The sequence below is a fragment of the Netta rufina genome (assembly GCF_964035555.1).
Source record: "Netta rufina genome assembly, chromosome: 5".
Classification (NCBI taxonomy): Eukaryota; Metazoa; Chordata; class Aves; order Anseriformes; family Anatidae; genus Netta; species Netta rufina.
Window position 1 is genome coordinate 38,432,156 of NC_140128.1, and position 123,076 is coordinate 38,555,231.

General features: G+C 41.5%; 4 protein-coding genes across 4 annotated transcripts; 3 read left to right on the plus strand and 1 right to left on the minus strand.

Moving 5' to 3' along the window:
- The first annotated feature begins 2,044 nt into the window (after window positions 1-2,044).
- On the plus strand, window positions 2,045-18,202 carry SNW1 (SNW domain containing 1). Its single transcript, XM_084287586.1, has 14 exons — window positions 2,045-2,124; window positions 3,154-3,307; window positions 5,783-5,944; window positions 10,007-10,102; window positions 10,195-10,301; window positions 10,885-10,989; window positions 11,083-11,152; window positions 11,836-11,901; window positions 13,176-13,292; window positions 13,646-13,787; window positions 15,450-15,546; window positions 16,057-16,174; window positions 17,204-17,367; window positions 17,451-18,202. Exons 1-14 carry the CDS (start codon window positions 2,111-2,113, stop codon window positions 17,653-17,655), a joined length of 1,617 nt encoding a protein of 538 aa, XP_084143712.1. The 5' UTR covers window positions 2,045-2,110; the 3' UTR covers window positions 17,656-18,202.
- On the minus strand, window positions 18,131-21,714 carry SLIRP (SRA stem-loop interacting RNA binding protein). Its single transcript, XM_084287588.1, has 4 exons — window positions 21,568-21,714; window positions 21,390-21,448; window positions 19,651-19,758; window positions 18,131-18,263 (listed from the first exon to the last, which is right to left on the minus strand). The coding sequence occupies exons 1-4, from the start codon at window positions 21,656-21,658 to the stop codon at window positions 18,204-18,206; spliced, it is 318 nt and encodes a 105-aa protein (XP_084143714.1). The 5' UTR covers window positions 21,659-21,714; the 3' UTR covers window positions 18,131-18,203.
- ALKBH1 (alkB homolog 1, histone H2A dioxygenase) lies at window positions 21,650-35,062 on the plus strand. Its single transcript, XM_084287587.1, has 6 exons — window positions 21,650-21,861; window positions 24,621-24,729; window positions 27,845-28,007; window positions 31,572-31,662; window positions 32,821-33,014; window positions 33,554-35,062. The coding sequence occupies exons 1-6, from the start codon at window positions 21,733-21,735 to the stop codon at window positions 33,975-33,977; spliced, it is 1,110 nt and encodes a 369-aa protein (XP_084143713.1). The 5' UTR covers window positions 21,650-21,732; the 3' UTR covers window positions 33,978-35,062.
- A 16,701-nt stretch (window positions 35,063-51,763) lies between these two features.
- Window positions 51,764-120,391, plus strand: SPTLC2 (serine palmitoyltransferase long chain base subunit 2). Its single transcript, XM_084287409.1, has 12 exons — window positions 51,764-51,940; window positions 61,447-61,641; window positions 70,292-70,446; window positions 71,529-71,677; window positions 72,010-72,134; window positions 76,494-76,587; window positions 79,059-79,164; window positions 80,001-80,220; window positions 81,960-82,086; window positions 112,954-113,089; window positions 115,058-115,187; window positions 119,580-120,391. Exons 1-12 carry the CDS (start codon window positions 51,830-51,832, stop codon window positions 119,697-119,699), a joined length of 1,668 nt encoding a protein of 555 aa, XP_084143535.1. The 5' UTR covers window positions 51,764-51,829; the 3' UTR covers window positions 119,700-120,391.
- The last annotated feature ends 2,685 nt before the right edge of the window (window positions 120,392-123,076 follow it).

The window sequence follows — 123,076 nt, forward strand, 5'->3', positions numbered from 1 at the left end:
AATCTTGTAATAATGACAGCATCTCTTCCCGAGAGACTTTCAGCTTTGATTCTGCAGTAACAAGGAATGGAGAAGTAAGCACTTTCCACAGTTTTCCAAAGGTTAATCATTCTCATCATTAAATATTTCTGCCTAATTTCCCTTTTGAATTTCTCTAATTTCAACTTCCAGTCACCAGTCCTTACTATGTTTTCCACTAGGAGATTAGAGAATGCATTCAGATCTTGCTTCCCCAACTTGTAGAGGTATACGCACACGATGGCCCAATCTCCTCTCAATCTTTTTGTAATGAGTAAAACACACTAAATCTTTCAATTTGCTCACTCAGGTTATTTCTCCCTGTAATGTAATTGAAAATAAGGATAGATAAATGGAGCTCACCCCATTTGAATTTAACAATTAACACTTACTTCTTAGAAGTTCATCACAGAACAAGTCTATGTCTTCATACAATTTCAGTTAACACTAGACTTACCTATCTTTGTAGTCTCCTAACCCTCTTCAATCTTCCAATATTGTTTTGAAAATAAGAACACCAGGATAACATAGCCCCACTGGAGTTCACCATGTCCCTACTTACTTCCTTGGGCTGCATTAGGCTTTTTGCTACTTCATAGCACGACTAATTTACTTTAAGTTGCTGCTCTGTTTTCACCCTCCCAGATCTTTCTCAGAATCACTTTTTCCAGGACAGCACAGTCTGTACTTAACCCCCATTTCTTACTTCCATATATAGAAGTTTGCATGATGTGATATTAAACCACATTTAGTTTAAATGGATCCCACTTACCAAGCAATCTAGTAATCTGTGCGACTCTTTTTTCAGTATTGCTGAACATTCTGCCATTCTTTCTGAGAGCTGTACATTTTCAGGATAATGACTTCATATTGATTGCCAGCTGATGAAAATGGTGACTAGCAGAAGTCCCAGTGTCCCTTCCTCTGTAACTTCCTCAGAAATACCCTTACTCAAGGTTGACCCCCATTGATGATTCCCTCACTTTTTGCTATGCCAGCCAATTTAGCACCCATTTAGCACACATCTATGTGCTGCACAGTGATAGTTCCTTAATCAAAACATCACGAGAAGCAGAAGAAAGAAGTAATGGAAGGTGTACCAGGTCAGGTTCAGGGACCAACTGCACAAATAATTCATTTTCTTGGTTTAGTGGCTAACCTAACATTAAAAAAATGTTTTCTCGTTTCAAGAAGAAAAAAAGAAATAAACACACAGTTTTAAATGGAATAAAAGGTATTAGATCTGAAATTAAACATTAAACATTATGGTTTTAAGAATTTACCCACTTTCAAAAAATTAAGCACAAGACTAATCTCGGCCAATAAACGTTGCTTTAAAGCAAAGTTTGAATGTTCCATTTTGAAAATGGAAAAAAGAATTCACACTTTCCAAACTTTGCACATTTTTTGAGTTCAGAACTTTTCAAAAAAAAACCCTCAGTAAACATTTTTGACTAGTTAAACCACTTATATAAGCATTTTCTGGTTTTGATACATGGCAAGTAACACAGGGCGGAGAAAAGAAGTTATTCACAGCTGGATTAGCAGCACGTGCCTAAAACGTACATGGAGATGTATTTACGCAGACACATGGTTTTGAATAAACTTGTACAGCCCCTTCAGACCACACGGTCCACTCTACCCAGAGTGATAAAAGCCTCACATATTCACAAACCCCAAGCTAGCCAATTTGCCAAGGAAAATTAAACCACAGAAAGAAACAGGTTGAAGGGGAAGAAAATGAAGTATTATAAAGAACTGGTGCTGCTGGCGGCCAAGGCAGCCATAAACACCCGCAAACCCCAGCAGGCTGCCGGCTGGGCGCAGAAAGCCACTGCACAGCTCTGAGGACGAGCAGCGAGGCTGAGGGTGGAAAGCGGTGGAAGTGGGGAAGCAGAAGCAGGAGGGAGCAGCGGGGCTGGGCAGGGCGGCCGCACTACAACTCCCATGACCCCCCGCGCGGGGGCGGCTCCTCCCCTTTTATAGCTTCCCGGCTACACCTCCCAGCTGTGCGCTGCGGCGCATGCGCAGCAGCGCCCCCCCCCCCCAGCTCCCGCGGCCTGGCTGTGGAGAAGACGGCGGCGGCGGCAAGATGGCGCTCACCAGGTGCGTCCTGTGGGCCCCTCACAGGCCCCTCACGGCCCCCGCTGCCGCCCCCCGGCCTCCCTGCGGCTCCCCGGGCACCGCGGGGGGCTCCGGCCGGCGTTGGGGCTGCGCTCCGGGGCAGCTCTGCCGGGCCGCGGCCCCCCCATAGGCCCCGGGCCTGCTGAGGGGGCCGGGCCGCGGGGCGCTGAGGGGGGCCTGGGGGGGGGGGTTGGGGAGGGGGTGCGGGGGTCTCGCCGCCGTTTGTCACCTCTGCGGGAACGGGGAGCTGTGGGGCCGGGGCTGATGGGAGCCACGGGGCTTTTCCCTGTTGTTTTTTGTCATTACCGAGGGCTGGGGGCTTTGTTGTAAGCTGCTGCCTCGCCTGCTCGCCGCAGCAGCGCGGCTCCGCTGGGCTGGGCTGAAGGGCCGATCTCCCGGGGGCTGAGCGCGGCCTGAAAATACGCGAGCAAGGGCTGCGGGGTCGGCGTGAGCTGGGAAATAGGAAGTTGGGGAAGTGAATTTTGGCTGCTCGACTTCGGCCGGGAGGTGTCTAAGGTTGGGGGGGGAGGCTGTTGACAGGTCTGTTTGGGTCTGTTTGTGGGCCTTTGCCGTGAGAGCAGGGGAGGGAGAGTCGGCTGGACAGTTTTATTTTCTTGTTCGCTGCTGGTGGGAAGAGTACACAGAGGTGTGTGACATTCCTGTTAGAGAATGGCCGTTGTCACACACCAGTTGAAGCAAGACGGAATATGGGTGGATTTAACATCAGATCCTACAGGAGTCTTCCAGAATGCTGAGAAAGTGTGAGCTGCTTTTGCAGCATTTCAGAAAACCTCTCTGGTTTGTGAGAGCAATGCATAAGTTTCATAAGTTGTTTCTAAGTAAGTCTGTGTAGACCTATGGTAGAGAAGATTTAATAATTTAAATACATTTAAATTAGTAGCAGACTCAATGTAGGTTGAGTTTCACTGTGGAAAATTCTGAGAATTAACTTTGTGTCTCTTTTTTTTTTTTTTCTTTTTTTTTTTTTGGTGGCTGCCTATGGATGTGCAGTTTTTTACCAGCTCCAACCCAGCTGTCTCAGGACCAGCTAGAACTAGAAGAAAGAGCAAGAGCTCAGAGATCTAGGCAGACTGCTCTAGTCTCATCACGAAGGGAACCGCCCCCGTATGGTTACCGGAAAGGATGGATACCACGCGTGCTAGAGGTAGATATTTAAACTGATACTGTAGCAGTATGTACGTGTTGATGAGAAAAGAAATATCTTTTCTAGAGGAAAAGTAAACTCTGAGCATCACAAACATAATGCAGAGAATTGTGCACAGCCTTACTACGTGCTGAATTCCCTTCCCGCCTAATGGATGTATTATTGGGCTGGGGGAAGTTGTTGTAATTAACCGAGTTACTTTAAAAGTTTGGTGATAAACAGCCTGTTTCAAGGTTTCTTCTCTTCAGAGGTTGTTTTATGGAAATAGGTCTATGGTACTTTTGGTTTATGGTCTGAGAATGCAGTGATGCTCTGTGAAGGTTATCCGTATCATCCCTCCATCATTAGTTGTTTAATACACGCCCAGATCATAGCTGGAATAAGTGAACAGGTGGATAGCCAAGAACAGAATGCTGTGCGGTTCTGTGTGTATTGTGTTCTTAGGGTAGCAAAAGGTAGCTGCTAGTGGGGGGTCGGGAGGGAGAAATTCATGTTAGAGTTGGGAGAAAACTTATAAATTTGTCAGATGTTCATTGTGTAAGTATGTTACTGGCAGAATGCTTCTGAATGGTGTTTGGTGTGTTTAGCTATAATCCGTGTCACTTCAATGTAATCTCAACCAGAATTGTTAAAAGCTAGAATGGCAAATACAGCTGTATGGTTCCAATTCCAAAGGATTTTGGTACAGTTTTTCCATTGTGAGCCACAAATTGCAGAATTTGAAATGGTATTAGACATAACATCCGAGACCTACTGTGGTGAGTCAAAGGCCAGTACTCTTGGGACAAGGCATGCTCTTCAGGTTTTGATACAATATTTCTTGTATGATCCTGGGTTGTTTCAAAGTGCTTCCATTGCCTGAGTTTTTAACAGCCTTACTCTCATATTTATGAGTTAGTCCCACTGTCTTAAAGATTGATGCAGCACCTTGGTGATCCATTAGTGGTAGATAAGGTGACTTCAAACAGTAATTCCTCTGGTTGTCTGAAATAAAATATTTTTATGGGGTTTCCACATTTAATAAAGCATGTGGTATTAAAATTTATACTTTCACTTCAGTTCTCACCTACACTTTTAATTACTCATGTTAATATTTTCATGTTTATTCTTTCAGGTGTTAGCAAAAACACTTAAGAAGTCAGGTCAGTTTCCAGCATCACTGGGCCACAAAATGATGGACATCTCAAAGGGCTGTTAGGGACTTCCCTTTCTGCCTCATAAACAAATGCAAATTCTTCAGTAGTAGTTGTTTATGAAATACAACCTTTATCCAATGGTCCTAGAATGCCATCATTGAAAAACAGTATCTGTTCGTAGTAGATCCAGTTACGTAAAAAACTCTGAGGAAGGACTGACTTTTGTTCTGGCTGGTACTGGAGCATTGATTCTGTAACTGCTTGCTGAATGTGGGACATCCAGTGGTAGAAGTTAAATACTTGAAGCTGTATGTCAGGGAGCACTTGAAGCTAGCACAGGCATGTCCTGCTTTGGAAGGAAGCCTTCTGCCCAACTGCTCCAGCCTCAGTCCACACTGTTTGTTGCAGTGGTGTTAATTGTTTGGTCCCCTGGTGAATATGGAGGGGGATCTATCTAACTAAGACAACCATTCCTTTCCCTTGGTCTGGTTTGCTCTCAGGCAAAAGCAATGCCATCGCAACAGGGAGTGGGGAGATGCTGGTGCTGCTTTAAGCAAGTGCTTCCTTTGAAGAACTGCTTTTGAACCCATTGCCTGAAGTCAGTCTAGCAGTAGGACCAATTCCGTGTGCGTCTTCAGTGTTACTGAGTCAGGGTGGTCTGTTTGAGGAGGTCTTTATTTTACTTGTGTTCCTCAGAGGCTTTTAGAGCAACAGGTTGAACAAGAGGAGAAATAAACTGTTAAGAATACTGGGCTATTGGGTGCCTGCCCAGTTTCAATGTATTCACATGTCAAAATAAGGAAATAGATAGCTGGCATCCGTGCCATTGTACAGCCATGAGCTGCAGGCTTGAAAGGAATGGAAAGCTTTTTAAATTTCTTCACTTCATTATGGTGCGATAACTAAAATTACAATAGTAGTAATTTTATGATGAAAATCTCTACTGGTTATTTTTTTTTTTTTTTTACTTCCAGCGTTGCTTTATTACAGCAGATAAGTTCTTGGAGTTCTAATTAATAACTTGCATGTGAATTGTTCACGTACTGTCTGTCATATTGTAGTGCCTGCATGTTCGAGTCAGTGATATAGGCTATTTCTCTGTGCAAGAAATAATTCAAGATACTTCTCTGCAAGATGTCTATGCATTTTAATGTCTTTTCTTTTAACAAGTGAAGTTCTGTAGTCAATTGCTCTCTTACAAGCTAATATTGTAAATCTGCTAGAGCATTTACGTTTCATTTTGTTAAAATCAATCCACTGTTTTGTTCCTTTCCCACCAGTGCAAATGTTATGCTATGTGTTTGTCTTTCAGTCATTCACAACTTTTTCTTTTGTGTAGGATTTTGGAGATGGCGGTGCTTTCCCAGAAATTCATGTGGCCCAATATCCACTGGATATGGGCCGAAAGAAGAAAATGTCCAATGCGTTGGCTGTTCAGGTGGATGCAGAAGGAAAAATAAAATACGATGCAATTGCTCGACAAGGACAGTCAAAGGACAAGGTAATATTTTTTTTTTTCAAATGTGTAGATTGGGATGTATACCTGGAGGAGCTATATGTACAGTTGCCAAAATTGCAGAAAGTTGATGTCTGTAGGATTTCATATTTTAACTGTATCTCAGTTGAGTAACAAAAGTGTTACATCTTGTCTATTCTCATCCTGTTTATCCTCGAAGACTGCAACACCTTTCAAAAAGAAATGAGTTCAAATCAATTACACTCCATGCTGTCATACAGATAGAAAGTAGCCTGACAAAATGTAAACAATACAGTGGTAACATTGTTATTGTGGGGACTTTCATTGTATTTTTACCAGACTTTAGTGTCTGGAATTATTTGTCAAGAGGATGATGCTAAAATACTAAATGCATCACAGAACTCTATAAATGTTAAATACTTGATAATAATTAGACGTTTGACTTATCCCAAAATGAAAAAAAAAAATTGTTTGGAGCAGCAGAGATAAGAAGTAACAATCATGCTGGGTTTTTTTTGTTTGTTTGTTTGTTTGTTTGTTTGTTTTTTGGTGGATGCTTTAGGGCAAATAAGGGAGAAAAGAAAAAAGCATAGTTAAACCCCCCAGTTTTTACAACTTTATCAAAATATATCTTCACCTATACGATCAGATTCAATTTTCACATAGTAAACCTGTTTGGATTTGAATACCAGGATCTAAGTATATTTGAAAAAGAACTAGAAGTGATGATAAACTTCAGCACAGAATGACTGATCTTCTGCTGTGCCTTATTGGTTGAGAATTCGGAAACTACTGTAAAGAACATACTCTTTGTGTGCATATAGGCATATTCTCATTTTGTGGCCATACTGAGCAGTACGGCAGAGCTAAGTATCACTTCCATAACTGAGCTCTGTTAGTGGCTGGGCTGGAATTATGGTTTCCTAACTTCCTTTGCTTAGCTCTTCTGGATCAGTTGAATTCTGATTGCGTCCAGATGAATGTAGATGCTAAGATTAAAGACAAAATATTGCGATTTCAGGGAGAGTAAAACTGTGGGAAAATCAGGTATTTGAAACAATTTCACTGGAAGACCTGATATTAGTAAATATGCCGTAGGGAGCAGTTCTTCAGTGAGTATTGAGCTGAATACTGTGAAATATTTTCTGTAAGATAGAGGTTTTGATAGCACAGTGTCCGTAGGATTACATAGAAAAGTTTTATTATCCTGAGAGTAGCAGTCATAATTCAAATATTTCTTCAATCTTAATACTCAAGAGTTAAGAGAAACAGATACTTAGTAGCCCGTAAGAAATAAGATGAAGTTTCTGACACTGTTCTGTGAGCTGCTTGTTTGGTCTGAGTTAAGAAGCAGACTTTGCTTTAGCTACAGTTTATGGATTTTTTTGAAGTTGAATTTAGTGTTCTGCCTTCTTGTAGCGGCAGCAGTTCCATCATCAGGCCCTGTATCTAGGTGGCTTGTCAGCAATTTCTGCTGTTGTACTGGTTCATCTCTCTCGCATCTGTTCCCTTAGATATTTAAAAAATAGTTGCTTCAGAGAATTTTCCTTTAAAAATGCTGACATAATTGAGATAGTCTGACAAGCCTTCTGTTTGGGGCTGGCAGAAAGTCTGCTAGATGTGAAAGACGGGATAATGTTGATAGATCTGGATGCACGACCTTACGGATCTGGGGATGCAGTTCCATGTGGTTATCCAGAGGAAAGACTTCCAGCACTATGGCTAGCTCTTGTGCTGCTGTGAATTCTGCCAATACTTCCTGTACTCGCATGACTGGAAGACAGGCTAAAATAAGGCTTGGGGAATCAATAATTGACATGCAATGGTGAAACTAATGCTCTGTCTCCTTAAAAGGAGAAAAAAAAAAAAAAGGATATGTAATTGCTTGCTGCATTTTTATTAGGACAGAAAAGAGAGTGAAATTAAGGAATGGAATTATTAGGTCCATTACTTGTTTCCCGGCAAAAGTGGTTTTTCTATGCAGGAGATAGGTTTCTTCTTTCTGGTCCAAGGCTGTGGCTTAGACATGAATGGAGAAAAAAGGACCACAAATCTTGTCTACGGTTTTCTCTCAAGATTGTGAATTCAGTTGAAACATTCATAAGGGAATAGTTCCAATGCTGAAGGAACTCCTGTCACAGCAAGGGGACAGGTTAAGAGAACATGAATAGAACTAAAATAATTTCAAAAGTACTTGTTACTCATAACTTATTCACCTTCCTCACAGAGTTTGATTTGAGAGCTTGTTGCCTGTTTTTTTTCTTCTGTGGTATGCTTATCAGGCTTCCAAACAGCGTTGTAACAACTTCTGAGGTGTTACATGCCTCATACGGAGGAATCAGAGGAAGGCACTCATTCTGCAAGGCTTAATAGTAGCTTCTTGACTTACATGTAAGATTGATGAGTGCTGTACAGAGCTCTTCTGGATATATAGAATAAAATGTATTGAGAGCAGGGATTTAAGTGTTAAATGAAGAACGTTCTGTCAAGACACTTGCCTCTATCAGATATCTTGTGGGAACTCTGAATGCGATTGATGACTAAATCCTACCATGAGATAGTTAGGTAAGATTGTTCTTTTTCTGCTGTTACGATGGCATGTAGATTTCTAATTGCTGCCTGTTAAGGCTGCCTCATCCAGAAAAAGAATTGTCTGTCTGTACCAAAAATTGAGCGTTTCATTTGTGGCTAGGAGATTCTGCTTTTCAGGCCAATGCTTCCTTTTAAATTCCCTACATGAAAAATGGTAGGGAATGAGCATATTACAGTATCAAACGGACCCAGTTTCCTCTTGATCCTGGATCAATAAAACGTCTGAATTTTCATGTTAAAATGGTGTAAATGTCTAGAAAAACATCACAGTGCAACAACATCTTTCATTTGCCTGTCTGTATCACCTCAGAAAAAGGACTCCAGTTAGGACATGCAAGTGTGTCGGGTTTTGATGAAGACAAAATATTTGGTGGTTTCAGGCAAATTTCATACATGTTATTGATTTCTTCCACATTACTGCAGCTTTCCATTAGCATGCATTATTTCGGTGTTTAACTAGTTCATGTAACTCATTTGTACCTCAGTATGCTGTAGTTTTGAGGGAGCCTCTTAGATTTTTTTTCCTACTATGTCTTCTGGGATAATCTGAGTTCTTTCAGCATACCTGGTTCTTTGGGCAGCGAGACATCTGGATTTAGAATTAGAGGACCACTGCTCTGCAGTTGTCCTTCATTCAGCCTTTAAGATGCCGCAATATTGTTTATACTAATAGAAAAGATTAAAATTTTGTGAGTGAAAGATGAGAAGCAGTAAATGGCTCATGTGTCAAATTAATACTGAGGCTAAAGGTCTGTTTCATAGTTGGACATGCACTTTATAATAAACTTGAAATAATAGCTATAATAACTTTTAACTTTTTGAATTAAGACTCTCTGATGTTATTTGTTGGATTAATGTGAAACATTAGTGCAGTGTATTAGCGCTTTTCCCCCTGTAATTATCTGATAACATTCTTTCCATACATTGTAAATTGGGACTTAAAAGCTGGTGACAGCTAGGTGCGTGTTCTATAAAGATTGAACTGCCTGTATAAGGGGAAGTGTCAAGAAAAGACTTCTTGAACATTTTTTTTCCAAGAACATAGAAATGTAATGAAGTGAAAAATTCTAGATACTGAAAAAGACATGTATGAAAATCTTAAGGAATCTTTGAAAACAGAAATGTAAACTTGAATTTTCTGTTTGTTTTGGAGCCTGAAGAAGAAGCATAGGAAAAGGAAGCAGGAAACTGTCTAATTTCCATTCTGAAAGTGATTTATGTAATTCTATTTCATCAGATGGTTGTTGGTTTTTTTTGTTTGTTTGTTTTTGCGAATATCCCATCTGTAAATCGGACTGAAGAGTACGTTCTTATTCTGTGGAAGTCATTGAGTAATATGTAATTGTATACAATAAATGCATTACAGTTAATTGTTCTATACTGTTGTATACAATTTAATTAATACCCAGAACTTAATCAAGGCCTGAAATATTCCTTTGAAATACTTCAATTTATTTGTGTTCTCCAGCACTAATAAAATATGTTGTCTTTCAGATTATTTACAGCAAATACACGGATCTTGTCCCAAAAGAGGTCATGAATGTGGATGATCCTGAACTGCAAAGACCAGATGAGGAGACAATTAGAGAGGTATCATAGGCACTGATGTGCCTGGTTATTGGAAGTACATTGTATGTCTTGCATATTTGATGAGGTGCATACTGTGGCATTTTTGCCTTCAGATAACAGAGAAGACAAGAGCAGCCTTGGAGAAATCAGTCTCACAGAAAATTGCAGCAGCCATGCCAGTTCGAGCAGCTGACAAATTAGCTCCTGCACAGTACATCCGGTATGTATTGCTGGTGCATGTGTATGACATTACATATAAAATCAGAATGTTCCTTTAATTTATGAGAACAGAAATTCCTCTTAAATTCTTTTTTTCTGTAGGTAGGATGAAACTTGTTTGTGTATTTTGAATTAACCTGCTGATGACAACAGAGTTTGAAGTGTGCTGAAGTATGTCAACGTGTCATGAGTTGTGGCACTTAAGGAGGCTTATTGCTTTAGCAACAAAATACAGATTTGTCAGGGAGGACTATGAATGATGCTGCCCTGAAAAAAAAAAAAAAAAAAAAGGAAATAATAATATGGAAATATTAGGAAGCTGGTCCTTGTTTATAATGACTTCCTGAATCTGGGTTGAGGCAGGAGAGCATGGCCCTGGGAAGATGCATTCTGTCTAGTGTAGTTGATTATCTGCATATAGTCCAGTGCAGTTACCAGCTCCTGGCATTTACAGTGGAAGAGTCTTTAACTGGTGTGGATAGAATTAAAATGCCACTAGAGCAGTAAATTGAATAAAATCTGAGGTGGGAAGGGAATACCCAGCTGGCTGCCTGCAGAGAGTTGAAGCGCTTTGTTTTATCCAGGTACACACCATCGCAGCAAGGCGTTGCCTTCAACTCTGGAGCAAAACAGAGAGTTATTCGGATGGTGGAAATGCAGAAGGATCCTATGGAGCCTCCAAGATTCAAGTAAGTAGTCAAAACTTCATAAAAAAAGAAAAAAAGATTCTCAAGTATATTCCCATACAACATGCTCATAGCAGTTTTTTGTTACTTGTTCAGAATTAACAAGAAGATTCCACGTGGACCACCTTCTCCTCCAGCGCCTGTAATGCATTCTCCCAGTAGAAAGGTATGAAATACCATAGCTATTCTAATTTTTAACTTGTAGGTGGATTCCCAAATTCTGCTTTGATCCAGTTCATTTCTGTGCACCTTCTCTTCCTTGTCCTTTTAATATGATGTTAAGTGATAGATTGGTGCCCAACAAAGACTATTTTTTCATTTGGATGGTTCCAAAACTACCTCTTTTCTTATGTAACTTGTCAAAGCTTGAGTAGGTTTCCTATGTATTTTATGCAGGTCTTCATTGCTGGGGTTCTCTGTGGTGTGAATGAGTAGACAAACTCTAGCCTTGGTATACTCATGCTACTCATAAACAAGACATAAGGCTTTTCTTGTATTGTGAAGGATTATCTTCTCTCTGAGAGATGAGTGTAGTGGTTCTTCAGTTTTTTACAAGTTGAACTGCCATTAAGTTTTCAAGTGTTAACAAGCTGGCTGTAAGTTCTGGTCTGTGGTGACAGTTCAAGAGGGTGGCTGAATAGCTATGTTGTAACTTTCTTCAGTGTTATCAAAGGTACAGTGCAGAAATGAACATTTCCTTGCTGCTAAGAAGAGTTGTTTTCTTGTAGCAGTGTCCTGAAACTTGTACTCCAAATGATGTCAATAGTTTTATAGCTGCCTTTAAGAAAGAAAACAGTCTGTCCTTTTGCTATAAATCTAAAGATGACTTTGCTTTCTCTCCTCTATCAGATGACTGTGAAAGAGCAACAAGAGTGGAAAATTCCTCCGTGCATTTCAAACTGGAAAAATGCAAAGGTAATTAAGTTGTCATAAAATCACCTTTCTAATGCTGCACCTTAGTGGGGGACATCTCTGAATGATGTACAGCCTGAATAATACTGGTTTTAAATCCCGAGAGTGACACAAACTGGCTTCTTCCAGCGTGCAGAACATGCAATTGTACAGCTCAGTTTTTTTCTTTCTGGCATATTAGAGTTGTCAAATTGACAACAGTATAGAGCAGAGAGAATATATTACTTCATGGCTGAGATTATACATTTTGAGAGGAAAAAAATTACATTAGTTAAAATCCCTATAATAGTGCACTATGTGGAGGCTGAAACTAAAGTCTTTGGAGCTCACAAAGTAAGCCCGTCTACACTGAAAAAGGGAAAGGTAGTTTTTAGAGAACCAAGCATGTTTCTTTTTAGTGTTGCAGTCGGTCTCTGGAAAGTTACCCTTTTGGTGTTATTGCATTAATTTATCCTCATTAGTGGTTAGCTTAGCTATTTTTATTTCTTATTTGAGTAGGTATGTCCTATACCTTCATTTTTCTTCAGTAGCTAAGTTTCTGTTCAGAGAGAAGGAGAATTTATAATATCCTGCAATGACCAGTCTAATTGTTCTCAAACATAACAAGCTGTTGTTGTGAGGAGGCCTTTCTGAATGGAGGAAGGAAAAGCTGCCTGTTTTGATGTTATTTTTCTACCCAAACACAGCTGTATAACTGGGACTGACACTGATTAGTAGATCGAATTTTAGGTTACAGATGCTAATACCAAAGCAAAAAATGTGTAGAGCTCTCTAAAGAATCTTAAAATATCTTCTATAAATACTTCCAGTTTTCAGCTTCTAAAGGCAAAGCTGGCATTTAGTGTCTTTTGCTTTTGCTAACAGCTTTGCCCCTTACTTTCCCATTTTTGAATCATCTGACTTCTTTGTAGGTATGAAAACAGTTTGGGGAAAGTTTTAAGCACAAACAGTAAAACCGTGTAGACTAAGAAATCTAATACCTGTAGTTCTTAACACAAAAAGTGGAGCTTATTAATCAAAAACTCATTCTCATTTTTATGAAGATGCAACTTGAAGGGAAAATACGATCTAGATTTGAGATGGGGTGGAATTGGAGGGAAGCTTAATACTGCCTGGTATGAATCTGGAGTACATATAAAAGAGGTTTATTGCAGCCTATTTATGAATGGCCAAGTTCTGTGTTTTGTGTTGTGTTTTTTCCTTACACAATGAATCTAATAGCTTGCTATTAAAAATGTCAATGTCTGTGATTAACCGCCTATCTGTTTCCACTTTAGGGTTACACAATTCCATTAGACAAGCGTCTGGCTGCAGATGGCAGAGGATTGCAGACCGTTCATATTAATGAAAACTTTGCCAAGCTCGCTGAGGCTCTCTATATAGCTGACAGAAAGGTCAGGTGGTTGTTGAAACTGTTCTCTTTCATGTGGTTTTAACCTTCATTATATGTTTATTTCCTTGAGAAAATCAACTGGGAATAGGCTATAGCATTTTGGTCTGTCCTGCTTCTGGACTTCCATAAGGTTTCATCCCCGGTATCTTTGAGTCAGTGGCTCAGTGTGGGGTTAAATTATTAGATGTTGTGTCTATTTCTTCTCAGCTTGAAGGACTGTGCTTATCTGGCTTTGAACTTTAACTTTATAGCTCAGTTCCTTCCCTGTTTACTGTGTAGTTCTAGGACAGATGATCTGCTTGCATCCCAGGTGTTAGCTTTCTGTCATTTTAACTAGGGGTCTTATGTGTACAGGCTCGTGAGGCTGTAGAGATGCGTGCCCAGGTGGAGAGGAAAATGGCTCAGAAAGAAAAGGAGAAACATGAGGAAAAGCTCCGAGAAATGGCCCAAAAAGCAAGGGAGAGAAGAGCTGGGATCAAAACCCATGTTGAAAAAGGTACATTTCTTTGTTACTAAAAAACTATGGTGTTGTTTGTTTGTTTTTTTTAACACTTTTTGAAGTGCATGTTTGCAGAAATAACCTCAGAATTTATAATACTTAAATGTCAACTTTAACCATGACATCTCTTCTTATGTCTTCACTTCGACAGTCAGTGTGTTTGGTTACTTAGTGGGGGTCTGTTTTGGTGGGATCTGAGTTTAATACACTGCTGTGAGGTTGAGTGTATACAGGTTTAGGACTTCGAGAAATTCATAATTGCAACTGGATTGGTACATGTAATGGCTTTCGTGGACTGCTATAATTGATATTTTTTCAGAAAACAATTGTTCTGACTTCATCTGAGAACTAAACCATCTTTAAGTTTTCAAAGATAGTAAATAATAATTTGTTTCTCATATTATTATACCTGGTCGTATAGAGCTATAGTAATGTTGACCACTAGGCCCAAAATCTAATAACCTAAATCATAACCACTGTGATAAGTCTTATGTCTTGATTTAAATTACATTTCAAAGATCAAGGTGTTGAATTTACAGAGCAGTTCTCTTACTTTGCTAAAAGGTGGAGGATATGGTCATACAGTAGCAAATACTGCAGCTGGGGTGGACTAACCTCTCTCCAACAGTGCAGGCAGGGGGACTGGCAGGCTGGAGAGCAGCTCTGCTGAAAAACACCTGGGAGTGCTGAACATAAGCCAGCAGTGTGCCCTGGCAGTAGCAATATTGTAAGGGGCATACTAAGCTGCATCAGCAGGAATGTAGGCATGAGGTTAAGGAAAGGAGTAGCTTCTCTTTGCTTATCATCTGTTAGACTGCATCTGGAATGTGGTACAAGATGGACATTGATAAACTGGAGTGAGTTTAGTGGAGGGTCGCCAAAATGGTCAGGTGGCTGGAGCATCTCCATAGTAAGATGCTGAGAGGAATGAAGCTTGTTCTGCCTGGGGAAGAGATGGCTTGGGGGTACCTGATGGAAGTCTTCTTACAAGGAGATCAACAGCTACCCAGTGGAAGAATGAGATAGTAGGCAAAATTTGAAGTGGGACATTCCAGCTGTGTATCAGGACAAGAGTTTTCACCATAAGGACAACAACCAGTGGAAAGAGTTGTCCAGAGAGGTAGTCTCTGTCCTTGGAGGGTTTACAGACCAAAGTAGACAGAGCTCAGAGCAATCTGGTTTGATTTCAGCATTGATCCTGCTTTGAGCAGGAGGCTGAAATAGACGCTCCTTCCAATCCAAGTGATTGAGTGATACTGGGTCACAGAAGGTTCTTCGAAGTGCTTAGATGCCTGTGGTTGAACAATATTTTTATACTGACATGTAATAGAAATAAGTGTATGATACAATTGCCTGTGGGTTTTCAGGATATTCATGTGTAGATGGATGGACAAGTATTCTAAGGCATTTTAAGTTGGGAAAACGTAGTTGTTGGATATGCCTGCTTGGGGTCTCTTGTCAAGGACAGTTAACTGCTTGTGGCATGAGAAAGTTTTCCATGTGATGTTTATTTAAAATGTAACATGTAACATGTAACAGTGCTAAGGGCCACTTCTCTTTTGGAAATGCATACTAAATTCATCACTGTGCCAATATTTGTGCCATAGTTAATTCAGACTTCAGTAGTTGTGTATAATGAGCAATTTTGCATTTGTTCAGAGGATGGAGAAGCTAGAGAAAGGGATGAAATAAGACATGACCGGCGCAAAGAGAGGCAGCATGACAGGAATCTCTCCAGGGCAGCCCCTGACAAAAGGTGAGTCACAGTGATACATCCTGTATTTTCAGTGAGATCTGACCAGCATCAGTGGCTTTATTCCTTAAAGCTGATCGTTGGAAGTGAGCTTAGATTTATGAATGTAGGTTCAAGCATCTTGTTTCTCTCAGCCAGTAAGATCTCTGAGTCTAAATGGCTTCTGTATGCTTAAAATCTCTAATATATTAAAATTAGATTGCACAGCCTTTCTAGGATATAATGAACACTGTTTCATGAAAAAAATAAATATGACATGTAGACCAAATCAGCTTGATATAAATTGCAGACAGTGGAAAGTAAATTTAAATATTAATCCGAGCTGAACATAACTTTGCAAATGTTTCCTTTTCTAGGAGACAAATTTTAAATGTTACCTAGTAAAGAACAGTAATGGCTAACATATGGTATCTGGGGCAAATTGTTAGCAGCTAATACAAAATTGGCTTCTAGCTGAGTGTATCAACAAGTATGATTTATCTGACTTAATTTTTATTAAAATTTTAAATTCAGGTCAAAGCTGCAGAGAAATGAAAACAGAGATATCAGTGAAGTTATTGCCCTAGGGGTACCCAACCCTAGGCCATCCAATGAAGTCCAATATGACCAGAGGCTGTTCAACCAGACCAAGGTAAAAATACCTTTTCACAGCTGTGTATTTTTCTATGAGAACACACCAACAGTTCATCCTGCCCTAGAGAGCATGGCTAGAGTCCTAAAGGGACCTTGTTTTTACAGATGGTGTGGATGAGCTCTGAAAGACATCTCTACATAACTAGTAGCAAACTACTGATCTTCCTTATCCATAGCTGATGCCACAAAAATGAGATATTCAAAATGTATAGCTGGATTAAAGTGGATTGGGTTTGTGGGGAGAAAGTGTATGTGGGGGTTGTTTTTGCCTTCAAGTTGCAGCGACTTCGTTTTCTTTGTATAAATGCGCTGATTGAATAGGGGAAATGTGCTCTGAAAGAGAAGCAAGTAAATGCTTGCCATTCCCATTACTGCTTCTGTGAAAAACCCTTCTGAAGATATAAATAGTGAACGGCAACATTTGTTGTCCCTGAACTTTGTACTATTGAGAGATGAAAAAGTAGATTAGGCTTTAAAAAGTCCCTCAATAGTCCTGCAGTGTGTCAATCATTCTTTTTCACGTCTCCAGTGAAAGACTTGCAGGCAGAAAGGGAAGCTGACGAATCAAAACTGAACAAGCAGGCAGTTCTACTTCCATGGTTTACATAAACTTGTGCAATTTGGATCAGTCAGCTTAAATCGTGTTTTCCAGAAATCCTGAAAAACGTGCGTTTCTGCGTGGTTGTACTTGGCCATTATAGACAGCTGTACTTGCAGGGCAGACTGACATGATCCATTATTCTGAAATATGAATGGCCAGCAATCCTTCCCGTTGCTTTGTGACAGAGTAGAAGTGGCGCTAACTGAGGCTGGTAATCATTGTGTCATGTTGTCTGGTCTTAATCCCAGAGCCAAAACTACTCATACCCTAATGAAGTGCTTGAACCCGCTGGAAATCAGCAGTAAATCACACAACAGCATCTTTTTGTATCTGTCTGACAGCATGCCTGTATCTTGATGTTAAAATTAATTTAGCAGGTTTTGGACTCGTTTGTATTATACAGCTGTACATCTTTCTTCTTCACAGGGTATGGACAGCGGCTTTGCTGGAGGGGAGGATGAAATTTATAATGTTTATGACCAGCCTTGGAGAAGTGGAAAAGATATGGCCCAAAACATCTACAGACCAAGTAAAAATGTGGATAAGGACATGTATGGTGATGATCTAGAGGCTCGAATCAAGACAAATAGGTAAGGGGAAAAAAATACAAAATATTCTTAATTAGGGTTCTGAAGTTAGAACCAACTGAGTATCATCTCTTCCGCCCTCCCAGGTTTGTTCCCGACAAAGAGTTCTCTAACTCGGATCGTAACACCAGAGGGAGAGGCAGAGATGGACCAGTTCAATTTGAGGAAGATCCCTTTGGTTTGGACAAATTTCTGGAAGAAGCCAAGCAACATGGTGGTTCGAAACGGCCTTCTGATAGCAGCCGCCCTAAGGAACACGAGCATGAGAGCAAAAAGCGGAGGAAGGAGTAAATGCCTCTGTTCCCTGAGTAGCAAAGAAATGGACTACTTGCTTGGACTTCCTTCAAAAGGCATTTTTAATATCACGGAGGTGTGTAGGGGGATGGCAGTACGTAAAGCAGTTCAGAACTCTTGTGCCAGGTGGAGATGCATATACACATTAGTTCTCCGACATAGGACAGCTACCCAGGGAGAGCGGAAGAATGGAGACCACTTTGAAACATTTCACAGGGGAACTGTTCTGTAGCAAGTGATCTGACTTTGCTAATTCCCTGTTGCCCAGCATCTCAGGGTAAGAATGTAGCCCCTTCCTCCAGCTTTAGTTTTTTAAGTAGCTGAAGCTTTTATTTCATCTGTTAAAAAGCTCTCCTGCTGTATATAATTACTGTCTCATGCTATAATGATTCGGTGTTTCTTTAGTGTGGTTCTATACTTTATTTGAACAAGGAGGGGAAACAGCTGGATTCTGTTTTAAATCAAATACTCATTCATAGTTTCTCCATAATCTTTATTTTAGTTTCTTTACGTTTAGTGAAATAAAGCCACCTTCCACCACTCATTTACTCATTGTCTTCTTTCTGCTGATTGAATCTTCTACTTTGCTGCAGTTTGACAGAGAGCTGAAAACAATGGATAGTATTCGCATTAGGCAAGAAGTTGTTTGTTGTTGTTGTTTTTAAAACTTCTGATATTTTATAACATTTGTATGGAAGGTAGACCTCTCCTCTTGCATGAGGTAGAATCACAAATATTCAGTTCCTGGCAGGAAAGTTAAAAAGATTCACACGGCAACAGTGATGTTTATCAGCAAAACCTCTTCTAAGCTTGGAATTTGAAGTGGAACAGAAGGTAACTATTTAAACCTAGCACAGTAAATGGGAGACGTGATCATACATTTTCCTTCTAGAGAACCTTGCATTTCTTAAGAAATGAAGAAGCCAAATCGCCTTCTGCTTTTCATTTCACTGCAAAGAAGCATCAGAGCTCCTGTTTAGAGTATACTCCACACCACACACACACCCCTAGCAGGTAAAGGAAGGCGGTTATTTTACAACTTCAAGAATAAAATGTAGCAACGTTTCCAGAAATGAAGAAACCAACACTAAATACTCCTCTCTGCTAGTCATAGTACTTACTTTAAATAGGATGGTAGTTGTATGCAGCTCTGGTACTTTCAGCTCAGTTTATGACATTAGCTTAGGGCCTGGCTTGTCACATTTCAAGACTGAATTCACTAAGCTACTGCTTGATTTCTGCTCCCCTTCTGCACTACAGTTTAACGCAGAGGTCAGCTCTTAGCAGTATGTCCTGAGATAACCACAGTCAACATACTGCGGGCAGCTTTGCAGCATCTTGCAAACTTATTCTACTCTGCATTGAAAGTTTCAGGAGCCTCGTTGTCAGAACAATATGGCTGGATTCTTACTGAGTGTTCAAAGACATTAACTGATCAGATTTCTTGTTGTGCTATATTGTGTAGCTAGGTCAGGTGAAGCACATTCAAATCTACAAGGAAATCCCCTCAGTAATTCCTCCCTATTTAGTGACTATGCCAAAAGCAAATTTCTAGTTGTCTCTCCACCATCACTTGTTTTCACTGAAATTTAAAGCTTAGCTTTACTCTGTCATCTTCCTTCTATTCCCCAACACAGAAATTAAATGTTGGAGTCTGCCTCCAGAAAGCTTTATTACAAATAAGTTGCACAATGGTTTCTGAACAGTTTTACCACATTCATGTTCCTTTACCTTAGCATAGGAGAAAGCTTTGATCTCTGGATATGGGATCTCTATGGTGTCTATGGATATACGACCCTAATTAGTCAAGCGGAGATGGTGGAATAAACAACTATTACTTATTTAAAACACACCAAACGCATACTTAAGTGGCAAAACACAATCTCACATGAATTTGTATGGCAATATTTTGATGTTACTGTATTCAAAAGAAAATGGAGTTAAAGACCCAGCTCATTATGTTATTTCATTAAGGGATTTGTCATCTATTACCTTGGAACCTTCAAGTATGTGAGAGTCCTTTTGAAGTGTATTCTGAACATCTTCTGGAGATGAGAATTTAATCCAGCAATAACGTTTGTGAAAGCCTGTATCTTTGTCCTAGTTACCAATTAAAAAGAAAAAGCAGTTAATATAGGAAGTGTTCACATAGGCTGTTAACAACTTTCTATCAATGTTCAACTTAAGGATTCAGAACTTATCAGAAAACTTAGTGTACCTGTTTCAGAAGCTTGTTTCATACTTTAAGGCATTTACTTTTACTGACAGCATGTGGGGGGCCTAGCAGAGGCTGTTCTGCATCCCTTTTTCTCGAGTCCAGCAATCAAAAAATTTTAAGATTTTAAGTTATAGTTGAAGACTGGAATAATGCATAGCTGGATGTTTCAAACTGCAGTTACCTGCTATTAAGCCAGTCACAACAGAACTGACATTTAAATGGCTGCCTGATTTGAAAATAAGCCTTCTCAACGACTTGAAAGCTATTCAGCAAGATAAAGCAGCTGCTTACAGCACTGGAAAAGCAGGCTGCAATTCTAGATGACAAGCATTTAACTGCACCAAAAAGAAGAAAGTTATTTTTTTAAGAATAATTTGCCAGTCTGAAGAGACAGTTGTCAATAAAGCAGGGATTGGTGCAGGAGGGTCAGGTCTACTGAAGTGCCTATTATCGCAAGCTCCTCAACTCACTGAACATCAGGCATGATTGCCAGCACTCCCAAATAGCAGCAAAGCTTCTGTCCACAAGGTATCGGGGTCACGTTGCCCTGTTTCAATATCCCAGCGAAGTCTTTACCGGGGTGTCTACAGGCAGACTTTTGTAACTCTGGCAGTTTTACACATTAATGAATGCTCCTAAAGTTATCACCACGTCAAAACATGTGCAGCACTTCTGGCTTTAATCAACAACGAAGGCAGGTTTAAGGTAAGCTACCTTACCTACCTCAGCAATGGAGCAACACGTTCTGTTCCAAACCTGAGAAGCTGTGTGTGGCAGACACCTCCTGAACGTGCCCTGAACTTCAGCTTTCAGCAGTAACTACACTGCTTTCTGCACTTCTAAACTGTTCTTCAGCTGATAACAAATCTAATTTAACAGAAGCTTACTACACACTTAGCTTCATTTAACAAACTGCTTCACAGACAAGTTAAAGAACCTCTGCTCCTTCAGCAATTATTTGCAGGCATTCCTCTTCTGCTCTGTTATGGATGCCTTTTTTTAATTATTATTGTTCTCTCCAAGAAACTGCACCAGACACTGAAATCCCTAATCTATATGCTCTAAATTGGACAACTGAAGAGCAGAGAGGCAGGGACAGCTGACAGCTCGGGAGCACGTGAGGGGGAATGAGGATTTCAGGAGAGTTCCTTGCTCTGGACAGCGTGTGAGCACCTTGGACAGGCAAAAACCTCTCTGTTAGGCCCAGGAGAGGAAACACATGCATGGTTTATTGGCAGAAATTAAGTGAAACCGCAGTAGAGAACCTACTTGGGTCAATTAATAAGAGGTATTTTTATGTTGATTATTGAGAAAGGGCAGTAACAGCAGGCTCTGAGGGATGCGTTTTTTAAGACTTGGATGAAAAACGTCAGCCTTGAACGAGAAAAGGAATGGGAGAGGAGGAACTGGAAAGAACGAAACGAATTTAGGGTTGCTGGGAGCGCACCCAGAGCTCCCAGCCAGGCCCCCGGGGGTCTGCCGAAAGCGCTCCCGTCCCGTCCCGGCTACTCACGAAGGGCAGCTGGCACCGCTGCACGGTCCCGAACTGCGCGAAGTACTCCTTCAGCTCCTCTGCGGGGGGAAACAGCGCGGTTATTACACGGGCCCCGGTCCCCCCGCGACCCCCAGAGATCCCGAGCCCCCACCCCGGCCCGCGGGCAGGGCGGGGAGGTGCTGCGGGGCGCACTCACTGCTCGACACCGTCCAGGGCACATCGGCCACGAAGATGTCGAAGCCGCGCCGTGCCCGCCTCGCTGCCCGCACTGCGCCGGCCGCCGCCATCTTGTGCCGCTGCTGCGGCCGCCCCCGGCCCGCCCCGGCTGCGCGCCCCGCCCGCACGCGGCGCCGGGCCCAAAATGGCGGCGGCGGCGGCGCTGGGCCGGGAGGGCGGGGAGGACGCCTTCAGGAGGCTCTTTCGCTTCTACCGGCGGCGAGAGGCCTCCGAGCTGCGCGGAGTGCTCGATTTCTCCGCGCCGGGGGGGCAGGTAACGGCGGGGGGGGGACAGGGAACAACGGGATCCTCCCGGCTGCCCTCACGGCAGGCTGTTAGTTGGCGCGGTGTGGTGTGGCCCCGCTGGGGGAACGGGTGAGGTGTATGGGGGTGAAGCGGCCTCAGCCTCTGAGGCATCGCGGCTGCGGGGCTGCTGCCGCCATCCCCGGTGTGCCGGGGGCTCCCCCGTGGTGCCCCGAGTGGGGCCGGTGCCGGAGCCAGTCCCGGTCACCCGGTGGTGCCTGAGCAGAGCGCCTCGTCGGGGGGGGCGGTCGTGATGGGCGCTGTGTGCAGGCAGCTGTCTGAAGCTGCCGCTGTAACAGGAATCCTGCTTGATGGTTTTCTGGTTTTGCTTGTATTTATTTACTGCTGTTGTTAACTTGTTATGCCCCAATAACTGATCTCTGAAGTCTCTAATAGAACCACGCGTTGTTTAAGGGAATCAAAGTGTCATGCAGACTGGAAAAAAAAGTAAAGTTTTATGTTAGCTAATGCTATTTACTATTATTAACGCTATTTCCTGGGCCTGTCAGTTGCCATTTTGGTCCTGAAATAGTTGCGTGAGCAGGACACGGAGCCAGGCTTTGGCTCTCCCACCTGAGGAGCTGTTGGCTGCAGTTCTGGCTGTCTCCTAGAAAAGTTTCTTTTCCTTTTTTCCTGTCATGCCACAAGCATCTGGCCCAGCTGTCAGTTCAGGCAGTCAGGAGTCCATCTGAAAGTAGCGTTCGGTTAATCATAGTTAGTAGTTCTGAGATGTCCTGAGTTACTGAGAAGTGATCCTTTAAACTCATCTCCCATTTTGTCTCATCGCAAAAGGATAACGGATGTTTCATCAAGTACTGTTAAGCATGGATTCTCCATGAACCTATACAAATACAGGGCACAAAGAATATAGTTGAAACGAAACTTGACCTAATTTTTCATGTTTCAAATGTTTAGTCTTTTCTTTCTACTGTTCTTTTAAAATAAATATTTTTCTATCTTTTCAGGCAACGATTTTGATACTGTGAAGTGGACACAAAACCTGACCTATTTGAAATTGTTCAAGGTGTTAGCGTTAAACAAGGGAGTTGTTAACATTTCAGCCTTTCTTGAGCTTGCAGCAATCCTTTATCAAATAAAGGATTCCAGCCTTACAACCCTTCTGGGAAATTCATAGGCCTTGAAAGCATCACAAGCATCTGTCCCTTCTCCATGTCTTTCTTTTGTGCAGGTTACCTTCTGAGATCAGTTGATAGCTCACTGGTGAAAGCATCTTTTATTCCTCTTTTCCCCCAGGTTAAAAACACGTGGCTTTTCCCTTAAAGAAGAGCTACAGGCCAGCCAGATTGACCCAGATACTATTGTTCCTTTTTTCTCAGAAAAGTGCTTCAAGTGATTGAGCTCTTCAGTGAAGTGTGACATGCCCCAGCTGCCCTGCTACAAAGCATGTTTAACTGATTCAGCACGCGTAATTCTTCATCACAGAAACAGGTCCTGTTCTCAGGAAGCCCTGGCAGCAGCAGTTTGAGGAGACAGAGGTGGCAAAGGCTCAGTCAAAGGAATTGCCCTCCTGGGGTTGTTCCACAGACAGGACTCAGAATTAAGCTCTGCGAGGCTGGAAGTCACAGAGCTGCTTTTGGCAGGTAGTGGAGAAATTGGAAAAACTGAGCGTGTTTCCAGAAACTGCTCCCCAGCAGCAGTTTAGCATCTTCTCACAAATGTGATGCATGCAGTTTTGACTCATTGCTCAGAAGATTGCAAACAGACCGGTCAGCCTGCAGAGACTAATTTATGCCTTGCTCACCTCTGCAGAATCTGAGTGCTTGCGCTTGGGCCTTAATTTTGTATACACTTCAAATTGGCGTCAACCAAATCTTGCCTGCCTCTGCCTGCTTATTCCTACAGTGCCTGCGCAGCTCTTTCCTTACACCAGCCTCTACTTTTGCACAGCTGTGTTGACAGCTGGACTGGGGAACTGAGCTGGAACAAAATCAGCCTGCCTCGACCCGGTCCTCCCTAAGAAACTTTGCAGTCCTGAGGGAAGAAGTCAGTGAGAGCTTGGATAAGTTTCTTTCCTTCAGCAAGTGTAGGCTTATTGCAGCTTAAAACACGTTACTGTGGCCCAGTGTGGTGAGAAAATACATCTTGCTGACCCTTGTGTAGGAGACAGGAGCAACAATGTGGTATTCAGCATTTATAGGGTTTCTGCAGTCCTTCACATCAGACAACTTTGCATGTTTTATCATTGTATCTTTTCTCCTGTAAATTACAGATGAGGGTAGTTATCCACCCTATGGAATTAGGAACAAAAAACAGTAATTGGAAAATGCTCTGAAGACATAAAGTGTTATGAGTAGTAAATATTGCACTCTCTCATGGAGATGGATTATTAGCAGAATATTTTTTTTACAGCCTGTACTATGGAAATGAACAAATAGTGCAGCTTTTTTTTTTTTTTAAACTATAAACTGTTCTTTATGAATGAAGGACATCTCTTCTGATCCCTGAATCTCGTAGAAATTATAGGTACCTTTTGATTCGTACATTGAGTACCTACCAGCCCTGTTAGTAGCTGTTTGCCTCGTTGTGGTCACGATTATTCAGACAATAGTTCTGTGGTACAGCTGGCATTTTCACAAGATTCCCTGAGTATGATGTTCTGGAATAGGGTAGCACTCTTTCTTTTGTACAGGTGTTGTTTTTAGACGAGTTTTGTCTCTCTTCCTGTTGTTTTTTTCCCTCCCTTTAACAGATGCATTTTTCTTTTGCCAGGTGTTCAGATCACATCTCAGTATTTCTTCAGTCAGTGACCAAGATGCTTCCCGAGCAGGATTACAGCCAGTTAGCCGGTGGAAAGCCTATGGCCTCAATGGCTATCCAGGTAGGTACCTCTTGATTTCAAGAAAAATCTCACACAACTTCATTGCTTCTCATTCAGGCATCTTCCATCTTATCTTCCTTGTCCTGCCTAAAAAATCTATTTTGGTTTGCCTCAGCATAATTTAACGGCGGTGGTGGTTTTTTTAAGTGCAGTAGAACAAACGACTCCGTTAAAGGGTGGGATGTGGTGACATACAGAGCTTAGAACAGAAGGAGCAGTAGTTTCATGGTCTCTTACCAACCAGATCACCCCTTGTGAGAATGGATTCCACTTGATGTAGCCTTCGATAGAGATTTTGTATTTCTGCAGCATCCATTTTTCTTCCATGTATATCATGAACGTGAGGTAAGTGGCTGAAATACAGTCACTTCAGGTCTGAAGTGTGGTCTCTACATAACTGGTGTACAATAAGTGAATGTGAACCTCTTGTCCTATTCAAGGTACAGAATAATTTCATTAGGCGTGTAACTTCAAAAACTGAAATGGTATTAGGTTTTCAGGACACCTGGTAGAGTCACACAAAGATGTTAGGTTGGATTGAACCTCCAGAGGTCTCTCGTTCAACCTCTGCTTAAAAGAAGAGCCAGTTTGAAAGTTAGATCAGGTTGCTGAGAGCTCTGGTTGAGTTTTGGAAATCTCCACAGACAGAGAGTACTCAGCCTTTCTAGGCACACATTCCAATGCTCAGTAATTCTCATTGTGATGTTTTTTTCACCTTATATATAATCAGAATTTGCCTTGCTGTGGTTTGTGACTATTGCTTCTTATAATTTTGCCATGTGCTTTGGAGAAGAATCTGGAATCTCCAGGTAGCTTTAAGTCATACAGGCCCATGTGTAATCAGCCTTAATTGCCGCAAGGGTGCACTACTGACTCATGCTCAATTTGTCCTCCGAGACAAATTGGTTTTATGAGGGGTTGTTCCTGTTGCTAGACACCTGCATGTCTTACCCAGATGGAGGCTGGAGATCACGTTCACCAGGTGTAAGGTAAAACCTAGTGTGCTGCAAGATTTTGGTGCAGTGCAAGAATTGTATCTGATTTCTCATGGCAGATTCCTTTAGTATACAGATCCCCAAATAATTCCTCCTTTGCTTATTCTACTCAGCCCAACTCTTTCAAGGCCAAAAAGTTCATTTATGTTGCATTTAAAGCTTGAGTTGTTCTTTAGTCAGCTCAGAGAGATTGCTAAAGAACTATAGTTCTTACTCACCTCCCTGCCATGTGTGGCTTACTCCGCTTTCTAGCGCCATTAGCCCTCTCAGGAACTATTCAATCTTGAATACAAGTGTAAAAGTTTATAGTAAAAGCCAACAACTGTTAGAAATTCAGGCTTCTCTGCTTTTTTTTGACATCAGCAGCATAGTAGTTTCCTGCTTTTCGGTTGCTCTCCCTTTTGTAAATCTGGATTACTCTGATTTCTTACCAGTAAGCAATTAAAGGTTTGGAGAGACACAAACATGTTTGGACTTTCTGATACAAGAGTCATAAAACCTGGATTCTTGTTCTCAGTTCTGTGTGTAAGTAGTTGCCCTCCAGGCTTCAATTCCTTCATTAATACCTGGAGACAATACATGCCTAGCGCAGTGTAATTCATGTATGTACTGAAGTGCTTTGAGAAACACACATCAAAAGCTGTAGACAGGAAGGGCAATGTTATTACTCTGTTCTGTACAGAGGCCAACAGAAAGTAAATTTAATGCTTCTGGCAAAGAAAATTCTTGTAGTCAGACCTATAAGAAAGCTACCTGTAGACTGAAGGTGCAGGGAATGGAGTGAAATGAATGACAGTATGTTATTAATACACTGCAGGTTCTTTTCTAAGCAGTTAATTTAATCTTGTGAGGTCTGTGAGATACGCTGGCAGGAAGCTTTTTCCATGCTTTTATTACTGTTTTCATAAAGGCCACAAGGCAAGTTTGTAGCCTACTGAGACTCCTCGACTTGCTTCTTCCTTTTTCATCTATTTTTGTCTGTTTAACTTGCTATGACTGAGAAGTACAAAAAGATACAATAGGGCAAAACATTGAGACCTCCTTTTCCTTTGTTCCCCCTAAACCCTTATCTCCCTTTATATGTGAATTTTGTGTTGGTGAGCCTTACTGAATTGACAGTCTTGAAAGAGTGCCTTGATTCTCAGAGCAGGTGCGATACAGATTAACAGCATCTTCCCCTCAGCACGCTCACTCATCGATACTGTCAGTCCTGGCCTGGAAGGAAACCCCCTTGGGGTGCTGGGGAGAAAATTCCAGTGAAGAATCCTGTTACCTCTTCTCACAATGGTATACCTAATGTCAAGGACTATTGTCTGTTAAGATATGGACCAAATCGATCCATTACGTTTCTGCTAACACTCTTATTTGGGCTGCTGCTTGAACTCTGTCTGAAATGCTTGGCTAAACGAATGTGCACTGTAGCTACCTGTTCATCTCATTTCGTTAATTAACAATGACTGCAAAATGTATCAACAAAGGCTACAGCAACAGGCAGTTCGGATTATAATTTGATTTTCATCCCATTTGAGCACTACCATACAAAAATGTAAAGACTGATATGACCAGACTTGCTTGGAAGCAAGCATGAACCAAGGAGAGAAACAGTTTACATTACTAAGTACTTGTTCAGTCTGTAGACTGCTCTCTGCAGTTCTGACACTGAAGGAGCAATAAGAAGACACAGTGAGTTCTGAGGCAGCACCAAGGTTAGTTTGAAGCCTGTAAAAACTCAACTAGAATTACTTTAACTTTGCAGAGTTGAAAAGAATTTTGCTGGAGCACTTCGGTATCAAATTTACTCCAAAGCAACTGGCTTTCCAAGTTCTCAACCCTTTATCTACCTGTAATCAATATGCCTTATGCAGATATTTTTGACTCAGACCAGCTGTGGCTTCCCCCCTGCCTTCTACCTTATAGCCACCAGTTGTTTGGAATGAAGAAACAGTAGGTCTCAATTAGTCAGACCTGTTAATAGATTTCATCAGCTTACAAATTCAGGAGCTGTACATCTAAGGTGTTCTTCCAGTACCTCCCACTCTTCTTTGCCATGGTTTTAGAAAACATAGGGATATGCCTAATTGTACTTTCTCCCTACCCTCTCCCTCTTTCTTTATGGTCAGGGTTTATTTTCATACGAAACCCTTTCCTTCCGGGCTGCCAGCGCCACTGGGTGAAGCAGTGCCTCAAGCTATACACCCAGAAACCCAATGTCTGCAACCTGGACCTGCACATGGCTCCTGAGAAGACCATTGATCTGTGGGGGCAGAGCAAGGAGCAGCTGAGGTGAGTCCAGAGTAACCCTGGCTCAAAACTAACAGAGCCAGAAGTGCTCAGCTCTGAGAAGGTTGAAGAAAAATAACCAGGGAAGGGAAGCTTAAAAAAATTGTGTGCGTGCTGGCAGTATACAGGTTGTGTCAGACATGCCAAGCTGAAGATGAATTATGGCATGGCTTGATGTGCATCCTTGTTAAGTCTCTTCTTTCACGTTTATAGTGGGATTTTCCAGTAGCAAGTTATTCCAAATCTGTCAGTTAAACGTCTAGGGTAAAACAGCAACCCTGGCTGATGGCATGGTGCTCAGAAGCTTGCTAAGCTCAGTAACAGGTGGAACCATGAGGTCCCTCTAGGCCTCAGTTTTCCTGAGGCAAAGCAGATCCTTTCCAAACATGCTGCATGTGCTAGCTCCTTCCAGTCAGATGCTGGATCTAGTGTGCTGCAACTTAAAGGCCATATTTGTATTTTTTGAACTCCTCAAATCTGCTAATTTCTATGTTTTATTTTCCAAGGTGTTCTTCCAGGTATTTTTCTTTCATGCCATCTGAGATGGAGATTAAACATAACACTTTAATGACAATCCAGTTTATACTCAAAGGTTTCTATGCTATCAGAGTTCTGTGGCAATGCAGCGGCCTTTCCTCTACCCAATTTGGAGGCTAAGAGAATTTGTCCAAGTTTTAAAGTCAAGTAGAAAACTAAAATCCAAGTTTTAAAGCTTTTTTTTTTTTTTAATTAATCATCTATAAAAACAAGTTAGAAGCTGCTTACAGTCTACGATCTGTTAGTTATTGGTTATTTATCATTACCTTGTTGATTTCATTGCTTGTTTTTCAAGAAGGTTGTGTCACGTAATGGATTGAAGAGATTTCCCTGCAGCTCTCATCTTCCACTGCAGTCTGTTAGGGAAATTGACCTGGTGAGATTTTTTTTTTAAATACATTCTTAACATCCACAAGATACAGATTTGCACAAGTGAGGTTTGGACTTGTGAATATTTTCACCTAGGAGAGAAGTTATGACCATACTTGTTACTTCCAGGCTCAGTCAGAATTAGTTGCAAAAATCCAGATGCTTTTTTTTGTTTTTAAAATATTGACTTTTACATTTCTGTTCCATCAAGGATGAAAAATTGTTCTTTGAAAACATTGTGAATTGTGCCCTACAGCTGAAAAAAGTTGAGGACTGTTGCAGCTTGACAGGCCTTTCCCAACAGTACCTCCTGCACACACAGAGAATGATCAGAACAGAGGTTAATTTGCAGCTGAATCTAATTCAGTTGAAAACAGTGTTTGGAAGAGTGATGGCTGGCAGCAACACTGGCAGTTTTATTAAGCACTTGCCTTAGTCTTCAAGTGTGCAAACTGCTGTATTTCTGCTTTACCCGAGGGGAAAGTGGATCAAACTAGCCAACTTGTCTATTATTAAGAGTGAGAGCTTTTCAGGGAGGGGAAAAACAGAGTGCTTAACTAAAAGGAGGTCTAATTCCAAGCCTGGACACAGCTTTAATGCTTTTTATCTTTCCATCTTCTTAATACTTTTTCATCTTCCATCAGGAAGATACCTTGCGTGTTTTGCTTGGGTCATAGCATATCTGCTGTTTGCAGGATGCAGGAATCACAAGGAAATTTCCTGGAAATGTATGCCATGGTCTCTCCACAAAGTGGAGTTCGGGTATTTTCTTAAAGTGTTGAAGACAATTAGAAGTATCAAAGAGGGTAGAGCATCCCTACAAAGGAGATTTTATATGCATCTCCCTCTGTATAAGAAAAAGGCTGGGGAAGATTTTATAGATGCAGGCATTTACCAGTGAACAAAGAAAAAACGGTGCTTCAGAAGAACCCCACTGCTATTCAGACTTGCTCTCTTTCTGAAGTAGTTACACCAGAATCTTTCAGTGCCTTCTCGTAGGAGCAGCTGGTGGTACAGCTCTAGGAACTTCCTGTTTCCAAATACATAACACTCAGGCTTTTCCCTTCTTAGCAATCACATTTGAAATCACATGCAAAACACTACATTCTGGGACTAAGGATGTACCGAGCTCGAGTTCCTGCTGTTGTGCAAACACTAACACAGCAGCGAAAGAAGACGAAGGGCACTTTCAAACGGCAGGTGCTAAAAATGTTTCATTATGAATATTAACTTCATTGGTTGAAAGATGTAGAGGAACGAGTTGTGGGCTCTCCCTTTTGGAAATGCCATGTTACCTGTTGGGAGCTCCCTCAATTGCTCCAAGCAGCATGTATCTGACAGTTGCTGCATTACGGTAATCGCAGTTGTTATTACCTTATGACAAAGAAGGAAACGGGAAAGATTACTTTCTCTCAATATTCAGTGAGTTATGAAAAATCTCTGCAAGTAAAGAAACTGGCTTCTTCCTGGTTTAACTTAATTCCTCTTCCTGGTTTAGCTTATAAGCTATTGATACTAAAGATCAGTATAGGTGCAGGGCAGCAACAAGCTGTGTATCCAGGTAGAACTGCACATTAAATGCAGATACTTGGTGAAGACTTGACCGTGGCAGCACAAATATTATGCATTCTGTTTTATGAAGGAGTGCATGTCACACTGAACTAATGAGGCTATAAATGAGAGCCAGCCATCTGGTGCTACTGTTTATCATGATGTTCTGAGTACATTTCCCTTTCCTTTCTTTACCATAACATATGACTTAGCATGAGAAAAGAAGCTGCAATTGCTGGCAGAACCAGACTAGAAGATATGTGTACCTTCCTTTTCATATTTGTCACTAACATGCTTTTATGTCTGCCTGATATACTCGAGTTAACGCTTTTTGGTCCAACTTTGTGAGGACTTTTCCATAGGCCCACCCCTGTGTGAGGTTTCAGACTGCTGGACCACTGAATTAGGGTTGTCACTTGAGAACACTTTCGACATGCATTGTGCTGCTCCTTCCTAAAACATCCACTGTGCTTTTTGTCCTGCATGGCAGCCTGGATAGGAGACACCTGTCATCTAGATTTCTTGACATTCAAAGATGTGTATTGTCGTAGCTAAAGCAGTCTTACTGCGTTAGTTCATCTTAAGCGCTTCTTGTGAAAGAACCAAGCAGAAGAACTAATGGTCCTCTACTTAGGAGAGCGTTATACAGCTTGATATACTTCACTGTCAGGTGAAGCAGTTTCCTTTCTTGTAATTTTCCATTTAGTGACTGGAATATTTTTTTTCCTTGTGTTTACACTTTTAGATCTTCACAGATTCTGTTCTTTCACTTGCAGGTGCATAAACAGTACACATTTAATTCTGACGTCTTAATCTGCTCCAGTTCACTATGCTGTCTCCGTCTGATAACCCCTGTTAGGTACCACAGAGCAAATACAGATTTTCAAACTGCCAACAATTGGTGGTAGACCCTACAGCTTGCACTGATTGCATGAACTGAATTTTCAGGGTCTTAGAAAGAAACAACAGCGTCGCTGAAAATAAGTCTAGCAATGATGGTTCTAATAGACTGTCACGCAGATGAATGAATCTCATTACTGTGTGTTTAACTGCCATAAAACCCTTCAGAAATTAACATGTGTCCCATTTCTTTCTATTTTGTCTTTGCAGAAGGAAGGGTTCCAGTAAATGTGAGCCCAGAAGCTTACTGGAGAAGTTGCGCTGGGTGACCCTCGGTTACCATTATAATTGGGATACCAAGGTATCAAAATTAAATTCTCCATTTCTCTTCTTCAATGTAAGTACTCAGAAAGGCAGACAGAATAGGGTATTATGGAATAAAATTTAGTATTTAGTAAGATGCACATGATCCTACAAGACAGTCTTGAGGAAAGGCTGTAACAAACCATGCTTTTAAGAACATTTTTAATATGTATGAGTTCACTAAGGAGGATTTAACAGCGAAAGCCCATTGCTGCCATCTTTGCTTTCAAAGGTAATATGGTAGCGTGTACTTTGCTTTAGACCCCTGACTCCATTTCAGGGTAAGTGAGCATTTTTACCTTGCTAAAAGGAATAGGCTCAAAAGCATTGTTAACTACTTAGAGTATGAGTGTCCTTGAGTGCTTCTTTGAAATGCTGCTTCTTGATGGAAGAGCAAGAGAGAGTCAGAAGAGACTGCTTAAGATGTGACTTTCAACTTATTATCTGAAGCAGTATAGCACAGTCTCACCAACTAACAGCTATTTTGGAGCTCCTTAACATTTTGGAGACCTAAATAAACTTTCTCAGCAGATTGAGTCAGATGAAGGCTGAGAAAAGATGGCAGAGTGAATATATGCAGTTTATCAGTATATTGCAGATACTTAACCAAAGCAGATTGCAGCTTTTTCTTTTTTTTCCTAGAGCAGCCAGTTAATGTGTGGCCTTAGTAAAACCTGATTACTCTCTTCTATTCTTCTCAGTCAAAATCACTCAAGGGAGAGAGGAAAAAGTAGGCTTGCAATTGATGCCTGTTTGTCTTATCCTTCAAAGAAGGAACAAAGATGTTGGTTTCAGAGCTCTGTTGACGAGATAAAGAAATCTCCATCAGAAGCTTTAGGTGGTGACTAAGTGACCTGTGATCTGTGATAGATAGGATGTTGGTACTAATCTTACTGACTTCCTGTTTAATAGTAATGGTTAACTCCACAATTTAAATCCAAGACTATTAACTCTGCCAATTTCAGCATAGGCCCAGAATTAAACAATAAGAGAAAAACTTGAATTATACTTACACTGTAGTCACACTCTAGGCAAGTATGATCTTCTCTATGACTGTCAGCCAGACTTCTGAGATCTCATTAACCGTCTGTTTTCAATTGTATGTGCTGTCCTGATGTTTTAGGTTTGTTTGTTTTTCCCATTCTCCTTCTTCCAGAAGTACACACCAAATCACCACACTCCTTTCCCCTCAGACCTCGCGTTCCTGTCAGAACAAGTGGCTGCAGCCTGCGGGTTCCAGGGTTTCCAAGCCCAAGCAGGGATCTTGAACTACTATCACTTTGATTCTTCACTGGGAATTCATGTGGACGAGTCTGAACTAGACCATTCTCGGCCCCTTTTATCATTCAGGTGAGTGCATTGTGATTGTTGTGGGAGGATTGGTGGATTTATATTTTCCTGTGGTTGCATACTGTTACAGGAAGTTGGTGTGATGTAGTTTGCTAACTGGATATATAATCTTCACTCTCCAAAGACCTGAATATTAGGAAGCTGTAGCACAATAGCATTGGTTTCTTGAAGACTGCTTGAATACCATGCATGTGGCATCTCTGTGGAAGAGCTCTTTTCACAGGGGACAGTTCTGTTTTAGAGTGGCAGACTGGCAATTTCAGTACTGATCAACAAGCATGAAATACCTCAGCAGAGCTTCAAAATGGGCAAGGCCACACAGTTTGTGAACCAAGGTTCACACTTTGCCTAATGTTAACCAGGCCTGTTGGTCTGCTTTCTGTGTTCTCGATTCAAAGTCAAGATGAGGAATCCATCTGGGGTTTTGTTCTTGTGTGTTTTCTAAAGAAATGTAAGTGGTGCTAACATTTTCCTATTATACACACAATTTTCTGTAGCTCAATTTTTCTCTTCTCTCTCCATCATCATGCCGTCTTCAGTTTTGGGCAGTCCTCCATCTTTCTGCTTGGGGGCCTGAAGCGGGAGGAGGCCCCAACAGCCATGTTCATGCACAGTGGAGATATTATGGTGATGTCTGGCTTCAGCCGCCTGCTGCACCATGCCGTGCCCCGCGTCCTTCCCAACCCCGAAGGGACAGCTTTGCCTTCGTGCCTGGACCAAGCCCTTCCTTCAGACCTTCCTGCTGGCTCGGTCATTGAGCAGAGCTCTGAGGAGGACTGGCAGGTCTGTGCCAAGTACTTGCAGTCTTCCCGCATTAACATGACTATTCGGCAGGTGCTGGCTGAGGGTCAGAATTTTCCAGAAGAGTCTGGAACAGACTTAAAGGGTCAAGCACCCTCTGAAGACGGTTACCATCAGGAGAACGGCAGAGCCAAGAGACACAAAGCAAATACTGACAGCTGAGACCAGGAGATCGCGTTGGTGTGGACTGAATGGGCAACCTCTGTCTGGAGCTGGGAGCTAATACGATCGTAGTCACCTGTCTGTGTGGGCAGTAAGGAACATCTGCAGAATCAGTGCTGTCCTTGGTGCTGTAAGAAATAAGCTGGGGGAGGGAGGGAGAGAGAGAACTTAATCAGAAAAGAGGGATACGTTTAGGACTGGGTCAGGAGATGAACTCCATTGAAGTTCTGTTGCAGACGTTCATTGTACTTGAGTGCCTTTAAGTATTCTCTATAACTTTCTGACCTGTATGTTGCACTATCACGCTTGGTTCAGTGATGCTCATAAAATATTTTAAAATCATTGGGCAGAAAGCGTCTGCAAAAGGTACAATTGGCATGCATTAAAGAAGCCCATTGGCCTAGTAAAGCTCAACTGAAGTGCGTTAATGAGGGTGAGGGAGAGTAGGTTGCTGTGAAACCTACCTGCAGCACTTCAAAGAGAATTATCTCTACAGTAAAAACTGGTTCAGTGATCAGAAACTAGCAGCTCCCCTGAGCAACGCATACTGTAAGCTTGCTGTAGCTCTGTGCTGTCCTTTTGCCTGCTTGCACCCCTCAGCTGCAGCAGAAACTGGTTTTGAGTGGATCTGGACTTCTTGCATGTTTCAAATTTTAAAGGGAAGTGACTGGGGGCTATATTTACTCAGAATACCTGATAATTCCACGTGGGTCTCCTCCCAACAGTTAGGATGTGGCTGAGCCCTACGTCCCCATTCTTACAGAAGTGCCCCCTCTAAGTGCCTGCAGATTCTGGTCCTGCAGTCCCAAGCTGGTATCTTTAAGGAACAATGACTTGCAAGTTGAAGCAATGAAGTTGTAAATGGAGTACCTAAAAAAGAAATTAATCACTGACTATCTCTGTCACCCAAAGATAAATACAGTGAAACAAAGGCAAGAACTGGCTTTTGTGCCCATTCTCTTTAAGACTCAGACCTTCCTATCTGCTTTTTAATGCAATTTTAATTGTTGGTGTGGAATGTTCTATCCCTGGGGTATTTTGTTGCACTTTCCCAATGAATAAACTTACTCAGTTTTTAAATTAAAGATCTCTATCAGTTTTAGTCTTTTTTTTTTTCCTTTTACTTTCCTTCCTGTTATTTATTTCAATGTATTGTTAATGCTGCTGCATCCCTTGTGCTGTTCCCCTTCAGGCTTCTTTTGGATCTATTTATTGCCTCAGCCATCTGCTAGCGCTGGTGGAGAAGCCCTGCATCTCTGTCTGCAGGGCCACTTTGCTTATGGGCTGTTCGGGGTTTGCTGGGTAGTTTCAGAGGGGTGTTGCCTGTGGTATCAAGTCCAATTTAATATGTATGTGGTATCTTTTCCTCCTGGTGTGTGTCTGATCTGTTTATGTCACTGCAGGTGAGTATTTGTGTATCTGCGCAATTAATTCCTCTACGTACAATACTGCAATGAGCTCCAGTAATTTATTGACTGAAATATAATTAGATGTGGGGTTTAATATCTCACTTCCATGTTCTATGCCAGAAGTGTCTCCTTTCTATATCTTAGGCCTTATATGGACAGCTGAGCCCTGGGAAAGTGAATACTGGTACAGAGAGGTTACAGTATGACCAGAAGGGAGTGTTGACCATCTGGGTAAGTTTCAGGAAAGAGCAGAACTCCTTTAGTGGCACCTGAAGAAGAGGATGGGGAGAGGAACACTTGTCTTCATAACAATGAGCAGACAGGTTTTCTCTTGTTAACTCAGAGGGAAGCTAAAATCTACCTATTCCCTCAGCACTGAAGACGAGAGAAGACAGGATTCATGGAACCAGGCAGTTATTAACCAAATGGCACTGGTTGCTTCATGTTGCAGGCTGAGGTTTAAGTATATTCATATTTCCAGTTCTTTATGTCTTCAGTTCCCTACAAACATGACAAATGCCAAGCATTTATTTATTTCAGTATGCAGTTGTTTCTGTGGTTCAAGGACAAGAACCCATACTGTTTATCCTCTGCAGTTTGAAATAGAAGGAAATGCTGCAAAACAACAATAGCAATTGTTCAGGGGAAGGATCCCTTTCATTGAAGCCTTGTGTTTAGATAGGGCTGAGCATCTACTGAATTACTGATCTGCACTGAACCCTGTTATCTAATGCCACTGGGAGACATACACCTGACCTAATTGTGTACCAGGCACCCAGAAAATGAAGAATCCATGACCTAGAAGGGTGCTGACCAGAAATTACTCCCACCCAAAAAAAAAAAAAAGTAAAAAAGTCACCCATGTATGAAGAATAACAAGTGTAAGAAGGGAGAATTTCCTGAACTGCCAGTCTAACAGCACCGTTGATTCCACAACTATATTAGCAGTGAAGAGTGGAGTACAACTGAGGAAACCCCTGACCTAGTCTACACAGTCACCAGTTTGTGGCATTTGCACCTCACCTATTCATATTTGTGATTATATGGCAGAGTATAATTCCATAAGTATAATTTCCATAGCACTGATCATAGCTCAGTTTTTTATATCTATAGATACTATAAAGTTTTACGTCTGTTGATAGAGGTACATGCTGAGATACTGTAGCTCTTAGTTCTTGTCAAGGAGATGTGCTGCCCAAGGGCCACACGCACAAAACTGCATCGGTGCCATTGGCAGCAGGCTTCTAGGATGCCCTGCTGTGTGCAGCAGAGGGGAGAGAAAGAAGAGGTCATCTGGGCCAGCTCTGCAAGAGAATTTATGTAATGAGCTGATTACCAGAAGATAATGATGTGTTTAATCAAAGGCCACCTGGAAATGAAGTATGTTGTTTACCCCCTGTACTCTGTTATGTGATCTATACATAAACTAACTGTCTGACAGAATTTAAGCAGTTGCTAATTTATTTTTTTAGTACTCTAGAATAAAGGAAAAATAAAATCCACAGTTACATCAGAATCAATGCACAGGGGGATGAATGCTGGAAGCAGAAGAGGAAACTGCCTGTACAAACTTAGCATTTCAGGCCTCCTGAGAGTACCCTGCTAGGGAAATTCAGTGTTACAAACTGGGCTGCGCAGTAATGCTCAAGACAGATTTACTGCATGCCCTCTGCTTGCCCAGCAGGCAGTAACTTACTGGCAAAGCAGTCCCTAGAGCTGTGCCTGCTGCCTGGAAGATTCTGATCCCAGTTTTTTTTGAGAGTTTGTCATTTTTTTCCTTACTGTTGTCACTGCTGTGCCTGCAGGTCCGGGTTGGAACTGGTTTGCATCTTCCAAAATTCAGACGAGCTTGGATTTGTCTCCATCTACTCACATAACCCATTCCCATTCTCTGCATCACGGCTCAAGCAGGACAGATAAAACGTGAAGAGCAGACTCATTGGTGACAAGACATGTTCCCACTTAATTAAGATGCAAAATGGAGCTATAACTCAAGGTGCTTTAAGCATACTTCAGTTCTGATGAAAGTGTAAAAATTGCCCACATCTGAACACGTTACCTCAAAAGGTTAACAGGTGTATGTGGACTGCAGAAATTAATGGTCCAGAAAAATAAGTTGCTGGAGGCCTCAGAAGACCCCTATATAGAAAGTCTTCCTTGTATCATCTCTGTGCAAAGAGACAGGTTTTAGCAGAAAGTGTCTGACAATGCCTCTGGATATCCTAATAACCAAACTTAGTTGAAAACAATCTGTTGCATGCTACAGATCTGGTACAAGAGGCACAAGGTGCTGTTGACCCAAGTTTAGCATGGTACAAAATTCAGCTATTTATATTTAGCAGATGATAATCACAAATAGCTTAACAAATACAAAGAATTGAACCCTGACTACTACTACGGTCGTGTTTACTCTAGCGGAGTCCAGGTGAGCTCAGTGCCACATGTAAGTCAGAGCTCAGCTCCTGCAGGCTGTACCTTTGTGTCACCTTTCGATACCTGTAGCCAAGGGACCCCAGGAGCAGCGGCTGGAGGCACCTCTGCAGGTGCCCAGCCCAACCTCCCGCTAGCAACAGTGCTGTTGCCCACAGGCTACCCGTGCTATTAGAACCCTGATGGCAGAGCCTGCCCTTCCTTTCAGTAGCCTGCGCCACTGCTGCCCTGCTCACATGATGAAGAATATTTATGTCCTGCCCGAGTTTGCAATCACAACTTATAAACATTCCCTCTGCCTTTTTATTACCATCTATTACTAGCAAGAGTTTGGTCCCACTGCCTTTGTAACTCCCCTTCGACTAATTACAGTCTACAATTTGAGGAGGAGAGAGGGATCAATCTCTACGCCACACAAAGGGACCCCAAGATCCACAATATTTGCTCATAGATTGCAAGCCCTCAGCCCCTGACGTGCCTCAATAACCCTTCTCTGCACCCCTTCCAGCTTCAGGTGGTATCCAGTCTCTCTGCTAGTGCCGGATTCTGCTACAAACAGGATGCCACCAAGTGGACAACTGAATCGTAACTCAAACACACCAGATCCACTTAAACCCACTGGATCCTAGGGTGTTTTGCTTTTGGGGTCGCAGCAGGGAGAGGAACAGTCTGGAATATCAATATAATTTTAGTCCAGCTAGCATCACCCCCATCCTGTTCCTGCTATTTTAAGTGTACAACCCATTTTAGGAAGACCTGACTGTGCACAGAAACTGAACAGGTTCATCAGTTACAAGTCCATCTGCCCAGGACAGTGTCTGGAGTGTGGCAGGGAGTCAGATCTGATTTTAATTCTCAGCCAGTGCTTGTGCTCAGATAGGCATCACGGAAAGTATCACCCACTTCCACTGCTCCAGGGAGAAGGGGAGAGGGGATGAAGTCTGTAGAAGTGCGGTATCTTTCCCTCTCTTCACCATAAAGGCTATGATTACTCCTCTGGATAGTCAAAGTTCTAACCTTGGATAGGCATTTCCCATCTTATTTCTATTCCATCTCTGTTTTTTCCTATGTTGCTGCTGAGCATCCTCTCCCACAAAATCCCACTGCGTAGTGGACTGTCTCCAGTCTAATACCTGGGAATTTCTCTCTCCCCCTTTTTGTGCCTGTAAGAACAGAGCTTAGCAGCAGTGTGCAATGAACTGAATGGCCTAAAGGCTGAGCCCTCCTTCACCATCACCCAGTGTTCCTTTCCTTAACTCAAGTACTCAGTGCTGGTGGGTGAGCTAAGGACGTTTGCTCACAATAGAGATTTTTCCAGTCTCTTTCATGTACACATCTCAAAGTTCTTCCAAAAGATTGGTCAGAACCATTACACTCTGGAAAGTTAAGAGCAAGGCCAATTTACAGCAAAATGCGACAGAAGAGAAACAGAAGTTAGGCAAGATACAATGAAACATTCTCCAAATATTTTTGTGAAACTATAGAGAGAGTAAAAAGTGAGACAGACCAAAGAGATACTGCTTCACTCTTCTTGGATGTTGGGAAGTCAGCGCTTTTCACAAGCTTTTAGCTTCTTTCTAGGTGAATTTAAAACTCATTCTGTATTTACTGAGGAAGGCCAGAAGAATCAATAGAGGGCTTGGCTTTCTAGAGCTGATCTTCTCACCAATCATTTCTGTCTCTGTTCTGCACAAAGGGCTTAGATAAGAAGGTTTTGTTTTTGTTTTCTTTCTCCTTAATGGATAGGTTTCTTAATTAGGATGGGGGAAAAATTACTGCAATTTTGCTGTGGCAAATTAAAACCAAAATGAGGTAGCAAAGAGCATGGTCTGGAGGGGAGGGGGGCAAGCAGAGACAGCTATTGATTTTGAAATGATGGAGGAGGCCAGAGCAGAACACACAGACTGGAAAGAAGACTCATCTTTCAAAGCACCGTTCTTGCTTAAAAACAATCAGTCTGGGCAAAGGTGTTGGTTGTTGCTGAAACTTTGAAGTTAGCTTTGTTTTCAAACAGAATTTAAATTTTGGAAAGACTTGCTGGTTAGTAAGGGGATGGCTCCTTAGACACATCTAGGAACTAGGAATCACGGGATGGAGCTGAACATAAGTAAACCTGAGTGTCCAGAAACACTTAGCAGTGGTGGTAACAACAAATTATTTGTAAATGGTTTCTTCCAAAGAAGAAAAAAAAATGCCATTGCTCACAGCCAAGTAGGCAGAGAAAAGGCAGCAATCATTGCTGAGCATGGCACAAGCACCAAGATCTAACACCCCTCTCACTCCCAGTTGCTGCATAGCATGTCCCATCTTTTCTAGAACAGAGAGAGCTGATCTGGCATTGTCTTGCCTGTTGCAGTAACTGAGATCAAGCCTAGGTACAGCTTTTTGCCACTGCAGTCAGCACACTTTCATACACAATTTTTCCCTGTGGCTTTTCAGGCAGCATTCCTCTAAGACTAACGTCAGATGTTAATCTGACCTCTGTCAAATACAGCCAGCACCTGGAAAGACTCCGAGCAAATAGCGCTAATCTTGTAATAACTGGTTTGTCTGATTGTTCTCATTGCTGTGATGAAACCTGACTTTGCAAAAGCGCTGATTATCAGATGTCTGTGACACGTAGTCAGGAAGATTTTTGCCCCACTACTGCACACAGGCTGTAGCCGTTCTAAATCCAGCTGAATGCTGCATGCAAATTACCCATTTTTTCAGTCCAGAGAGCTGAAAACATGTTGCAGGTCCTTTCAAAGCAAGGGTTTTGTTCCACCATGTAAGAGACCCATCTTCTATTCTTTGCACTGATACTCATTGCTCTGTCAAGTCTTCATCCCAATGCTGGTGAAAAACTGGCATCTCTTTTGCTCCTCACACTGGGATGGCAGTTTGTAGGAGCTACTATGTCCTTGCTCACAACCCGTTTTCTCCCCCTCACTCTTCCCTCCAAGCAGTGCCACAAGGACAAGATCTGCCATTTTCCCACTACTTCCTCCATCTTTGTAGCCAAGGTGCTACCACGTCACCTGTTCCCTGCCTGAATCCCAACCATCAGTAACACACAAGTAGCTGGCAGTGAGAACTCTTCACTCCTGACACCCTGTCTGCACTTGAGAGCAGCCGAAGCCCACCTCTCCTGCAACAGTTTCAGGGACTGCTCCTGCTTTCGATGGCTGCTGCAGGATGTCAAACAGAAGTGTAGAGATAGCAACTCTAAGCCCTTCCTGGCCCAGTGCTGTCTGTGTGCTCCAGGAGACATCAGGGTTTGGCACGGTGCTTTGATGCTTCAGCACTTACCTGGGCTGAAGGTGGAATCAGTCCGCAGACATCTCCCTCCTCATCACAGATTTATGCAGCAAGGCAAGTCTTGCACAGTCTTATCGCTTCCATTGTCTGCTCCACTGTCTGTTCTTTCCTCCTCCTAGCACTAAATGATAGGAGAGAAGTTAAAGGAGAATAAGATCCCAGGTGAGCAAGCATACAGAAGTGAAGATATGGCATGCTCTTTCTGATCCCCGTGGCCTACTCACCCCTTCCTTTTAGCTGCAACGATCATTGCATGCTTTTGAGGGAACAGCAGAGGCTGCTCGATGCTGAAGACTGCAATCCCTGTCTCCACAGATCTTTAACATCTCCTTTCCTTGGAAATCTCACTGGAAATGCTGTTTTTTTCAGGTGATTTGGAGCCTACCACGAAACCATGGGGCCCATCTGGAGAGTAAGTGCACAGGTACTCAGCGTTCAATATTATTGAAAATTATTTTCTGCAGCAGAAAAGCAGGAGAGAGAGAGAAACATTAGTCATAGAGCTGCTTAATTGAGATCTAATAGCCAAGGTCAGTGCTCAGCCAAGAATAGATAGCAGAAGCCTCCCATGGTGTATTTTTGTGATGAGATGTTCATAGCACACAGACTGATCTATTATTGGTTTTCACTATGAAAAATTTAGCTATCTCCTGGAATATGCTCAAATCTATTTTGCATCATTTCCTTGCTTTTTCATTTAAAAATATGTTTCCAATGAGACCTCATGACAGCGCAAATTAGCAAATCTCAGCTGAGTAGAGAGATTGCTTTACTTTCACTGAGACGCAGCTCTCACTTCCCTTGCCAGAAGAGACAAGATGACAATACCTGTTTGTCTGTGTCTAGCAGGCTTTTTTTTCTGTGCTTTAAACAAAAACCCTTAAAGGGAAAAGGCAGGTACTCAATGGAATATGCTACAATAGACACATTAGTGAGGAGCTTCTAGCTGTGTTCTGCACAGAAGGGCCGTGATGACCTCACCTTCTGGCCTACAGCCCCTCTCTGGTCTCCTGTGGCACTTCAGCCTCCAGGACTGGGTGACCATCTACTTGGTTTGTTCCTTCCAGCTTCTGCATATGGGTCTGTGCAAGAAGCATCAGTGTTCTTCCTCAGCCCATGCATGTCCAAACATTTTAGGCTACAAAGCCCTTCTTTCTCATTTTTTTCTCCACAGACCACAAAGCAGCCAGCTCTCTAAACCTTTAACTGAGAGCACAGGAGGGAGATGATTAACGTGGCCTCACAGACCACCAAGTACTAAACCTAGAGAGCTGATGAAAAAATTAAGCCTTCTGAAGATGAAAGGAGTAAGGTCTCTGAAGATGAAAGGAATAAGGTCTCTGAGGAACGCGTTTTAGCTTCTCTGGTCCCTGGAAGATGCAGCTGTACTTTCTGTGCCAGGGGCTGCAGCACAGAACATGATCTGATCCAACTCAGTAGGAACAGCAAACACCATCTGTGGGGGCACTAACAGCAAACGTGAATTCACTAGGTGCACGGAGACATTACACAGTTGCTGTGTCCTTAGAGCCTTGCAGTACCTGTCGCTGGTGAGCTCCATGCTCCTGGTGGTGCTGGAGTTGAAGTGGTTCACGGTGGAGCTCCCTGGGGCACCTCCTCTTGCCGTGTGGGTGCAGGGTCCTCCAACAGCCAGCTCTGTACATGCACACCACGTGCCTAACAAGTGCCGACTGGCTCGCCTCACTGCTCGCAAGGACACTGCATGGACAATAAAGTACCACAGCAATTCAAACCCCAGCCCTCCTGTCTTTGCACTGCACCAGCCACTAATGTAGGACATACCCAGACAGCGTCCCCTGATGAAATGTAGAGGGAAAAAAAAAAGAGACCCCCCTGTGTTTACCACTCTCCCAGTCTGGAGAGGGGGCAGCACGGTCCCCATCCATTCTCAAAAGAGGGAGAGTGACCTGGGCCTCCCAGAACAACCCACAGACATTACTGCTTGGGAGCCTGGCATCTGGCAGGGAGAGGAGAGCAGAGTGTGGTCACCATGGCAATGCTGCGCCTCATTTCACTGCCAAGTAACCTCTTGTGTCCTTACACGCAGCCATTCCCACACAGCTGCACAGCACAGGCAGCCACACGCAGGGCAGCCCACAGCCCACAGCCACCCCACACGGGGCACGGACGTCCCCTGCTGGGCAGCACTCCCCCCATACGATGCACACAACAGGCACGTGCTGAGCCCTGCACATTCCCTCAGCTCTCTCTCACTCTTTTCTCCTGTGCCTTTAGATCCCAGCCAGACTCACAGTCCCTGCTCCTGCAGCAGAAGCTGTAGGTCCTGCTGCTGTGCAGGAATACGAGGTTTTAAAAGCACAAAAATCAACACGTGCCCAGCCAGCTGCCAAAAGATGCACACTTTTGCACAGCCTTGCCACAGCACCTGGGTACAGCTCTCATGCAGTTTATTCTTGGATGTGTTTTGCTTTGATTTTGTGGCTTGAACAAGGAATAAATTGAGATTTGTCTCATTCACTTTCCTCTGTTTCTGCTTCTAAGGAGAAAACGTCCCTGAGAAACAAATCTATAACAAGACCGTGTGCCCCTCTGCAGTACAAGCTCATGGGAAGCTGGTGGTCAGGTCAGGTGGTGCTCCGCACACTTCTTGGCAGATAACTATAGGAAATCAATCTCAATTCTGTTTCTCCTCGAAGCACCCTGTGGGTCCCTGTGGCTCAGCTCCTTGCTGATAGCAGGGAAGCAAAAGCACAGAACAGCCACAACTGAGCTCACAGCACAGCAGGAGCACAGTAGAAAGGAGCCATGAGCTGCGTCCCTAACCCCTTTGTTGTGCAACAGCCAGGTGTCACTCCGTGTCAAGTGGCTCAAACTCAGATCTCATTTACACCACCAGGCACATCCCAGCATCAACAGCCTCAAGCCTGAATGCTCTAATCCTGAGTGATCCAGCTACTACAACCACTGCTTGGATGTATGTGTGCGAGGACACAGCTGGAGTGAGATTTCTCCACCTGGCTGCCCAGCTCCTCTGGACAAGGTGGCCCCAGTTCTCCCAGCAGTGGTCAGCCCATCCTCCCCTGTCTCCGAGAGGTGACAGGGACCTGCACACAGCAATTCACATCCCCACCCCAGCTGCCTTCACACCATCTCCACCATTGCTACCTGCACGCCTGCCTGTGGCTGGCCTCTGGCACCTCCAGGAGCTCAGGCCTTGCTGTGAGCCCTGCACAGGAGGTGGGAGCCGGGCAGGGTCCCTGCTGCCTGCAGAGCCCGCAGCGGCCGAGCTGGGATTGCTCCCGCACGCAGTGAAGGCGCCTAATGCCTGAGCACACACTTCCCTCTTATGGCCACGCCTGATACAGCAACTGCTCAGGCCTGCAGCAACTTCTCTGGGGTTTAGCCATGTCTTCTGTCAGCTTGTCTATCTCCCTTCATCCAGGTTTTTCTAAATAGGAAAGGGAGGAGAAAGGAAACCTGAAAAACTGTGCTCAGTACCTGAATGGGGACAAACTGCTCCTTCCCTCATTCTTTCTCCATGCTGAGGTTTGGTCACTGCTCACATGCCAGTATGCTGTCCTTGCCATCTCTCTTTCCTCTGTAGGATGCTCTCCTCTCACGTGCCACCTTTGTAACAGCATCAGGAAGGGACAAAATTAAAACTAACAACAAAATTAAAAACTAACAACGAAGACATCTTTTCTAGGGAACACTATGGCCTTACATACCGTCTTTCTCTGCTCAGTGGACAAAATACCTTGTCCCAGGAGCTGACACATGATGCTTGCTGCCACTAATTCCTTGGCTGATGAAGCTCTCTGCCAGACCAGCTGACTTATCTGGCCACCCCACTGTTCTTGTCAGCCTCGGCTACCCACCCTGCTGCTCTACAGCCCTGTGGCAGCTCCTCAGTGCAAAGGGCCTGCGTGAAGAGCTGCGGCTTATTTCCCTTCAGCCAACGCATGTCCAAAGGTCAGGAACTCTGCATGCCTCTTCCTACAGATTTGTACCAAGTGCTCAGGGTGTTCCCAGCTGACCAGAACTATTAATGCCGGTATCTTCACAGTCAGAAACCGGGGGATAAAGAGACAAAGAGTTGAAGCAGAGGGGCAGGGCTCAGGCAGCCCAGGGTAGCAGCTACACCTGAGAAGGCCACAGCACAGGACAAGCATCCTGTGGTTCCCATATGTGCTGCAACCACGGGGCTGCAGCACTCAGGGGCTCTTCACACGGGGACCAGGCACAGCCACCGAAGTGACACCGTATGGAACAGTCTCTTCTGCTCCCCCATCCATAGTGCCAGTGGCCTACAGGGGCTTTCCATTCTGGTCTTCACATGGGAAAAGGTGAATAAGGGGGAACCTGGCCAGACTCCTGCAGTACCAACAACATTGTCAGAAGAAGCAGAAACCACTGTGGTCCTCCTTGAAGTCAGCCGTAACAGTCTGGTCTAGCTTCTGCCAGGCTCAGTGCCTTGAACCACCTCTCAAAGTGCTCTGCAGCTATTGATAAAATGAGGCCACATCTGCTCTGAGCTCGTTTGCCAGGGTACTAATGGGGGAAGTGTTTGGGGTCTCTTCCACATAGCAGAAAGTTGTAGGTACAGACCCTCAGAAGTGCCTAAAAAGAAGTTAGGAATTAAACTGTCATGGGGATCTGTGCTCTAATGAGAGTGCAGTTATATTGGTATTGAATGTTTTTTGCTGATATAGCTGACAGTGCTCGGAAAAGTTCTGTTCAAAAAGAAAAAGAGAAAAAAGAGCCCTATTCTGCTGACATAAGCTGCCTGCACATAAGGAGGGCTTCACTGGTACAACTCTGCTGCTACAGCGATATCACACACATTTACATGTAAATTAGGGCTTTGTTTATACTGCACAGATGCAGCCTTTCACTGCATCCTGGATGGGGAGGGTAATAGTCTCGCTATCCTCATTTTAGGAACTAAGAAAGCAATGCATCAAAAAAAAATAAAAAAGAAAAAAGAAGAAAGAAAAAAAAGAGCTCGGGCTCAGTATCACCCTACATGGATGGCAGAATAGACACAGAACCTGGTCGTTGCCTACACAAACAGGACCTTCTTCACTGAGAGCTGGGGAGAGAAGTGAGCATGTCATGAAATAAGAGCCCCCAACACACCGAGTATGCAGGGTCAAATCCCTGATGTGTTGGAGCTGGGGGAGGCACTAATGAACTTTCCAGAGAGCCCTGAACCTGATGGGAGAATGAGGCCTGTTTAGATGCAGGAAGCACTGTTGGCAAAGAAATGAAGCTGAGACCTAAGCAAAGTTTCTAAAACAGCTCCTCACCACTCACCAAACTGAGCAGCAACAGGCACGAGTGACAATGAAAGTCCACAGAGGAGGAACACAAAAGCTGAAGCAGTACAAGTGGTTAACAACGTATCACAGGAACCACATATGAGACCAGAAGCTGCTGAAATTACCTTGCTTCCAACCACTATTTCCCAAGTATCTGTGCACTTAAATCACCTCCGTTCTGCCACTGCTCCTGTATTTTGGCCACAAACTCTCTCAGGCTATATTTCCTTTAACAAAACCAACAAAAGCCAAGAATGATGATACAGTCGTAGATTCCATCTCAGCCATTCATTCCCAAAGCTGCCTCTCCTGCTCTGTTAAACCCCAGAGCTCACCATTTTTGCTAGGATAGTTTTAAACCATAGCAACTTCTCTCGGTGGTGAATCCCAGGGCTCCTGGAGCTGCAGCCTTTGTTGGCCCTACAATGCCAGTAAGTGACCTGAGAGAAGACACACCACCACATGTTCCCACTGGGTTGGCGTAAGAAAAGATTCAGACCTAAGTCTCCAGAAGAAGCAGGCGTTGCCGAGGGTTGGGTGAAACATAATGAAAGTGGGTGGATGCTACTGCCAGCCTAAAGGTAGCTGTGACAAACAGCCCGGCTCCGTTATGGAGGAACGTCAGTCTCCATTCCAAAACACTTCCCAAGTCACTGCCCAAAGGAACTTTCTGAACTATTCTGAATACCATTTTCTCAATACTATTTTTTACAGAGTCTTGAGGATAAGAAACAAGAGGAAAAACAGATAAAGCATAGAGAAGAAGGCTCTAAACATGGTTAGGACAATCTTGGCAGTCAGCCTCAATTGAAGCCTAGAGGATAAACAAGTTTGGTACAGTTATCTACTTCTTTCTTAACCGAGGGATTAAAGCTGTACGTATCAGAAGGAATAATAACTTCAGGTGGTTAAGTTAGTCTGTCGCTAATCCCTGCTAACTCACTGGATTCCCTCCCATGCCCTGTTTTGCTGGCCAACACCCTGATCCTCCATCCCACCCCCTCCTACATCTCTGTTTTCCTCTGGCTCATCAGACCAGCCTTTATACACATCTCTCAGTACCTACATCCTCTCAGGCCTCTTGAGTCTCCAATCACCAATCTCCCACTCTGACACCTTCCCCATTTCACCACAGTAACATTGTACAAGCCCGGCTGGTTTCTCCAGGCAGACACAACTGCAAACACTTCACCACGATTACAAATTCTGGTCCAAATCAGTGTGCCCACATCACCCAAATCAGAGAATCCTTGAATGGGTTCAATCAAGGCTTCAATAGGAAAAAAAAAAAAAAAGAGAGAGAGAGGCAGAGAGAGCGAGAAAAAAGAATAGCCTGGACAGAGTCTTTTTTTTAGCATTACATAGATTTAGAGCTTAATTTATTTCCAGATAATATTATTTATTTTAATAATATTATTGTCTCAGAGCCAGTGAGGTAAAACACAAGCTGTGGTGGGCCTGGAACTGTGGCATTCACTGCAGAAGGCGTTAAGGACAGGGAAGGTCTCTCCTGGAACAGAATCGTAACTCCTAGCTTAGCTAAATCTAAACCAACTACCTGCATTGTTAAAAAAAAAAGAAAAAAAAAAAAAAGCTGTACCTGTCTCCCCTTGCCTCCACCAGAAGGAAGCAATCTGCCACAGCCATTCAACATTTACTTAAGCTGAGGACAGAAGGCAGTGACTGGAACACCAGCCAACCTTCCAAACGAGCATTATTTCCTCCTATGAGCTGCTCCAAGGCCTCTCCAGCTTCCCATCAAGTTTGGCTAAGGGCTGGTCAAATTCTCCAGGGACACTGTTACAGCTTTGTGTTTTCTTCAAGGGCTATTTAATTAGCTGTGAGCTCCTGAAAGAGCTTTCTGCATTTCTACTAATTCTTCTGTGGTTCAGGCAGGCATTCTGCCATTCAGACCCAAGGTAAAATGCAGTGCTCTCCTAGAGTTATTTCCCTGCCCAGTCCCTGAAGTCTCAGTGCTAAGCGACTGTAACTGTGGGGAAAAAAATATGGAAACAATACTCACCTCACTGCACGGCATAGGTCTGCCCAAACTGTAGCTTTTTCAATTACACCTTCAACAATCAGTTCATGCTCACTTGAGCCTATACCTGGAGGCTGCAGACTGGTCCCTCTCAGAGCAGCCCACCTGCTATTAACTGCCTCAAATGCAAGGGCTGAGTCACAGCTGTCTGCACGGCAACTGTAAAAGTCAAAGATTTAGGCTTATTTCTGACTATAGCCACCTTGAGACATTCCATAGAGATTCCCTACAGTGCTAGCATCATTCACGTGCCCACCTTTGTCTCAGTTGTCAACTCTCTCCATTCTCAGAAGAAATTATTCCCCTTGGTCACAAGCTCTGATTATCTCTACTTGCTGTAGAAGGCCCATGTTCTGTCTGTTTCAGACAGAAAATTTCCCTGCTACCTCTCTCTGTCCCACTGGTCACCCAACTGCTCCTTCCTGAGCTCGCCTTCTGCTGTCTCCAAAGTTCACGACTCTGCTCTGTGATCCCCAAACCCACATTCGGTTAGCAACAGCACGCATTGACTCATGTCAGTGATGTAAGCTCTCTGTCGATATGAGCCTGATGTGCAGCAATCGCTGCCTGTCCGACCTGTTACTTACGGTCTGCTATTCCCTTCGACTCATTTCATTTTTTGATACAGTTCCTTGCCTCATTCAGTTGGCTGAGTAAAGCTGTTTGCTCTGCCAGCTCACAGGAATAGTACTGTTGAGACCTAAAAGGAAAATCAGAACTTGAATTTGTTGTTCTGAGTTTCTTTGGACCCTCTGTTGTGCAGACACGTAGACGAGAGAGACAAGCTGCTTACACAGGTATCTCATGTGTCCCGCTGAGCCACGTCAGAGCTGCCCAGGTGACACCAGGTCTCTGGGACGTGCTTGGTGCTGCTTGTGGCAGCCCCAGGCTGGGACCTGTCTCCCAGACTCTCCTGTTACTACAACCCCAGGGTGAGAGCGGCTTTCCCTGCCCCACTCTATGCTGGGGGGGCAGGTGTCTCTCAAGCACCTACGTGTGGAAGGGCTCTAACTGAACAGCTAATGTGGCACTGAGATCCAGTGCTGGGCAGCTAAAGCAGTTTATCTTCTAAAAACGAGGCATCAGCAGCTGAAGCTCCTGCATAAACGGCTGGGCAGGGGCACTCTGCGAGCCTTGGCTTGTGGACCACCTGCCCCGTGGTGCAGGCTGCTCAGTACAATTCAATCTGCTCCAAAAGGAGAGGTGCTGTGAAGAAAATACCCGCAGCGGACCATGGCATCAGGGGAAAAATCCTTCAAAAAATGTTCTGTAGTACGTAGTTCCCCTGTACACTTGTCTCTCATGTGCTCACTTATTTTCTTTTTTCATTCATTATCTTCTTTTCATTTCCTCTGGAGTAATTTCTACTCCACAGAAACTCTCCCCTCCTTGTCCAGAAAAAACTCAGCAGCAAGAGCAGCCCATGAGCTTCTCCACCAGCACTAGTCACCGCGCCTGCACTGAAGCAAGTCCACTTGCACAAGCACCCAAACTCTGAGCACAGGCAATTGCTCCTTTGATCCCCACGTCCTCCCTAGCAGCTCCAGTCTTCCCCATGCTCCTGTCTTGTAACACGAGAGGGGACATGGCCCATCCCATCTCAGCCGACAGCTCTGTCTGGCTGCACACCGAAACCAGGTGAAGAAAGAATGTTTCTCAGGCAAGCCCAAACCTGCTTTCGTGGCAGTCAAGATACGGGAGTGGCCGCAGACAGCAAGAAAAGGAGTGGGGCCTCACACAGCTCTAACCCTACCTGGTCCCACACCCCGCCTGGACTTGTTACCCCGAGCCTGCATTTGGACCCTCACTACAGAAAGATCTCTTCTCCATAGGCAATTTGGAGATATGAAGTGTACAGGACGTGTGCTGCTGCCCACAAATAGGCTGAAGCCAGCCACAAAGCTCACTCAAGTCTTCCTGGGGAAAGAAAAACGAATGCCTCCTTCATGGAAGTTAATTCATTTTTCCTAGGAGCCTTGCGTTCATATTGAATTTGCAATGAGATTCATGAGAGAGGCCCCAAGGTGTGGCTATGTCGTACAGAAATATAATCTTACTGAAATAATTTGGCTTTTATATCAATAGAAGCAAATCAGAGAGGAAAGGACGAGAGTACTCTCTCGAGTTCACCTGCCTGCCATTGTGTTCACCGAGATTTGTTCCAGGCGGCGTTCTAGGAACCACCACAGCCCTTCCCTGCCAATTACACCCGAGGAACCAAAGGTCGGGCCGCCACCTCTTCAGCACGCGGGTAACCGCCCGGGGTAACCGCCCGGGGCTCGCTTTCTCGTCCTCAGCGCTGGGGGAGAAGGAGGGTAAGCGCCATCTCCCCCCGCCACTCCCTGTGCTGCCCAGAGCCTGGTCAGCCCGTGCAAGGGGCAGGGCACACGCACGCTTTGGGCTTTCCTCCCCCTGGCGTGCCGCGTGCTAACCCGGACCTCACGAAAAAGGGCAGGAATCGCCCTAAACTCGACGTGGCTTTCAGTACAACCAGCGCTGGCCTCCCCGGCCGCACGGGGGCCGCCTCCCAGCTCCCGGGGGTGCCGGCGGGGCAGGGCGGGCCCTCAGCGCAGCGCCAACCCCACTGCCTCAGACCGGGCCTCAACGGGCACGGACCCGGGCCCTGGGCCTCAACCGGAGCCCGGCAGGCCCGGAACGACCCCGGGCCAGGCTCGGGCCCTGGACAGCAAGCAGCGGGCGGGTGTTCGGCCTGACGGACACCCGGACTGACTGACAGACAGACACCCGGCCTGACAGACTGACGGACTGACTGACGGACGGACGGACGCCCGCCCGGCCTCTCGGCCGTTGTGGCACCTCACGCGCCGCCGCCGCCCAACGCCCAGCCCCGCCCCGCCCTGCCTCCCGCCCATTGGCTGCCGCCCCGCTCCTCCCTCCTCCCATTGGACAGAGCCCTCTTCCCGTTCCCGCCCCCTCCCTCCACTACCGTGCCGCGATTGGCTAGCTCGTCCCTTTCCCTCCGTTCCCGGTTCCGTCTCCGCCAGCTGATTGGGCAGCGCTCGCCCTCCGGCCCCGCCCCCTCCCCGAGGCGGGACGCTCCCTTTCCCCCTCCTCCCCCTCCCATCTGATCCCCGCGCGGCTCCTCATTGGCCCGCTCCGCGCCTGCCCCGCCCCCTCGCGGCGAGCCCCGCGCGCTTTCCCCCACCTCCCTCCCCAGGCCCCGCCCCTCACGTGACGCCCCCGCCGCTGATTGGCCGAGCCGGCGGCCGCTCGCGCTTCCGGTGCGGCGCGGCGCGGCGGGGCCGGCCAGGGGCGGGCGGGGCGGTGGCGGCTGCGGGAGCTCCGCGCGCGGCGGCGGCGGCGGCGGCATCAGGAGGAGGAGCAGGAGCCGGAGCCGGAGCCGGCGGCATGGAGCGGCCCGGGCGGGCGGCGCTGGGCGCTCAGCCCCGCGCTAACGGCTGCGGCGCGGCGCACGGGGCGCTCCGCAACGGCTTCGTGCGGGGCCTGCCCGGCACGCAGGTGGGTGCGGCACCGGGGGCAGCACGGGGGGGGGGGGGGGTGCTGGGCGCAGCGCTGGCTCTGTGCTGTCGCTGCAGGGTCGGCAGGGAGGGTGAGCGCTGCCCGGGGTGCGGGTGGCCTCGCCGTGTGCCCTGCCGGGGTCTGAGCCGCTGCTCGGTTCCCTCGGTAAGAGGAGAGGGGAGGGGAGGGGAGCCTGCTGCCTGACGGAGCTGCACGGGGCTGGGTTTGCCTGGAGAGCAGTGAGATACAGCAGGGGCTGGGGGAGGAACAAGGTGGAGTTGAGGTTTCGCCATGTAGGCACCATTCTCTCAACACTGAGCCCAACAACAGCTCTTTCTTCTCCTTGCCTGGGAAGCCCTGCGCTCCCATTGCTTGGGTTCTGCGAGCTGCTCGTCTCTGTAGGGATTGACATGCGGCGAGCACAGCACCCGCTGCGGGCACCGCTGTTAGAGCAGGTCACAAGGCCACCGAGCAGTTAAAAACTGGGATATGGGAGAAAAGTGAGTGACTTGTTTCTGGGTCTGTGCACAGTTAAGGAAGTGCATGGGTGGGAAAAGGAGCAAGCTGTGAGTGGGTTCAGGACTGTTGTGGTGCTGCACAGCACCCAGCGTGAGGTGAGGGCCTGGCACCCCGAAGGGCATTGTCCCGGCAGGAGGAAGTGAGCTCAGCCAGGAGAGGGAAAGTCAAGCAGAAGAGCAATGAAGTTAGCTCTCCGCATTGTGCCTGATTCTGCTCTTTCTGTCATTCTGGTCTGCTGGAGAAATGCTGTTTGGGACCTATCGAGGCACTTGTGGGAATAATTGAGTGAAGGCAAAATTGCTGTTTCTTCCTGCAGTACAATATTAGACTGGAATGTGTTTCTCCAATGCAGTGTTTTGCTCTGAAGCAACAGATACTTATTCAACAAAGTCTTAAAAAAACATTAAATTCACCCTTAGAACAGGGAGACTGGGGCATATTGAACAGGACAAGTTGCCCTTATTCTCCAAGATAACTTACAGCAATCTGCCCGTTACTGTGAACAGGATTTCAATAATGTGTCTTTTCAGACTTCCTAATTGAACTTCTCCAGTAGAATGGTGTTATTATACTTGTAGAACTTGGAGAAGAAATAATCTTAAACCAAACAAGTAGTTGAAACATAGGATTTAGTTTGAAGTTCTTATTTTCTGTTGTGCACGCTGTCTCCAGGTCAGTCACATAGGAGCCGGAGTGATACAAACAACTTGTAAATTCCTTGATGATTCTGGAAGGCCTTGGAGTGCTCTGCTGGAGCAGTCTCCAGATAGCTGATTGTACACGTCCTTTAGTAAACAGCTCCATGCTACTTCCTCAGGAAGGGAAGGAATAGTTTGGTTTAAAGAGGGGAGGAGGACGGAGTTGCTTTCCTTTAAAGCTGTTACAAGTCCTGAATTTTCACAGCTATTCAAGACATCAGCATGGATTTTTTTTCCTAAAAAATTTTGGTGTGTACATACTGAAAACAGCTTTCTTTGTCCTGTGATCTGTGTGTGTGCTTCTTAAGAGCACAGGCTGATTACTTACAGGCTCATCTCCTGAGATGATTTGGGGGCAGTGGAATGCTGGCTTCGTCCTGGTTTTGTGGAGGCTTTTGGCTGGTGTCAGGCTGAGCGTGACCTCTCTGGGAGAATGTGCTTCTGAAGCTGCCTGCAACAAATACGGGAAGTTTTTCTCATTACAGGGAGTTAATGACAGCAGCAATGTGAATAAACCTTACTTAAGATGGTTATGATAAGATAATGATTTTGATTAACTGCCTTGTCCACTGATGTAAAAAAGGATTGGAGTACAGAATTGTATTTTTTTTTCCAAGTCTCTGTGCAAGTATAAATTGCAAGTTCTTATGACAGGAAAAAAAAAAAGCCTTGTATCTTAACTAAATCTCAACCTTATTCACAAGGAAGTGAAACTGCATTGAGTACTGCGTCTGGTTTTAAGCTCCCTAGAAAGGCAATGACATTATCTGCGTGAATCTCTGAATCCACTGGGGGACCAGCAAGAAGCTGGGGAGGCTGGAGCACGTGAGGAGAGGCTGAGAGAGCCGGGTTTGCTTGGCCTCAGGAGGAGAAGATTCAACTGGGTGGTCAAGGGTACGGAGAAGATGGTGCTAGACTTCCTTGGAATTGTGTGGCAATGGGTGAGAACCAACAGGTGTCTTCTGGAAGAATGGGAAACTTCTACTAGATAGGAGAACAAATAATTTTTCCATGAAAGCAGGAAAAAACTGGAAGTTCTGCAGAGAGGTGGTAGACTGTCCTTCCAACCAGGGTTATTCCATGGGTCCTTCCCAACCTGGGTTATTCCATGATAGCACGGATAAATGAGTGGATTGCAGAAGAGTGTGCCAAAGTTTAGACATCGTATTTAATCCTTGAACCCCTGTAAAAATGTGTGCCTTAGGGATTTTAGCCTAAGGCCAAAGGCTGAGGCTTGCATCAGGCCTGAAGAAAGAAATTACTACTTTCTGCCTCCTGCTTGGCTATTTGATTGACTGCGAGTATTGCGTCAGGAACAGAAAACTGAATTGAGTAGAAAATTGGCTGACCTAGAAAAAACTGTGACCTCCTTCAGATGGTTTTAATTGATAAAACCGTGTTCCTGAAAAAGCCTGCCTGTGCATGAGGATACTTCTCTAATACCAAATTTAATTACAAAAGGCCGAGCCTTTGTGAAAGGACTAGCTGCACAATATTTATCTGGCTAAATGAAAATTACAAGCCATCAGATTAAATTAGTCGATGTAGTGTCATTGTCAAATGTGTTTGAAAATTTGTCTATTTGTCCTGATATAAGAACCAACGCTTGTGGTAACTGCTGATGTGGTTGGTTTCTGTTACATTTGTGTGTGTTACTGGGAAGCCAGTTTGGATAAAATGTTAAAATCCTTCCATTATGTTGGGACTGCCATTTCAAATTAAGCTAGTGATAAGCCTTAAATGGTATAATAAATATGTAAATTCGCTTTTTGTTAGTATACCTACTTGAGTGATGTCATCATGTAATACATTGTATTTTCCTGTCCTAATTGTACAGCAAAAGCTATTTATTTTCTTAAATGTCACGCTTTAAAATTGTTGACCAAAAGACCAAAGCTTTGTCTTAATTATCTACTGACATTTCTCTAGTAGGAGTGTAAAACACTGATAGCCTTGTTGAAGCTGGGCACGTAACTACTGACCTTCATTAAGGCATCACTCCTAGAAAAAAAAAAATTATGGTTAGCTGAAAAGTGCAGCCTTGAAGACTGCTTATAGTTGAAGAAACAGGAGCTTAAAACATGGCACTTGCAGAACTTCTCATTTTTGGAGGAAAAAAACAAAACAAAACATACCATCGACAAAAAAGTAAGAGTAAGTCTTAAAGAACTTTAAGAACACTTTCAGAGGTACCTGAGAGCCTATGGCTTGGTTTGTTAGTGAACCACTGGACTTCTGTCTTTGAAAAACTTCATTGTAAATTGCACACTTCAAACAAAAAACCATTCAGTCATTATCAACATGCTGTACACCTCAAATCAATTGAACACACCAGCTGAGGTAACGTATCAGTACTAAGGTAATTGTATCATTAACTTGTTAAAAGAAAAAAATACATTTAAACTGAACATTTATTGTTCCCATCTGTGTGGATGTGGCAAGTACATCTTAGTTATCAAAAGAGTGAGGAATTTGTTGGGAGTCAATACTTGCAAGCCAAAATACTTGTGAATACCTACCAACAAGAACAAATATTTAATTAGGAGTACACCAGAATGGTGAAGTCTGTTCTGTAAAACAAGTTTCCCTCCTGGGACTTTATTTGAAGGGTTAAAATGTGTTGCAGAGCAGTGCCTTCTAATTTTGGTAGCGAATACATTTTAGTGTTTTTACCCGTGCAGCAGTTTGAGATCTGAAGTCGAAGAACAAAGCAGCACAAGAAAAGGGACTGGAGGTGACAGGAAAAAGTTATCATGGAATACAGTGATAGCTTAGATGTAGCTGCCTGTGGGGAGTGATTACTTAATGCTGTACTTTCCTTAGCGTTTGATTCTCTTAATTCTTTATAATAAACGTGACTGCTTTTGACAGCAGAGATGCATCCTGGAGGAGAGGTGCATTCGTTGTTTTTCCACGTGTTCCCTGTAGTTGGCAGGAATCTTTGACAAAAAAGCAATCAACACTTGGAAGCAGTATTCCAGATCATGCATCTAAAAACAGAAGCTGTAAGCCTGCTAGTAAAAATCCTGCAGTGTGTGGTGTGTGTTAATGAGAAGCTACTAAATTTTAGTAAGGATTGTGCGAAGTCGCATTCCAGTATAAATACACCTTCTAAGGTATTTACATCCAGTCTGCCAGGTTCATCAGACTGTTTTTCCTTGCAGCAGGAAATAGAAGTCTTCTTAACACGGCATGTTGTGGTTTTCCCAGGTTAGCAGCATAACCGTCACTCTTCCTGCATGCTGCACTGGTGACATCTGCTCTCCCTGAAGTATGTGCCTGCTCTACGAGATATTTAGCTTGGCAGATGCTTTTAATAGGCAACTTCGTGTAAAAGATTCCTTGAGTAAATCCTGTTCCTGTGGTCTGCCGTAGTGTCCACGTACAGTTCTGTGTTTACACGAGGCTTTTGTCTCCTCGCAGAGCTGCTGCAATGCTCCTGGAGGTTCAGCACGGTGAGCTGCCCTCGGTCTGAGTGCTTGGCTTCTGGGCGCTCCCGTGCATCTACCCCCTGGTCCTGTGTGGGCTCCGTTCAGAGTTAGCTCCCAGCCGAGCTGGCTGCTGACGCAGGTATAACAAATACACTGAAACCCCTTTTTCCTGTTGGCTTTCAGAAAGGCGCTTTTAATGAGCACAAAGTCAGGCTCAGAATAACGCCAGCTTTGTGGCTGCTGGCAGTGGGAGTATAATGCTGAAGTCTGTATCTGCTGGATTCCTTATACCCACTTTGTAAATCCATGACAGGGTGAGGTATGGTGCTCCTTCTCTGAAGACCTAACCAAAGCTGGATGAAGGAAATGAGTGCAAGGCACAAGTAAAAACAAATTTTCTGTTAATTGCTTTTCCATTGTTTGCATTTTTCTCATAACCCTGGTAACTGTTAGAGTTGTCTACACATCTAGTAAGATAGCGGAGGTTGTAATTGGTGAAGCTTGTGATTAGCTACACATCGAGCTGTGAATTTATGCTGGGTGGGGTGGCTAAATGAGAATGCTGGTGTAGGTGACACCGTTCTGTCCCTGATGTCAGATGGCCTGTAATCATGCTAAGGTAACTGCAAGAGATAGTGCTGTAGGATTATTGCACGTGATATTTTCATACTTGTCATAAAAGAATTTGAATAACTTGAGATAGGCAGAAAATCCTTTTTTGTCTGTGTGGAGCTGGAATCTGATTCCCAGCTTGATCCCCAGGCTGAAGGCACTGCAAGATCTGATGGTGTCTGGAGGCTGTTTAATGCACAGCTTCGTGCAGTAGTTGGGCAAGACGATGAGTTTAGGTGTACTTGTGCCGCATGTGCACAGCCACGATCCCACCCTGTGTACCAGAGATACTGTCCCACTGCTTGCAGGGACTCTATTTGTAGGGTGAACCAGATCTGAAGTGAGTTTTGTCTTGCCTTGTGAGTTGGAACTGTTTGTCAGCAGACTGGGGAGATGATGATTATTAAGTGCACTGAAGTGTTCTGCTTAGACCACAAATGCAATCCTTTCTGGCAGTAGCTACATGATGCTGCTCCTCAGTAATTGTTGGCAATAATATTGTTTCCTGGCATTTGTTTCCCCACAAAGCTTGGAGCAGCACAGGCATTACCTGCAGCTGATTTGGGATGCCTTTGCTCTGCTACCTTCCTTGACCATCTGGCCAGTGCTCTGATTTTTCTCTTGCAGTTGAGTTTCTGAATGGGATGGTGCTCTTTGGTGTACGTATGTTCTGGGCAGTGTTACCCTAGGAAATACCGATTTATGTGAGCATACACCTGCTTTTCTGAACCACACGCTTAGACGATCTCTGACTTAGTCATCTCCACTTAAATGCGCAGTATGTTCTTGCTCAAAGGTCATGGTTTGCTTTGCTATGATAAGGTTTGTTTGCTGAAGCCATAAAAGTCTTAATCTGGCAACTTTTTTTTTTTTTTTTCTGAAACTAAGTTATACCATCTTTTCTCTTGGTCTCTGAAACTGAGTATCTTCACCTTTGCAGCAGACTTGGAGCTCGTAGCATGTAAGCTTTTGAAGGCTAACACAGACTTCTAAAGCGCTCTTGAACAGATAGGCTTGTACCTGAAACGTGGCTATGAACATCTCCTCTACAGGCAGTTCCAGTGTACGTATGGTACCTGTATGCTTCATGAAGAGTCCACATAATTGCATTCAGAATGTTTCTTTAACATTTAATTTAGATATGATAGCACAGATGTTTCCCAGTTTATCTAGTAGCTGACACAAGAGTACAAGGATGTACAAGCACACTGGTGGAAAAAAAAAAACAACACCAAGAGGTGAAATAGATTTGAGTTTGTGTTGAATCAACAGAGATATTCCCAAAAGAGTCTTTCTCAGTTAAATGTTGCTTTTGACAGGATAGAACAACTTGTGTAGTATTAGCATTTTCCACAAGCAGAGGTGCCTCTAAAGAACTGGAAAAAGTTATACTTTTTTCTGATTAAAACTGTATTTTGTTATTTTCTCTAGTAGCTATTTTATGGTATTAGTTAACCTCAGATGCATACCCTTAGGTTATAACCTTTCATCTCTTACATGTAAGTGGAAGTTCACCTGGAAAAGACATTAGAAGCCTTGATGTGATCTTTATTAGATGCTAAGTAATTAGAGAAGTAGTCACTACCGTTTGGTTGTCTGTGTATCCAGAACTCAGCTCCTCATAGACAGCCACAGGTAGTAGACATGTCATATGTCTCCTCCGAGCAGCTGCTGTTCGCAGCCTAGTCTGGCAGTGTGAGGAATCCAAATTTGTCTGCAATTCATCAAGCTGTGAGACTGTAGTAACTCAGAGCTTTGCTGCGTGATCTTTCTCAGGTCTGGATGCAGTAAAAATTCTCCGGCTTCGTGAATTGGGGCCGTAGCGATACAGTTGAGGGATCTTGAGAGTAACAGTGAAGAGAAAGCTTTCATCAGTTTTCCTCTGCAGTGTTGTGTCACCAAGGCTGTTGGTTGTTGTGTTGCTTCTGCCCTTCCTGTTCCTCTAACAGCTGTTGATTCTTGTTTGCTGAGAGCTGTTGAATGAGCTCGTGGCCTGAAGATTGCTTGGGTATAAAAAATAGCCCTCTGCAAGTCATTGTATTTCCAGCCTGGATCAGGTCAGTGCTGGAGGGATGCTATGCTAAAAATCAGATTAGCCTTAGTTGTGCAAGGCAGAGAGAATTGCAGATGGCTCAAGGTGGAAGCGAGTGGGACAGGGGAGATCCTTTGGTTGGCATTGTTCCCGAGGAAGGCATATTATGAAGCTGTGGCCTTGATTAAACACCTTTAAGCTGTCTTTGTCTTAGCTGACATGTGGTAAGCCTGGTGGTTCCCGCACCTGTTTGAAAATTTTGAACTTCAGCCACCACTGTAGGCAGTATGGTTTTAAAGACACTTGAGTATTAAACCCTGCCTCAAAGCACTTCAGTTATTTTTAGTTATTTAGTTATTTACATCTGGCACAAATGCTGCTGCTAAAAGATGCTCCTGTGGTGTCTGCTGTATTGTTTCCACGCATGTCCAATTCCAAAGCCTGCACAACCCCAGTGACTGAACTGGGATTGAAACTTGATGTTGCCCTGCTGCTGTCTCGGTGTGTGCTGGCAAAGGGAAGAGGCAGAAGTGAGTTTTGGGGGAAAGGTGGTGTTCAAGTTCATTGCTCAATTCTTGACTGCATAGCTATAGCGTAATTGTATCTTACGAGAAGGCCCTTGCTTCTGGAAAACTATGCACCAGGCTTGAAATGCAGACTTGCTTCAGCATCTGGGATGAACAGATGATGGTTTTCAAATAATGCAGTGTCTGGTTAGGCTTTTATTTGTGTTCTTTCATTGATTCCTAGCTGTTACAGACTCTGTACAACCCTGGCTTCCTTTCCCATGTGGTAGGAGAATAGCTTAGGTTGCCTGCTGGCCCCCACCCCCTCACTCATTGCTGTTCTTTTCTCGATATATTTAAGATTATCTTCTTCCTTAGGTGTTGATGTTTCTTTGACTATAATATTTAAAAAATATATTATTACATTTGGCTACGAACTGCAATTTGAGTACAGTCCAGAAAAATTCAAACGGTGTCCTAGGCAAATCCTTGTCCCAGCCCTCTTCCCAGCGTGCTGTTAATATAGGCATTTATTGAAGCTGATCTTGGCTTCCAGCTATTCCCATCCACATCTGGCAATACCCTTCATAATGTATTTGGACACCATAAAGTTACAAAATTATATGCCAATAAGCTGTGACTTTTGCCAGGTAGCACTGGCAAAAATAAATCAATGTGTTCTGCAAGGAGTAAGACTTCCCAGCTTTGCTGGAAGTAGGGGATTTATGTCTTGGACTGTGTTGTTTCACACACAGCTGTTCTATGATGGGATAGCTAGTCTATAACTTTGAAATACACACAGCAACATGCATCTAGGGCAAGGTTTCTTGGTTTTGATCCAGTAACTTTTTAGATCTGGATTTTTAACTTGTTTCTTGGAATGAGTAGTCTAGTTCACACTATGATATTTTTTCCCACCCCATTGTTATGTTGAGAGAGCCTTGTAGTTGCAAAGATTTTCTGTAATAGTCACAAATAAAGTTATAGCAATGATACTTGAGATGCCCATGTACATGTATTATACAATGGGTCAAGTTCTTAGTTTCAGGAGGTAGTATTGAAGTAACAAGATGACTTGTAGTCATACACACTTGTAGTGTGTACTTTGCACAGAAAGCCCTTCTTTGTTCTGGGTGCTGACATATATGCAATGTGGAGCCTGTACACAATGACATTTTGTCTGAGACATGTCCACCACATGGATAAGTGCAGCATTTACATCAGCATCTTTAGGCTAAGGCTATGGAGACACAGTTGATACTTGTTTTCTTGCAGCAATTCGGGGTTCTAAAGTTGAGTCTCCTTTGATATTGTCCAGTTAGTTTTTCAGTTTTCATAACCCCGAGAATATAGTGTTTAGCTTAATAAAACTATTCATTACTATTTCTGTTTTTTTTTGTTTGTTTGTTTGTTTGTTTTGTTTTGTTTTGTTTTTGTTAGTATTTTCTCTGCAGTATGTCTGGGAAGCCTCACTGCTCTGTGACTTCAGTTATATCAAAACTTGGTGGATGAGGAGGCTGTGTCACAGCAACCTAGTGTATGGGGGCTGATAGCGTTTGTTAATAACAACTGGACCTAGCAAGAAGAGCTTTGAGACGGGCAGGGGGAATGCACAACTTGGAAGCGATCAGTGACTGCTCAGAAATGCCCCTCTGATGTGTCGTTAATGAGTATCTCACAGGTACCTCTGTTTACATTTTCACTTCAGATAAATCATGTTGTGCACAACGGAGGATTATACAAACGGCCTTTCAATGAAGCTTTTGAAGAAACACCGATGTTGGTTGCTGTGCTGACCTACGTAGGCTATGGTGTTCTCACTCTCTTTGGATATCTGCGAGACTTCATGCGGCAATGGAAGATCGAGAAGTGTCAGAACGCGATAGAAAGAGAAGAACAAAAGGTAACCACCGGGAGACACCAGTGTTTAGTGGGAAATTGTGTGGCTGAGGCTATAGTTTGAGAATTTCTTTGTAGAGCAGTATTGCTCGGTTTTCTGCTGTTTTCCTTGTCTTCTAAATACCCCATATGTTATGCTACTACCGGTGTGTGATTATACAAAACAATTTTTCTTTTAGCTGGGTTATTTTTTGGTGGACCAGTTATGTTGTCTGCTTCACTGCAAAGCTGTATCAACAGTTATATCAACAAACTGAGAGCAGCATAAACAAGGGTTTGAGGGAGAGAGAGACCTGATCTGCCAGCACCAGCAGCTACAGAAGTGCTACTGGAAGGATCTGGCTTGAGCTTCACAGCAGTGGGAGGCTTTCTAATGCTGCTCTGGTGGCCATCTGTTTTGATTTGGAAGCATGCTATTAATTCTCTTTAGCTTGAGTAGTTGCAAAGAAAATCTTGTGTGTAAGAACCTGAGCACAAGCTGGATGCTTTTAAATTCACATGAGGTCCAAGACACTGCAAGCAGGTTAGCTAATAAGTAATTAGAGGTACTGACTCCTGGTTCTATGATAGCATTAAAAAAAAAAAGCTATTAATGGGAGCTTCTGTTACCAGGTAAAAGGTCTTGCCAGCTCCAGCAGTTAGTCTGAGATACATAATTTTATGTTGTCTAAAATCATTTTTAGAGGCCTCTAGTCCCCACTGAGGTTGCAGTCTAAAAGCTGCCATTTAAACTTGCATTTAAAGGCAATTCCTGCTAATGCTGTGTGAGCCCTCTTAGCATAGTGTGAATACCAGTGAGCTTTGCTCCTGAAGTGGAGTGGATAGGCTTACTCTTGCTCATTGTGGTTCTGGTTTTCTCAGCCACTTTGGGGAACTGATCTGGCTTACAAACTTTAAGGCAGTCTGACTTTCGCTTGCTGGTTTCTGGTTCTCTGGGTGGCCACACGAGCAGTTGGCTGTCAGAAAATAAGTGTGGGGGGAGGGAGGTCAGGAATGCAAACAGATAACTATGGATAGGAGGGTGGAGGAGAAAAGACAAGCCTCCTTTTGGAGGCAGCACAGGGGTCAAGTTGACATTATATTATGGTAGATCAGCTAAGATACAGTGAAGCAACCGATGCCTAAAATTGTTCCACAGCAGCTTCTTTGTGTAACTACCATGAGGTGGAATTCAGCTGACTCATAGCAAGGCTCTTAATTCCAAAACAGAAACATCCTTATAGGAATGTAATGAAGAATAGATACTACATACTCATTAAAAGTACAGGAAGTTAAACTTACACTATTTCCAAAATTAACTTATGGAATCAGGAAGTAAAATCTTGATCTGTTATAGCAGTTACAGTATCTGAGTAAGGATTGCTAGCTAAAGCTCTGTAACTTGATGTGTTCTTTAAATTTGTTTCAGCTACTTTGTTTTATATCAGCTGAGACACTGTGTTTTTCTGTGTGTAAACTAGAAATAGAAACAGAAAGGAGTAAACAGCTGCAGAAATATACCAAGGCTGGATATCAGAATAAAAGTTGAAATGTTGGCTCATACTCATGGTACCTGAGAGCTTGAAAGGGGCAGCTGGGAGTGTTGGTGTAAATTAGATCAGTTAGTCTATATGATAGTTATTGTATTTTGGTTAAATGCTTGTTGTCTTACAAATGTGTAAGGTGCAAGACTGCTTACAGTAACCCTTTTCTGTGGGAGCAGTCATGAGGAGGAGATCTTGGGCAGCAGTTGCAATTTGGGGATATATTACTGATGTGAGGCTCTCCATAAAGACTGTCACAGGTGATAAAGGCACAGTTTGTTAGCAACTGATTATCCTAGTTCTAAAAAAAAAATAAAAAGTCTTTTTTCCTTTATAAAGAAATTTTAGTATTGCATCCTCTCCTGAAAGGCTTTTGTTTAACAAGCATACCTCCTGGACAGATGAATTGAAACCCTTTGTCTGTGGATCATGGCTTGCAGGAACGAGCTGCGTGTGTCTGTTTTTGTTTTGTCTGTAGGATCTCCATGGATGGATCTAGTGAGAGGCGCTTTTTATCTGAAGGATCTCTTTGGTGTGTGGCGTGTCATGAGTAGCACAGTGAATACTGCAGCAGAGTGAAAAATAGGAAATGCTGCATAGAAGAGTTTAGGTGTGGAAGAAATCCCATGTAGTGTACTTCCCTAACTCATGCTTCTAGTGCTTAGGTAGGAACAGCTGTTTCCAATATTGGACAAACAGCAAATTGATCATGTGAGATCCAGAACCTGCAGCACCTAACCTCATGCTTTGGTGCTTTGAGCTTTGTTTGCCTGCAAACAAGTTGTTGCAGCTTATCTAGTGTGGGAGCCAGGTTTTATTTTGGTATAGGAGGGTGCTCAATGACTTGTTTTGAAACAGTTTCTTGTGATTTTCAAATATTTGAATCTCTCAAGCTGCTGGCTTGCCAGCCCAATTATCTTTTAGTAAGGAAATAGATACTAATACGCATAAAATGATAAAAAAAAAAAACACTTTTTTTTAAATACATGTAATTTAAAGGAGCCCTGCAGTTGCTCTGAAGTACTCTTGGGAAGATTTGTAACCTCTGTGTGAAAAGCAACATTTTTTGTACATAAATTTTAAAGAGCTAGCTAATTGTTTTTCTGAAGTATCAGGCAAAAGAGTTAGCTCTAGCTTTCTGAAATAATTCTTAAATTACTTTGCAGGTGAAGAATTCAAAGCAAAGCCATTGAGAGTAACTGTGAATGAACAGTGTGTGAAGATGTTTTGTGTGAGTAGAACTAAATTACGTAGTGTGAGGGTGGATTTCATACAGGGCTGAAAGAACTGGTCCCGAAAGTCATGGAATTGAAGCTTGTCAGCCTTCTGTGGTGTATTGCTGGAAGTGATTGCAGTTGACAGCATAGAGTAAACCTAGGTGAAAAATGTGGTATTGAAAATAATATTTTTTAAAAAGCCTTCAGTTTTTATATATTTTGGAAGGTACTTTGTTTCAGTAGAGCAAATCCTTCCTTAAACGGTCACTTGACAGCATGTTTACCAGAACTGAAAAATGAAAGCGGATGGGACTAATTTTAAGAATAGGCTTTCTAACAGGTTTGTTTTGGGACTGTCTCTGACAGTGGGTAAATTCCTTGTTACTTATTAGAGAGCAGCGCATTGCAATGAGTGATTCTAGAAAAAATAATCTCTCACCAATGCTACACAAAAATGTAGAAAGGAACAGGCTTTGCTAGTACGGATTTCCAGGAATTAGTCTTTGATGGGTTTTGGCTTCATTTAAAACATATCCAGCTGGGCTTTTCCTGGAACCCCCTGTTACGTGGCACATCCTGTCAGAAACATTATCAGTCTCTTTTAGGCATGGGTGAGTGGAAAGATTAACAGTTCTCAATTACCCTGGAGTCTGTTTATGCATATCCAGTTCAACCTAATGCTTAGTCATAACCTTCTCACCTGCTGTGCTCGTAGTGTTTTACAGGTAGGATGAAAGCCACTTCTACAATTATCCCAGTCTGGTTTCCTTACCGATTACATTGTATATGTTGTATATGGGAGCAAATATCTAAATGAGGATGATTTGGGGGTCTTCAGTGGGATTCCTGTGAACAAGTATCTTAGGGGCAGTAAGCTGGAGTCCTTTGCTCGGTGGTGTCTTAGCACCCGTACAGCTCACGGTAGGCTCACTGAGGATACAAAGGCTACCCAGAGTTGTTGCTCCACGTTTTCCTGACTCACGTAGCAGGAGATAGAACTAGTATTTCTGCTTCCTTTTAGAAGTCTGAAGTTTGTTGGAAGTGTCGACTTGACTTCCACTCAGAGCTCGTTTTGTATTATCAGGGAATGCATTATGTGAACTGCAGATAAGCCTCGCTGGTGCTCATAGCGCCATTTGTTAGCTTAGGTGCAATGCTGAGAGAACCTGGCTATAAAAGCAACATAATCACTGCATTTGCATGTTGCCATGCCCCAAGCTAATGGTACAAAGCCCTCATTATGACCTTCATTTGTAGTATTAATTTACAATATGATGAAATCTTGGGTGTACAAATCACCTGTGCTAAGGTGCTGCATCCGCAAGAGAGAACTTTGTTCTTCCCTCGTTTCTCTCTTTTTTTCTTTTTTTTTTCTTGAAATTGCTGTATCTTTCAGGCTTCTGGGAGATCACTAGGACTTAGGTTTCTGCATCTGGCATTGCTTTAAGTGGCATGTGTTCTAGGCTTCAACTGACAGGAACAGAACTGTTGAGGATTTCTTAGCTCCACGTTCCTATCACTTCAGATGGAAGAAAATGTTCCTTTTGCTCCCTGATCTGGAAACAGTATATCCTTTGCAGTTGTTTGAGTGGATGGCTACTTGGAAGATTACTCAAAGAATTGGCTCACTCCTAGAATGTTTTTCCTCCAACTAAAGCAGTTCCACCTAAGGCTGATATCTTTTTTGGCTACAAAGACTGATGAATTGGAAGTAGGATGAGAACTCAATTGAACAAATAACAATAAGCTCCAAAGATCATGTAAATGGAGCAGTGATTGCTTCCAGCAGAGCAGCTAGGACACTGTTGCAATAAAGCACTGTAGTTACAAATGCCAAACATTTGAAACAGTATGGATTGATAGATCCCATAGAGCCTTCCCAAATTGTTTTTTTCTTAGTTGAAAATTTTGAAAATATTTGATTTCCATGCAGAACTCAGCTGGCCTTTGTGCTATTCTCCTTGCTGCTCTCTCTCTGGAATGCCCCACCAAAACAAACAGCAGGCAAACCATCTGACCCTGTGTGCCAGCTCCGAAAGAGGATTCTCAGAGTCCAAACTTGTTTCTGAAAAGTAGCTGTAGAAGAAGCATACAGACAGTTCATTACTGTTTGTTAGCTGTAGTTGAAAGCCTACAGTGATTTGCAAAGATGCAGTGTCCCTGTTGCCTCCCTTTTTTGTGTTCTCAGCTGCGTGGGGCTAGGATTATTGAGGGAACAGGTAATTCAGTTTTGCTTTATGCCAAAATGGCACTTCCCGTTTATCCTATTCCAAGGAACCCTCTTAAAAGAGCTAACTGGGAGTGGTTTATTGCTGGGGGTGAAGGGGAGGATATACAAAGGGGCAGACATTAAGCTGATGCCTCAAGTAAAGCACATTGCTATAATTAGTGCTTCCCTGGTACCCCCAAAAAGTAAGGCTAGTATCCTGTATTAGACATGAGTTCCCTTACCCATAACTTACTCCTCAAATTTCTGTTGAGTTTCAAGAGACTTTTTTCCTTAGGATAATCTGGGATTTAGCAAACTCTTACTTCACAGTTAAATCAATTTCAAGTTACGCTGTTGGCTTGTAAGATCCTACTTGCATTATATCTCTTTCAGTGGTGTCAACCTGTTGTGGGTGATCATCTTTATCTCACCAGCTGAGCTTGTTACTCTTCCTGCTTTGTCAGCCTGGCTTTCAAAATAAAGCACACTTTATCTGATCAGAATTCTGAGGTGAGATTGGACTGTATCAGCCCAGGCATACCTGCTGCAGTTAGTACAGTGACTCACCTCCAGCCTCCACTCCTAGCCAGGAACCTGGGCTGAAGTTTCAGTTGATTTCCTGGGTCACACAGTTAGTGTGCTTGAATAACTACTGCAAAGCCGAATTGTCAAGCAAGGGTGGTCTCTGAGAAAAGCTGAAAATGGTTAAAGTGTTTCAGTAGATTATAAGTAGATGTAATAAGTTGAAATCCCTCAAGTATTGATCAGTTTATGTGCCAGTTTCTTTTTGAGCTCCTTGCTTCCCCCACCCCTATAAAATGCTGTAACAGAGTTTGACGCTTGTGGGTAACTATTTGGATTCTGTGTCATGAGTCAGGATCTCACTCTACTGCCTCAAATACTGTCATGCACAGCAGTACTCTGTAGTAGAGTACAGTAGCTATGTAGCTTCTCGTAGATGTGTTTGTCAATACCAAGGTGTTTTTCTCCATTGTAAAAGTGGCCAAGTTTTTTTAGTGGTTCAGGCTTGAAACTAACCTTCTGCCTGGGCCAGTGAGATGCTGCAGGTGAGGAAGGATAGAGCTGTGTAGCTACTTCAGAAAATGAATGACTTTCTGTAGGATTACAACTCCTTCAGCTGACTAGCTATCTCTGTGAGAAACATCTCAAATAATTTTCTTCAGACAGGATCTTCTGTGAAGCTATTTTATTTGCGATTGCAATGGCGGGCGTCCTGTCAATCAGCAGTGCATTTTAGGAAACAAATCATAACCTTTATTCCCTATTACCCGACGCCTGATCACCTCCCCTGTTTCCTCATTGGCTGAGTACTACAGGTTCACAAGCTACTCGATGCTTTTCTATACCATAGATGTACAATTTTTCTTTTTTTTCTACCCTTTAATTTCTCCTTTCTTATGTTTTGAGAACTTGTGATCTTTGTTTTACCATTCTCACACTGCTCATCCTGTTTTTCTCAAGCTTCTATCTTATTTTGGAACAGTGAGGCCTTCTCCTGTCCACTTATCTACTTAGCATTTCTCCTTATTATGACTACACAACTACCTTGGAATACAGAAAATTAGTTCTCTACTGCAAAAACACAACTTTGTTTCTGTTAAGTTCATTTGACAGAGGACCTTCAGAGAAGATGTGGCGTGAAATAACGTCAAATTGTAAAGTAAAGGAACATGGAAGAAGTAATAGCCCTTTGGTGTACCTTAGCTCATAGAAATGACGCCTTCATTTGAGAAATGATATGCTTGTGATTCCCTGGAGGAGAGACCACTGGCTAAATTTGGTTTGTTTTTCCATAATTGAAATGATGGAAATGAGCATCTTTGTGCCTTTTGGGCATGTCATTATGCACAGGCAAAGCAGAGGGGGAGTTGAGTGCAGCTGTGTCTACTTGGGAGTTAGTTCTTTGGGGCTCTCTCTGTCTTTCCTGTGCAGCTTCTGGTAGGAGGATGCTAAGAGGTGGACCTAGATGGTTCTTTTACTCTAAGCTGAAAGCTGTGAAATCATTAAATGTGGAAGGTAAAGGAAAGAAAGTCCTCTTCCTTCAGTTGAGCATTGCACATAAAAGCTTGTCAGTGCTCATTTGTTCGAGATATTATTTTAAAAAACTGGCATAAATACTCCCAGTTCTGCTTCAGTGGTATAAATGTCAGGCTAGTACTAGCATTTGGTCAGACAGATATTCTATCTTGCCTATCCTGTCACCTAAAATAAAATGCCTCTCTCCATGTTTTCATTTCTATTGTGAAAAACAGGAAGAAATGTGATGCTGGCTTTTACCCCTGTCATGAAATCTACTTTTTCCTTTTATAGATTTTTACAAAGGCATGTTTTTGTGACAGTAGGAAATTAATTATGCATTCTTACTGCCACTGAATGTCAAACTTCCCTTTAATTGAAAAGTAATAATGGAATCTTAGGACTTTGGAGCGTTTTAAGTAGGCCAGAAAAACATGTTCTTGAATGCTCAGATGTCCTTGCACTTGTCACACATAGTTTGACGTTTCTGTGTGTTATCCATTCAAGACAGTCACTTAGTTTTCCTGAAAAATGTTGGAAGGGAAGCTAGAACTCAGGAAATGCTCATACAAAGAAATCCTGTTGGACTTGCTTGATGATAAGCTGTGATGAACAGAGGTGCCGTAAGGTAGCTTAAGAGTTCGGATTCTGTGCTAAAAAAATGTGGTAAGCTCTGCGAATGAACTCTAATAACAGTAATGCTGCTGTTTTAAATGCATTTCTTATGTATGAAATAAAATATAGCAGAGTACCTCAGTTTTAAGTCATCGTGTATTCAGGAATGCAATGCGTACTGTCTGGTGCAAAAAAAACAATTGCATATTCCCTTGCTCTACTTAATTCTGAAGGCTGAATACAAGTCTCCTGTAAAGATTATACAGCTGTGCATCCCACAAAGTGGGTTTTTGCAGATTTCCAGGTAGATTCTCTCCTTGACTAGCCAACAAAGTTGGCCATCAGGTTGATAACAGCTGGAACGAGAGCCAAGGGATTTCAAGTCGCAGTCAAGTTCAGAGAACAAGACCTCGTTGCATCATTAGGACCTTCCAGCTCAGTTTCTGTATTGCTTTCAGCACTCTCTCACCAATACATCAGAATTTTTGAGGCTTTACACCTTGAGGCATGACCTATTGCTATGAAAGTTGTTTTGTTTTTTTTTTTTCCTAGTTGTGGTTGATGGCTTTTAGATGATATGAGCTGCTAAGGTTTGATGAAAAGTACTTAGGAAAAGCATGCCTGTTCTTCACTGAGTATTTTATTTGTTATATATAAATAAACACCTACTGTTGAAGAAACCTTGGGGGCAGAATCCTTGGGGAATCTTTGGGGATTTGCAGATTGAAAAAAATTGAAAATCGCATTTAGCAGATAGACTTTGCGCCACTACTTGAATCTCTTCAGTTGCTGTCTTTGTTTTGCTGCTGTATCACCTTCAAGTAATTTTGTGCTGGTATGTACTTGCAGAAGTAATAATACTGTATTTAAAATGCTTTGGGTGGAATTGGTTTCAGGAGCTTAGTGAAAAGCTCTTACCTTTCTCCTGTGTTTTCTTGACCTTTCATTTTACAAATTGCGCTTGTTGTTTCAGAAAATAATTTATTCCTCTTATTTCTGATTTGCTGTGATATATTCTTTCCTTTTACTTTGAGTGCTTTTGATGTGTTTCAGGACTTTGTCCCGTTGTACCAAGACTTTGAAAATTTCTACACCAGAAACCTCTACATGCGCATTCGAGACAGCTGGAACCGTCCAATCTGCAGTGTGCCGGGGGCCAAAGTGGACATGATGGAAAGAGTTTCTCATGACTATAACTGGACGTTCACGTGAGTTAAAATGGAAGAAAAGGCTTCCAACAGTTATTTTTAACTAGAGAGTCTATACAAGCATGTTAAAGGCTGTGAGGTTAAAGGAGCAGGGAATTATGTTTGTGTTATCCACTGGCTTGAATTAAATAATTTGGTTGTTTTGAACCACATCTGGCCACCAAGATTATTTTTATATAATCTTTTGATATTAACACCTATTGATAAAACTGACTGTGCTCAGATTTCATTGGCCTGCTCCTATAGTAAAATTAATGTCTTTGTGTGTGATGACCAGAACCTGGAGTGGATAGATACTTTGGATTGCATTACTACTTGTGATTTCTTGTGCTGGTTTAGAATCCATCCAGATACTTGATTTAAATGTTGCTGCTGAAACTGAATTTAGCATGATTGATTTGAGTCAGAACTGAAATAGACTGAGGAAACAAAACCAGAAGCTTAAGGACAGGGTGTTTTTTCTGTTTGTTTGTTTTGTTTTGTTTTTACGAATTGGAAGTGACATACCACAAGGTTTGTGTGAAGAGGTTTGCAGCATCGTATTCGGTGAAACTAGTTGTGTCTCTCCTTAGCTTTCAGGAGGAAAATAATTAAAACTCTTTTCCAGTAAACTTCTTCCTTAATCTCCTTGTCACGTAGCATTAGCACAGCAGTGCCAGATGTGTTTCCTTTCTGCAGTTAGAGGATATCCTGCTTGAGGGGCTGCCAAGTTAATTGATCTAGAGATCATATTTTGTAATCGGGAAGAAAGTTGTATGTTTCTGGGACGATGAAGGGGACATGTCAGAGAAACAACAAGTTTGAGAAGCCTCAAGCAATGCTAGATACAATAGCATAAATGCCTCTTAATGTGTAAACTGTTGTGGGAACTTCCACTTTTAGTTTGAGACCACAAGAAAGGGAGAACATCTTTCTCACTGATAATTTCAGTTTCATAATGACGGTCAACACTGGAAAAAAAAATGCTGTTGGTTCTATTGACTTTTTATATGTTTAGTTCTAGGAAACAGGAATAAGAATCTTCTGGTGTAGTTAGTTTTACAATTGTGAATGTCCTAACTTGTGATGTTTTTAAAACACAGGTATACAGGGAAAGTGATAAAGGGCATTATTAATATGGGTTCCTACAACTACCTTGGATTTGCACAGAACAATGGGACTTGCCAACAAGCAGCAGCTAAAGTTCTGTCCCAGTATGGAGCTGGGGTGTGCAGCAGTAGGCAGGAGATGGGTAAGTTGGAGTAAGATAGGATGCTTCCTGACTGTATGTTTCTAAGTCTTTAAATTTGATCTCAAGTCTTTTAAGCCTTACTTGTTCCAGCTCTTGAACTTCAGACTAAGCAATAAAAAAGTCATAACTTCAGTGGAGATGACTTGCTGGGTTTAGTTTATACAGGACTGCTGTTTATTTGCTTTTTTTTTTTTCTGATGTGTGTGCGCTTGTAGTTTTTTTAGTGTTCCTGTACAGTCTTTATTCAAAACCACATACTGGTTGATGAAAATACTTCTTGTAGAATACAGCAGTAGTGAAAGCTTCTCACTCTGAATTTGTTTTATGTGCAGGAAACTTGGACAAACATGAGGAGCTGGAAAAGCTAGTTGCCAGATTTCTAGGTGTGGAATCTGCAATGGCATACGGAATGGGGTTTGCAACCAACTCTATGAACATTCCTGCTTTAGTTGGCAAGGTATGGCTCAAGTTACTAGTAAAAGCATGGCTAATGAAGACCATAATGGTCCAGTTTTCTAAAAGCTATTTGTTTATTTTATTCTTCAGTGCAAGCCCTTGCAGAAATTTTCTGTGGAAACTATAGGTCACAGTACACGTCACTGACCTTTGCAAAAATGTTTTGGGCAACAGCATCCTAGGAAATGGTAGCACTTTAGATCTCCTCTTTCTAGGAGAAAGCATAGCATGTTAAGGCTTGCTTCCTCAGGCTACTCATTAGTATATGAAATGGTGGCTGATTGACTGAAGGCATTTTGATGCTCTTCAGACACTTCAGAGGTGACTGTCTTGAGGCACACAGAAGAGCCAAACTGCATGTTGGTACATATAGGATTTATTGTTCAAGTGACATCTGAAAAATCCTTACATTGAAGGAGCTAAATTCTCCTAGAAAAGCTATTCAAGAGAAATAATGCGAAATTGGAACACTGATTATATCTACTGTGTGCCCCATAAAACAGTACACAATACAGCCTGAGTGTCTTGCATCTCAAACTAGTTTTAAAGTTACTGGAAAATGAAATGGAACAGAGTTCTTTGTATCTTCTGGTGCAAAATACATGTTCTCTTAGCTGCTATATTGAGCAAAATAATGCAAGTACTGGAACTATATCTTTTTGAAGATGGTTTACTGCTAGCCTTGCATTACAAACCTATTTGTTCCTCTGTGGTGAATTACTTTTTCCTTTATTCCACTTATTCTTCTTTTCTGAAATCACTTTCTGGGATTATGAATTTGCTGCATTTGTTCTTCACAGCAGTGTTTCCTCCTGGTGATTCTCTTTTTGACTAGCTTTAGTGTCTTCCTACTTTTCATGTTATCTGTAACTGAAGCAGCAGTGTCTACTTAATGCCCTTTTTCTCTTGGTCTGTTATGTTTTAAATACCAGATTTCCACTGATTTTATAAAAATTATTTATTTTCAAAGTGATGCCTGAGAGTGTTTCAAATTTAGTCTTTTCTGGAGTGAAATGTCTCCCCAAGGCTGTTTTTTAAAAATGTATCCTTATGTCTTTTACTTGGTTTTTGCTGCTTCTTGTCTTCCTACATCTCCCTGATTTCTCTTGGACAGAAAAATGATACATAATCTCTGTGAGAACTTTTGGATTTAGAAGTCTACATAAGCATACCTCTGACTGCCTGTGTGTTGTGTTCTAAGTGAGAAATTGCCGATTATCACAGTTAGTCAACCCTTCTTTTTGCGTGTGTGGATCCCGCTGCATCTTAAATAGCGTATCAGAATTTCCTTGAGACACCTCACTCAGCTCTTTAGCTGTCACATTTGAACTTTAACTGGTTTTTACAATCACTAAAAGAATCTGCGCAGTAAATACCAAGGTATGTATTGTAGCTGTTTTCATGCACATAACTTGCATGTTTAATAATCCAGCTCTTTTCATACTCAGATGGTTACAACAATCTGCACTGTTAGTAATAAGCCTACACAGTTTTTGTGCACTTTATTTAAAGTAGTAGGTTTTTGCCTCATAACCTTAGAAATGCCCTTATACTCAAGTGAATACTCCAGACAGAAAATGTTCTCTTCTGAAGAAAAGAGTTCCCATCAAATGAACCATTTAATGGTTTAGAACATTCACTAAATGCTTTTTCATTTGGCTGCCCAACATTGCTCCTTGCTGCAATTTTGATTTCTTCATTGTCTGCAAATAAAAACTCACATAAATCAAATATTGAGTTCTGGCACCACCCAGCACATGATTGGCTGGGTGTGCATAGCCTGTTTTTTCAATGCTTTGTTAGTCAGCAAAACAAAGCTGAGGGACTCCTGTGCTTGATTAAACTCTTGGGCTGTCATCTCACGACTGTTTGTGTCTTTCTGTATGCCCTAGATAGATTTTTGAGGTACAAAATTACTTTGAACATGAATTCTTGGAGGTTTATTACATATTACTTATTACAAATATAATCAGTAATGACAACATCATTTAGCCAAGAGATGTTTCTTTGACAGTCACTAATACAACTTGAAACTAATTATTATTTGAATCCTATCTGGGCAATTATATTACAACTTACTAATTAGTGTAAAACACAAGCCATTGCAATAAAGTTATTTGTGTATGTGTTACTGGACCACGGGTTCTGTTTTTGATCTTTAGAATCCTTATATATGTGGTTTATGTTGCTATGTAATCCACTCTTAATAGCAACAAATATGACTTGACAATTCTAGGATTCGACTCAACCCCCGTAATCTGGTCAACAAAAAGAACTCAAAAGTTTCATCAGCATCACCCAGGCTTTGTTCACTATGCCCTGTCAACAGTAGCTTCTACTAAGCAGATGTTGAAAAGAGGTATAATTGGTATACATTGGAAGTTGTATTTCAGCACTGGTAAAGCATCACTAAAACCAGGCCTTTCTGCACCTGGTGGTCTTCAGCAGGAGACCCACTCACTGTAAACAGCCAAGTTGTCAGCTGCCTCGTACAGTCACTGCCAAGTACACTGAGTGTAGACAACAGATAATGTGGGACTTAAGGATTATATAGTCAGAAGTCATTAAATTGTGAGGGAATGCTAGGCTACAAAACTTGCCTAATTTGAAGTAAGTGTCATTAATCTTGTTAGAGTAACTAGCTAGTAATAGCATACTGTACTGCCTTTAGCACAGAGCTTTGCATCATAGCTTGGGACTGACAGAGGCTAGATAGCAGAGGTAAAGCAACGGTGCTTGAAGGATCTTGCTTTGGTTGTTAAGAAAGCAACCAAATTACCTTCCGTGTATAGTCAGTTTGAAATTAAGTCCTCAGGTCTGAGTTCCACAATTCATTTTTATAGCACTTTGTGGTAACTGAAGCAAAAGCCACATTTTTTCATTTCTGCTTTGTAGAACACAAGTGATAGGATCTTCACTAGCATGTATTTGTCTTGATACCTGTAGTGTAATCCCCAATCAGTGTTAGTCATAGTCACCTAGCTACTCTCTCAAACGTAAGTTGGCTGATAAATGCAGCCAAAGCCTTATTGTGGTAGCATCACTCCTCTGTTTTAGGTATGATCATCAGCTATTGCTGTACGGAACCAGTGATTTCTTTGATACTTTGCCTTTTCTTGAGAAGCATGAACTATTAGATTCTTTACTTCTGCTTCAGTTTTATTTATTTTTGGTCTAATTGAATGTCCTTCTGCTATAGAGGGCCAAAAAAGGGCTACTCAACAACTTGTATTTTCTTTCTCTACCAACCACTCATATCGGTACTTGTGGAGAAGCCTCTTCTAGAATATTAATCTCGTCTCCTTTTCTTAATCTATAATTTTTTTCCTACTACTTACCATTTAAGAAGGGTGCTAGTACTGGTTTATTCAGCTGTTATAGTTGTGTTTAACAGCAAAACCCTGTGATGTAGTATGCATACCCTTGTCCTGTGCCAAAGAGCAAACAGTAGTTGGAGATTTCCATGCTGCATATGTTAAAGTCTCCAAAATATGCAGGGTGAACCTTTCTTGTAACAGCAGTTGGAACACTTAAGATTTAATGCAATTCCTGGGAAAGACTTCTGTTCTCTGTGCTGCCACATTTTGTAATTCTAGGCATTGATCAGCTGTTTTGTAGGCATTGATCAGCTGTAGCTGTAGGCATTTTATCAACTATTGATCTGTAATTGTTGCTGCTCTGAAAACATATCCAATTAAGATATCCTTTCAAGAATATATATTCCCTTTTTTGGAAAAATAATAAATGTAATCTTTAAGGGCTTCAGAAAACTTTGGAATTTCTCTTTACTTCTGCTTTCCTGTTACTGTCTCTTGTACATCACCTCAGTCTACAAAGTACTTGATAATTCTGGGCATTAAAGAAAATTAGGGTTTTTTTTTGTAACCACTCTGAACACAGGTTTAGGCAGTGGTTACTTCTGAATGTAAGAAACAGTGCAACTTAGTGATAAAGTCATTAACCTAGGAACTCATTGCCCTGGATTTTGTTTCTTAGCACCGCTGTAGTCTTGCCAAGTGAACTGTGGCAAGCTGCTCTGCTCCCTGTTTTACCTGGCTGTGTAGGAAGATGAGTACTAATAGTCATCATAAAGCATTCAGGAATGCTCAGCTGCAGGTTTTCTGGGTAATGAAATTTAAGAAATTGTTTAAGTAATAACAGTAGTGTATTTTCATTTGCCGTACTAAGGCTGCAAATTGTTTCTTTGGCAGTCTTGCCTGAACCAGCTACATTTATGTTGGATTTCTTTTGTGTTTTTTTTGTTCTTAAATGACTTATGTGCAGTTCAGATCTGAATGGTGTATGCTTGACTACAAAACATAACCTTTCTAATATCTTCCTTTTTCTCCTTCTAATTTAGGGCTGTCTAATTTTGAGTGATGAACTGAATCATGCATCACTAGTGCTCGGAGCAAGACTGTCAGGAGCAACTATTCGAATCTTTAAGCACAACAGTAAGTATAAAACGGTGGACTCTGCCTTTCTGCAGGGGCTATGGATCATATCTGTCTTATCTTCTAGTAGTTGGAAATAAAATTTCATGCAGGAAATCAATTGCTGGTTACCTGAAAGCTAAGAAGACTGCTGCTACATACTGTTTAATCATAGTGGATTGAAAATTCCCCATGTATCAACTAGTATCACTTTTATCATGAAGCTGTACTGGCTTACATCTCTGCATGTGAAAAGGAACATTTTGCTCTTTGGCAGTTTAGGGGCAGTATTGCTCTAGCATGGCTTCTTGATACTTTGATAGCTCAGCACAGACTCATCTAACAGTCTATGTCATACGTGTATAGTAATGCGGTCTTGTAGCGGTCTAAATTACAATTTGCGGAATTAGGGAAGTTTTTCACCAAAGGATAAAACGTTAAGAATACAAATGTTAAGCTTGACAGCTATGTGTTCGTACAATGTAGTTACAAAGGGTGTTCCAGGTCGTGAAGCATAGATTTATTTAACTGGATTACTTGTTTTGTGTATTTTGGAAATGAATACTTAAAAATTGTCATTTTGCTAGTTTCAGCCTTCTCCAAAGGAGAGATTTAGAATAATTCTATTCTCAGATTTAAAAATAAGGTTCTTTCTGTTCTTAGTGAAAGAAGTACTGGCTTCTCCTTAATCCATAAAGCCACTACCTTCATTCTTTAGCTTCTCTTTTAATATTATCGTTCTCTGAGATCATGATGACTTGCTTTGAAACCTCTGGTGGAGATAGGAAAGCTTGGGTTTCTGTAATTCTTTTTTTTTCTTTGTCCTACTTGATAGTGAATCTTCTACTATTTTTCTTGTTTCTTTTGTGTTCTTCTTTTTCTCTGTTGTTTGAAGAGTTTTCCTTAAAGCGTAGAGTGTACTGGTAATGCTTTATTTTTTTGGTTTATCATTAGCCTTGATCGCAGCATTGCTTAATTGCTGGGCAAGATCATAAAAACTTTGTGTTCAGCTTCTGCATTTGTTTAAGCATACTTCTGAATGTTGTGTCCAGTTCTAGCAATTTAGAGAACACCTGTGACAAATGCATTCTGTGAGGGATTTAGAGGCTCTGGTATTGTATGGAGGAATAGATAGTTTGTGGGCATGGGATACAAACTAGTAATGATGAGACTATGGGATGTTTTAGAAACTTTATAGATGGCGTGGATCTTTGAAAGAGAATGGAGTTACACATCAGAATCAGAAGGCAAATGCAAGCAATAAGCTGCATGTGTTCTCAGTACTACCCCTTTTTATATTCTATCCTGCTTTAATTCATTGCATTTCGCTGAGATGTTACTGGCTTCATTCATGCAGTTCTTAGAAATTGTTTTCATTTTTTTCTTACCTCATTCTGCAGTTTGTCCTGTTTATTAAGGTCAGACCTGGTTCTCAGACCTCCCTTCTTTGAGAGATTAGAGCAGAAGTATTTTATTCTAATGTTCTCTATAACTGCACTAAACTCATCATTTCTTTCATCCTTTCTTCTTTGAGAGATATGTTGGAGACCGTTGACTTCATCTTTTCCGAAACACTATCTATCTTCCAACAGTAACTTGAACTATTTTTCTAATTCCTACTCTAGTTCTAGATCATAAGCTGCTCTTGCTGCTACACCTGCTCTAGTTTACCAATCATCTTTTCATGATTGCTCGTGCTCTTTTTCATGTCCTAGTGTTTCTATCTATTACTCAACATTTTAACTACTGTGGTTGGATTACACCCATCTCCATTCCTTCCTCAGTGCTTCCCCTGCCCCCTCCTTTCCAGGATTGATTTCAGGTGTATGTATTTGCACGCATCACTCTGTCAGGTCTCCTTGGATTATATGAAGTGTTTTTAGCTGAAGTTAATAAGGTTTCAGATTAGACAGAAGGTGCTGTTAGTTGCCATGTAGTTTCTGATATGCTGAGCACTGTCATCATCCCTACGCTGGCTCTTCCTTTTTTCTCCCTTTCTGTTTTTTTAATATTTTCCTGTTCCACATGTGTAGTCTTTTCAGCTTCTAAACAGAAGTGATGTAAAAGTACACTAGTTCTCCTTGTTCTGCACTTTGGTCTATCTTCTACTTATCTTTCTTTGATTATCCTTGAACTTGTTTTTCTTTGACTTATTTCTATCCACAAGGACACTCTTGCCCCATAAATTGCTTTCTCTCTTCCTAACAACTAAATGCCTTTTTTTCCTCTTTTCCTCTCACCCTCCCCCTGTCTTGCTGCTTTGTACTTTCAACTCGGGATGGTCAAATTCTTCTTTGCAGTTCATAGTCACCCATTCCCTTTAATCTCATATATAGACCTGCAGCTAGATGAAGTTCATGCTTATTGACTTATGTATGGTCCATCCTCCCCACTGGACCAATTTGTGTTTCTGTGGTATTGCTGTCTTTAGTCATAGTCAAAGTTCAAGCCAATAGCTGTTTGGTACCATTTAACAGTAATTTCTGGTGCAGATATGCAAAGCCTGGAGAAGCTGCTCAAAGATGCTATTGTGCATGGGCAACCTCGTACACGGAGGCCCTGGAAAAAAATCCTTATCTTGGTGGAAGGAATATACAGGTACAAACTATTCTTTATATTCCTAAGACCCTCCCCATGAGATCTAGTTGCTTAGTATTTGAGTTCCTTTGTCAAATCAAACAATGTTAATCACTTTATAGTTATTTCATGAATCTCATGTGAGATTTAAGTTGAGGTATATATATTTCACATCCTGGACTTTGTGTTGCTAATACTGTAGCTACACATGATGTTGTCACAGTGTTGCCCACATCTTGATCAGATTGTAGAAGCTGATCTAAACTGATTATTTATATCAGAGCTGAGATCTTAATTCGCTTGTCCATTCCATTCTTTCTGTGCTCACTAGATGATGCTAGTGGATGGAATTACGCAAATTGAATGTTTTTTTCTGAATGAGTAGGAGTATGAGTAGGTTTAGCTGTGTTAAGCGTTTAAATCATGGTGGCTTTCAGCACAAAATGGGGTGTTTTGGAGTGTTGTCTTTGAAATCCTAGGCAGCTCTTAGACTTAAAAATAATAGGTAAATAAGACAGCAGATCAGAATACTGACATGAGGGTGGAAGTAAAAAGGTTATCTTCATAAAATAATCACTGAACACATTCCTTTGCCTCTAACTTACTGTTGCTGCTACCATTGAACCTCTCTAGGATACTGACATACTGAATAAACTAGTAGAATATAGTTACCTGGGCACTAGGTGCAAAGAGCATGTATTTTTAATTTCTCTGCAGAATAAAAACATGTATAGCCATTCTTATGTGATCACAGTTAATGAGAGTGGGGAAAAAAAATGCAAGTTTAGTGATTTGGGGCTGTAGAAAGAGGTCCCAACCATTAAATCAACTTAAAATAAATTTCTGTTTCTCAACAGTATGGAGGGATCCATAGTCCGTTTACCTGAAGTGATTGCCCTTAAGAAGAAGTACAAGTCCTATCTGTACCTTGATGAGGCTCACAGTATAGGTGCCCTGGGTCCCAATGGCCGGGGTGTAGTGGATTATTTTGGACTCAATCCTGAAGATGTGGATGTTATGATGGGGACATTCACCAAAAGCTTTGGAGCTGCTGGAGGATACATTGGGGGCAAGAAGGTAAAACGCTGGAAATGTCCTGGCTGTTTCAGGCTGATGGTGGATTGCTTCACTAAGCATTTCAACATTGATTTCTTTCTCAAGTTGCCATGACCATCCATTTGTTTCATAATTTTACATGCTGTCTACTATAGTGAAAGACTGCAATGCGGAAGAGGCTAATAAAATGCCTTTATTTTATAGATCCCACGTGGTCAGTGATGAGCTCAGTTTGCAGAACGTTCAATCGGGGTGTAAATTCTTTTTAGGAAGTGTTAGGAACCAGGAAGCAGGGATTTCTCAACATTACTTCTAATGAGGCTAGCAGGAAGAATGCCAGAAGCTAAAGTTCTTCAGCTCATCTGGTGGAAAATCCCCTTCTTAGCTCAGCCTGGTGGATTTGGTTCCCTCTGGATTTGAACAGTTTCCTTATGAAAAAGACACTGCTTTTGGATCCTCCTCTATAGTCACGTTCTGCTAGAAAGTGTTGCCAGTTGTCAAACTCCTCCTTTTGCGAGGGGTTGTGTACACTGCTAGATGTGTCCCCTTTCTTATCCTTGCCATTTCTTATGTCCTCTACCATTTCCCTTTCAGGACAGTAATTTTTTAGATGCTAATAGTGACAATTACTTTAGTCCATCCAAATGGATATGGGACTTGCAGATGCTCCTCTTTAATAGTTTACTGCAGTTGGACTAAAATGACTCTGACATCTTCCCCAGAACAAAGCACCATATTATTCTTTTTCCAAGGCAGTGAGCCAGTGGGATTAACTCCCTTGGTGTAAAGTGAAGCAGCCAGGAGTCCTTCATGGCTGTATTTTAGGAACTGTGTTTAAGAGATTGCTTCAGAAATAAGAGGCCTTAAATCTTCCTACCTGTTTTTTTTTCAAAATCCCTTTACAACTTCCTTTTATTTAACTCCAATTCCATGCAGACAGCAATACGAAATGGAGTATTTCCACATTTTTATAATACGTTCAGTTATTATGCTATAACAGTTATTATGCTATCAACCTTATTAATTTTATGATGGCAGAATCTGTCCTGGCATTTGTACTGTTTTTTATGATACTTCACGGGAGTGGTCTAGCTATTACAGAGGTTTTGTTACAGTTAAACAACAAGCAGCCTAGATCTATGGTATGTTTGTACTTTGTTCCCATATGACCTGTGTTTATCCTCCAACAAATCTAGAAGGTGCATTTATCTGGGAAGTGCAGGAGTGGTAGTCTGAGGTTCCTGCACTCTTAAATAAAGCAGGAGATGTAATTTATATTGTGCTGGTAAATAGGAGAAAGTATTTTGTGACCTGTGCCCTGTTTGGTGACTTGTGGGGAAACAATTATATTGAGCATGATACGCAAGTACTCATAGATCCTGCTCCCTACTATTTCACTTGTTTTATATTCCCACTGTTACAATAAACACTCTTGAAACATGGCCTTGCACACAGCTTGAGTAATGCAAACACCTTCTCGCAATCTAATGCTGGTATTGTTAGCTAAACAAGTCTGTCATAGACATTTGTTTTTGATCAATGGATATTCTTGCTCTGTGACATAATTATGGGTTGTCATGTGTCTACTGTTTGCACTTCAACTGCTTATTACTTATAAAATAAATCCTTGAGTGACCTGTTCTCTTCTAGGACATTCTGGAAGAGGTTCGTTGTAGTAGTGGCTCATTTTACTGTGTGGTTAAAGCATTTCTCTTGAGTGCTGGGAAAGCAATGTCTGATGGCCTCTTGTGTTTTACTAGGAGCTGATTGATTACCTCAGGACGTACTCTCACAGTGCTGTGTATGCAACATCGTTGTCACCTCCTGTTGTAGAGCAAATCATCACCTCCATGAAGTGCATTATGGGTGAAGATGGTACAACTTTTGGTGAGTCTTTCGAACACTAAACATGTAGAAGGGGGACACCAAACAGAACCTCTACACTGCTTTGACAGATAACTCATTCAGTGTACACATTCATAATTATCTGTTGCTTCATGTAGACTTTGAGTCTTTGGAGCGACAAAACAATTTAAGATCTTGCTTGGCAAATCAACCTAATAAAGATATAAAGAATTAATATATACAGGTAAGTCATCTTAGTGTTTCACGAGACAGTATTGTCTTTAACTGACTTTTGTTCTGCCTAGCTTTTCTAGGTCTCCTCTTTGCTCTTCCTATTCTTCTGTCCTTTGTTATTTGCCCGTCTTTTTAGATTGTCCACTACAGTAACTAAGACTGTAAAATACACAACAAAATACTCTGAAAGCTATGTTTTTTATTTTCATTTCTCGTATAACTTGATGCTTGCACCTTGGTTAAAGTAAATATGAGGATGCGTTTGAAATTGCTTTTCACTTGAGCTATAGGAAGTAATACACTGGGGAAGGCACATTCAGATTTCTTGATTCAGGTTTACTTTCTCAAGATGGAAATAAGAAAGGGGAAATCTGTCTAAGTCTTGAGTTTCAAAGTCAGTAGTTTGCTGAGGATTTCTCCACGTTTTTTGTTTCAGATGCTTTTACAATTCAAGTGCCTTAATGTATTATAGGAGTTTCAGGCATCTGGCCACGAGGTGGTGGTGTATACTGAAGAACTGTATTCACTTTTGAACATGGGTCACCTGACCAACTAACCTGACAGATAACTCCAACAGTGAAAAAGTTTGCACAAATAATTAAGAACTCTACTGTTATAGCAGATTTCATTTGATTTGCTTACATTATCTGAGAAGAGGCTTAGTGGCAGCAATAGGTGTTGGTGGTTGCTCAATAGAGAAGTCATTCATGAGGCAAGTACAGCCAGGCAGCAGCTTGTGTCTGTGCTACCATTTAGTTGCTGTGAGTTACCTGTACCTGCCAAGAGTTGTCCCCAGCAGTGCCCTCAGAACAGATATTAACCAAGCTTCAAACTACATGAAAAGTTGTGCCAGAGAGCTGGGTCTTGCCATCTTCTTAAAAATGACAGAGCTCTTTCTAGCTAAAGATTTGCCAAGAGTTTGTGGTCTACTCAAGCGTTGCTTGTTTTGGGTTTCTTCCAATATCTGTTTTGCTTAATGAAGTGGGAAGAAGGAATGTGAATATTCCAAACAGAAACCAGTTACAAACTAAGGCTTGAAAACTAAGGCATTTTTGCCCCTTTCTGAAGCTGCAATGTAATGCGCATTCAAGCTGTGAGAATGGAAGCAACTTCCACTCCAGGCTTTTCTCCTGCTATTCCGACATCAAAATCCATCTCAGCTGAAAAGAGAACCAGATCAGGAACCAATCTGGCAAAAAATGCCTTAAACTCAAAAGGCCTTTTTGTTATGTTCTCAATATGCATGTCAAGCTATATACAAGTTTGGTGCTAAGGAGTACCCGAAGTCCTAGCCATTCTTTCTGTTAAAAAAAAAAAAGTATTTTTAGTGTTTGAAAGCTGTGTCATTTCAAAGAAGCCTCTGCATTTCACATTTGTGTGAATTTTATTGTTTGTTTTTTCTCTACAAGAAAGCCGAAATGCAAAGCCAAAGTCCCATCTACTCATAGTCAGGGTTTCTCAGCTACAGCTATCGTGGAAGTCTTACAGTCTGTCTTAATTATCTAACCATCCTTCAGCTAATCTAGGCACTTCCTAGGATGATCCCTGCCTGAAAGCATTTTTCTGTTCCTTTTTTTTGTGCTGTTCTGTTTCCCGGTCATGTTTTTTTTTTTTTTAAATTTCTTAGAGACTTTAAGGCAGTAGTACTTCATAGGCATTTTCTTCAGATGAAGTCGACTGAAGTGTAATTGTGTGAATTGAGCAGCTGCTTAGTGACAGCATGACCAAATCTTTTCCTTGTTTAAGGGCTTTCGCTGAAAAACATCTCTTGATTCTGTGGAATTACGGGGTGGGGCTTTGAAGGACTGCTGTCTGCAATCTGTTTGACCACAAGTAAGTCTAAAGTAGAGTAGTGCTGGTGAGAGGTGTTAAATGTGGAAGGCAAACAAGCAGAGAAATAGTGTTAAGCTGGGTCACTGGTAAGCAGCTCTGAATCAACCAAGTATTACAAAAACTTTACTGCTTTCAAATTAGTCAAGCTGAACTAATGGATGAAAGTAAACTAAGCAAGGACAATGATTTTCCAATGGCACAGGAGTTGGAGCTGGAGTCAGAACAGTAGACATCAGCTAGCTCCCAACACTGTGTTGATTCACAGCTAACTCTTTTAATGACCTCAGGAATGCTTGCTTGAAAACAGTCTTTGTGGCTACTTTGTCTACTTGTTTCTTTTCACCACATACTACTCATAAAAGTAACCTTTCTCCATGACATCAAGCCTCTGGAAACTGTGGTACCGGATTGAGATGGTCTGTAGGTGAAGAGTAAGTAGTAGGAAGTAATTCGTTTGAGGACAAAAGATTTTTTATGTATTAATTTGAAATAATAAAGTATTTCTTTTAAATTTCTTCATTTTACACTATTTCTGAATCTAGTGAAATATGTGGAGGCTCTGACCTTAAAGTGTAAAGCACTGTAGTTACTAAAACTTTACATAACTATAAAAGAAAAATATCTACTTTCAGATCTTTCTAGCAAGCTGCCAGTGACTAAGTAAGGTATTTGTAAGAGGCAGCACAGACAAAATACAGATGCTATGAAAAACTAAGTGGCTGTTCTCAGAGAATGTAGGACTGATAGCATGCCAGAGTGCCACCTGGACTGGGACAGTGGCCTCTTGTGTCGTGATTTCTGTTCAAACTGCTCTGGTAATTCTAGGTGCTGTTGATGCATGTAAGTGACTAGCAAACCTCAGTCTCTCTGAAGACAGATATGGGAACATATTTATACACGAATACAAGTATGTTGCTTGCCCCAGACTACAAAAAACAGTTCAACAGCTGAAGCGATGGCAGAGCCATCTCATGGGTTCTTGGTATTGATACTTCCAGTACTGCTTCTGAAAGTCCTCTACGCTATTAGTTCAGTGTTGTATGTTTCTCCTGTTTTGCGTGGCATTACTTCTCTTGCACTTACTTGGCTTGAAGACCATTGTATGGTCTTGAACAAAGTATACATGATTTGTGATCAATTTGTGAACTTCTTCAGCAGAACCATTCTCAAGTGTGGTGAACGTCTTGGGCACACAGCATGTCTTCAGGGAACTCTCCAGTGACAGTATACATGGATAACTCACATATCATCGCATTTGACTTTGATATGTAGTAGACTAGTGTGAAGAGAAGAGATGGGGAAGACTTCTTTGAGGGCACTTCTTTACTGTGAGGGTGACAGTGCACTGGAACAGGTTGCCCAAAAAGGGGGGCTGGACTACATGATCTTCAGAGGTCCCTACCAACCTCAGCCCTTCTACTGTTCATTCTTTCAACAAGAGTGAATTTTTTGAGCTGGTTCTCCACTTCAAAGTCAATATAGCTGAACAGGCAAGTGTTGCAGAAGCTTGTCAGCAGTTCAGTGGATGCTTTCTTTCTCTGTTTTCAGTCACAAAGATGAATGAACTGTAGATGGTTTTATAGATGAACAGGCTTTCTTAACAATAATAGTAATTAAAAAAAGACAAAATAAGCAGCTTTTTGAGGGTCACAGTCAGTATACGCAAGGATGACAAAATTGATTCCTTGAATGGGGCTCTGGAAATGTGTAGCAGAGGGCTGCTTGATTGTTACCGTTCATGTGCTGTTCGGGTTATTTAAATTGACTGTGGGGAAAATGACCCAGCTCGATGCTTGTCCTGGTAAATTAGACATTGTTAGGTTTTATGATATTAAGTACTTAATTTGCCTTGATGAATTTTTCAGCCTCTGTTGTTTGATTTGAGTTGAAAGCTGGATTTTTCACTGTTACAAACTCAGTGGGACAGGCAGGTTGGTCGGCTCCATTCTGCCACTTGCATAAGAGCTAGCAGTATCTTCTGTGCAAATGGGGTTCTGCTTGTATTGTTGGTGTTCAGGACCCAGCCTGTTCGTTGCCCTGATAACATTGCTGGGGGCAAATGGGAAAAAATCATAAAGTAACCAGACTGAGACATGGGCAAATCAAAACATGCAAGATGAAACCGGTCTAGGGACTGGTTAACCTCCTTCAGAGATGAAACTTAGTTTGCTTTCCGGTGTATTAAAAGCTGAAGGTGAGCATTAAATCTAGGAGTGCTTTAAGTTTGATCTAAAGCTGCATTTGATAATAGCTTGTAAAATAGGTGATCTACTTCCTTCCGTGTCCATGGGCATTAACTTAATAATAGTAAATATGTACATTGATGCTTATAACAAGCTTACTGTTGACTGTCTCATTTTCAGGAGAGAAATATCCCACACTCAATCAGTGCAATAGTAAAATAGCATGTATAGAATTAGTAGTGGAGAGGCGGGGCACAAGATGACACTTCAAATTTGTTTGAACATTGGCTGCAGCACTGTACAGAAATTAAGGTTTGTTATCCTGCATAGCTCTAATGGTGCAGGCAATGGAGGTGAAAGTTGCATATTTGTCTTAGCTGCTAAACTGTCAGAAACAACTGATTTTTGAAGGTTAGGCAGTTAACTGCACATAGCTGGATAGGGATTTGACATCTTAGCACCTCAGAAATGAAAAGCTTGTAGTATATCTGGTCAATTTTAAGTCTAAAAAAAAAAAGTTGATTTCTAATCTTGCCATTGCTGCATGGAATAAACTCGAGTGAGTTAAATCAGAAGAGGTAGTTAAACCAATTATAGCCAACAGGAATAAGGATGCACAGCTGTGTTGGCAGAGAACCGAGCCTAACACCAGTTCAGAAGGTTGGGTCATTGTTATACTGTTAATATGCACTGGGAGAAGCATCTTGGAAACAGAACTAAGCCTGGTCTGCGTAAATTCTAGGGGAGAAGAGACTGCAATTAGTGTTCTAACCTCTGTGTGGTTAATCAGGCTCTCAAGTGAACATATGACCTCTATAGTTAACTCAGCTGCCTCACCAGTAGGTTTCTTCAAGTCAGGTATTCTGTGAAAATAAATAATCTTCTTTTCCTTCTGAAGATCAGCCATAAGTATATGCAAATATAAAAAGTAAGTAGTCATGAAAGAACAGTTGACCCTATATAACTTGGTATAGAATTTTACGTTGTTTACAGTATATTTGTAAATGAAGTTTGTCCCTTGTCATTGCTAGCAGTAGATGTGCAAATAGAAGCAGTGGCTGCTGTTCTACTCAAAAGGGGAATAAATACTCCTTGTGCAGGCTGAGGTTGAAAACATTCAATTAGCATTAAAATCGGTTCATTTGAATTTCCTCCAATAATGCACTTGTTAATGAGGTGTTAAATTATCACCTTGGGAACCCGGGGACCAGTCAAAACTAATTTGAGCAAAGTGAGAACTTTTTTTGTTGCTGCCCTTGAGAATCTCAAGCTGAGCTGGGAAACTGTTGGAAAAACAAATACTCTGGGGGTCATAAAGAGAGTTTCCTGCTTCTCTCCAGGGGACTGACAGTTTTAAACATCACTCTCTGTATTTGTGCTTCCAGCTGGGGATCTTTTAAATCCAGCTTGTTGCTGCATCCCTTGCTCCCTCCCACAGTGCATGGCAAGCCTCCAGAAAAATTGCTTTAACCTGGGCTAGGAAGGAGAAATCCTTCAGCCTTGGTGCTTTGAAGACTGTTTACAGACACTAAGAGAGCTGTACCCTTTGTGTTTTGCATTGGAATGTGAGAATTCTTCAGTGCCTCTTCTTCTGGACTTTAATCAACATTGTGGGTGGTGTTTGTACAAGGGCTTGTAAAGCTTTATAACTGTACACACGCTTTGTTCTAATAATGTTCCAGTTCGTGCTATTTCTGTTCAGGTGCAAGCTGTCATTCTCTATCTGCGTAGCCTAAACACTGATCTCTAACAGCAGAAATATAACTAGGAATGTGGCTTTGCTGAAGTAATTTCACTTTATTTTGTCAACTACATTTGACATGAAATGCATGGCTATCTTTTTCCTCTCTAACACTTGAGGTGCCACACTTCTACAGTACATTTCTAGTATACAGCTCATACTGCGAAAGGAGAAAATACTGGGCAGCAGCTCACTAGCATATATTGTCAGCAGCAGTGTGACAAAAATGTTTCTTAGAATGAATGTCAAAATAAAGCATTTGAACAGAAGTAACCCTGAACAAGGTGATGCGTGCTCTTTAGGCTAGTGCAAAATTGAGCTCATGGTTCACAGTATGACACATAATTTACTAGAGCAGAGGTTTTTTGTTTTTAAATACCCGAATGACCTGCATAAGCTCCGCTGTCTATCAATAGTCCTTGCATAAGCACCACTGTCTATCAACAGTCCTTGAAACTGCAGCAATTTTCTACATAGAAAAGTGTGTGTGTATGTATATATATGAATAAATAAAATTTACTGCTGTTACAGTGTATGTAATGTATAGATATGGAAAACTTCAATCTGTGAAGTGCACATAATGTAAATGGTTCTAGCTTCTTTGGAAACATACCTGTAACTGACAGCCTTTCTGTCAGTGGGTATATTAAATTATGTCGGGTCTGACAGACCAGTTGAAATGCCATCTTCACCTATTTTCTGAAGTTTTGATGTAAAATGTGACTGGCACCATGTCAACTCATGCCATTTCACTTCATGGTAGTTGATCTGCTGCAGATTGCCAAACATGAACAATCTGGACAATCTAAGATGTGTACTTAAACTCCTACTGGTGTACAGATGTTTGCTAATGTCCCAGAATTAAGAAATGTTATTAGATAGTACAGATTTAATCTTTGAAGGGAGGAGCTGGCTGGAAAACATTCATGCCAATTAATGTGTTTTAAGAGCCAATGTAGTGATTTGAGACAATGTGGAGATCATTCAGGTTCTGCTGTGTAAGTTCAAAAGTAGGGTTCATCTGAGGATGAATTGACTTGTGAAGAACAAGATAAATAAACCTGTAGAGTTTCTTGCTACCATGGATAAGCTTGTATTAACAAGCAGGTTGTTACCCAACTGTTGCTTAGTGAAAAAGTTGCAGGTGCAAGGCTGTTTGCACGGGGGAAATACATTACAGAACAGTAGCGCTTCTCATGCTCATGTTGGCTAGCAGTTCCTAAGGGTTCTTAGCTGTTCATTTATGGCTACTGTTTGGGGTTTAAAAACATCAACAACAATAGTAAAATTGTTGTGAAGCTTTTTCAGACTTCCAAGCTGGCCTTCCTACTAGTCAACTTTGTATTGTATAAATGTGTTACACAAATCAGGCCCTGAATGGCTAGTGGAGAACTCATTTACCCTGCTACTAACATCTTCAGAACTAAGTCATCTGTGCAAACAGATGTGATACGTTCACAGAGTAACTATACCAAGAGCTGGAAGCAGAACACTGAGTAACTTTGATCCTTCGTGAATAAATTCTTTTCTAGGGTCATTGCTGTATTATTTAAAAGTTGCTTTTTTTGTTCAGGACCTGGCATTGCAGAGACGGTTGTGGATTTTATATGCAGAGCTTTGATCTCTCTAGGATCCTTGGAAAATATAGCAGCACAGGAAAAGCAAGTCTATAAAAGTCACAGCAGAGACGAGGCCTCCAGGGTTTGGGCCTTTTCAGGCACAAAGCCTACTCTTCCACCTCGGTGCAGTTCCAGGTGGCAGGCTACCAGGAGCTGCTTGCCAAATACAACTTACTAACATGGGAATGCTCACCACTGTTTCTGTTGAAAGTGTTGCAGACTTTTAGAGTAAATCTGAGTGTCCTGGAGTAGGACAGTTATGGCTGCTGTAACAGACACACAAGTAGACATGGCTCTGACGCGGTGGCAGATTTGCAGGCCATAGCTTTGATTATTAGATGAATTTATTGGCTATACACATCTACTGTGCTCCATTGCATGGTGTCCCATCTAGTACCCCTGGGGAAAAAATAGGTATTTGGGACTCTTCTGTTCACTCTCCTTATACCTTGATTGATCCTTCTACCAACAGACTGTCAGTAGAAGTGATCTGTCCACCAGTTTTTCCTGGATTTTCAGAGTAAGCGCTAACACAAGAATGTTCTTTTCATAGTATTTTACATTATCAGTTACTGGTAAGAGCTTACTTTATATAGGATGAAACAACTTCATGTTGTTATTATCTCAAGCATGTGGAACCTGTTTCGTAATGCTCCTGATATCATTTCTTTGTGGAGCTGATTTCTGTTCAGCTTGGCCAGAAGACAGTATTCCAATGTTTATGGCTGCCTTAGATCTGCCTTAATGGCTAAATAAGTATATTCTCAGACTAAATGTTCATACTGTTGAGAAGTAATGCCCTCTCCCTAAAACTCCACAAACTATTCCACTGGGAGTCTTTTCCCTGAAGACTGTTCTTGTACTTTTTAATTCACATGGAAAGAATAGCTTTGCTGTTTATCTGGACACAGTGAAGCTTGATTATTTTACAAGTTCAATTTTGTGAAAGTCAAAACCACATTTGAGATTGTCTACTCTGTTAAATCTCAGCAAAGAAAATAGTCCTTGGCAGCCACGTGGTACAGAGTATGCTTACTGTGCAACTTCACTGCTAGAACTGTTACACAAAACGAAGTCTTGGATTCATTTGTTCATTTTACATTGTCATTGTCTCTCTTCTTGTTTTTTGATTTTTCTCAAATATCACAAAGTCTTAGCTCAAGAGACCTATTTGAGATGCCCTCAGTATCAGCAGTGGTCTTATTGCTTACAGAAGGAAAAAGGACATTTGAAAGATGAGAGGTACTGAAATTATTTGCAAAAGGAGCAGTTCAGGTTAAATTTGTAACAGGATAGATGAGCCGCTTCAGTTATCTGTCTAAATTCTTCTTAGTGTAAAGTTTTATAATCTCCTAGAAGCATCACACAGGTGTACCTTGAATAGCAAAATTAATGTATTGAATGGTGGCTAGCTCTTTTAGGTGAAGCAGTGTTTTAAAGTTGTGTCCTGCAGGTCTGAAAAAGGTCAGAAGCTGATGAACTGATTTCTGCTGAAGCAGCAGCAGAGGCACTGAGGGGAATGGGTCTGAGAGGGGAAGCAGGTAGAACAGCATCTGTACAAAAAGGCAGGAGGCAACGGGGAAAACACGTAGATTATCCAAGTTCTTGATATACTCAGCAAGATTAAAGGGTTGTTCAAAGGCTGGTATAGGGGAATTTTGGAAGATCCTATCACAAAGATTTTTTTCTAAATTAGTTGTAAATGCGCAGTGACTTCCCTTCAGGTTCGAATGTAGGTTAACGTGTGGCAATGAGGCCTGTACAATCCATGCACATTTGTGTTTTTCTTATAATAATGATATCTGATGTGGAGTGTTTCTAGTGCCTTTTTCTTTACATCATTGTCTGTGTAGATTGGACCTACTAAACTTGAGCACTGTGCCTTGGAAAAGGTGGTGTGCAGTACAGCTTTTTGTGTACTTTCAGATGAAAAATAATGTAGCTTACACTATTTCTAATGCTGTAATATAAGTAGAGAACATCTGTGCTATAGATGTAGAATGAGCTCCAGCATAACAGTAGCATGGCAGCAATGCCACTAGCAATATACAGCAGTACAGTAGCTTTTGTCCTCTCTGAGGTGGACAGTTCAGAAGAAACTTTATATTGTCCCACTGTAAGTGAGCTTTGGAGATAAAAGGATTTCTTAGAATGCTCTCGCTTTTGTTCTAACACTTAAGCTAAAATTGAATACATGTTCCTTACTGAATGTATCTTTCATTTCGATTATAGATGTCTTGCGACGTGGAAGTGGGCTGACTGGTTGTTCTTATGGCAGATATTCAGCCAGAGGTGATAGTCCATCTGGTTCTGTATGGTATTTCATGTCTTCGTGATGTTTTACAATGAGTAAAGGCAGTTAGTAATGTTAGTTTAACCTCGGTGACTACCAATTTATTTGCAACACATCCTCCTGGTTGAAAAGCATGAAGAGGCCATACCCTTGATCATCTTCTCTTGTACTGTGAAGGCCAAGAGCATTTCTCATCCTGCTTGTGTTGCTGTTTAAAATCCTAAAGAATAATTAGCTTTGATACTGGCTTCCATTGTAGAAAACAGTCTGCACAAAACAGATGGTAAATATAGTTAGCACTCGTTGCTATGTTGTAAAGCTACTGAACTGTCTCCATGGATGTCGATTATAAACATCCTTTATATAACATGCTTTGTCAAAGCTTGCACATTCCTTAGCTTGTAAAGAAATGTGGTGTTTGTATGTGTTCCTGATGTTCTTTCTCTTGGCGACTTTAGCCATAAAGGCCTGCCAACCAATTTGTGTTCTACAAAGGTTTGATTCTGTTTCCTTCTGCTTCTTCTTCACTGATGCTTTGCCTTATTCATGAGGTTTTAAGAGCAGAGATGTGCGTTTTAAGTTCTGGTGTCCAAGGTACCAAAAGAAAAAGTTTTAAAATTATATATCTTTTCTCTAGAATCCCATTAGCCTGGCAAGTTAATTTTTCCTGAAACTGTAGGTTTCTTCTGTTTTTCTCCTCTTTACTGTAGAGGCATCATGATTAGAAGAACAGTCTGATCAGCAAACATTTCTCTTCCCTTTTGTCTCAGCAAGGCACAAGAATAGCTGTCAAGCGGGATATTTACAGCTGTCTTTGCAGTGTCCGAATGTTATTTTCATGACTATGCATTTCTTGTTTGTAAGTAGCGTTAATACTAGTCCCACAGAGCCTTGCAGCAGTTAATATACAGAAATAGATAATTACATGTACCCAGGCAACACAAACTTAATTTCTTTGCTCTGGAGTGATAGCCCTTAATACATTCTTTAAAACTATTGATCTATCTGAACCTATGCTTTTTGTATTCAAAATAAAGATGTCTGTAAATCATAACTATTAGGATGCAGTGAATTTCAGCTGTGTAACAAGAGTCAGTTAACAAAGTGTAGTTAAACATGAATGAACTGCTAAACATAACAAAATCATGGAAAAATGCTACTTTTGTGAAATGTTTCACTGTGACTCACAAATTACTTTTTAGATTCACCTGTGGAAGAAAGAATTGACTTGCTTCAGGCAATACTGCCGTTCCTTAGCTTCATTCTGACACTAGCTGAAGGATCTGCTGAACTAATAGTGTGATTATTATCTTGAATTTTCCTTTCTGTGGAATGGGGCTTGTGTGTTTCTGACAGACATTCACAGCAGGCAATAGGAGTTTTATTTTTTGTTTTTCTTTGCCTTGGACAAGGTCAATGTACAATCAATGGACAATACTTCACCAAAGACATTCTTCTGCTTCTATCTAGGTGGATTTCCCGTGAAGAGTTTGCACTGAACATAAGGGAAAAACGTAGGGTATTTTTCTCCATTGTGTGAACTTGAAAAAGTTGAAAAACACTCTGCAAAAGTAGACATATGCTATTTCTAGGGTGATTTCTGACTTAATATAACATGGTAGTTACTACTGAAAAAGAAAAAATAATTAAGCACATACAGGCTAAACTTGATTTTTGTATTCTTGCAATCTTTAAGGAACCTGGTGGCAACAGCAAGTTTGTCAGCAGAAAGTACTTTCACAAGTCTTTAAAAAACATTTCTTTAATATGCATAGAAATGTAAAGATTATATTATTCTTTCCCATTTCTTGAGACTGAGTTCTTGGAATAAATACAAGTTGTTGGCATGTTTGAGGATGTGGTTCTCTTACATAGCTAACTCAGATTACTTACAGCAATACGTATCTAGTATTTGGTAATTTATGTACCTTTAAAATCTGTGTGCTGCTGATAATAAGCAATGTGAGCAATTCATTTTAGTTTGCATCCTAGTTTACATAAAATAAAAGTTAGTGTAAATGTGAACGGGATGATGCCGAATTCTTTAAACAGATCTGTAGGGGTTTTTTAGTGTTTATTCAGGCTTCTGCAAAGCAATTAGGATAAGATAAAACACTGGTATGTAAACTCTTCTTCTCTGCAGTCCTCGAACACTGCCTGTAACTTCACATTTTTTGGCAGCCCAGGTATTTCTAGGTTTTGACAGAAGAATCAGTGCAGCAAAACTTTTTGCAGAGGCAGACCTAAGGGATGGTATATTGTGCTGAATAATCCCTCCCTTTTCTTTGGCTACTCCTTTTGCAGACTTCAAAGACTGCTTGAGGTCAGCAAATCATTTCCTCTAATTATCACACAGGGAGTCTGAGATGCTAATGGCTCCCTATCCCTGGTGTGTGTCTCTTTCTTATCTATATAGAAGTAAAGGGCAGCTTTTCAATTCAAGAAAAAAAGCAGCACTGTAGCCCAAGCATTAAACCTTGTGAAGGTTACTGCTCCAAACCCCATGGTTCTTACTATCTTTCTTTAAAGGGGTTACAAATTTGAGCATATTTTTTTTTTCTGAATTGTTCACAGCCAGAATAGGCTGTTGGAGTCCCTTCAGCTGTGAAATCCAGAGGACTGTATGGTGCCTTGTGGAAAGAAATGGTCTGATTTACAAGCTCTAGATTCAGAGGGCCAGTAATCTCTTTGGTAACATGAGAGCAAATGCGTGGGAGGGGGGTACTGTTCTGAGCAGCATATCATCCAATGGACCATATATAAGGGCAAAAAAATGCACTTGCTTCAGTGACAAATATATGGCGTGTCTTGAATGCCGGGCTTACATAGGAATTATCCTGGTATTATGACAGCTGAAATGTTTCCATATTAAATTACAAATAATCCTGTCTTTTGGCTGTACCGTACCAAAGAATTGTGTTGTTCCTATTTTGGAATAATATTTTGAATGAGAGAGATTTGAAGAATACATTGACAAATTTTGAGAATGAGTTATCGGCTGTTCTTTATCACAGTGCTGAAAATATTTCAATTTTTTTTTTGAAAATTCTATTTTTGTGCCTATGATTTCATAAACCAGTGGAGCTTTTAGAAGTCTGAACTCCCCAGAGCTCTACTGAAGTTCACTGGACTTAGCTTAGCAAAATTGCATTGTGTTATATGTTTTTCTTGTTTAATTTAGTGACATTTCAATACAAATATCATGCCAACTGTGTGGCAAGAAGGATCAGGGAGTTTCAATTAATAACATGGATTAATTTGGTTACTGGCTTTAGAAAATTCAGATTAATTAGGAAATATACAGTGCAAACTGAAAGAAAGCCATAGCAAAACCTACAGCAAGACTGTTCAGACATATTTGTTGTTAGTTATTTAATATAGTGTTAATTAGAAACTGGCATCACTTCTTTAGTCATTTATAGTCTTTATATATAGTCATATATTTATGCAGTTCTGCCCTGGTGTAAGTGATGACATAATTAGTAGCTTATCATAGCATATGCATAGCCTGTGCTTCTTTGCGTCCTTTTGTAACTAACATGCACTAATTAATATTGATAGTTCTGAAAACGTTTTCTTTGTATAACAATAAACTGCTTCAGTTACCTTTAGCTTGATTGACTGGCTTGCTTTGTTTCTGACAATGTGGTATGTACTTAACTTTTCATTACTTTCCCATTAAAATAGCTTTAATAGCAGTGGCACCACCAATGCTTTATAGCTGGCGGGGATCTCGGAAGATTTTTTTAGTAGACTGTGTGTAATACAGCAGAGCTTGAGACAACACTATAGTACAAAACAAGAACACTATACATGATTCATTATCAAGGTAAGACTATTTAGCCAGCATGTGTTGGAAAATGAACAGTGGCCCTTACCTTGTGAGCATCTGTGCATTCCCAGTATGGGTTGGCATACAACTTCGAGTGGTCTTTGAGGTAGCCTGCAAAATTTTCGTTAAAAACTAATGCACAGGTACAAGTAATGCTCAAACTCTGAGAAGAGTTAAAGTCTTCATAGAAGTAATTCTATATCTCTGTTTCTATGAAGCTTATTAGTGTTTGCCTCTGTATTATGCCCCCATTGAATGTATTCATTGATAAAGACCAATCAAGACCCTACTATCCTAAGGTAAAATCACCCCTTGGCTCTTCATATATAGAAGGATACAACTTTTTTTCCTGCAAAGGTTTTTGTTCATGCACATAACTGCTTCTTAGAGGAGTGAGAGATCTTGTGTTTTTGTCTTTTTCCCCCCTTTTTGATTAGTTATAGTCTTCTGGGTGGTAAGCCATCAGCCACAGACTAGTTACTGGAGATGATGTACAGAAATGTGAGTCAGTTGAGATGTGTGGAAAGTCGTCAGTGTTTTTCAGTTTTGGTATTTTTTCTTCTCTATTTTCCTCTTTTTTTGTGTGTGGGTCTGTCTTCAAAGGCTGTATTTCATACGTAAAGTAAAACAGAATCTGAGTAGCATCGTTTAGGCAACTGCTGTAAGATGATAAAAATATGTTGATTTGATCTTGGTTAGAGGACTGCTCAGGAGTGACTTGGGCTAAGCCATCTTTCACTAACACTTTCAAGATATTTTGTTTGCCATCCTAGAATTAAAACTACGTGAACATTTCCATTCTGTTCTGTTACATGCAGTTCCTAGAAATGGTCAAACTTGGGCTTGCAGTTCACCTTTCATTTCCCAGGCCTGTTACTTACTCTAGCTTTCCAAGATGAACAAAATGTTCTGCTCTTGTGAAAAGAGGATGTGTTTCTTAACCACTTCATTAAATATGTACCGTTGAAAGAAGGGGAAGCCAAAAGTCAAGATTTGGCTTGGAAGCAGACTGCTTTGAGTGTTCAGATAATTACTGCTTTTTATTTGGCAGAGTTTGAAGCTCTAGGGGCAATTTAGTATGTAATGAAATTCATCCAGTCTCTTGCATTGCTCAAAGTCAAGGTACTGTTTGGTTGTACTGTAACTTGCTTAATTACACTGCAAGGTCCAGATCTCCGAGTTACTCAAGTAGAGTTGGGGTGTGTTTCCAGATGTGTCTGGTGGTGGTTTGGTCTAGAAGAGAGGGAAAGCTGTTGGTCCTTTTAGCTTGTTTTACTAGCTGGCCTTTAGTTTTGTGTTTCAGGACCTTTACTAGTCTTCCTCAAAGAGTAAGTGTTGCTATTTCTGCTTTAGAGATGTAATACTGCAGAGCCAGAAAGGACTGCACACCAGAGCAGTGATGATCTTCTACGGTTTACTTAAATTGCCATCTAAGTCGTAGACCACTTAATGCAGAACAGCTAACTTCCTTGTAAAACTTGTGATGGATAAAGTCTATGTGAACATCTTTTAAAGATGATTCAAAATGCCTCTTTAGGTTTTATGTTTATTTTTAATTGTATGCCATCAATGTCTTCTTCCATGAGAGAATTGTGCTATGTTTTTAGCAAGTGTTCTCCTTCACTTCTGTGAGTCTAATGAATCCTGGAGCTGCACAGTAGGAGTCTGACAGACTGGAAGTTGCATTAAACAGCTTTGGGTTTTTATTGAAAACATTGTCCTTGGTTCAAAGGGAAGGTAATTATTCAGCCCTGGAATGATAGCAGCCCCTCCTTTATTGACAACACACCATCTGGTTGTGATAAATCACATGGCCCTGGCAGGCAGCAGCTTTTTGGTAGCAATGGTGACTTAAATGTTTCGTGTCCAGCTTCTTAGAAAATAAGAGATATATATCATTTATGAAAATGACGTATTCCCCTGTCATTGGTCAAAAAGCTTTTGCTTCTTTTTAAGTCTCTTAAATGTACCTCTAAGGGAAAGCTTCAGAAGGCAAGGTAGTGCATGGGATTTTTCAGCAGTTAATTCTTGCTGCAGGTTCAATTCTTTAATCTGTTGAGGGAGAGCTGGAATAACTGGTGATGAAAGTCTTGTGTACTTCAAGTGTAATTGGCACCATTTACTGTACTTTACCACCCAAGGACTATTTCTGTAGTTCTCACCCAGCAGTAAGAAAAGTGCAAATTATTAAAGGGTTTTTCCTCAAGGAGTGGTAGTACTTAAGCTTGTTGGTTGCTGTAGCTTCAGGGAGGTAGGTTCCTTTCCTGAAAACTTGCCAAGTAGTCAGTTTGCATCTATAAGTAAAAGTTCAGAGTGATATTAGGCAGCTTGCTAGCTAATTGGTCCTCCTGGCAGCTATTTCTCTTTCTTGCTGTCCCAGCCAAAGTGTTATTTCTTCTAACCTGCCTAATTATGTGATACATTCAGGCTCACTTCTGTGCTCTGGCCAAAAAATATGTCTGAGCCAATGATCATTGTTAAACAGAAATGTCTGCAAGGGTCTTGGAGAGGAGAGGCAGCTTTGGTTCTCATAATATCTAAATTATAGCCCCACTCTAAGATGGGGTTAAACACTTACGAGTGGAACATACTGAATGTGAGACTTACTGTAGTGTCTGATGTGTTGAGAATGTTGGCTGCTCTCCACTTCCAGATTTCTTTTATTTCAGAATGTGATTCTCAATTCTTTTGCCACAAATTCTCTCCGTTTGCTGTATGTGCTTTAAGTAATAATCACAGCAACACCATGCTGAAGTTTTTTTTCTTACTGAGTTCTGTTGATACCCTTTATGAGGCTAATTGCTGCAGAGGAAAGTATCATCAACTAGCTTTGCAAAGCATTTTAGTATTTTTTTTTGCTTGGGCAAAGGTAACAGTAATAACACTCATTACTAGTTCTTACTTTCCTACCACTTCTATTTTTAGAGCTGAAGTCCTTGCAGATATATTTGCACAGTGTGGCATGAATAACATTTATCTTAGATTTAGATGTGAAGAGAAAACACTTTGAACCTGACTTTGCTATGCTTGTTATTTCTGTGGCTAAGCAGTTTGGACATTCATGTGGGGATTGGCCACAGGTTAAAATAACTGAAGCCATGTTGAGCAGTAACTAAAATTCAGTCAAGCATTTTATGCATAATGAGGAAAGTGCCCTGGCAAATTTGACTCACTCTTTGGCTGCCAAGATATATAAGAAGCGGATGTGTATTATTTTGGGGTTTGGCAGCTTGGGCCTTCACCTTTTGCAGGCAAAATACCTCAGCAGCTTCCAGCCGTTTGGGCTTGATGCCTCATGCTGATGTGCAGCATGTTGATGAGCAAAAGTCCTGCGGAGTGCTCATTATTACCAGTCTGTCAAAATTATAGGCTTGAAATTTTAACACCTATTGTGGCAGGTGACTTAAAGTACAAGCCACGAGTACATGGAAATAAATTAACATGGGTGATTTTAGCTGTTTTCTGTATCTAATAAATGATAACTCTCAGATAATTTTAGGGTTTATTAAAGAGAACGAGGCAGTCAGTTTCTGAAAACTGAAGTTTGAGGGTGGTGAAGCACTGGAACTAGACTGGTTGTAGAGGTTACAGAGTCTCCATCCAGGAACGTAGTCAAAACGCAACTGGGTATTGTTCTGCGTAAACTGCTCTAGCTGACCCTCCTTGAGCAGGGGGGGGATTGGACTAGGTAAGTTCAAGACATCTCTTCCAAATAAAAGAATTCTGTGAAAAGTGAAAGTGATACCTCGCAGAACAATAACACCCTCTTTTCAGCACCTGGGGCACTTATTTTTTTTATATAGGATATAATAGTTAGTCCTACGAGGAGCGGCTGAGGGAGCTGGGCTTGTTCAGCCTGGAGAAGAGGAGGCTCAGGGGTGACCTTATCGCTCTTTTTAGGTACCTCAAGGGAGGCTGTAGCGAGGTGGGGGTTGGCCTGTTCTCCCACGTGCCTGGTGACAGGACGAGGGGGAATGGGCTTAAGTTGAGCCAGGGGAGTTTTAGGTTAGATGTTAGGAAGAACTTCTTCACTGAAAGGGTTGTTAGACATTGGAACAGGCTGCCCAGGGAAGTGGTGGAGTCACCATCCCTGGAAGTCTTCAAAAGACGTTTAGATGTAGAGCTTAGGGAAATGGTTTAGTGGAGGGCTGTTAGCGTTAGGTTGGAGGTTGGACTCGATGACCTTGAGGTCTCTTCCAACCTAGAAATTCTGTGATTCTGTAATAAACCTGTAGTGCTCCTTTTATATTCTACAAATACCTTTTCCAGTGCTGTTGGCCCATGAAGGAAAACTGCAGTGCGGTTGGCTCCAGAGTAATTGTCCTTGCAATTTGCAATGACACTTCTTAATGATATCAATTCCTGCTGCTTCATGGCTGTTTTATGTCTGTATTTGCTTGCGCATGTTTCCAAACTGTGGTGAGGGAAGCTGACTTGTCCTTTGACCAGATTTCTTCTGATGGTTTCTGACAAGTCAATACTATGTGGCAGTAGCCATCTTACTAGACGTGGGCTGGCAAGGATAAAAGGATAATTCTGCATTTTGTTTCTTGCATAGGCTGTAGATATATTAAATATATCTACATTTATCTATATAGATATAGTAGATACTCTCAGATCTGATTGCAAATAACTAAGTTTTTGCTCATCAAAACACAAGGAACGTGTGCTTGGAGTTGAGTGATATTCCTGTTTAGAACACTTCTGCTATTCTCACGAAGGATGTGCTAATTAGCAGGCAGGATTCAGTGGGACAACCTCATTCTGCCAAGTCTGTTTTGTGCCTGGACTCAGCCAGGTTATTACATGTCCCTAGATCAGCACATCTGGCAAAGCTGTTTGGTTACTGTCTTCCACATCTACCCATTGGCTAGACAGGTTTCTTGCACCTGCCATAGCCACTTATGTCTTCAAGATGCCCTCCTTTGTGTTCTGTCACCCTGTAACTCTGAAGTACCAAAAGCAATACACTGAAAATATTTCCTTTGGTGGAAAAAAAAATTATTTAAGGCAAGTTGTAATTTTTATTAGGTGTCTCTTCAGTGTAAGTTTGTTTTTATGCCCTTCTATGAGGATTTCAACACAAAGCATTTTGTGATTCCTGTTCTGGTCATCTTCCTATAGCCGAACAACTCACGGCATTTGCTAATAGTTTCTTCTTGATGATCATAGAAAAGTAGAATGGGTTGGGTTGAGTTGGGAGGGACCTTTGAGACCATCTAGTTCCAACCTCCCTGCAATGGGCAGGAACACCTCCCACTAGGCCCAAAGCCCCATCCAGCCTGGCCTTGAACACCCCCAGAAATGGGGCATCCACAGCTGCTCTGGGTAACCTGTTCCGTCTCATAGTGAAGAATTTCTTCCTAATGTCTAATCTCAGTCTACCCTCTTTAACTTTAAAGCCTTTACCCCTTGTCCTATCAATACATGCCCTTGTAAAAAGTCTCTCTTCATCTACCTTACAAGCCTACTTTATTAAAGTTTTGTCCAAGACAGTTTATCAGTGGCTCTGGTCTATCCACAGACTGTTGGGATTAGCTACAGAAGATTCTCTTCTAGTAGCAGAGAATTGGGTAAAATATTCTGACATCTCCTGAGCTAAGTAAAACCGTCTTTCTGATGCCTGTAGGTCAGTAACCTCATGTTTGTTGCAACTTCATCAAAATCACTGCCACCAATGCAGCATCTGGTAATGATGCTACACTTGATAAAGCGGCCCTATGTTCACATCTTAATGACTCAGGCCCACTGTTGGCTCATTGTAATGGTAGGGAGTGCTTAGTCTTCTACATTGTAGATTTGTAGACAGACTGTTTTTGAGGAATGTAAATACTTGAGGATGTGTTGTTCTCATGCGTAACTTCCCTTTGAGTCCTTAACTGTAGAATTTGGTAAGATATTAAAAGATTATAGAGAACATGTATTAGGCTGAACATTAACTTCATTTCAGTCACACTGGGAAGATGCAGGTTGCTATATAGCTGTGCTTACTGCAAAGACAAAGTATAACAGTTGATTACCAATAATGTTGGTATACCCAGAAGTTTAAATATATATGCAGACAAAATAAAGAATTTTGTTATTAGTAAAACATTTTCCTTCTTGTAACTTAACAAATTTCAACATGCAAAACCTTTTCAGCCTCTTGCTTCAGGTAGAGCCTTGGTATATGAGATGCCTTCCACTGCCATGGAAAGGAGCTATGAAGTAGGTGGGATAATACTTCTAAACACTGGCATATCTAGTTCATCTGTGTGCAGAAATGATATGTACTCTTGGGGGTGGTAGACAGCCCCTAAGTGGTTAATAAATGATCTGCCACATGGTAGTGGTAGAAATTCACAGCTGGAGTTTATGCCCATGTTACTTTTCTAGTCCCAAAGCCCTGTTGTTAGTCGTTGCTGCTTTTTGTTGGCTGTTCATTTGTATAAAAATGGTACTGAGTTGAGTCTAGGCAAAAAGATTTTTAACCTCACTTTAATACTAATCTCACTTTAATGACTAAAGGTTAATAATTTTCAAATTTTGTGTTTCTAATGGAACTTACTCCTTTTGTGTCTATTACTGAATGTTTTTTTTATGCTGTTCTTAAGCTGGTGGTTTGAGGAGCAAGCTCTGGACAGGTTTGAGGCAGGATGGTCTGTTAACCCATCTTGTTTTTGTGGGTCCGACATCAGTCATGTTGTACTGATTTACTCTCCATTGCTTAAAGCCTGAATTTTCAGGCTCTTATAAAAGGGATTTTCTTGTAGAAAAGTGCTCCCCTCTAGTTTGGCAAATGTTGCCTAAATTAAATTGATTGCTTTTTAATACTGCTGTTACTTAACTCCTTAAAATATTTATTCATGCTGGACTCTTTTAAGCATGTATCTTGCTTCAAAGTGTCTCTGCTCAGATAATAAAGCCTGCTGTTTGAGGCAGAAGATGAATAATAATAATCAAAATAGACATAATATTGTCATGGTTGTACATAGGCAAGTGGCCACTTTAGCTGATTTTATTGGCATGTTGTTTTGTAGCATCTTTTTGTCATATCTCTGAACACCTTGGACATGAACTAAGGTTACGTGGTTGCTGCTGTACACAGATAGACTGTTCTAAAGAACTAACAGTTTAAATGATACAACTAAGAATAAGAAATCAGACTTAATAAAATTAATAGAAATACCATCTAATTGGCTAAAAAAAATAACCAAACGGACAATACTTCCTTATGATGTTTTGAGTGCATGTGCAACCTGCTCAGTCAGGCTCCTCTGTGATCACCAATGTAGAGTTTCTGGGAAACTGGGGAAGTGCCGCCGTAACACATCACCAGAGTTCTTTTAAAACCTGCTTAAACCTGTGGATTTTAAATTGAAGTTCTTTAGCGGATCAAATTTTTCCATTCTCATTAACAGACATGATCTGTTCATGGTGAGAACTGCATCTCTTTATGATGAAGTTTGTGGTGCAAACAGGCTGCCTTGGAGTTCTCTGAACACAGCCGGGAGTTACAGGCAAAATCGGAAAGTGCAAATATAAAAATATTCCTCTGGGCTTTGGAATATGCCAAAGGCTTCAATCTCACCAGCATATATAAACTCAATGAGTACACAATACAGGCACCCAGCTGTTTTTTGTCATGCTTTTAGACTCCACTGGAACTGTTTAGCTTAATAGCAAATGCAGTGACAGATACTTAGTATTAGCATAAATTTTGTTTTTCAGAGACCTTTCAATGCCAAGAACATCAGCCATCATTTTTCTTTTCTCCTTTTTCCATTTCTTAATCTCTTTGGCTTCACCAACGTGTTTTTTTCTTTTAAATCAGATTTAACTGTTTTCTCCTCTCCTTTAAAGGACAGAGCTTTTCGCCCTCACCTCTGCATTGGCTCCATACTCGGCGCACTCGTGTAATCCAGGCAAATCCCCTGCATACAATCTTGTTACAAAACCATAGGCATGGGGTTAACTTGGAATGGTCACGAGCCAAGCCCTTCACTGCTTCTCCTAAAATAAATTGCCGCTAATGCTGCTGCCATGTGGCCAACAAACATGAGCTCACAGCAGTCTTTTGATTTCCTATTGCATGCTTTCAAGTGTGCTGGCTCTTAAACAAGGCTTCTCCTCCCACATTATTTGTAGTTTATCTCCTGAGTGGTGAACTTGGGAAGCATGCAAGTGTGTCAGAAGAATAAATAACTTGACTCAGCTGTCCACCCCAGTTAGCGGTTCCCCAGTGCTCGCATCGTCTCCTGGACGCATTAAGCGTGGCTCTACCGTGATGTGCTGGAGATGTGGTGGAGGTTTGGGGAGAGAGCTTCCTGGCAGGCTGCTCAGGACACAGCTGCAGGACCTGAGCATGGCTCCAGGCTCCCTTTATGTAGCAGTGGCCCCTAGTGGAGGCTGCTCGGGCTCTTCCCGTAAAGCCCAGTTCCCATTTCCAAGTTGCTTTTAAACCTGAATCACCCAGCAGAGCTGTGGAAAAATCCAGTGAGTTGCTTCTCTCTTCTGGTTTTGTTCGCTAAAAACTAGCGTTTGAGCTATTAAACAGTAATGCACGTTGTAGCACTGGATTAAAGGATGATGCTAATTACTTCCTTTTAAAAGTTCCTCATTGTTTTCCCAGGTTCTCTTGGCATTTGCCTGTGCAAACCGATGCTTTATAAAGCAAATCTGTGGGAATGTAGCGTTTTGACTTCCACATTTTAATGTCTCTGTGCGATCTCAGATTGCATAGTATAATTGTGTATAATACTTTCTGTAGATCTGTAATGAAAATCTTCAGACATCGTCTGAAGCGAAGGATGTGAACTTCTATTGCAAATATTGGCAGCAGTGCAGTGTTTGTGAGCGCGAACTCAGAGGAAGCAGGTTGATACGTGTGGAGTCACCTTGTCCCTAGAACTTAAACAGTGAGATAAGAAAAGTATGCTGAAAGATATGAAACCCATGTGTGTGTATAATAAAGTTTTCACTCTGATTTCTTTTCATTAGTTTTTATAGTATAATCTCTTAATAGAAACCAGTGAAAATGTTGGTTTCAGGGGGCTGAAAAACAGAGTAGATTGCTGTAGGGGGGCGACCTTCCTGGCCTTGTGTAGGTGAGGGCCTCTGGCGGGATTGTCCATGTGAATCGATCTTGGTTTCCCACTTTCTGCCCTGAGATGTGAGTTCATGTTACAAGTCTTCTTTGTGACAGGTTACGTTACAAGCCTCTTAAAATTAACTCTAGCAGATATTGTTATCACAGGTCCTTAAACATCAATTACAGCGTTTTAACAGCATCACACTCTTTGTGCAACTTTTCCTTGGAAGATAAAAGTGGCATTTAATCAGTATCGAACTGGAGTTTTGCTCAGTGTTAGCGTTGTTTACTTTAAAATCTCTCTCTCCTTCTTCTAGTTCTCACCTTCCTGGCTGTAGTACTCCAATAAATAGGTACTACCTTGTTTTGAATCTGACTCATGTTCCCAGTCAGATGTTCTTAACTCATGCTTGTCCTTTCTACCACTTGGCAAATCTAAAAACATGTTGCTCTTTGATTGTGCAAATGTTATCTCAAGTCATGCTTGACTTGTGTTTTTCAGAAGAAGCATTGAAGAGGCAGTTTTCTATACCTTCTGTGAAAAATATCTTCATTGCAGGGAAAAAAAATATGCCTTTATGCCTACTTAAAAAGTTGTCTGTTGTGTGTTATAATGATGAGGTATTTACAACTACAGTGTCCAGAAAACAACTTGAATTATTATGTTGACGTTGCAAAAGATCTTCATAAGCCCTTGGGAAGCAACTTAGCTTCTGAAAGCTTAGTGGAGAATCTGTTAAATCAGCAGAAGAATATTGAATTCCTGGTTGAGATTTGAAAAATGCTTGTTTCCAAAACAGAGTGTGCTGAATTATGTCTTCCACTGCAACAGCCAACCAAAAGACAGAAATGCAGGAATAATAAACAGAATGGAAGTATAAGCCTTTGTAAAAACAAGGGGATTTTAATGTGGAAAAATTTACAAGCTTGAATATATTATAGCATCATTCTGATTTGAAGAAACAAACTTCTGGAGAATGATATATGTAACCAAGTTTTCATCACTAGCTTACTTTGATTTAAATAGTTCCAAATGTCCGAAGCCACAGGCTTTCTGAAGTAGAAGTTATCACTTTTTTTCTTGTCTGTCCCGTTGATAGAAGCATACAGGGAGAAGAGCCTCTATGCTAATGAAATAATGCTTTATCTTCGGTCATTGATGCTGATGCTCTCAGGAAAACAAACAAGGCGTGTTGCAACCTGATCCATATCCTTTCCATGTTGCATGTGTTTGGCCACCTTATCTCTTGTTTGGGGAGCAGGATGTGATGGCATCACTTTTTTCTGTCTTCATAATGAATTGTGGCTTTTTTTCTGTTTTCAGCAATGGCTGGACATCCTACTATTTTTTGTGATCTTTAAATTATGTACACGTCTGGTAACAATGTTAGTAAGCTGCGTAGTCAAAGATTTCCGTAAAACCGGGTCGTAGATTAGCCACGTCATTTTGAAATGATGGTGGGTGCTGCAGAACGTACCCTTTCTGCTAGTTCTTTTTATTCCATGCAAGGATATGGAGGCTCTGTTGTTACTAACAACAGTCAGTAAACGTTACTGTTTGGGTTATAAAATGCTTTTCAGTGGTGTTTCCTAAAGGAGGTTGAGGTCTGCTTCTTTGATGTTTTTTGACACGTGTGCACATGCACGTTTCCCCTCCCCAGCTACCATAATCTGCACAATAACTTTTATTTGACTGAGTGCTTCCTTTTAGTTAGCTTATTTTATTTTTGTTAAGAGATCAGAAAATTAAATTGTTTAATCTTGGGATAACATTTATACATGGGAGGAAAGTTTTATTAAATTCCCTAGCTTGTGGCCACCAGGGGAAGAGGAGGATAAAAGCCAGCCCAGGTAGAGTCCTGCAGAATCAATAGACCTAGCAGAGTACTCCTGCTGAGGTCATCCTTACTGTGGTATTGTGTAAAGCTGTGGTATTTTTGTCAGGGTAAACCCCTTTCTTGACTTAAATAAGCTATATGAAGAGAAATGATTGGGCTGCAAATCAGGGATGGTCCATCAGTCAGTAAGTGGCTTAGTGCTTCTCACCTCCAACACCTCTGCACTAGCAAGCGTTTATAAGGTGGGACAAGCTTGAAAAATATGAAACAAATTACAATAGAAATTGAAAGTAACTCCTGTGCTAAGAATTAATGGAGTATTTCCATCTCAGAGACCTTATGGATTTGATATCAAGATTAATGTGTTCTAATCTTTACTTCTAGCTGGTAACTGTACTGATGTCCTTAATATGCTGTTGCCAGTCTTCTTAATAAAACATATTTCTTGTTAGACACTTACTGATTCTTATTAGAGGCAGTGTGCTATTATCAGAGTTGCATCATCATGGGTTTTCACAGAAATCTTAGAAATATCTGCTAGTAAATGTTTGAATTTTGTTGCTCACATAATAGAAACTGGAACTGAGAACATTCCGTTACATTACAGCTTGAGCAGTTACAGCGAAACTGAGTACTTGGGGCAATAAGTATCACAAGTGGGATGGTTATGCATGTAATGAATAGCAGTCTGTTCGTATCAAGAGTTTTCTTTTATTCCAAGTTTTCCATTAAATCATTAAAACTGAAGTTGTTAGCTGTCACCAGCATGTAAGATAAAGGCACGAAACTGCTCATCTTAACCATGACAGCGTCAGCAACAAAAAAAAAAATGGGTTGAATTAAAACTGCAAGGTGAAAACTGTGTTGAAGAGCTATAAAATTAGTTAATGAACAAGTGTATAGTAATGTCGTGATAGCCATCTAATGTGACACTTTGAATTGAACAGGTATCTGTTCACTAATTAGCACTGTACTGCAGCTTGAGCATACAAATGCATTTCACTGCTCAGGAACCCTTTTTAAAGATGACCTATGTGCTTTGAAGCCTCTATAAGAGATAACTCAAAATTTAAGCATTCAGCTTCTCTTGTATTCCTCCAAGTATCTTTGTTTTAGATCCAGGTGACAGTGAGCCCTAGTGTGACAAGAGAATAAAATCCCACTTGTGGGGGGTTTTGTTTATTTTTTCCCCAGCTGAAGTTGTTTTGCCCCTCTAAGAGTTCTGTGTCAGTTGGTAGGCAGTTTGTGTACAATGCAACATGCCTTTTATTTCTCAAGAAGCCTTGCTGATGAGGTGTTGCATTGTCTAGGACAGATTTGTGACTGCCTTCCCATTACTGCTTTGAGATCACAAGAAGGAGGGAAAAAGCAAATACATCCTAGTTGGACTAAATTTTCAGTTGAGTCTAATATCATCTATGATAGCTTATTCGTCGGCCTTAATAGATGACAGGAACAATACAAGTATTAGATCTTTGTTAGCAGAGTCTTTTCCACAAATGCTAGGGCAGCTTTGTTCTTTGTTGAGATGATTTTTAGTGTGAAATAGAGAGGTAGTACAAATCCTTGTATTTGGCTGCCTAGTGTAAGTGTAAATTTCTACGACGTGAAGAGCAGCGTGGCTAAATGTTTAGCCATCTCTGTTCATCTGTCTCACTGGTAAAGCACCCATTGCAAGAGCAGTTTAGGTTTGGTGTGGTGGAATGTGCAAACATTTTTTTTTTATTCTGCAGATAACTAAGGTAAGTATCAATTTAATTTCTGCTTCAAAATTCTTGAATAAATCCTTTCTTAAATATCTCCTAGATTCTTTTTCCACCATAACTTATGTTTGTTTGAGTGATGTGACTTTTAAAGCAGAGGCAGTCACAAGTGATGTATCATTCTTCTCACCTGTGGGAATCTCTCCTGGCAAAGGTCCTGATTTAATTCCCATGCGCCTTCAGATTCATAATTGAGTGCTTTTCTCTAGAGTGGATTTTTTCCCCCGAGGAAGACACTAGCTATATTGTTTTATTATTACTTGTCTCCTTATGTATTGATAAGATGTGATATGCCACTCTTCATTTACTGTAAAATATCAAAAGAGTAGATACATTGTCCCTCAGTGCAAATCCAGAAACACCATAATTTGAAGCTTGCTTAGAAGTGGGCAAAAATTGCTATTCATATTGTGGAGGTATGTGCTAAATATTTGAAGAATGATAAAAATGCTGCAGTCATCAAGCCGTTACCCACTGTATTGGTCCAGCTTGTGGCACTGAATGCTTCTGCTGCAGAAACTCTAGAAGCCTGAGGTAACTGCACTTGACAGAATGGGCAAGTAATTTGCTTAGAGTTTATAAATGCAAAAGCATCTATCTGGCATTCTTGGCCACGCAGAGCTGATGATAACCATGGTGTTATGGGCAGTGCAAAGGTCTGAGAGGAGTTCTTGGTAGCTTTCTCAGCAGAGCTGCTGCTGATACAGGAGTTGATGCTTGGTTACTAGCACTTGGCGTAGGAGAGCTGCAGCTCTGCACCGAGTCTGCTGTGCTTCTGCACTTACGTGTAAGGCAAAATCTTGGTATGGAAGTGAGCCAAGGCAGTTTAAAGTGACTGTTGTCATTGTGGACTGGTATAAGGCTGTGTCAAGTAAAAGCACATTCCTCTTCTGTCAGCTATAAATACTGAGCTCATCTTAGCTACCCAAGCAGAGGCAATTACTGCATTTCTTTTCTGTTCTTGCTTTGTTCTCTGCTGAATCCACACAACTACAGCTCTGAGCTGAGGGCTGTAAAGGGAGAGTTTCCCCCCTTAGCTGGCGTGTGACCCTTACTTCTGATACCATGGCAGCATGTGCTTCAGGGGATAAATGTGGGCTTTAGATTAAATGATGTCCTGACTGCTACAAGCAAGGAAGTGTTTTACTAAATTACAAGAGCAATCTTGTTATGACTGCAGTAAACTTGTAAAAGGGTACAAAAGCAGAGGATAAGTTATTAGTTAATACTCTAATTCCAGCATAGGTCTGCCAGTAGCTGGTTTAAGCTATTTATGGGGCCCATAAGGGACTTCAGATCAGTTGCTGTGATAAGGGGTTCTAGTTTTCTAGCCTTTTGAAGAATTCAGTTCCAGTAATCCTCCCTTTCTTCCCTCCCTGAAGGTCATCACATTCCAGTTTCCTAGATTAAAGGATGTTACCAGAATTGTTGCACAACTCCTATTTGAGAACAATTGGCAGGGTGGTGTCTGAGCAAGCCTTCTTTGAGTGGTCTTAAAATGAAGCTGCGTACTGCCAAGAAAGCCAGCTGCTGGAAGAGTGTTGCAGTCCTGGCAGTCTTTCTAGGCCTTCAGTTGAGCAGATGTGGACAGAGCTCAGAGCTTCAGAAAATACTTGGGCTGGGAAGGGATTTTGAAGTCCTGTTTGGATGCTTGAACATGGTTTGGGTAGGAGTGGGATTAGTGATACTGGTTACCTGGTCACTGCTGTCTCCGAGCACTGCTTGCATCAACTTTGTGGCCACAGACCCATGGCTAAAACTGTAGTAGCAATGAACAGCCTGCTACACCTTTGTGCATCAGTGAGGCTGAACCAGCACATCTTAACAGATCTTAACATTGGGTGCATGCTTTTTGCCTAATATTGTAAATCCTACTTAAATAGCATGTGGCATCACTCTTCAAGTGCAGGATTTTACGTTGGATTAGGAGACGAAATACACTGACATGCAGAGGAGAGGAGCTGAATGCAATGCATGGAGAAAGAAAAATGCAGGATTAAGAACCTTTGCCAGGCTCTTGTTCAATACTTGGGTGCTTTGCTTACCTACAGCTACAGCTCTTTTTCAGAAAAAAAAGACGTGTGGTAGGCAGTGAGAAAACACCACTAAAAATACTTTCAGGTTCTCAGTAATACTGCTGTAGCCATGGTAGCAAGTTTTTATAGAAGTAATTATTTCATTAAACTGACAGGTGATTCTGGAGCAGAGTAAACACTGACAGGCTTTTGAGACCACAAACCTGAAGACTGTAAGCATCTTCCACATCTATTGGTTGCTGTAATAGGTGCTTGTGTGTGGAGGGAACTGAGAGATTTGCACATGAAACATCTCAAAGCACTCTTCAATCTGTAAGGACAAATCTAGAATCAAACTCTTTTTATGGGAAAAATGTTTACGGAAGACTATGAAGCAGTTGCCAACTACAAATTAAGGTTGCTCTTTAATCTTTAGCCTGGAAGGCTCCAAGCAATTTGGAAAGTGGTGTGAGTGTATAGAGGGGAAAACTATAAAGGTGCAGAAGTTTCTTCTCCTGCTTGATACGCTGTAAACTTCCTGCTGTGTGGTATGGGAGGATCTGCATCCCTGGTTGTGGGAGAGGGGCAGATCACAGCAGTGATATCCTGCAGTGTTCATTACCTTACCACTCCTGCAGAGGTGAAATTTCGTGTTTATTTTGATGGGATTATAAATCCTGAAATGTTGTCAAAAGTTGTGCATTTTTGTGTAGGAACAAGTGGATGCAGCTTTCTCAGGAGGTACCATGGTACCTTTTTTTCCCCCTGATCGTAGATAGCTCTTTCCAGCTGTTCTTGGACATCTGTGTTTTTATTGATTGCATGAATGTTAGAAATGCAAGAAGTGACATTTGGTCCACTATCTCTGGTCTCCTGGAGTAGGTTGAAGATTTTTGTTTGTTTTTTTTTTCACTTCATTTTGCAGGCTGGCGTATTTAAATAAGCAAGTAATTGGTTTGAAAACAGAGAGAAAAAGCTGAGTCTCAGCTAGAGGATCTGATCTAATGTGAGCCAGATACAAAATAAGTTTCATAAGCACAAAATACATTTGTGTTTTACTGAAATCTTGCTGTTTTGGGGGGAAGAGGAATTAAGATTCTGCAGAAACTCCGGGGGATAAAAGATTAAGAAATAAAGTTGTTAATGGAGGAGAAGAGATGTTTCAAATGGCAGTGAGTACAATTAAAAATACCAGTTCCTGCCCACTAATGACGGGCCAAGTTTTGCAAACTTAACAGGTTTCATTCTTTTTTTTTCTTATGCTTCGCCTTTGATGGGATTTTGCCTTTGATTGCATGGTTGTGGGTGGAATGTCTGATACTCTTGGCTACAAAAACCATATAGGCTCTTAAAACTACATTTGTTCTGGCCTGGAGCATAGCTATGTGGGTGTGGATGTCTCTTTGAGGCCTGGCGTTCCTTTTGGGTAATCACCTTATGTTAGCTGCGACTTTAAAGGGAGACTATTAATATCTAGCAGCCAGCTTCACTATGTGGCATATATCATCACTGGAAGATTTAGTGCTTCGCTATATGAATTACTCATTTAGTGAAGGCTGTGGCTGGATGATCAGTTATCCAAAAATATACGCTGTGGACCAGAGACCAGCAAGTATAAATGTTACCTACCTGTCATAGTCTTACAGCAGTGTTTTCTCTCTTAAATGCATTAGAATATTAGGTAATCAGAAATGCATTATTGCATTCATCTGCTTAGCTGAGAATTTGTGGATCTTTTAGAATTTGACTGATAAATAGGCTGTCCAATGCATATATGGGTAGCTGGAGTATTTAAGTTATACCAGCAATCCAATGTTCTGTGTACTAATTTTGCCAAATGTCAAAAAAAAATAAATTGGCTGAACACATGATAAATTGACCGCTGCTGCTGCTTGTGCAAAGTGATCTGGATTATCAGAGGTAATCTGTTTAAATCAAACCCAGCTCACTTTCACTGAGAAAGGCTAGGGAGCAGCCACATGATCAGTTCAGCAAGCAGATTTATGAGAAAAATGGTAAATTGCATCAATACAGGCAGGCAGGACAATGCGTAGTGAAGAGCCTCAGCTGATACATGTTCAGTAACTATTCAAAGTGTAAGCAAACTCTTCTTCAACATGCAGTTATCAGTGAATTTTGAGCCAGTTTTGCAGCTTGTTTAAAAACAGGCTTTTATATCATTTTGTCAGATTTGTATCTCTTGATACAATTCTGATGCAGAAAAACTAGGGAAGTTTTGGATTTGACAATTATGCTTGTCCATTATGCATGTGTCAGTCCATTCAGCTACAGCCTTATCTGAAAATGAGTAATTAATCTTGATTACATGAGAGAAATACAGATTAGAATTCAGTTTGTTCTAATTTTAAAACTTCCATAAGCACAAAGGATACATTCATGGTCTGTACTTTAGCAAGAGGTCTTGTGCTGCAATTACACATGATTTAGGACTGTTGTGTTCATGGTCTTATCTTAATTTCTTTTCTAGGGAAAGAGTGTGTGCAGCAGCTAGCAGAGAACACAAGGTATTTCAGGAGACGACTGAAAGAGATGGGCTTTATCATCTATGGAAATGAAGACTCCCCTGTTGTGCCTCTGATGCTGTACATGCCAGCAAAAATTGGGTAGGTTTAACAGGATAAGTTCTCATCCATCTACTTTAGAGCTAGGATGCTAAAAGAATATTAAGACTTCTGTAAATGTAAGGAAAGACTGTTCTGTTTTTTACTTCTGTGACCATTACTAAGTTTCGTAAAACATAGAAACTTCCTATAGGTGATCTGGAGAAAACTGGGGCTTGTAACTTGGGGCTGCAGGAGAGCACTTCAGAGAAGCAATTTGTAAAACGTGACATGCAGTAGTAAAGAAGACGTGACATACAGTAGTGTAAAGCTTTCATTTTATTTATATATAGAGTGCATATATTCACTAAAGAGAAGCTGAAATTGATTGGAAACTCATATAAGAATGTTACTGGAAGAACTTTTCAACAGTTCATGGGTCAGGAGCAGTGAACATTTCCATAGCTGAACTTTGGAAAATTAAAAAATAACAACATTGATAATAAAATAAAAAAGAGAAGGCGGAACACACTACTACTGTAGTGATTTAATAGCTCAGGCATGATTATTGTAAGTACTAATACAATGCTAATACATGGTGGTTTTTTTTTTAGAAATGCTTGTGGACTGCTGTGTGGATACTTAAGTCTGAAATTCTGCTAACAGGATATAACTTGTATATTAAAATATTTTGCAATGTAAACATCCTGATTTCATTGACAACTTGGCTTTGACAGCTGCTTTTTAGTGTCCATGCATAATGCAGTGCTCAACCAACACTTTCAGATTTGGAAAGCATAGCTTCATTTTAAGCAGTACAGAACACGTTTAGTGCTCTTCCAGCTCAGCTAGTCTTTGGTCTGGCTCAGCTGTATTCCGTGAGGGAACAAACATCTATCTGTCTTCATGAAGCTAGATATGGTAGTCTTCCACCCTCCTCAGTGCAACCAAATTTAAAAGGCCCATAAAATCTTTATGGGTGCTGTGGAGCCTGTGATATGTGCTGTCCAGCACACGGTGCATACTGTGTCTACCTTCCAGCTGTTCTACTAATCAGTGCAATCTTTTCCCTGGAAATGTTCATGGAAATGTTTGCTAGCTGAGCATTTGGGCCAGTAGCTTAGTTAAAAATAGGCAAGAGCACAGAGCTCTGAGAATTGGCCATTGGTGTCTACATTGGGTCTACCTCATCCTTTCTTTCTCTCTTGAAGTCTGTTTCAAGTTTGAGAGTACTAACTGGATACAAAATGAAGTATATTAGGATATACTTATTTATAAAATGTTGCAGCAGAAGGCAGAAAACATTAAAAAAAACACAAGTAAAAGGGTGTTATTGTTGTAGGTGCCCATCAATCTTAATTCATTGCTACTTCTAAAGAGAAGAAGGTCAGTTTGAAAGGGCTGAACCATTTATTGTGGCCTCTAGAAACACCCACAATTGCACTGCCGTTATGGAAAGAATCTAGTCATTCCTCTCATTGCATACGTGAAGATATTCTGTGACTGTTGAGTGAGATTTTTGCACCTTCCTTAAGAAAGTTTGGTATTACATTAGATGATCTTAATTTATTGTGGTGATTTAATGTTCCCATGAAAAGCACTTAAAAAGTCGTACATTCTGTGACTCCATAACGTACCTGAATTTCATTTAATTGGTAGAAACAAACCATTTAGAAATTGCAGTATCATCTGCGCCAGGGGTCAATTCCTTGTGTAGTCCAACTTCTGAGCCCACATCTCAGTTTCCTATCAGAAATATTTTCAAGTTTAGGCTACAAATCCATTTGGAAACAGCCTGGCAAAAGACCAGCCCCCGCCACATGCGGTCATCCTTGGTTTACCATCTTGGGATTGAAGTAGAGGGCCTTGTGATGAGACATTCTACCTCCACAAGAAAGCACTGGAAGCTCAGTTTCAGTGTTACTGGCTTGTTTAATAAAGGCCAATATGAGTTAACATGCTGAGACCTTTATGCTGATGTTCTGCCTCACCTGGTATCATTCTGACTATTTTCCTTGTTCTTTCTGGTAGTGCGTTTGGGCGTGAGATGCTAAAGAGGAACATTGGTGTTGTGGTTGTGGGCTTCCCTGCCACACCAATCATCGAGTCCAGAGCCAGATTCTGTTTGTCTGCAGCTCATACCAAAGAGATGCTTGATACGGTAAGTGTCTCATCTTGTCTCCCTCTTGCTTATGCCTTCTATAAACAGAGATAACAATTCTGTTTTTTTGTGGTTGTTTTTTTTTTTGTAGACTGGTTTGATGTTTGGTATGCAAATGAGTTGAACCTAATGTTCAAAGCCTTGTGTAGTAGAGCTGGCAATGACACCATCTCATTCCTTTCCCCAACAAAGCAGAATGGCTGCCTTCAGTAAATGTCAGAAACTTCTTCCTGTTTCAAATATGCAAGAGGGACAGTCTTGTTCCCTTGAGACACTGCTTTTTCCCTTCTCTAGAGGCTCTGCCTTCAGTTCTTGAGCTTGTGAAATGGAATCTTTTAAAAGGGAAAAAAACTGGTGCTTCTGATACTAGACACAAGTTGATTTAAAAAAAAAAAAAAAAAAAAGGCCTAAGATCCCACGAAACATCCGTATTCTTTTCAAGAGCAACTGCAAACCCCTTCATGTGGCTTACCAGTGAGCACATTTATTCCAAACATTACTATTCCAGCTCTTGTTTATGGCTTCAGAGCACTGTATCATAAATGATCCCCTCCTGAATGAGGCTGTGCCATGTGCAATGCCTTGCTGGCTCCTGCCCACACTAGGCATGTTCCAGCAGGAGCAGCAACCCTCTTAAAGGAGGTCTGTATCTCAGTTAGGAGATGCTACTTTAAAAATGAAGGATGGCAGTTACTCTCTGACCAATATAATTGGCGGGGGATTTATGAATAAACCTGACTATCCTTTATACATTTTGAATATGGTAACTACATTCATTTTTGAGTCTTCTGAATAAGACAGACATATACATAGTCTGTCCTAGGCTCAGTTTTCCATTGTGATTTTTCCAGTTCTGTTGTTCTCTGACTCAGAGCCTAAGTTAGTGTGAGTCACAACCTTGAATTTAAGGAGGGTAGACTTTGCCCTTTACAGAGGCTGCATGAAATAATCACATAGGATACAGTCCTGAAAAGAGGAGGGGGTTGACTTTCCTTCCCCACACTCCTCCAAGTGCTTATCTCCAGGCTGTAGAATGCTCTATCCTGACATGCAGGAAAGCAAAAGCAATGGGAGCTCTGCATGGATGAACAAAATGACAAAACTGAAACATGAAATGAAAGCATTTAAGAGGTACAAGCAGGACCTGAAAGGAATACAGAGACGTCCTGAGCATGCAAAGATGAGGTCAGGAAAGCAAAAGCCCACTTGGAGCTGAATGTGTTGAAGTACGTGAAATACAGCAAGAAGGGCTTTTTTAGGGATATTTGTAGCAAAAGGAAGACTAAGGGAAACATGGGGCTGCTGCTAAATGGCATAGGAACCTAGTGACAAAGTACATGGAATAAGTCAAGTTACATGCTACCTTTGTTGTTAGTCCTTACTGGTAAGACTTGCATTGAAGAATCTAAAGGCCCATGAGGTCAGTGAGAAATCTTTGCAAGTATTTTCAAATATGTTATGGACAAGAAGGTGGCTGGGAATAGTCATCATAGAATTATAAAGGAGAAATTGTGCCCAGTGTCCAAGTATGATCAGGCAGTAACATTTCATAGCATGAACAGTGAGTAGGAGTTGTAATATAAACAGACATTTGCCAACAAGTCAAAAAAAGGTTTCAAACTTCTCATCCTTCGCTGCCACAGAACTTCTTGCTGTCAGTTAGCCTTTGTCTTCTCTGTTAGCTACTAGCTGGAGTCTTAACCTTACCAAGCTGTTTTCACAGAATATTTACAAGTACTATACTTGTTCTTTTCCAAAAACAATCTGCAACTTTTATTAGCCTGCTGAGGAAAAGAGGTTTTTGGTTTTAATCAACCTACTTACAAGTCTTTCAACTTTCCAGAAAATATTTCAAGTTTTGTGCATTTAACTCTAAAGACTCATTTCTGGAGTACCCATGTAGGTGCTAAATGCAGTAAACCAAAAGAAATACTTGTTTAATATATTAGGGCTTGTCTGCCTAAGAAAATTAATCAAGGACAAAATGAGGTGTGAATTTTGAAGTGAATGAAGAAATCTTGGTTTAATTCAGCATGTGAGGGCTTTGTTCCAAGTTGGCATAAACCATTTAAAAGTTCAAAACAACTGAATGCTCTGAACCCAGAACACTGGCAAGGGGAGTTAATAAGGAGCAAGTCTTTGTGTCGGTGACTTTGTGTTGTGTTTGTCTTGTGTTGTAGTGAAAGGGAGTTGATTTTAGGCAGCTAGTAATTAAGACAGCATCAGGCATCAGATCTGATCCCTCTGCTGAACTGTGGCAACAATATCCAAGAGGAAAAAAAATGAAATGAGTACAAGAGCTTGCAAAGAGCTTGTACGAGTCCGAGACAGAAGTGGGTAGCCCATCCACGTGTGTATGGATGCTAACTAGTGCTGTTATCACGGCATTTCTTCTAAACAAAATTAATCCGGGTTTGGACTATGGGGAAGAGAAGCTTGTCTTGTAAATGCTGATATTTGTAATGCTTCCTTGTTCTTATTAAATAAACCCACATGATGGTGAACAGTTCTCAGTTACAATTTTAACCGTTTTATGTAAATAAAACTTCCTTGCCTGAAAATATTTGGCTCAGGATCAGAGTGAAGTCCCTCATAACCTGCATCCCTGTGGGCTGGTGCTTTCTTTTCAGTGATGAAAAATATATTACACTCTCCTGAAGTCAGAGTTCACCAATGCCATTTCCTTTGTACTCTTTGCTAGTCACATGGACCTTTTTGTTTTAAATTAATAAAATCCTAAATCTGTGTTCAAGAATAACAGTTAACAGACTCTTTCAACAGAAATTCAACCTTAAATTGTTTCCATATGGGGTCTTTACTTTAAGCTCTGGCAAACTGTGCCCATGCTCTTGGTGTTTTGTTGTGCTTTTTTTTTTTTTTTTTTAAACTGAGGTCCAACTTCTGGGCTTTCCATTCCTTCAGATTTTAGAGTGGAGAAGTTCTTGCTGCCAGATATAACAAGCATGAGGGGCCATTGTTTAAAGAAACAAAAACTTGGACTGTTCATCCAGGAAGGAAAAGCATGTAGGGATATTAACCCCGGTCTGCCAACTATTCTCAGCAGACAGGCATCTGACCCAGAACATGGTAAAATCAGAGTATTACTGTTGAATTGGTGGCATTCTAAAGGAATGTTGAGTGTACTGATCTGAACACATTTAAACTTCAAGGGAATGCAGAATGCCAACATTTGAGTTCAGAAATCACACTGAAAGTCATCCTCTGCACACATCTTTGTCACTTGCCAGGTATAAGATAATTAGCATCACATACTGTTAGAAATTCTTCTGCAGCAACTGACTTATTTTTGGACATTGTTCCAGGAATGATCTGTAGAGAAATAAATCGAAGCTTAGAGTTTGACTTGTAACAAATCCTGTTGTGAGACTGTCTTCCCAAAGAGATTGCACAATTAAATGAGTATTGACTTTCCTTATTATGCTTGCAGATGCTTGATCTCTGGTAAACTTCCCATGATTTCCATGCGTATCATAGTGAAAGGTTTTGTTAGCTCATTTGCAGTGTTCTGGGCCATCAGTTGCTGAGGTGGTGTCTTTGTGGCAACAGTTAGGGAGGGTTGCTCTCCAGGGAATTAAAAATAATAAAAAAAATGCTTGGGGTCCTACCCTGAATGACTTCTCCTTGGCAAAAAAAAATCTCCCATACAATATTATTTATGATATAGAGCTTGCATCTCTAGTTGCATATGAGCAACTTAAATTAGTCAAACGCAGATACAACAAATACATCAACAGAAGCTCTTAGCATAATATCACAGGCTGCATTTCACTGCCTTGTAGTTTAAAAACCATAGTATTTCAGGCACAGTGTATTAGCATGCACAATGATTTCATATTGTATGATACAAGAATGAGAGTCAAACCTCCAGGTATGTTTTTTCCAATTCAGCTTTATTAATTCCTTAGGAAGAGAGTGTTATCCGTAGGTTTGTGCCCGGTGCGCCCTGCCAATAAGCACACAATTGGTATCCACACAAAGGTCTTTTTAATTAAATATTAATTACTGAGACTTGGGACTACAGGAGGAGCACTGTTCCCAGTTGATCTGCCTATGAATAGACATGGCTTTATTTTGGCTGACAGTGAAGTTTGGGGTAACATTGATGGTTTTTATGTTCTTGCCTTGGAGTTGGAGTAGTCAGGTAGCGCAGGGTCACTCTCAGTTGAACGACCAGTGCTGCTCACTTGGTCTAGAGGCTTCCAAATACAAAAATCAAAAACAAATCCTGCACACTTCCAAACCTGCAAACTTATAGCCTGGTGAAATCCTACTTTGCTGTCAGAGTGGTCTGTTGGCATGCAAAAAGGAAGATGTGCTGATAGCTTTCTTGCATCTGTTTCCTCTGCTGATATCCTGTGATCTCTTTCTCAGGCGTTAAAAGAAATCAATGAAGTTGGGGACCTTTTGCAACTGAAATATTCCCGTCACCGTTTGGTACCTCTCTTGGACCGGCCATTTGATGAGACTACATATGAAGAAACAGAAGACTGAACTCCCTCCATGTGCCTTGGTGGGAGGGACACACCCTGTGGGACATGGTGGCACGCAGCCCGCAGAGTCTGTGAACAACACACTTAAGACTGCTTAGCATAAAAGACATTTCCTCACAATACTGAAGTGGCCACATCAGCTCTAAATGGCATTTTGTAAATAGGGAGAGGAGAAAAAAAAAAAGCTTTGATTCCTGTGTCTTCAGGGTCTGGCCCTAGAGGTGCTTGGCTTTATTTTTTCATGTTGCTTTTTTTTTATTTATTTGTCTCAATAAGTTCACAGCAACCCGAGTTGGCTGTGGCTGATCAGCTCAGACTTTGTATGCACCATTAGACTCCCAAATGCTGGCTGAGATGTTGTGAGCATGTGTGATGCTGGCATGGCAGCATTTCCAGTGTCACTGCTAGATGTCTGACCTTCCCAGTAAGGAGTGAGCCAACCTGTCCGTTCATTGGAAACTGCCTAGAGAAACTGTTGATTGCTAACTTTGGCGTATTTGACAAGATGGATAATCAACCAAAGCTTCTTCCTTTTGCAGTTACTTGTGTTTAAAACTTGAATTTAGCTTTTTTAAAATAAATGTGTTGCTGACATGTCACTGACAGGACCATTGTTCCAAACATTATTTAGTTCTGTAAGCCACAGGCAGAGAGACTTCGGGGACTCTAGCCTCTTTTCCTTCCCAGTATGGATATCGGATTTTGACAGTAATTGTCCTCTTGATATAGGGTAAGTGATGGAGAGATTTTTGTGCTAGTTATTTTTAAATTGGGATGATCTGTCTTCCTTCTGACATACTTCTGTTTTTTAATTTTTTTTTTGTGTGTGTGTGTGTATTGCTTTCTCATCTTCAGATTATTTTTGCTTTTGCTTTAGAACTATTATAAAACCACGAACAAGTATATCTGGTAGCTGATAGGTTCTAGAAGGGTGCTTTTGGACTTCAGCAAACCATAGCAAGCCTTGTGCTTCCTTCTAAGACCAGAACCTCTGAATAAGCAGGCCTGTACAATGGATGGCTATTAGGGAACCACTTATTTCACGCAGATCTGTGAAAGAATGATCACTGCCCTTTGCCACGCTGATCTTTTCTTGTCACGTATGAGATGTTCTTCTTTGGCCTTGTTGTCCAAGGCTCTTATGCAAAGAGTATAGACAGATTGTGTCTTGTGTCGTATGTTATGTTTCAATTAGCCGACAAAGTCTCATAACTGGCAGCTGTGAAGTCTATATAGGCTTCCCCAAAGAGAAACTGTCCTCACAACTGCAGTTGGGTTGAGGTCTTCATGTTTTTCCATTTCTATTACTGTGAGATCAAATTAACGTTCACTGAGCCAGTTGCAGTTTGGTATCTTTATTTTTCAAGTTCCACGCTGTCTTACTCTGATCAAAGTTTAAAATAGACACCTTTCCTTTAGTGCACCTTAGAGGTGGTCTGCTTCACAGTCATAGCATCTTGAATTCTCTCAGTGAACAGAACACATCATTGAAGAGATACCAAAAATATTACAACAGGAGTCAGTTGCAGTATAGTTCTTGGTGTGTTTTTGTTTCCCTGGACTTGTAGGTTATTTGCAAAAATAGTAATGCTTTAATGTTGTGTCAGTTGGGTTTGGGCCAGCTCTTGAGTTTGGGTTAGCATGATGCCCTTTGCAGGTGGCAGTGGAGTTTCTCAAACAGATTCTTCATCTTAAAGCTAAAGCAGAATGCAGCTTAAAGCAATTTGGTGCTGCTATATATATATACATACATATATATTTACTTATAATATATGTTTATAAATTATAAATAAATATATAATTTTTTTATGTTCACTCTTTGGCTAATGGGGAAGGAGCTGTTCGGTCACTGCAACCAAGCAGTTCTGCGAATACATCTAGTGAGTTAAAGCAGCATTGGTTTCTATTTTATATAATATCTATCTTCACATCTTTATAGATCTTACTACGTTTTAATGTAACGGCACTACAAAACACTGCTTCAGTCTTTTACCATTGCATTTCAGAAGTTTAATTACTTAAGAAGAACTAAAACTGACTGTTTTCAAACTAGGTCTGGGTAAGTGTTTGTCTTAGACCCCTAACGTTGATTTGCTCACCTTCTGGAGCACAGTGTGTACACAGTCCAAGAAGTTTGTAACCTGCATGTGCAGCCTTGATGGCTATGGAGTAATCTCATTTGTTCAGCCACAGAGTGAGTAAACTGCACTTACATAAGCTCGCTTTATCAGTTCGACCTTTCTCACCTACATTCTGCCCAGGACCAGCTCTAACATTCCAGCAGGTGACCTGCTTTCTGACTTCAAGAAGTTTTACCTCAAAGAACTGTTCTTTTTTTCTTTCTTGATTGTAGCAGGGAACAAGAGGAAGTTGGTTGACTCGATCATGAAACAGTTTAAAAGCTGACAAAACCAACCAACTCAAAGGCATGGGTCAGCAGAGAGCTATTTTGAGCCTTCCCAGGTGTACAGCGTGCTGGTACCCACTGCATAGTCAGTCAGTTTGAAACTTGTAATATATTAAGTCAGAGATGGGTTATCACAGATTCTACAAGTCTCTAGTCTTAGTCTTGTCTCTGGGATTCAGTTTTAGGGCCGCTTATTTTTAGAAGGGAGGAAAAAAGGCTGGATAAATATCGATAACTCAGATAACTCCTGTGTAATGCTTCTGGAACTGTATTCTATAATTATCCATCTCCGTACTGGGATTCCATTTGTATTTGTTTAAAGGAGATTGTGCTCATGCTAAACTTCGGCCCTTCAGTATCTTATTGCTGTGTTATGCTGTCTGCATGACTTTGAATTCTGGGTTGCAAAGACATTTCAGAAATCGTTCAGGCAGTTAGTAGCATTTGCAAACTGCTTGGTTACATTTCAGCACTCCTGTATCCTTTCTGAGAAGCAACATTTCCCCACACACACCCGAGGAGGTCTCTTATTTGGGGGAACCTGTTCTGCCGTAGTCTGGTACCTGTTGAAACTACTTCTGAAAATTAAGCAGTCTAACATTTAGCACTTTCATGTTCAGTGAATTGTTAACTTAAAAGCCAGGAAAATCTTTTCACACCTACTGAAAAACTCCGCTCCCACAACCTAAGAAGCAAACCACTACTGGTTTGGTGCTAGGCAAGCCTACAGCACATATGCTGTCACGGTTATGTGTCGGGTGGATTGCTGATTTGATATTATGTACTGACCCAAAATCTGTCTCCCTTTTGTCCTGGCAGTAGAAGTGAATGAAAGAACCAAACTTGAGACATCACAAAGGAAGAAAAGCTGCTTAAGAAATAGACTTCAGTCCCTGCCAACTTCTCTGAGACATTGTAATTGAAAATGACTCCTGGTATTTCTTAAGAGATGCAAAATTCAAAAGAAAATG

Excerpts from the sequence above, each read along its gene's own strand:
- SNW1 (XM_084287586.1), top strand. Across the intron at positions 10,302-10,884 it reads GCTCCTGCACAGTACATCCG|GTACACACCATCGCAGCAAG; the intron begins GTATGTATTGCT and ends TGTTTTATCCAG. Across the intron at positions 10,990-11,082 it reads ATGGAGCCTCCAAGATTCAA|AATTAACAAGAAGATTCCAC; the intron begins GTAAGTAGTCAA and ends TTACTTGTTCAG.
- SLIRP (XM_084287588.1), bottom strand. The coding sequence starts at position 21,658 with ATGGCGGCGGCCGGCGCAGTGCGGGCAGCGAGGCGGGCACGGCGCGGC. Across the intron at positions 19,759-21,389 it reads AGCGGTGCCAGCTGCCCTTC|GACAAAGATACAGGCTTTCA; the intron begins GTGAGTAGCCGG and ends ATTGGTAACTAG. Across the intron at positions 18,264-19,650 it reads ACATACTTGAAGGTTCCAAG|CTCTCTGTCAAACTGCAGCA; the intron begins GTAATAGATGAC and ends CATTGTTTTCAG.
- ALKBH1 (XM_084287587.1), top strand. The coding sequence starts at position 21,733 with ATGGCGGCGGCGGCGGCGCTGGGCCGGGAGGGCGGGGAGGACGCCTTC. Across the intron at positions 21,862-24,620 it reads TCTCCGCGCCGGGGGGGCAG|GTGTTCAGATCACATCTCAG; the intron begins GTAACGGCGGGG and ends TTCTTTTGCCAG. Across the intron at positions 24,730-27,844 it reads TGGCCTCAATGGCTATCCAG|GGTTTATTTTCATACGAAAC; the intron begins GTAGGTACCTCT and ends CTTTATGGTCAG.
- SPTLC2 (XM_084287409.1), top strand. The coding sequence starts at position 51,830 with ATGGAGCGGCCCGGGCGGGCGGCGCTGGGCGCTCAGCCCCGCGCTAAC. Across the intron at positions 79,165-80,000 it reads TTGGTGGAAGGAATATACAG|TATGGAGGGATCCATAGTCC; the intron begins GTACAAACTATT and ends GTTTCTCAACAG. Across the intron at positions 80,221-81,959 it reads GATACATTGGGGGCAAGAAG|GAGCTGATTGATTACCTCAG; the intron begins GTAAAACGCTGG and ends GTGTTTTACTAG.